The sequence below is a fragment of the Ammodytes marinus genome, assembly GCF_949987685.1.
Source record: "Ammodytes marinus genome assembly, chromosome: 3".
NCBI classification, from domain to species: domain Eukaryota; kingdom Metazoa; phylum Chordata; class Actinopteri; order Uranoscopiformes; family Ammodytidae; genus Ammodytes; species Ammodytes marinus.
Window position 1 is genome coordinate 33387767 of NC_137232.1, and position 144179 is coordinate 33531945.

The 144179-nt window shown below is 40.8% G+C and overlaps 4 protein-coding genes and 2 long non-coding RNA genes across 6 annotated transcripts; 2 read left to right on the plus strand and 4 right to left on the minus strand.

Moving 5' to 3' along the window:
- Positions 1-2664: 2664 nt before the first annotated feature.
- On the minus strand, positions 2665-26646 carry LOC307271247. Its single transcript, XR_013845596.1, has 4 exons — positions 26520-26646; positions 25891-25980; positions 5451-5539; positions 2665-3401 (listed from the first exon to the last, which is right to left on the minus strand). It is a non-coding gene; the product is annotated as an uncharacterized lncRNA (long non-coding RNA).
- Positions 26647-36908: 10262 nt separating this feature from the next.
- Positions 36909-43078, plus strand: vstm5 (V-set and transmembrane domain containing 5). Its single transcript, XM_080053894.1, has 4 exons — positions 36909-37347; positions 39607-39933; positions 41199-41342; positions 42790-43078. Exons 1-4 carry the CDS (start codon positions 37272-37274, stop codon positions 42819-42821), a joined length of 579 nt encoding a protein of 192 aa, XP_079910020.1. The 5' UTR covers positions 36909-37271; the 3' UTR covers positions 42822-43078.
- A 374-nt stretch (positions 43079-43452) lies between these two features.
- Positions 43453-56418, minus strand: med17 (mediator complex subunit 17). Its single transcript, XM_080053892.1, has 13 exons — positions 56313-56418; positions 55245-55494; positions 54070-54233; positions 52885-53104; positions 51654-51790; positions 51129-51210; positions 50678-50830; positions 50361-50491; positions 49950-50134; positions 48867-49004; positions 46783-46900; positions 45571-45730; positions 43453-44361 (listed from the first exon to the last, which is right to left on the minus strand). The coding sequence occupies exons 2-13, from the start codon at positions 55483-55485 to the stop codon at positions 44153-44155; spliced, it is 1938 nt and encodes a 645-aa protein (XP_079910018.1). The 5' UTR covers positions 55486-55494; positions 56313-56418; the 3' UTR covers positions 43453-44152.
- A 302-nt stretch (positions 56419-56720) lies between these two features.
- cep295 (centrosomal protein 295) lies at positions 56721-80957 on the plus strand. Its single transcript, XM_080024872.1, has 33 exons — positions 56721-57026; positions 57508-57708; positions 58254-58378; positions 58588-58681; positions 59077-59193; positions 61635-61775; positions 62592-62775; positions 63527-63679; positions 64049-64276; positions 64531-64616; positions 66474-66692; positions 67039-67115; positions 67708-68331; positions 68681-68888; positions 69337-69532; positions 69964-70119; positions 70636-70863; positions 71504-71731; positions 72076-72173; positions 73057-73147; positions 73528-73743; positions 74109-74242; positions 75321-75536; positions 75802-76036; positions 76781-76924; positions 77367-77534; positions 77865-78217; positions 78346-78507; positions 78714-78774; positions 79162-79470; positions 79963-80059; positions 80426-80525; positions 80611-80957. Exons 1-33 carry the CDS (start codon positions 56928-56930, stop codon positions 80650-80652), a joined length of 5790 nt encoding a protein of 1929 aa, XP_079880998.1. The 5' UTR covers positions 56721-56927; the 3' UTR covers positions 80653-80957.
- A 148-nt stretch (positions 80958-81105) lies between these two features.
- Positions 81106-89429, minus strand: ech1 (enoyl CoA hydratase 1, peroxisomal). Its single transcript, XM_080053893.1, has 10 exons — positions 89083-89429; positions 87288-87453; positions 86163-86251; positions 85048-85172; positions 84716-84764; positions 84401-84465; positions 83647-83717; positions 83089-83160; positions 82613-82763; positions 81106-82197 (listed from the first exon to the last, which is right to left on the minus strand). Exons 1-10 carry the CDS (start codon positions 89117-89119, stop codon positions 82093-82095), a joined length of 930 nt encoding a protein of 309 aa, XP_079910019.1. The 5' UTR covers positions 89120-89429; the 3' UTR covers positions 81106-82092.
- A 3769-nt stretch (positions 89430-93198) lies between these two features.
- Positions 93199-95873, minus strand: LOC307271339. Its single transcript, XR_013845599.1, has 3 exons — positions 95612-95873; positions 95190-95251; positions 93199-94674 (listed from the first exon to the last, which is right to left on the minus strand). It is a non-coding gene; the product is annotated as an uncharacterized lncRNA (long non-coding RNA).
- Positions 95874-144179: the final 48306 nt, after the last annotated feature.

Sequence of the window (144179 nt, forward strand, 5' to 3'; positions counted from 1 at the left end):
GAAGGAACCGTCAGTTCACTGGGCAGGAACAGCTATAGAATCGTTACCGTCCACATCTATAACCCCTGGGTGACGGAAGAGACGGTCCGCTGTTTCCTCGGTCGCTATGCAACGGTCCTGCCAGGGTCACCGGACATAAAGGATGCACTGGGGCTCTGGACAGGGAAGGACCTCACCATCCAGAGGAGGAAAGTTCTGAAGGAAGAGCGCATGTGGTTCCATCCTCCAGAGATTCCTGGAGTGGTGGTGGGGGGAGGAGTGCCCTCTGCAGACGTCTTCTTCAGAAGACGAGTCTTCTTCTGGAGGCCTGTGGGAGTGTGGGGCTACAGCCTTAGCTGTCCCAGGTCAGGATGCCCCGGGGACAAATCTGCCTTTCTTTACCGCTGTGGGTATGCCAATACAGTGAGGCATATCTGTGACATGACTGGCTGGTACAGCATGCTCACGGAGCTCCTGGCCTGCAATGCGTGCAGGAAGGCTGCGAAGGAGTCTCAGGAACATTCCATTGGCCGCTTCCTGGCTTTGGATGCAGCCATTTTAAAGCAGCTGACTCCAGCCCACCAAGCTGTGTTCCCTGCTATTTTAACACCAAGGTGAGAGTCTACTGTTATTTCACAATATTTTGAATCTTAAACCGTTTTACTGCAGAGCAAAGTTCCACTGGCGTTACATGATTGTGCTGTAATTCCAGACGCGGCGTGGACAAGCAGGTTGTCCGCCTGATGAGGGATCGGACAGAGGGCAACACGATGGTCAAGGTGTGGAGGCAGGTCCAGGAGGGCCACTGTGAGGAGCACCTGCAGAGAAAGGACCTCTACACCACCTGTCAGCTCAGCAGACCTGGAAGCATCATGAGTAAGGGCCATCAGTACCAGAAGCCGCCTACCTCATCTATGAGGCAGAGCACATTGAGGACTACCGGACACAAATCATGTCCACGTTCGGGAAAGTCCTTAAGTATGACTCTACCAGGAAGGTATATAACAAGTGTCTCAATGTGCATCATTTAATAATCAATACTTCAATAACTGTATGAGCATTTGTTTTATTTATAACAGCATTATGTACAGATTTAAAGTATTGGCATATGAGTTATGAAATATTGTTAGTGCAGATGGGAAGGTTTTTTTGTTGGATATGCTGTTTATTATTTTGATTATAATAATTCTAGATAAATGATTAAAGGAAGGGAGGTTGCTATTAAAAAAGCAGTTTCAATACACCCATCTGCATTCTTTTTAAATACTTTTTTCTACACCGATCAATTTCAGGCCTCCAGTTCCTGCTGGTGAGGAGCGCATTGGGCTGGAGTATCTGTTCGCTCAGTCTTCCCAGCCTTTCAGCCCTTCGGAGCATTACGCTCAGACCAGGGAGACGCTGCAAACTGTGGAGGATGAAGACGATGAAGAGGAGGTTGCTGCCGACACAGAGGAGTCCATGGAGGATGATGTGGGCTACGCCACAGACGCTGAGAGCGACGACCTGACTCCGCTGAAGAGGAATCTGGTCCTCACAGACCAAGTGGTGGCTTCGGAGCGCGACCCGTGTGTGGAGGATGTGTGCGGCCCCAATCATCTCCCTGGGTACGAGCATGTGGAAGAGCTGAGCAGCATTCTGGTGGAAATTGCGTTGGAGGAGGGAAAGCTTGCTCTCAGTGACTCTTCAAGAGAGAGAGTAGTCAGCGCCTGGAACAAGCTGGACCTCCACGACCGCAGCATCCAGCAATTTGACAGCCTCTACTCTGCACGCTGGGGGAACGCTCCGTTTGGCCGCACCAACGGAGATCCGGCCGAGGCCTCCTTGGTGCAGAAGCTTAAATTCAATAAGCGCTTCTCTCCCGCCCACCTGCTTGACTCCAGGAAGAACCGGCTCATGTACTGCATGGTGAAACAGCTCTGGCTTCACCCAGACTGCAGGAAAAAGGCTCGCGGCTCCCCTCTCAAGCACCAGATCACCACACTCTATCAGCGGGTGCAACAGAGAGTGACCGTGGATGACGCTGAACTCAGCAAACTAGGGATTCCCATCCTGAAAATGAACAACAAATCAGTTGCTGAGTTCATAAGGAGACAGGAAGCCTTCTCAGCCACCAACGTGACAGATCGAGGTTTGTCTATCCTCCAGCGTCCGCAGAGCATCACCAGCACCAGCCTACCCCCCGCTGCAGAGCTCCCGGATGAGAGGCCGCACACCAGCCGACCTCAAGTGCAGTATGAGGTCACTCCTTCTCTGGCTGGCACGCGGAAACGCAAAGTGCCGCTTGACAACCTAACGTCTGCACCCCAACCTCAGCGATCAATAGCAGCAGCGACGGTCACCATGGCAGCAGGACTCCAGCCCCAGCCCGTGTTCCCGACACTCCCTGCAGCAGCTCTTCCCCCCCAGCTGCTGCCGCCTGTTTTCCTGCCGCCTCCCGCACTGCCACAACCGCTTTCAGCAAGCAGCTCCCCAGCCAGATCTACTCTGTACAAGAGGAAAAAAACAGAGCTGAGCGGTACACGGCCCCAGAGCACAGTCCAAATGCACGCGTGCGCACTTTGTGGCCAGTCCACTCAAGGACACATCAAATACCGGAAAAAAACATACTGTCAGCATTCCAAATTATCCACGTCAAAAGGCCTCACTGGAAAGACCTTTGAATATATCACAGACTTCCATGTGGCAGTGGACGAGCTTTTGGCCTCTCAGTCCCAGGCCCCTTAGAGCAGTGCTCGAGTGCTCTGACACTGGGCTCTTTGTATATATTGTATATATTAATATTTGACAGACACAATCATTCGTTTTGTATATATAAGCTTTATATTCTATGATGTATATTTAATTTTTTTTAGTTCTTTTACTTATTGTTGTTTAGAGTGGTGCACCAACGTGGCCAACGGGCTGGGGCAGGTGCTCATGTCTGTCTTCACCTGCGAAGAGTCACTGACATGTCTAAAGCCCATGGCTGACGGCCTCATGGAGCGCTACAGCAGAGCAGGAGAGGACGCTCCTGAACTGATGTACGTGGACCGTGGCTGCTGCAGGGTGCACGGTGTCTCCTCTTTGGAGCATCTGTTCAGCGAATGGGCCAAGAGTGGAATGATGGTGCGGCTGGACATCTTCCACTGGATAAAGCTCTTTGATGCGGCCGTCCGGACAGACCACCATCCCAAGTACGCACTCTTCAAGTCGAAGCACTCTTCAAGTCTGCGCTCTCTGCTGCCGTATTTTCCTACAACAAGGATGACATGGCGCTGCTCATCCAGGCCATACGTGCAGGAAACCAGACCAAGTTTGCCTCATTGACTGACGCGGAGATGGTTGAAATCTACGTCAGCAAAGAAGATCTCTGCCACTTCGTCAGGAGGATCACGTTGGGAGCCCAGGAGTCCTTCCTCCGTGTGCAGACAGCCAGCACCAGCCTGAAGGGAGAGTTCCAGATAGATGTAAAAAACAGCTGAAATAAAAGTTGCTGTGGACAATCAGATTATAAAATATCATTCATTTGACTGATGATCTCGTTTGGCGTTACAGGTCATTTTTGATCAGAGGAAAACAGACAGTTTCATACACATTTTAAAGTTCCTCGTAGGAGGTTTAACAAGATCTTTCCCATCTTTTGTCAGTAAATGTAATACATCAGTATCTCACACTGTAAGAGGAAAGAGTGAACTCTGCCTGCTGTCTGAAACCACTACACATGAGCAGGAGAAAAATTTAAACTTACTGGTGAATGCTTGTAACACTAGGCACGTTGGATAACTCTGGCTGTGTCAAAAAAATCGAAATATCGATATATCGCGATACTTAGTTTCGCGATATCAGTATCGGTTAAAAATCAATATTTTTTTTATCATTTTTTTTTTCAAGGCTTTATTGACAGTGCAGAGAGTGCAGATATGAAATGGGGCAGAGAGGGAATGAAATGCAGAAAACAACCACGGGTCAGATTCAAACTAGGGCTGGGTATCGTCAAGCAGTGGTCCTCGAAGCAGAAAATTGGATGTTTACTGTCTTTCTGGGACAGTGTTATCCATAGGGCTGGGTATCGTCAAGGACTTCGCGGTACGATACGTATCACGATACGATACATCACTATATATTGCGTATCTTGATATATCACGATATATTGCGATATTCCATAAACAAGTTGCCTTGTCAAACATAACAGCACAATATAGTGATAATTGCACAGACAAATGAAGTCAAAACTATTTTATTCACAACTTCCTTTACTATTTTTCTTCCTTTTTTTTGGTTTTGGCAAATTATCAAACACTGCTGCAGCTGCCATAACATCAAAATAACAAATCCAATTCACTCTTGTACTAACTGTACAGGACACAATGAAAATGAAAACACATCAGTGTGCTTTTGTGACAGTGAATCTTAAAGAAGCTGTAAGCGGAATGGTTCTTTTAGCTAACTTCCTGCCACTTACTGCAGTTAGCAGTCCCCTCCCTCGTCCCTACGTCACCACATTAATGCATTGCGGTCTTCAAGCAGCAAGTTATCTAGCATAATCTCGGATCCATAAGTGTGATAAAACCGGATAAAACATGATAAAAACCAAGGAAACTTGTTTATGGAATATCGCGATATATAGTGATGTATCGTATCGTGATACGTATCGTACCGCGAAGTCCTTGACGATACCCAGCCCTATGGATAACACTGTCCCAGAAAGACAGTAAACATCCAATTTTCTGCTTCGAGGACCACTGCTTCACTTTCTTTTCACAAATTATCAGGGGAGAGCGCGAACGCAGTCCCCCACTACCAGAAATTATGCAGTCGAGATTCCCACATTTGGGGAATTCGCAAAGGTCAGCTCAACCGGAGTGCAATGGCTGAGCCTCGCCCTGGGTGAACCACCTTCTTGATCATGGTGTCTCCCCTGCCAGGTAAGTATGAGTTGTACACATCTGAGACCCCAGAATATTTCACAGACAGACTACGCTAACTGATGGCGCTGACTATACAAACACACACAAATGATACACTGTGTGGAGGTGAAAATATGCAATAGTATTAATACATTATTTTGTATTAACGCAGACACAGATTTAGATACTTTTACTGGAGAAATGAGGGTTCTACTTCCCATCATGCAATGCTGCTCTTCCATCACATCAAATCTAACCTGAGTCACCAGCTGTATCTGATTTACCTCCAACACATGAATATCTGCCCAACAGCAAGTTCCCAAGAGCCGAAGATAATTAAAACCACTATCACTTTGTTGTTTTTCCACATTTTAAATTCATAGAAAATAATAAAAACCCACAAATAACACTTTGTCACAACTTCCTTTCCCTTTGTTTCCAGGGAAACTGTACTGCTGCCGTCACCTAGTGTCCGGAGGAGGAACTACTCTGCTGAGCATTTCACCACTGTGTAGCTCTCTGTACTGAAGACAAGAATTGGGAAGAGGAAAAAGCTACAGTTGACCCTCTGTAAACAAAACTCACATGCTCCACTTTTATCTCCCGCATTGTTCCACAGGACAGGAGGGGGCTGGCTCCAGATGGTTGGAGAGTTCCGGCTCCTTATCCTCTTCCTAAAAATAGATGAAATAATACAAACACTCTCAGAAGTGAATTTTGTTCAATTTGTCAGTATACATTTTATTACTTTGTGTTCATTCTGCTGACAATATCTCCAAACTTCTAAAATCGAAACTTCTGCTTGTAACGAGATAATAAATTATACATATCACTGTAATCAACAACCTGAACTATTCATTTGTAACATTTAAACTAACTTCAATTTATCCAAACATACTGTAACACATCAACCCAAAACTACAACACTTAGTAGTCTTGTTCAGTTTATCATTCAACATATAGAGGGGGGTGCACCGTTCCCGGAGGTACTGCAATGCAATAAGTGCTTCAACGTTTAATTCATTCATGATTAAAATTTACTTTAACAATTCAGGAAGCCCCGCCAAAGCAGGGCATCAAAAAATTAGATTGAACTCATGTTGGTCCTCCCCACGGAAATCTTTAGTAAAAGGCGAAAGATTTATGCGATCTGAAGAGAACCATGAGTGTACTGCTCTATTGCAGTCAGAGTAGAGGAACTGGTTCCCGGACACACTCACTACAGTGACGGTGCCTCTGCAGAGCTACATTCACTTCACTGTAGTGCTGTAGGCCTATCACGTGCGTCTATTGTAGGTAGGCCCGCCTACACTGAACATTTGTAGTACTTAGCCTATGTGAAACTCAATCATTTCTAGTTTCAATGTTTTAACCTAAACAATAGATTTACCTGATACATTTAGCAACATGCAACATAAAGGCCTAAGCACAAACTGAAATAATTAAGGTGTAAAACTACATTTTGATTAAAGGTTCTCTCAAGATGGAACACCCCAAAGCTCTTATCAGATTGTTTTAGTAGTCACTGTGCTTCAGTGGTGCCTACTCACCAATCTTACAGGTTGTGACTGGGAGAAAGTACTAGATATAAGTCCATGGTATATAGGCCAACTACACTATCATTTTTTAAGTTGCTTTCTGTTAACACAACTTATATTTTGTGGTTGCACGCACTGTAACGTTGTATACAACAATGTGACATTTAAGAAGAAAAAATAATAAGATGATACATTCTACAATCAACATCATGCAAAGGATACAGCAATCATTTATGTAGCACTACACTGAAATCATGTTAAACTGATATACACCATATCCCCATCAAGATACCGACATTATATCTAATTTTCGTATGATAATGATATATTTTTTTTAAACAAATTAGGAAGCCCCGTCAAGCAGGGCATCAAAAAATGTAGAAGTGCCTACATCATAAAATGTGTAATAAGGGTAGATAGGTATAATAAGCAAAGGCATCTTATACATTTTTATATATAAATAAATATTACTGATGGAATTGTTTATATGGAACGGTTCCCTACTACCACTACATGTTCCCACAACAACCTAGCAAACTTGATTTATTAGTATTATTTTATATTAACATATAGAGGGGGGTGCACCGTTCCCGGAGGTACTGCAATACCAGGTCGATGCGTGGAGTGGACGGAGCAAGCCCCTATTCCATCTCCCTGTTCCAAAAATCAATTTAATATATGGTCCCCGGGTAGGGGACGTATCAGATATTAAACTGATAAGAACAGATACTACACTTGATCTTAGCCAAAAGGCCGAGAAGCGATACCTGCAATAGTTCCTAAGTAAACAGGTCATTCTCTGCGCCAACTGTCCCACTCGGGGTTTCAGTGAAAAAACAACTTTTAACAGTCCAACAAATGAGTACCAGCTCAACAGCAAGATTGATTGCATTCCGATTGCAAGCAACAGTTTGATCAACATTTTACATTCAGAAGAAAGGTTAAAAATACACAAATCAAACTTTTTCTCTCTCACACTGTAGCAGCCCCTTCCTGACCCTTTGTTTACAAGGAAACTTCCTGTCCTGCTGCTGCCCCTAGTGTCCGGAGGGGGAACTACACTCAACACAGGCTGCGTTACAATCTTCATACTTCCCTGCTATTAGAAAAAGATTGAAGATGCTTAAAAATACCCAGATTCCCTACCACGTCCAGCAATGGATTTTTGGTTTGGAAATCAGCTTCTTTGGAGATTCTGACAAAGTTGTTCAAATTAATTGACTCGACCGGCTACAAAATAAAAATGCTCCTCAGATATTCTGATGCAAACATTATAATTATTGACTTAACTCCGACTAGGGTAGTTTTACTTTTGTTAATATCTTCCACTGCTGAAATAAAGTTATTTTTATGAGTGTAGAAATACAAGATATAAATATTAAAATGTCCTACATGACCAAATCATTACTTGTTTGTTAAAGAGGACCTATGATGCTTTTTGACTTTTATGACCTATAAACGTTGTTATGATGATTCATAGTCATGCTTAACCATACTAAATTATCAAATAATGACTTACATGCATTTCGACGTATTCCCTGCTGACCGTCTGGGGTGTCTGTGCAGAGCACTAAACACTATTCTAGTCAGTCGAGAAGTCACGTCTTCAAAGCGGTCTACCCTTTCATAATTCGTGACGTCGCATAAAAATTTGTGACGTGACCACGCGGATGTTTCCATGTATGGTAATGCTGTCACTTCCCTGTTCGCGTCTGCCTCGCGCCCGTATAGGTCCATGCTCGCGCTTCCCGCCACTGAAAGTGTTCCGGAAGGAAGGTAACCAATCACAACAGAGTGGGGTTTGCAAGAGGGGGGGGGGGGGGGGGTAGCGGAGATGGCCGATGCACAGGCGGAGGGAGCGGAGATTGCCGAAGCACACACACTCAAGTGTTGACAGGACGTGCTGGATCGCCAAAATAAGAGAAAGAGCTTCCCGAAAATCTACATAGTTTTTTGTGATGTGATTCGTGTCAGGTTGCTCTATAGCAGTGTAAAACAAGAAATTAAGACCAGAAAAGTAGTATAATAGGTCCTCTTTAATGAATTCATGAGAACGGTTAGAAGATTTAATATCACTTAGGTTGTATTTTCAACTACTGCTCCGGTCCCTAATATGATTTTTTTTCTTTTCACAAGTTATCAGGGGAGAGCGCGAACGCAGTCCCCCACTACCACAAATTATGCAGTCGAGATTTCAACATTTGTGAAATTCGCAAAGGTCAGCTCAACCGGAGTGCAATGGCTGAGCCTCGCCTTGGGTGAACCACCTTCTTGATCATGGTGTCTCCCCTGCCAGGTAAGTATGAGTTGTACACATCTCAGTCACCACAGTCTTTCACAGAGAGACCCAGTTAACTGCTGGTGATGACTATATAAACATCGCTAAAATTACACAATTTAGGCAGGGGGCAATCTGAAAGGATTTTATATTTATGTATGTATATATTACACTGTTTTGTAATAAAGACGGACAAAGATTTAGTTACATTTTACTGGAGAAAGTATGGTTATATTTCCCATAATGCAATGCTGCTCCTTCCTCCACATCAGAAGCTAACCTAGAATCACCAGCTGTATCTATTTTACCTCCAACACATGAGCATCAGCCCAACAGCAAGTACAACTGAGCCGAAGATAATTTAAACAGCTATCACCAGTTATTTGATCCACATTTTAAATTAAAAAAGGTATTAATAAAAACCCAGACAATAACCCTTTTTCTCTCTATCATTGCAGCAGCCACTTCCTTCCCCTTTGTTTCCAGGGAGATTGCCTTTCCTGCTGCTGCCCCCTATTACGGAGGGGGAACTACATTTAACAAGCTCAATAGTAAAACACAGTTCAGCACAAACTGCAGCTTCAAAATCAGGGCTGCAAAATTAATCAAAATTAAACTGTAATTGTAATAGGACCCATGGCCATTTTAAATTGGCAGGGGTCACAATATTCATTAACGTGGAAATGTCTGTGGCATTTAATTCAAGTATTGTGGTGCTGAACGGATGTCCTATTTACACATCATATTCTACTGACTTAAGAAAACATCTTTGTCCTTTAAAGCTGCAGTTGAGAGTTTCAGCCGTTGGGATCCCAACGGCTGTTTTCCCAACGCTCTACCTGCTGTAGTTCCTCCCTCCGAACGACAGCTATGCACGTTCATGTGAATTCAGTTACATTGACAGGAGACAAACACCATGTCCGATTCCGAGGTGATTAAACATTAGTAATGATAACTACAAACGTAGGCTACATATTGAGCATCTACATTTTAATCACAGACAGACCACGTATGTTAGCTTAAAATCAGTGTGCTGGTAGGCCTAACAAAAGTAGCTGTAACAGCCAGGCAAGATAGCAAACTAATTGTAACAGAGCGGAGAGGTGTGTGTGTATCTCCTATGCTCCGCTCTGACCGCAGCTGGGAGGGGCTGCTCGGGGCTGCTGTGCGAGGAGCGGGCTGCGTGTCAGTGCTCCCGCTGCTCGTTGAGAAGAGGTGATACTTGCTTTGGCGAAAAAAGTCACCAATAACACCAGAAAAAAAAGCTAGATTTGTCGCTTGTCGCTGTTTTGAAAAAAAAAAGTCGCCAGGGGGGCTGAAAAGTCACTAAATATAGCGACAAAATCGCTTCGAGTTGGCAACACTGAGATAAATAAATGGGGGCAGAGGAAGGGGACGAGGTCGCGGTCGGAGAGGTCTTGATGTGATAGGGCAAGAAGACATGGCCGAAAACTGAACATTATAACCGTCATGAATGCTGGACTATTGTATTAGACTATTAGTTCAAACTAGTTGTACATTATAAACGAGCAATTGATTGTATATCTATATACAAAAATATATGCTTTTATGTGTAAACTGGGCATTACAAACTCATGTCTATATCAGTGTTTACTTCAAATCCTTATTAGTTCTGATAAACTCAACCAGCTGCAAAATAAAAAATGCAGTTCATACAGTAAGATAAATCATTAATAATAAAAACTTAAGTAATAAAATATTTGATAATGTAACACAGACAGGGACAAGGGTACTTTAGCTATGAAATACGTTTCTTTTTAAGTATTCACAATATTAAATGAGATAATAAGGGTCGTATTGATCAGTTAAAATGTGCAAATGTCATCACCAAATAGCTGCCATGGTTTAAACATGTCAGTGGAAAGTGACAAGATATATTACGTAGATTGTATTATCTAGCATTGCTTCAGTTCCTAGGATAATTTTCTTTTACTTTTAACAGATTATCAGGGGAGAGCGCGAACGCAGTCCCCCACTACCACAAATTATGCAGTCGAGATTTCAACATTTGTGAAATTCGCAAAGGTCAGCTCAACCGGAGTGCAATGGCTGAGCCTCGCCTTGGGTGAACCACCTTCTTGATCATGGTGTCTCCCCTGCCAGGTAAGTATGAGTTGTACACATCTCAGTCACCAGAGTCTTTCACAGACAGACCCAGTTAACTGCTGGTGATGACTATAAACAAATCACCCAAACCACACACCGTAGGCAGGGGACAATATGAAAGGATTTTATATATATATTACACTGTTTTCTAAGAGGGCAAACAAAGATTTAGTTACATTTTACTGAAGAAATAAGGGTTGCATTTCCCATAATGCAATGCTGCTCCTTCCTCCATAACAATAGCTAACCTAGGATCACCAGTTGAATCCGTTTTACCTCCAAGAAAGGAGTATCAGCCGAACAGCAAGTTCAAATGAGCCGCAGCTAAATCAAACTGCTATCAACAGTCGTTTGATCCACATTTCAAATTTAGTCAAAAACTTAAAAACACACAAACACACTTTTTCTCTCTCACATTGCAGCATCCACTTCCTGTCCCTTTGTTTCCAGGGAAACTGACTGTCCTGCTGCTGCCCCCTAGTGTCCGGAGGGGGAACTACATTCAACATGCTGAATAGTAAAACAGTTCAAACTGCAGCCTCAATGATCCTGATTTTAAACACCTCACTATTATAACTGAATCTTGAAAATAAGAACTTAAATCTAAGTGCAGAAACTCTGGTGGTTTCGTTGACTTGTTGGGGGAGTGTGCAAAAGTAGAAAGGTGCAACTCAGGAGCAAACAGTAAAATTTAAGGTGGTAATAAGAATTAACAATTGCTCTCTTTTGGAATTTTGTATGTGGCTTACATTTAAAGGTGAAGTAAGCGGTTTATTTATGTTAATATAAGTATTAAATCGCTCTTTATTCATACAGTGATCACTTTCATAATGTGCGCGTTTCATAAAGCCGATTTCTCAGTCAGCTGCTCTGCATGTAATCGGCTAATAAACTTTTCGGTGGATCCCGAAATTATTATCCAATCACAAGAGAGAACGCTACAAACCGACACCCGTCTCACTCATGGTCTCACTGCCGGTGCACGCCAGAGCGACAGATGGGTTAATGTTTATGCGCCTACAATGGCGGAGCAGGTAATAAATCCTTCCCAATGTCTGTTTTGATGTTTTTTATCATGTTTTTATCACACTTATGGATCTGAGATGATGCTAACTCGCTGCTTGAAGACCGCAGTGCATTAATGTGGTGACGTAGGGACGAGCAAGGGGACTGCTAACTGCAGTAACTGACAGGAAGTTAGCTAAAATAACCATCCCGCTTAAGCCCCTATCTCACTGGGCTGCGACTGTTTGCGACAAATTGGAGACTGCAGTCGCGAGGGAGTCTCTAAACTGTCTCCAAACGTTCACGGAGGTCTCAATTTCCTCGCATGAGTCGCAGAGCCGCGCAGTCCTGTCGCATGAATTTTGAACATGTTCAAAAAAAGTGTGCGACAAATCTAGTCTCAAAATAGTCTCAGAGTGGTCGCATGTGTCTCAAACGCGTTGCAAACCCGTCTCAATTTAGTTTCCGCGAGTCAGAAAGTGTGAGCAATGTCAGACAACTTTGCAAGGGGTTGGCGACATATGAAACTAAATTGTGACTGATTTGAGACAAAAATGAGACTGACATTCCGTTCGTGCGACGCTCGCCAGACGTTCGCGAGACATAAATGCGACCTCCTGGCAAGTGTTGGGCAGGACATTCGCAAACGTGTCGTGAGGAACCAACTCAGTGAGACTGCAAGTGAAAATTGTCGCTAATTCGCATATTTTGTGTCTCCAACTTGTCGCAAACTGTCGCAGCCCAGTGAGATAGGGGCTTTACAGCACCTTTAAAGTGACAATTTTGAAATTCATAAGCCTAATATGAAAAGGGGGGAAAACTACAATAAGAATTCTAGTGCTAAAAATGTACAGATGAAACATTAGAGGAAATATTTAAAGGAGGTATTTCCTAGATTTGTTATTCTGCTTAAAATGGTTGTATTGTAGTCTTTGCAAGATACTTTTGCCTCGTTTCCACCAAGTAGAGCGGGTCGGGTCGGAGCGGCTCAGAGCGGGACAGTTCACTTTTAAGAATCTCGGTGGTGTTTCCACCGCCGACCCTACCCTTACTGGTAGGGCGGGGTTTAGGCTGGACTGCGATAGCCGTGTATCAGAAATATACTATTGCCACGAGTTTTTTTTGTTGCACATACAGAAATAGCTTGTGAACAAAATAACATTATTTGAGGAAATTAGAAAATATGTCAGCATTGTTGATACATTTTGGCACAGAATTAAATCGTGATGGATAAACTTACAAAGATATTTTGGCAGTTTTATGTTAACACATTAAGAAGCCCCGCCGAAGCAGGGCATCAAAAAATTTGATTGAACTCATGCTGGTCCTCCCCACGGAAATCTTTAGTAAAAGGCGAAAGATTTATGCAATCTGAAGAGAACCATGAGTGTACTGCTCTGTTGCAGTCTGAGTAGAATAAGTGGCTCCAGGACACATTCACAACAGTCTCGGTGCCACTGCAGAGCTACATTCACGTCACTGTACACCTATCTTGGGCTCAATTTTAGGTCCAGTCCTATTCACAATTTACATCAATAACATTATTTCATCGCTACAAAACTGTCAAGCCCATTTGTATGCTGACGACACTGTACTGTATTGCATTTCTGATTCGGTCCATCAATCTGTTCAGAACCTTCAGAGCTCTTTTAACACCCTGCAGGACTGTCTAGTGGACCTCAGGCTTGTTCTTAATACAGACAAAACAAAATATATGTGTTTCTCCAGAGCAAGAACTATACATTTTAATGATCTTAATATTCATACAAATAATGGATCTCAAATTGAACCTTGGTCTGACCTTGGTAAAACTGCTTTTAGCCACAGTGCCCCTGACTCCTGGAACAGCCTACAACATCAAATTAATATAAATACACTCATAACTGTTAACCAATTTAAAGTTATTATTTTGAATCAGCCCCACTCCACTTGTAACTGTTTTAATTAGGCTATTGTTCTGTTTTATTCAATTGATCTGAATGTTTTAATTGTTGTTGTCTCTTTGTAAGCTTGTTGTGTATTCTCATTGTATATTGTGTATCTGTCTCAACGTCATTGTAAAAGAGGGTAACCCTCAATTGATCTTTCGAGAATAAATAAAGGAAAATGAAATGAAATATCAAGCTTGTCTAATGTAGATAGGCCCGCCTACACTGAACAATTGTAGTAGCATTCGTGAAACTCAATAGTTTCTAGATTCAATGTAACGTCGATACAACAACAAAAACATTGAAGAATAATAATAAAAAAAGTTTATACATTCTGCATTTGACAGCCACGGTATCAGTAAGGTCATCATAATGGTAGCAATATTTGTAATATTGATATTAATGTAGTGCTAAAACATTTTATTACATCTAATTCGTGATTAGATTTTCTTTCACAATACAGGAAGCCCCGCCGAGGCAGGGCATCAAAAAATTTGATTGAACTCATATTGGTCCTCCCCACGGAAATCTTTAGTAAAAGGCGAAAGATTTATGCGATCTGAAGAGAACCATGAGTGTACTGCTCGATTGCAGTCTGAGTAGAGGTGATGATTCCCGGACACACTCACTCCAGTGACGGTACTACTGCAGAGCTACATTCACTTTACTGTAGGCCTATCACATACGTCTTATATATGTAGGCCCGCCTACACTGAACATTTGTAGTATGTACTCAATAATAGTATTTTCAATGTAATAACCTGAACGATATTACTAACAAGATACATTTAGCAACATGTAACAAATAGGCCTAAGCACACACTGAAATAATGTAGGTGTAAAACTAGATTTAGATTGAAATTCCCCTCATGATGGAACACCCCAAAGCTCTTATCAGGTTGTTTTATTGGTCACTGTGCTTCACTGGTGCTTACTCACCAATTGTACAGGTTGTAACTACCAAAGACACTAAATGTAGGCCTGTATATTGGCCTACTAAACTATAATTGTTAAAGGTGGTTTCTGTTTACTCGACTTGTATTTTGTGTTTGCACGCACTGTAACGTTGATACAATAACAACAACATTGAAGAATAATAATAAAAGAAGTTGATCAATTCTGCATTCGACAGCAACAGTATCAGTAAGGTCATAATATTGTCGCAATATTTGTAACATTGACATGGTGCATCAACATTATGATTATTAGTGTTTAAATTTACTTTGACACTTCAGGAAGCCCCGCCGAAGCAGGGCATCAAAAAATTTGATTGAACTCATGTTGGTCCTCCCCACGGAAATCTTTAGTAAAAGGCGAAAGATTTATGCGATTTGAAGAGAACCATGAGTGTACTGACGCTCCATAGTCTGAGTAGAGAAGGTAGTTCCCGGACATACTCACTACAGTGTCGGTGCCTCTGCAGAGCTACATTCACTTCACTGTAGGCCTATCACGTGCGTCTATTGTAGGTTGGCCCGCCTAGACTAAACATTTGTAGTATGTGAAACTCAATAATTTCTAGTTTCAATGTTTTAACCTAAACAATAGCCTTAACAAGATATATTTAGCAACAAATAGACTAAAGCAGAAAATGAAATAATTAAGGTGTAAAACTATATTTTGGTTAAAGGTCCCCTTTACACCCCAAAGCTCTTATCAGATTGTTTTAGTTTTCATTGTGCTTCACGGCTGCCTACTCACCAATTGTACAGGTTGTAACTGCGAACCATACTAGATGAAGGCCTGTATATTGGCCTACTAAACTATCATTTTAACCCTCTGGTCCTGTTGGTCCATTTTACGGACATTTAATTTTTTTTTTTTTTTTATAATTTTGGCTGTTTTCATGCAAATGGCATGAAATCTGGTAAGAGAGTGTATTTTTACATGATAATGTTATTTCCAGCTCAGCTCTTACAGTAAGGCTAAAATACACTGTATACAAACAAGAGTTACATTCAGACTGCTAAGGTCCATAAAACGTCCATTAACACCCATTCAAACAGCATTTTTTCAACTCACTGCCATTAAAGCATAATTCATGCATTTTTTTGTTAAGCACTTTGTGATTTCATATGTCAAAGGTGCTGTATAAATAAACTTAACTTACTTATCATTAGACTCAAGGTATAATTATAAAGACATACAATAAAAACAATAGACAAAGGCAGTCAGTGTAAATATGTCTAGTCTAGAGAGCGAGAGTTTTTTTCAATAAGGGACAAACCCTGTATTTTAGCGTGTCAAACACACATACATTCTGTGAAATATGAACTTCAAATTTAAAAACCTTTATTAATCCCACTACGAGCAATTGGTTATAAGCAGACAGTCGTATACAGCAAACACACAAGAAAAATAAGGAGCGTAGAAGTGGAATAATCTCTAGTCAAATAAATATTTAAGTGATATTCATAATGCCACACTGAGATAATAAAGTTATGTTTAAGGTTAGACAAAATAGCCTTTAGGAACCTATAAAGAATTTATAAGATTGATCACACTTCAGAGCATGTGACAACTTCCATATACCACCACAATTTATGTTTTTTTCTTTCAACATAGTTATCAGGGGAGAGCGCGAACGCAGTCCCCCACTACCACAAATTATGCAGTCGAGATTTCAACATTTGTGAAATTCGCAAAGGTCAGCTCAACCGGAGTGCAATGGCTGAGCCTCGCCTTGGGTGAACCACCTTCTTGATCATGGTGTCTCCCCTGCCAGGTAAGTATGAGTTGTACACATTTCAGTCACCAGAGTCTTTCACAGACAGACCCAGTTAACTGCTGGTGATGACTATATAAACATCGCTAAAATGACACAATTTAGGCATGGGGCAATCTGAAAGGATTTTATATTTATGTATGTATATATTACACTGTTTTGCACTAAGGCGGGCAAAGATTTAGTTGCATTTTACTGGAGAAAGTATGGTTATATTTCCCATAATGCAATGCTGCTCCTTCCTCCACATCAGAAGCTAACCTAGAATCACCAGCTGTATCTATTTTACCTCCAACACATGAGCATCAGCCCAACAGCAAGTACAACTGAGCCGAAGATAATTTAAACAGCCATCACCAGTTATTTGATCCACATTTTAAATTAAAAAAGGTATTAATAAAAACCCAGACAATAACCCTTTTTCTCTCTATCATTGCAGCAGCCACTCCCCTTTGTTTCCAGGGAGATTGCCTTTCCTGCTGCTGCCCCCTATTACAGAGGGGGGACTACATTTAACAAGCTCAATAGTAAAACACAGTTCAGCACAAACTGCAGCTTCAAAATCAGGGCTGCAAAATTAATCAAAATTAAACTGTAATTGTAATAGGACCCATGGCCATTTTAAATTGGCAGGGGTCACAATATTCATTAACGTGGAAATGTCTGTGGCATTTAAATCTAGTATTGTGGTGCTGAACGGATGTCCTATTTACACATCATATTCTACTGACTTAAGAAAACATCTTTGTCCTTTAAATACCGAAAATTATAATTGAGACCAAATAATCACAATTAGATATTTTTTCAAAATCGTGCAGCCCTACTCCAAACAATACTGTAGTTAAATCAACACCTTACTTAATATGCTAGAACGAAAACTGAACATTATAACCGTCATGAATGCTGGACTATTGTATTAGACTATTAGTTCAATCTAGTTGTACATTATAAACGAGCAATTGATTGTATATCTATATACAAAAATATATGCTTGTATGTGTACACTGGGCATCACAAACTCATGTCTATATCAGTGTTTACTTCAAATCCTTATTAGTTCCGATAAACTCAACCAGCTGCAAAATAAAAAATGCAGTTCATACAGTAAGATAAATCATTAATAATAAAAACTTAAGTAATAAAATATTTGATAATGTAACACAGACAGGGACAAGGGTACTTTAGCTATGAAATACGTTTCTTTTTAAGTATTCACAATATTAAATGAGATAAGGGTCGTATTGATCAGTTAAAATGTGCAAATGTCATCACCAAATAGCTGCCATGGTTTAAACATGTCAGTGGAAAGTGACAAGATATATCACGTAGATTGTATTATCTAGCATTGCTTCAGTTCCTAGGATAATTTTCTTTTAACAGATTATCAGGGGAGAGCGCGAACGCAGTCCCCCACTACCACAAATTATGCAGTCGAGATTTCAACATTTGTGAAATTCGCAAAGGTCAGCTCAACCGGAGTGCAATGGCTGAGCCTCGCCTTGGGTGAACCAATTTTCAATTTTTCAATTTTTAGGCGTTTATTGAAGTCTGGCAGATAAATACATTTTACAACATTGTTTCAAGGTAAACATCTTCAAGTTTACCCCTTTAAAGGGTTACATTAATAATTTCAACAATTACATACAATTAGATACATTACAACATAACATCAACAAGTTGTTACAGCCAGGCTGTTTCTATTACTTTTTTACATATTTCAGAGTTCCCTAACTTCCAGAGTTCATTACATTCAATAATTTCATATTTTTTCTTATCTCTTAAAACATAGTCACGTAACAAAGTTATACTTAAGTTAACAACCGATTCGGCTGACATTGAAAAATTCTTAAAAACCATCAGGTTTCTACTTCTCCATATTGCTTCTTTGACACAATTGATCACGGCCCACCATCTTTCCCCTTTTTTACAATCATTATTTTTTACATCACCATATAAAATATCTGACTCTGTGGGGATTCTATATAGATCATTTAGCCATGGCTTTAATAAGCCCCAAATCTTCCTAGACAATTTACATGACCAGAATAAATGCGATACATTTTCGTCCATATTACAACCTATATTTGGACATTTTGCATTCCTAGAAGACCCTCTTCTCTTTAAAAACTCTCTCGTTGGTAGACATTTATGTACTATTTGCCAAGCTAGATCTTTGTATTCATTCAATAAAAAGGGAGAGTTAACATTTTTCCAAACTTTGAGGCAGTTGTCTTCCACTAGCGTACCAACAGTCACCAGTTTGTATCTTTCAGGACTTAAACACTTTTCTATAAAAATTCTGTTCACTTGACCAACATTTTTCAAGTTTCCAGATTTAACAAAAGTTATTACCCTTTCATACAACACTGGCCTTTCCTCAGCATGAGGTGTCTTTAAAGAAGGTCTTAGCCCCACTGTTCTTAGCACTTGGTGACCAACCCAGAACATAGCAAAATTACGCCATAGGCTCCTCTTTCTTTCATTAAGTACTGCATTCAATATGGGAGTCAAAAATAGAGCTTCCATTTTACTTGCCAGCTCGGGGACATTTTTTCCCCCTTTTTGTAGTGGCCTGTACATTATTTCTCTTTTAGTTCTCTCTTGCTGTGCTCCCCAGATAAACTGGAAAAGGCTTCTTCTTATGGCTGTCATGATATACTTTGGGGCTGGAAGTGTGCCTTGGGTGAACCACCTTCTTGATCATGGTGTCTCCCCTGCCAGGTAAGTATGAGTTGTACTCATCTCAGTCACCAGAGTCTTTCACAGACAGACCCAGTTAACTGCTGGTGATGACTATAAACAAATCACCCAAACCACACACCGTAGGCAGGGGGCAATATGAAAGGATTTTATATATATATATTACACTGTTTTCTTGTAATAAGGCAACCACATATTTAGTTACATTTTACTGAAGAAATAAGGGTTGTATATCCCATAATGCAATGCTGCTCCTTCTTCCACATCAGAAGCTAACCTAGAATCACCAGTTGTATCTATTTTACCTCCAAGAAATTAGTAAAAGCCCAACAGAAAGTAATAATGAGCCAAAGCTAGTTCACCAAGCTATCAACAGTTGTTTGATCCACATTTTAAATTCAGTGGAAATAATAAAAACACTCAAATCAAACTTTCCTCTCACACATTGCAGCAGCCACTTCCTGTCCCTTTGTTTCCAGGGAAACCGCCTGTCCTGCTGCTGCCTCCTAGTGTCCGGAGGGGGAACTACACTCAACATGCTGAATGGTAAAAACTGTTCAAACTGCAGCCTCAATGATCCTGCTTTTAAACACTAGGGCCGTGTCTGAACTGCCATACTAGCGTCCTACATCCTACATACTCATGCATACTCTCTACTCAAAGATCGATTGTGTATGCGAGCTGCGTCTAAACCAGGGGTGTCCAAACTACGGCCCGCGGGCCAACTGCGGCCCGCGGCCCGCTTTTTATTGGCCCGCGGCCGATTTTAAGAATATAATGTAATATGGCCCTTTAAAAAAAAAAAAAAAAAAAATTTTTTTTTTTTTTTTTTTGCATTTCTTAGTTAACCCACTAGTGCAGGGGTGTCAAACACTGATTGATTGGCCTGTGGCACATTTTAAAAATATAATGTAATATGGCGCTTTTAATTTTTAAATAATTTAAATGCACTCATTATATTACAGAGAAATATGTCCCATAAAAGAAAAAGAGCCCATCCCAGAGGACCCTGCATAATATTTTATTTTAAATTAATATTATTATGGAAAATCTATGTCCTTCTCCAATAGCTTCTAATTCATCTGACAGTGTCTCCATTTTTTTTTCATACAAAATTAATACTTAAAACTTAATTTCCCTCTCAAAGTGCACCAGATTCATGCATTTCACTTTAAAAACGTAAAAAAAATCTCCCGGGGGGGCATACCCCCGGACCCCCCTAGGAGGGTCGAGACCTCGGCTGGATACTATTTTCACCCTGCTGGATATTGGACGCAAAGGCAGAAAACACTGGATGTATCATTGGCATATAAGCAAGAGGGGAAATGTGTCTGTTTAATGTGCAAGGAAAGTGTTACCGTGAAGAAGGATTACAATTTACGAAGACATTATGAAACTAAACATCAGAGCAGCTACATGTCCTGATAAATGTGTTATTTTTGCAAAGTGGCCCGGCCCTTCGTAGATTTTTCTGTTTGTGGCCCTCAGTGAAAAAAGTTTGGACACCCCTGGTCTAAACGTTCTCAGTTGAAGTATACTCAAGCAATGAAGAATTTCTTCTTCTTCTTATAAGATTCAGGCAGTTTAGACACTGTTAAGCTTATAACCGCCCTCTACAGGTTAGATATAGAACTAGATTTTTACAGTCCTGTGTTCATCATCTGTGTTTTAGACCTCTTGTTTTATAATTATGTTTTGAGGCGGAGGATCCCTCCGACGCTCTCTGTCCGGCTCATCAGCACTCAGCTGTCTGTGAGTTGAGCTGGACGAGCCGCGGTGTGTGGAACAGCGATCTGTTCTAATCTCTCTCCACTATCAGACTCACAACACTCATTTCACTTAGTAACTCTAATGTTGTTAGGTATTTATCTTCATCTCTTATCTATTGTAAGAGTTTATGAATGACTGCACGTACAGTTGTCAGATCACGCAACCCCAAACAATGTTGTTGCCTAGCAACTTGCTCGAAAATATTTCATTTTCCTGGGCGGGTAGAATTGACCCAGTGCATTGTGGGGCGGTTGAGTAGGAAAAGTATACAATCGATTCATACCCAAAATCTTCCCGGAAGTTAGTACTCATCCGGGAATTTCTCACATACCCAAACTCGCATACCCAACCGTCACATACTCAAATTGAAGTCAAAATGAGTATGAGTAGGACGTTAGTATGGCAGTTCAGACACGGCCTAGGGCTGGCCCGAATTATTCGAATATTCGAATACTCGTTTGGAAAATTAGTATTCGCAGCTTAAAGGCCTACTTCACCGGTTTGAATATGAAGGTGTATTGAATTCTGAGATCCTATGAAGTATAAATGTGCAATAAATTTTTAAATTGGTTCATCCTAGCCTGAGAAAAGGCAGAAAGAGTTTTTTTTTAACCCTATATTAATCTTACTGTGACATCACAGTAAGATAAATATAGGGTTAAAAAAAAAATTACTTTGTAAATATTACTGTGATGTCACAGTAGGAGAAATCACAGTAATATTTACAAAGTAAGTTTTTTTTTTTAACCCTATATTTATCTTACTGTGATGTCACAGTAAGATTAATATAGGGTTAAAAAAAAACACTCTTTCTGCCTTTTCTCAGGCTAGGATGAACCAATTTCAATTTTTTTTGCACATTTATACTACATAGGATCTCAGAATTCAATACACCTTCATATTCAAACCGGTGAAGTAGGCCTTTAAATTAGTAGTCGGAGCTTAGTTTTTTTTTTTTTTTTTTTTTTTTTTGCAAGAAACTAGTACTGCAATATAATGTCATCAAATAATTTTATATTTGGATATAAAAGTTAGTAATATCAGGTCAAATATTGTAGTAGTAGTAGTAGTATTGCTCATTTAGGAGGATATTACATCAAAGTGTCATAGCACATCCATTACTTCACCTCCGAGTGCGTAAATCTTCAACAAAATATGCAGATACTGTCAAAATCGGTTCCAGGGAGTGTATAGGGATCATTAAAGTTTTTTTTAATTTGAATTTTTTTTATGTTGTTTTTGATGGTGTGTTTTTCTGGAACGAATATTCGCTCGGAAAAACCAACGGATATTCGAAGCCTGAAAAATGGCATTCGGGCCAGCCCTATTAAACACTTCACTATCTTAACTGAATCTTGAATATAAGAACTTAAATCTAAATGCAGAAACTATGGTGGTTTGGTTGACTCGTTGGGAGAGTATGCAAAAGTAAAAAAGGTACAACTCAGGAGCAAACAGTAACATTTAAAAGGTGGTAATTAGAATGAACAATTCCTCTCTTTTGCAATTTTGTATCCGGCTTACATTTAAAAAGGGACAATTTTGAAATCCATAAGCCTAATATGAAAAGAGGGAAAAACTACAATAAGAATTCTAGTGCTAAAAAGTTACGGATGAAACATTAGAGAAGAAAAAACATAATTCACAGTTGTTGTAACGTTAACTTGCATCACAAGATAAGTGCACTCCTGTTTGTATGAATATAAGCTCCTCGGGGTTTCCGTAGTTCGAGTTTGACTTCCTGCTATGACCAGTAGATGTATGCCGTGATATGAAAAATCTCTGAAAATCTCTAGAGATGTCCAAAAAAGGAAAAACCACTGATAAGGGAATCGAGGAAGACAAAGTTTTTGCGGAAGAAATTAAAAAACAGTTGGCAGACTTGAAGAAAGGAATGTTGGCAGATTTGAAGAGAGAAATAAAAAGTGAGAGGGAGAATGAGCGAGCACTGCGGAAGGCTGAGCTGGCTGGGATTATGGACGAATTGATTGGGCGTTTTGATGTAAAAATCAAAGAGAAAGTTGCTGCTGGTCTGAAGCCACTGTTGATCGAATTGAAGGAACTTCAAGCCGTCAATGTGAAGAAAGATCAGCTCTTGAAAGAGCTTGGAGATAAAATTGATGAACAAGAACAAGCAAAAATCAGAGATGTGATCCTGACTGGTATGGATATTAAACCAAGGTCGTATGCAGCTGCCGGGAATGGAGAAGAAGAGGGCGATACAGGGAATGTAACGGTGGAAAAACAAGTGGCAATGTTTCTGAGAAGCAAAGCCATTAATCTGGATCTAGAGAACGTGGAGTCCTGTTCTCTTCTCCCGAAGGGGAAATTCGCCAAAAAGCGTGCTGTCATTCTGAAATTTGTGAGTAAAAAGCATAAGATAAATCTGCTCAGTCAAGGCAAGAAGCTTAAAGGTGAACAAATTGGAATGAGTGAAAATTTAACCAAGAGAAAGGCGTATCTGGCCTATCAAGAGAGGGTTAAAAAAATGTGGACAGGTCCAACAAACTTGGACAAGAGATGGAAGAATCTTCATCAAAATGAATGGAGCTACACCAGAGGAAGCCAAAATTGTGCAAATCAAAACGGAGGAGGATTTGGATCAATTCCGGAGGGACGAGGATTAAAGAAGGCAAAAGCATGGACTTTTTGGATTAAAGAAGGCAATAGCATGGACTTTGAACAAAAGGGATTTAAACTGGTTTGTGTCACAATATAAGGTTTGAAATCGTAAATACAATGTGCTCTGCTATTGATAACCTAATGGAATGTGTGACTATTGAAATTCAAATGAAAGATAAATGTTTTTTTTTTTTTTTTTTTTAACCTTTATTTATACAGGTATATCCCATTGAGTCCGAAGACTCTTTTACAAGGGAGACCTGTTCCCATTTACACGTTACCATTCACACACACATTCATACACCGATAGCAGGCTAACTATCGACATTCACACGAGGCAAGGTGGGTGAAGTGTCTTGCCCAAGGACACAACAACTATGACACAGGTGGCAGGGCGGGGATCGAACCTCCAACCCTTTGATCATCGGCCGACCTGCTCTACCAACTGAGCCACAGTCGCCCCAAGATAAATGTTAATTATCAGCTGTGTGTTCAGAACACCCGATTCAAAAATGGAAGACTTTCTCTGACTGAAGAATTTGTAAATACACTGCATGTTATGGGACTGTAGCCGAGGTCAGCAGACACACTGACTGTTTTGAATACTTTTGCAGATGTGTTTAGGCTACTAGAGAAGAAATGGACAAGGCCATATCACTATCTGCATTGTCACAGGCAGAGAGGAAAATAGAGACCTAAAATTATCTGTGTTTTAGAATGAATCTTCTTAAAAAAAAGAAAAAAAAAAATTCTAACTGTAGTAGCTGTGTATCTGTATCTTATGGCAGTGGGGGCGGGACCCGATAAGCCTTTGGCTTCTCCTGCTTCCCTTATAACGATAACACAAAGTAATATGTATGAATATGCAATGAGAAAATTATGTATTATGTGTAATTGTCCGGAAGAATAATAATAAATAAATAAATATGTGCCATACCTATAAAGTCATTAACGGTCACTACGCCTCCAGTATTCTTCATTTACAACCCGGCCGCCCGCCTGTATTGGGCAGAAGTTACCACATATTTTTGGCGATGAGGAGAACGGATATTTTTGGACATGTCGCCCCGTTGTTTTTGTTAGCGTGCACGGAGGCTAACTAGACGGCTAGTTAATGTGTAATGTGTGTGTATTTGCGATCGGGGTGCGTCTTCATGCTGTTTTAATGATATTTGTGACATGACTGCCGCTGTACAGTGTACCTACATCTGTATGTTTTGGCACAGCTGGACCATGTTGTTGTTGTTGTTGCACCGTAAGTGTGACGGGTCTGATCTCGGCGTCAGGAATATATGGCCCAATATGATCAAGCGGCGAGCCTCTTGCGCTCACGCGGCCAACCGCCGCCTTCGATGTGGCGGCTGCGGTTAATATGGCCCAATATGACCAAGCGGCGAGCCTCCTGCGTTCACACGGCCAACTGCCGCAGGGGGCCAGTGCGGTGTGTTCCCAGCTTTAGACTTCCAGAGTGAGCCCTCCCCCTCCCCTCCCCTCTCTGATTTTCTGCACATGCGCAGTGAGCACAGACTCCTCACTCCGCTCCGTACACAACACAACTAGCATGGAGGGAAGCTAGGCAAAGTGACACAGCGCCGGTAGAATTAAACCAAACGGCAATATAACAACGGCTCGTTTACTTGGAATCATCTCGGATTTAAAAGAACAGACGGGTTGCAGAAGCGGCACGTTTGTAGAGAATGACAGAAACACGTTGCAAATGTTGCAAAGCACTACCAATCTCTTCTAGCATTTAGCCTACAAGAGCAGTATGAAGTAGCGCGGGTAACTTAGTTTTAGGTTGGACAATCTGCGTTCTGACATTCATCGGCAGCGTTTCTAAGGACTGATCCGCCATTGTAGGCGCATAAACATTCACCCATGTGTCGCTCTGGCGTGCACCGGCAGTGAGACCATGAGTGAGACGGGTGCGGACGGGTGTCGGTTTGTAGCATTCTCTCTTGCGATTGGATAAAATTTCGGGATACTACATAAAGTTTAATTGCTTATTACATGCAGAGCAGCTGACTATGAGATTGGCTTTATGAAAGGCACACATCGTGTAAGTGATTACTGTATGATTAAAGAGCGATTTAACACTTATGTTACTATAAATAAACCGCTTACTTCACCTTTAAGGTGGTAATTAGAATTAACAATTGCTCTCTTTTGTAATTTTGTATCCGGCCAACATTTAAAGTGACAATTTTGAAATCCATAAGCCTAATATGAAAAGGGGGAAAAACTACAATAAGAATTCTAGTTCTAAAAAGTTACGGATGAAACATTAGAGAAGAAAAAACATTACGATTGACAGCCTATAAACAAAACTCACATGTTCCAGTTCTGTCTCCTGCCTTGTTCCACGGGACAGGAAGGGACCTGGCTCCACACGGTTGGAGAGTTCCAGCTCCTCTTCCCAACCCTACAAATAGATGAAATAATACAAAACTCTCAGAGGTGAACTTTGTTCAGTTGGTCAGTATACATTTTATTATTTTGTGTTCATTCTGCTGACAATATCTCAAAACTTTTCAAATCAAAACTTCTGCTTGTAACAAGATTTGACATTATACAAATCACTGTAATCGACAACCTGAACTATTCGTAAACGTAGTGTAATACATCAACCGGAAACTACAACACTTTTTCAGTTTATCATTTAACATATATAGGGGGGTGCACCGTTCCCGGAGGTACTGCAATACCGGGTCGATGCGTGGAGTGGACGGAGCAAGCCCCTATTCCATCTCCCTGTTCCAAAAATCAATTTAATATATGGTCCCCGGGTAGGGGACGTATCAGATATTAAACTGATAAGAACAGATACTACACTTGATCTTAGCCAAAAGGCCGAGAAGCGATACTGACAATGGTTCAGAGGTAAACAAGTGATTCTCAGCTCCAACTGTCCCACTATGGGTTCCAGTGAAAAACAAATTTTCACAATTGTATCTTATTTACCTCAAACTAATGAGTAAGAGCCGACAAGAAGTTCAAATGAGCTGAAGCCAAATCAGACTGCAATCAACAGTTGTTTGATCCACATTTTAAATTCAAAAGGTTAAAAATACACTAATCAAACTTTTTTACTCCCACATTGTAGCAGCCCCTTCCTGTCCCTTTGTTTCCAGTGAAACTGATGGTCCTGCTGCTGCCCACTAGTGTGTGGAGGGGGAACTACACTCAACATGCTGAATAGTAAAACACAGGCTGCGTTCCAATTCCCATACTATTTATTTAGTATGGTAGAAAAACATTGAAGATACTTAAACATTTCCAGATTCCCCACTACAGCCAGTCATGATTTATGGTTTGGAAATCAGCATGCTTCTCTTTGGTGATTCTGACCACTTGTTCAAATTAACATGGTCCAGCTGTGCCAAAAAATACAGATGTAGGTAGGCCTACACTGTGTAACCAGCGGCAGTCATGTCACAAATAACATTAAAACAGCATGAAGACGCATCCCGATCGCAAATACACACACATTAACAGCAATTCAGCAACATACTAAACATATTAACACCAGCAGTGTGTGCTCAGCGGCAAAAATAAAGGCAGACATCAGCCTACCTGACAGTGAAAGTGTGCCGGGTCTGGCGGAGGACAACACCGGTGCTTCGCTGTACTATATTGGAATTCCACACGGACACTGCCGTCAAGTTTGGGTTCATATTATCCTCCGGAACAGCACACAGCTGGGTAGTTTCCCTATGCTAACCGGCGCTACCTTGGCCAGAGTACAACCAACAGCTAAACAGATGCAAAATACACATATTTGCAGAATGTATTGGAAGCCCAATGTCCTCACTCCACACGCCCACCTCGTCTTGCAGGCCACCGGACAATCTCAACGCTGATTGGCTATCGTGGCGACGCCAAAAAGATAAATATTTTCTTCTGCGTTCGCCGCATATGTTGGCCGCGCCTCATTGAAGCGCGTGAATCGAAGGCGCTACCATTTTCCGGCTGCTGGACGCCGATTCCTGGGTGGACGCGCGGCCACTCGCTAGTACATTGACTTTGTATGTAATCTCGCCGCGCGGCCAGTGCGGTGTGTTCGCAGCTTAAAACACAGGCTGCGTTCCAATACCCATACTGTAACCTCTCTGCTATTTAGTATGATAGAAAAAGATTTAAGATAATACATTTAGTGAGATTCAGGATGTAAAAAATACCCGGATTCACTACTACATCCAGTCCAGAGTTTCCGTTCATTGACCGGAAAAAAATTACGGGGACCGAAAATTCTAATTGTCTCCGGTCAGATTGTCTGGTTGAAATAATTCCCTCTTCACACTTTGAATTTTTTTAAAACATGTTACAGTGCTTTTCAACTATTTAATACTACTGAATAGATGAAAAACCATGTTTCATTCATGTATAACAATAACTGTGGGTAGACTGTAGCGTAAAAGGAAAAGGAAAACAACTGCATGACGCGCTCTCGTTCTGATTTAATGGACTGGTTTACAAACTACAAACGGCGACATCAAGCGGGAAAATCAAAGCCTAAGCCACGGCAAAACAAGCAAATATTATATATAAGAATGACTTCTTAATACCAAGCAGCAGCCAGTCTAACGTGAGTTACAATGAAGATTACTTTGACTCCGAAGAGACGGCTGATGCCCGTGGCTCAGCCGAAAAGGAGGGAGAGAGAGAGAGAGCGAGCTAGAGAGATAGACTGTTATAGTGCATTACTTTTTTCAAAGGGTTTTTATTTGATATGAGAAAAGACCTCAACTTTATTTAAAGTAGGCTATAATAGTAGCCTAGGTAAGTCGCTGCAGGCCGCAGGCCTACTGTTATAAGCCAGTAGCCTACTGTCATTTTTATTTTTTATTATGGCTTTCTGACAGTTTGTTTTATATGAACGACACATTATTTTGCGTGTAGACGTGTCAGAGGCATAAATCGACAAATCAGTCGATTCACTGTGACTTTTTGCAGCGGCAGGGCAAACAAATTGTGATCGGCGGTTTCCTTTAAGCACCACAGACAGCGGCCACCGTTATATTCAGAATTTGCACCAAAGCTCTAATGATAGTAATAAAGAGAAGCTTTATTTAAACGCTGTCCATGCGATGGCGGTGACTGATTGTATAATGGTTTGCTGGAGACATAATCTCACTGAGGGAAGCGGCTGTTTCACTTTACTTTTTCTCCGGTTGCGCTGTCAGTTTGGTGACATGGCAATGTGTTTTTCGGCCTCGATAAATGCAATCAGATGGCGGTAGCCTTTCCTCCCCCGGCAGCCCTTACAGGCAGAATATACCCAATTATGATTTTAGTCGTCAAACCACAGAGTTTGTCTGCCCATCGGCTTACTCGCTCACACTGGCGAGATGTCACGGTGAAATGCTGCTTTGCTCGGATGAAGGCTTTGGGTGTTTCTTTAAGGTGACTAACATCCCAGTCGTAAATGGGTGTTATAACTTTATGCTGCATAATTTGCATTGCTTTATTTTCTCATTTGTTTGAAAAAAATCTCCAAACCATTTGTCAAGCTGATATTTTCATGCACACACATTGCAGAAGTGAAGCTCCTGCACTGCGCTCACAACCACACAGGCAAAAACTGTTTTATTTCCTCTGCTTTTTAAGTGAAAAATATGACTATCGGCACATTAGGTGTGTTGTGCTTTGATTGAATTGTGTTGTCGTCACTGCCTGTTGCAAGTAGCCCACATTTAAATATAAATGGTTGGCTAAAAATATACATGCTTTGATGATATTATTCTTTATAAAGTTGCTTATCAATATTTGATTTTTCCGATATGACCGTTAATGAATCCTTACTGGTCACATGACCGGCACCAATTTTTTCTCGCGGAAACACTGATCCAATCATGTTTTTGGTTTGGAAATCAGCATTGTTCTTTGCCAATTCTGACAAAGGTGTTCAAATAAACACTACAAAATTAAATTGTTGCTAAGACATTTGAATGTAAAAGTAATAATAACTTTAATTATTCAATATAATGATATAACACTGACCAGGACAAGGGCACTTTTACTTGTATCTTCCAACTCTGAAATAAAGTTTTTTTTCAATTGTACAAAATGTTGAATGCGAGATATAGATAATAAGTTTTAACTGATATGTTAGAACATTTCACAGGAAAGCAACGAAAAGTTATATCACGTAGCTGTAAGTTCTAGTAATGCTCCTGTCCCTAATATGATTTTTTTCTTTTCACAAGTTATCAGGGGAGAGCGCGAACGCAGTCCCCCACTACCACAAATTATGCAGTCGAGATTTCAACATTTGTGAAATTCGCAAAGGTCAGCTCAACCGGAGTGCAATGGCTGAGCCTCGCCTTGGGTGAACCACCTTCTTGATCATGGTGTCTCCCCTGCCAGGTAAGTATGAGTTGTACACATCTCAGTCACCAGAGTCTTTCACAGACAGACCCAGTTAACTGATGGTGATGACTATATACACATCACCCAAACCACACACCGTAGGCAGGGGGCAATATAAAAGGATTTCATATCTATTTAACTGTTTTGTTCTAAAAAGGGAACAAAGATTTATTTATGTTTTACTTGAGAAAGTGTGGTTATATTTCCCATAATGCAATGCTGATCCTTCCCCCACATCAGAAGCTAACCTAGAATCACCAGTTGTATCTGTTTTACCTCCAACACATGAGTATCAGTCCGACAGCAAGTTCAACTAAGCGAAAGCTAAATCAAACTGCAACCAGCAGTTGATTGACCCACATTTAAAATTCAGAGGAAAGAATAAAAATACACAAAACAAATGTTTTCTCTCTCACATAGCAGCAGCCACTTCCTGTCCCTTTGTTTCCAGGGAAACTGCCTGTCCTGCTGCTGCCCCCTAGTGTCCGGAGGGGGAACTACACTCAACATGCTGAATAGTAAAACAGTTTAAACTGCAGCTTCTAACTGATCCTGTAGTTAAATCATCTCACTAAATCTGGAGGTGGTAAATCTATTACAGGGCTCCAGAGTGCGCCTAAAAATCTGTGGAGTGCGACCAGATATTTCCACTGGTCGCACCAGTGCACCTGAAATTGATCACGTCATATTAAATGTAATATTGGGTGTTGTGCTGCACGATTCATCTAATTGCGATGTGAGCAGCTAGTGCAATTACATAACCGCAAAATTGGCTGCTGCGATTGCGATTCAATGTAGGATAAATGTGCGCGCGTGTGTCTATACGTTCCAACTGCTCCTCTCGTCTTTTTGGTAGCGCCCCTCTGACAGTGTGTGTGTGTGTGTGTGTGTGTGTGTCGGTGTGTGTGTGTGTATCTGCGCGCGCACCTACACGGCGTGCAAGACGGTTGCCGAGTCGACAGCAGAGTAAACAAACAAACATGGACGCCGACGCGCAGCAGCATCCATGCTGAACTGTGACGGAAAACAAAGGCATATAAAAGAGTTGCCTACCATGAACTGTCTTTGGGTTGAAAAAAAACTCCTTCAACTCAGTATCCGTCTACCTGTAGTCCAAAAAAATAAAAAAAATGCGCACAGCTGCTGCTGCAGACGGGCTCAGAGAGTCGGCACCGTGCGCATCAACAGTCATTCAAAGCAGCGGTAGTTATCATACAACCGGACGGTGTAGAAAGTCCTGTCAGTTAAAAATAGTTATCCAGTTTTCAAATCCATGTTAAAATCGGCAGGATATAGCATGTGATATAGAGCTAGTTAGCTTAAAAAAAGTTGCTAACGGTGTCAAATGTGTTGTGTTCAGGTCACCTCGGTAATATAAATTTTAGGCAAAGGTAAATAAAAGGTCATCATGGTGTGTTCAAATGTAACAAAAAAAAAAAAATTTTGGTTTTTGGAGAGAAATTTTAATAATACAGTTTTGGTGAAAAACTTGTTTTTTCAGCAATATAAAATAGATAGTAGCCTAACTATGGAATTATGACCTGTTTAACATCCTATCTTGAGCTCTGATCATCTTATGAGCAATTAAAGCAATAATACCAGTTATCTTTCAACAAAATAATAGAAAAGTATGGATAGTGGTATCGATAAAGACCCGGATCGATAAGGAGACTCGATAATGCTTATAAAGACTATTGTCTTTGGAAGAATGCATTTATTTTAATGGGGAAGTATTTTTTTTTTTTATTACATTTTTTAACTATAATTTTTATTATTTTGAAAACAGTATAGGCCTAGTAGAAGCTTTATTTTTTATATTTTCACTGATTCTTAATATGTGCTTGTTTTAAATTGAGATCAGGTATCGAAGCTGTCAATATTCTCAAATCTTCCTTGAAAACCAAGAAAGTAGAATCATAATAGCCTACCATTTATTATATTGCGTCGCAAATCGCAATATTGGCCACTATAATCGCATTTCTCCAATTCATGCAGCACTAATTTGGTGCACCCAAAATATATGCTGGTGCACCTAGATGAAAAAGTTAGGCGCACCGGTGCACCCAATGAAAAAAGTTAGTCTGGAGCCCTGTATTATAAAATAACCTAAATCCAAGTGCTACAAAACATTAGATATGAAATCATTTTAGGGAAAGATGAAAAACATTACAATTGACAGTCTGTAAACTAAACTCACGTGCAGCTGCTGGGAGGGACGGCCGAGCTGGCTCCAGACGGCCGGAGAGTTCCAGCTCCTCGTCCTCCTGCAAAGGGCTGAAGCGGTTACCAGGCGATGGATCCACTGTGACGGGGTTTGGGAGAATCCACAGCTCACATCCTTCCTCTTTTTATCCTTCTTTGCCGAGCTGTTGCTCTCTGGTTTACCACTGACTCCGCTCCTAAAGAAAGGCAGTGAGAGAATGAGTGAGTGCCATTTTAAGACCTATTCTTTTTTAAGTGCACTCTAAGCATCTATGAATCCAAACTTTCCCACCAGGGATGTCAGGGCTGAGTTGTTACCGTATAAGGTTAGGTAATAAAAACCTCCACATTATAAACCCACTAAGAGAGAACTGCACCCGCACTCCAGCCCGAGTGTAATCCACTCTTCAGAAAATGTAGAATCTTTTTTAATAACTTCTTGTAAAACAGTCAAATGAAAGGTGGCTCTCCTTTTATAATCTTATATCCCACTAAAATCTTAAAGGTGCAGTGTGTAATATGACATTATCAAGTAAGTTCTAGAAAGTTTTAGAATGCAACGCTCCCTGGGTAACCCCAACCCTTTCGAATAATAACAGAAGCTACAGTGGCCTTCAAGGACAAGAACAATTCTAAATTTTAAACAATGCACCTGATGACATTCCAACTATGACACTTCCAAAATGGCGGTGACAAGGCCTTGGTCCAAAGTATGGAGAAATATGGACATATATGAGACCCTTTCTAAGGAAAAAAATAATAATTAAAAAAAAAAAGTCAGCTATTATGCACTAAATTATATCGCTTCTCGGCCTTTTGGCTAAGATCAACAAAGAGCAAAACTTCCAAATTCGTTATTTGGAAGTTTCAAATTTCCGTGGTTATTAATATCCAAATTCCCTGGTGGCGATGGCATCTTCGGCCACTATGCAGTCGGCGGAGTCCGGGCTGAGCATCAAGAACACGCTTCGTTTCCAGTCGACTGATAGAGAGAACTTCCCTGACCGTCTCACCTTCGGGAGATCAATCCTCTTCGCCGCGCTGAACCTGAAGCCAGCGGATGTGGTGTGTCTGCAGCAGAATGCCGCCAGTGGTTTCTACGACTTGACCCTCGCCGTGAGCAGCCGGATGGCAGAGGCACGCGAGGCTGCAGAGCAACAGTCTGGCGCCGCCCTGGAGGCCTTCAATGTCATGTCTCTGTGCCGTAACAGCTTCAGAGTTGTTACTGTCCACATGTACAATCCATGGGTGACGGAGGAGAGCACACGCTACTTCCTGAGCCGCTACGCCACTGTCCTGCCCGGCGTGAGGGAGATCCGGGACGCACTGGGCCTTTGGACGGGAAAGAGACAGTTCCGGGTTCAGCTGAAGGATGACCCACAGGGCCAGGACGGCTTCCTCCACCCGCCAGCCTCCTTCACCATCGGCGGCAACCGTGGCTTCTTGATAAACGCGGGGCAGCCAAGATTTTGTCGACGGTGTAACACATACTGGCACACAGCGGAGTCCTGCAGCCAGACGAGGTGTCGTAACTGTGGCGGAATTTGGCTTGGCGATGGCCGAGCTGGCTCCAGATGGTTGGAGAGTTCCAGCGGGATCCTCATACTAACCCTAGAAATAGATCAAATATAATAATTATATACATCTCTCAAGGGTGCTTTGTTTAATTATTCAGTTTTACTGTTATACTGTGTGTTCATTCTGCTGACAATATCTCCTGACTTTTACCCAAGTAGAATTTAAATGCAAAACATCAGCTTATAATGAGACATGCTGAAAGTGATGTTATTTTCACTGTACAAACGACCTAAACTATAAAGCCTTTAACACAACACGAGACAATAACATCATATTTATATACAGTTCACCATTTTAAAGTAGAAGGCGTTTCTGTTTTAACCACTTTAATTTTCCATTCACATATAGAGGGGGTGCACCGTTCCCGGAGGTACTACAATACCGGGTCGATGCGTGGAGTGGACGGAGCAAGCCCCTATTCCATCTCCCTGTTCCAAAAATCAATTTAATATATGGTCCCAGGGTAGGGGACGTATCAGATATTAAACTGATAAGAACAGATACTACACTTGATCTTAGCCAAAAGGCCGAGAAGCGATACCGATAATGGTTCCGAGGTAAACGAGTCAATCTTGGCTCCAACTGTCCCACTCAGGGTTTCAGTGAAAATAAAACTTTTTATGTCAAGATACTAAACAAGAATAATGTAGATTCGAGATGATAATGAACCACTGGTGCTGCGACATTTAAAATAAAAAGTAGTTTTCACTGATGTTCCGGGTTGTGCCGTCAAGATAGGAATACGAGTAGAAACAACTAATTTATCATATTTTCAGGCACAGGGACGTAATAATATATGTTACGATTATACGTGTTTGTATATTACATGTTTTTTTCATATATATATATCTCCATGCCGTTTAACAAGCCATTAAGTTTAAGCAGGAAAATAATGTTTTAACGATTAAATAATCCGTTCACAACAACCAGCAGAAATCCAACGGCTGTCTCTCGTGGAGAAAAGAGCGAACTGAACACATCAGCCGTTTATCTCATGTTAGAAAAAAGTTATAATTTACCGTAAATACCATACTAACCTAGCACAGCATAAATTACCATGATGGAAATTGTGTCAGCCTGTCAAACTGTAATGTACTGTCTGGCACCTTAACATTCTTTAAATATAGCCCAAGTACTGTATTCAATTTAACAAAGCAAGGTTAAAGTCAAAGTAATGGTGAAGGTGAGTCCGACATCTTCGACAAGACACTGAACCCCAAATTGCTCCCGATAGTTAGCTTAGTTAGCTTAGCACCCTAGTGCTAAGCCTACCCTGCGTGGTAGCTGCTGCAATCGGTGTATGAATGTGTGTGTGACTGGGTGAATGTGTACAAAAAAAACAATGTAAAGCGCTTTGGGTATGTGATAAACGGAGATATAGCGCTATACAAGTCCATTTACCATTCGACTGAATAAACACCAACAGCGACGGGTAGGCCCAGCAATCACACGAGGCTAAACCACGTTAAATATAGAGATGTAAAAAACTTCTAGTCCTGCTCAAAAACTATTTTAAACAAACCCACTCACCGGGAAGGTGCTGTCCTGTAAATATAATTAGCTGCAAACTCTTGAAAATGTATTTCAGCAGGATCAACTGCTGTAGTTTACTAATGACGGTGTAACCACCCGTTAGTAGCTGAAAAAACGGAAACAGCCGAATTCACCCGCTGTTAATAAGCAAAGCCATTCTGACCAATATCCAAATTATTTAAACAAGCTACTGAACCAAATGTGAAATTAATTTAGCATTTATTGTTTTGCTAGCAGTTAGCGTTAGCTCGGCTGCTGCGGTGAAAACGAAACCTATGAGCGAAACACATAGAACTAACCGCACCATTTTTTGCTTCTCATTAACTTGTGTCTTAATAGTTAACGCTACAGTATATCTACAGGAGATGTTATGTTGTTCAGTGAAAAGTAAACTTACTCAAAGTCGTCTTGGGCTCGGTAAATCATCGAAACGACGGTACCGTGAAGCGGAGAAGCCCAACGGTCAGTTGCTTCGCAGTGACTTTTTTACGCTAGCTAACGCCTACCGCACGTGGGATTGTACAGATCTGTCCCCCGGTGACCTGTCATTTTCTGCTACCCGTCAGATTTTGCTCCCTAGTGGTTCTGCGCATGCGCATTCCGAAAATAATAATCCTGCGTGAGCAGCCGTCACATTCTGCTACCTTTTTGGCTGATGTCGAGTGGGGACAATTAGCATACGTCATGCTAGGGATGGATGGATGGATGGATGATGCCAGTCGCAGGTGAGGTCAAATCATTTGCTTGGTGGTTCATATAGGAAGTAGGCTAGTAGCAGTGTTATTATTTTTTCGGGATCATTATAAGAAAAATTAATTTCTTTATGACTACCATGTCTATGAATAAAAGCTCTATGTGACATGAAATTGTGGTCACAAATAAATTCCAAAGCCTGAGTTTGCAGGGGCATCACACAAAATCCTTTATCATCATTTCGTCAAGTAGGCTATAAAATACAAATCTCATATAAATGCAGAAAAGAAAAAGAAAAAAAACATACAAGGTGTTATTAGAGCCTTCAATGATCAATAGGTGTTATCATTAGACCGAATTCAGAAAATGTGAAAAGAAGAGATGAAGAAAACAGAGTGCATTTAACAGTCTTACCAGAAGGGTGTGATATTGTATTTTATTACTTCCAACTGGTCCTTGTTTGGTTCATTATGAATGTAGAACCTATTATTTACTATCTATGTGTAGAACACTAAATTATGCAATTTCATGTCTAAATGTCTTTGTCAGTCTAAAATTATTTAAAATACTTTCTTTACTGAGATAAACCCACCTATTATTTTGTCTGATCCTTAGCAAGATGTTGACAATATAAGGTTTTAAAATAGAAATATTTCATTGATATGTTGCAGTCAACACACTGGTCTAAATGTACATGTCAGTTCAGTGTAGGTGATTGTGTTCACTGTAGGTTTATGTTTCTAAGTGTATAGGTGCACACACACACACACTTCCTGTTTGACATGTTCTACCAGGTGTGTCACAGCACGAATACCCTGTGAGTCAACCTCTAATACCTGGTCTGATTGGGCAATAATGTGTCTGCGTTTACAGGTGAGTATTAATTGGTTGGTACAGGGCTAGGGAAGGGGGAAGTACTGTAGTAAGTAAAGAATATAGGAGAATATAGGCTTATGTGTGTTGGCTATGTACCATTCTTTCCTCAAGAGTGTGGGTGTGTGTGAGATTGCGGAGAGCTGAGTGAGTGAGTGAGTGAGTGTATGTTAGCTCAGTAATCTCTTGCCGAACCTGTCTGATAGGTGTGGGCTGGCTGGCACTGACTTGCACAGAGAGAGAGAGAGAGAGAGAGAGAGAGAGAGAGAGAGAGAGAGAGAGAGAGAGAGAGAGCAGAGGAACTACAGCAGCAATCTCTCTCACACACACAGAGACAAACACCTGTGAAAAGGACGGTTGGAGCAATGGAGGAAAGGCTGCTTTGAATTGGAAATACTTCAGAATGTGAAATAACCCGGAGGAGATTCTTCTGCTGCGGTTTCGACCAATGGGTCTGGGATTCTAATGTGGCATTTCAGGCTCTGGGACGTACAAGATGTGGCTGTGTTTCTCAGCATCACATTGTATATGTGTCACCTAGGTAAGAATTAACACCACACATGTCTAAACCCTGCTTTACTACTCAAAGATCATGTATTTGACTGTTGTGTTTGGGTGCTTGTCTACATGGCTTTACAGTTTGATATTTGGTCAGGAAACAGCCCGTTTGAAAAGGAACTTAAAATAATGTCTATTAACTTTTACAGGATGCAAAGACAAAGGGGGGATTAGGGATTTGAGATCTTTTTTTTTTACTCCCAAAAGTGACATTGTTTGGACTGTAAACAACTTCAACAAGTTTCACTGCTCTGATATTAAGCCCACAAAACTGAATATAGAAAAATTATACAATAAAAGAAATAAAGACCCTTAAATAATACAAAATACAACGTGGTTTAAAGCAGTTATCCATTGATAAACAATATATAAACGTGTGTTTTTTATAAATAAATACAAATTGCAGTTAGAGTAGAAGTCCACCATTACAATATATTTTGTTTGTCTTGGTCTTAATTGGGTTTTGAGTGGGTTAAGATCATGGCAGGAGTTCAAACTGTAGATAAAAACTCATAATATTATCTCAGGTTCTGCTTCTTGACTTTGGCACAACAGTAGATAAACACAACAACACGTTCCCAAGGCTGTTGACATGTAAGCACCAGACTGTCCTGGAACGTTTGAATCCTAAATAAGAAAAACAACTACGCAACCTCTAAGAGACGATTGTCTAATGATCTAACAATGTTCTGAATAGCATTTCTTTATAGATTCTGTCGCACAGAAACACAGTACGACTTGTAAAATATAGCATAGGTAAAAGGAAATGTGTCTTGGGCAAAAAGTGCTAACAACTGCATAAAAACACATACATTAAAATATCAATCAATCCATTTGTAGCAGTAGACACTACAATACGATACAATTCATTGACAGCACATAACCAGACAACAATGTATGCCTGCTTTAGGACAAGAGAAGTAAGTTTATTGCGTAATTCTCATGTAAACCGAAAGGGCAGACACTTGTTCCCACACCGTCTTGTGTTCTTAGTCAGCGTTGGTATTTCACAGGTGGAATTTTCATTGCAGCTCATTGAGTAAACACGGCACCAGCCCAACCAGATCCCACCCAGAAACTCCTGTAAAAATATTTGATAAGGGCCGGTGAAAAACACAGTCTATAGGGCCAAATCTGCTGCTTCCATTTGACTTGGTTCTTCTCAGCTTGTTTGGCGAGTTTCATTCCTAACAGCAAAGCTCAGAAAAGATCAGTGACATGTTATGGCTTCCCATGGAATTAAATGCAAATGCGTCACAGTGTTTTGGCCAGCAACAATGGTTAACTGTGCGATGATATGCAAACCGTACCAGGTTAAAATATTTCCTTTTTATAGCGCTGTAATGCGTCATACACTGACAGTGACATACTTCCACTGTAATGACTGACTTAACCTGGATAAAGGTTAGACAGGAGCTAACAGTAGGCTGGGTAAAGTGAATGTGTTTAAATGCAGTGTTCAAAAGAAGCCTGGCTCTCAGTGAAACTTCCCAAATGACAACAATTAATAATTATAAATAAAGCGAATCAGGCAACTTAACAAATCTTATGGACGGATTGAACATGAACAGAAAGCTTCCAGTTTCTGAAGGCATTAAAAGCCTGGAATGAGATTTTTGACCTCATGTGCTCGCTTTGTATCAGAGCAGATCTTTGACTTTATCGAGATATTCTTCTGTAAACAACACAAGTTATTATCAGTGTATAAACTTTACAGTCTGATATGAGATTTTAGTGTTAAAATAAATATAAACTTTATTTACATGTTTTAGGTTAAAGCACATTCACTTTCAAGGAACCAAGATAGTTAATTCTTTATGGACATACATATTTTTGTTTTTCTTCTCCAAAAGGCTTGTTACAGCAGTGGCGTAGGTAGAAATTGGATTGGCCATCAACATTTTCCTATAAAAAAAGGACTTCTAAAACACTTGAAATTAGAAAAAGGACAAACTGAGAATAACTTCATTGATGAAACAAGGTTCTTTAAAACATAGAGTTTAATATGGGGGCGCCCTTAGCTCAGTTGGTAGGGCGCCCCCCCCCCCCCCCCCATGGGCCTCGGCCAGCAGCGGACCCGGGTTCGATTCCAGCCCGCGGTCGTTCTCTGCATGTCACTCCCCTCTCTGCCCAATTTCAACTCTGTCTCTACACTGTCAATAAAGCATAAAAATGCCAAAAAAATATCTTGAAAAAAAACAAAAAAACATAGAGTTTAACCCATTTCTTTTCTCCCCGGTAGCCAAGGCGATCTCCGTCCACTCCCCCCAGCGTAGCCTCACCAGGTCTGTGCAGGAGAATGTCTTTTTCTCGGTGGATGTTTCGTGCATCGGGATCCCAACCTTTCAATGGAACTTTATGTCTGGAGCCGTGAGCCGCACCATAGGAACATGGCGGCCCGACGGAGACAGCAACATCACTCTGGACTACAGCAGCAGAGTGCAGGCCTACAGTAACGGCTCTATGGGCCTGTCCGACCTCAGGTTACAAGACGGAGGTTACTATGTCGTTACTGTCACAGAACCTACAGGAAGCAGCAAGGACGCAGGCTTTGTCCTGAAGGTCAACGGTGAGCTTCTGAGCTTCACTGTGTGTGTGTTTGTGTGTGTGTGTGTGTGTGTGTGTGTGTGTGTGTGTGTGTGTGTGTGTGTGTGTGTGTGTGTGTGTGTGTGTGTGTGTGTGTGTGTGTGTGTGTGTGTGTGTGTCATTCCTTAAGACGTTAAAGGTTGAGTCAGTCATTCTTGAGAACTCTTGTTGTCAAAATCACTTTTTATCATAATCAGTGAATATCTCCTCACGGTCTGCAACCTATCCTTAATGTGTGTGTGCTGGAGAAAAAAAAACTGGTGTTGATCGCAGCTATAGGCTCTGCAAGTTGGTATGTAAACAAAGGGTATGAACACAAAAGGGGCCCACCGTGGCTAGCAACATGCCAGTTTAAAGAGCCTAGGCTGTGTATTGACTCTGGATATTGTTTCAGTGCAAACAGTACGATCGTGAGGAGATATCCAATATTGACAAAAATGTATTCTCCAGAATCGCTGACTTACTATGAGTGCAACAGACTGTTTCTCCAATGTCTGAAGGCAGTGAACCTTAAATGTTTGTTCACTGTAAATCAGATCTTTGACATTATCGAGGTCAAAGATCTTCTATAAACAGCACAAGTTACTATCAGTTGATTTTTGATAAACATTTCAACCTGATATGATATTTTAGTGTTAAACGATTGATGTCATAAAAATTGTTTAATATAGTTTCTGTTATGTATGATCTTGACAATTCGTTTTTTTCTTGACATTCCTGACACAGAGCAGAGAATTTGTACCTCATCTCTACATACAAACTGAATTCCATCAACTTTGTTGTGTGGTTGAAAGTCACCTTTGTAGTCAGTAGCTTACCACCAGTAAAACATTTTGCAGTTCAATCAGCGGTGTAAGATTTACACAGTTTTAATGTGGGGGAAAGCCAAGTCCAAACAAAAACTATGTAATTTTGAATGCATTATCAAATATTTTATATTATATTCCTTATATGGTAATATAACCACATACACAAGGTAACTAGACAACATTCAGCTAACACACTGGCACCACTCAGACCCACCTCTTAAAGTTTTACAGTCGTGCAGTGGAAAAGAAAGCAGTTTTCATCACTGGACTCCTCACATCCCCTTCATGTAAATACCTGATTTGGCTAAAGAAATAACTTACAAGGACTCTTTTATTCCCACTTTAAACAAAGCCAAGCAGACACAACTTGTTTGTTCATTTTCTTTTGTACTTCTTTTACTTGTTGTAAATCAATCTGATTTGTGGTTTGATTCTCCAGAGGTGCTGTATGAGGACCTGCAGTACCTGTCTGTGTCGGCCGTAGTGCTGGCGGGTTTGGTGGCTCTTCTCATGTTGAGCATGTGGCTGCTGGACAAAGCTTACAGGAAGATAATGGCCTGGAGACGGAGGAAAGAGATGCCAGGTAAAACTACGGGTAAACTCACCCTGTGTTTGGGATAACATCACAAATACCCTTTTTATTGTGCTACACACTGCAGCTGACCATAAAGAGAAGTTTTACATTTTGAATGCAATATGCTAGAACTTTTACTCCTATCTTTAAAGGTGCTACGAGGAACCTTTAAATATTTCTGAAACAGTCTCATTTTTCCTCTGATGATCATGAATTACATGTAACAGCAAACTAGACCAACAGTGCAAAGAATGCTATTTGTATATAGTTTTTCTGAATGCCTTTGTCATGGGTATACGCTCACCCAGGAACAACAGGTGGCCTAGTAACAGTTCTACAGCCTTTGTCCAAAAGAATTTACACAAACTGAAAGTTAATGAATGCAACAGCAGCATACAAAAAGAGTCAGTACGTACACAGACACGTCAAGAGCACATTCTGGTGAACTTTGCTTTACGTATCAAGCTCTCACAAGGTAAACTTCACTTCACTACTCAACGGGAGCTTTGTGAACAGAGTAAATAAAAATGGAGTTAAATGGTTGCAAGTACTTCTACTTTTCATGTTAAATTATCCTGTTTGAATATTGTGAAGGAGATTTTGTGGCCACTATAATAAATGCTAAATTACTTATCATAGGTCAATGAGTGGGAAAATGTACTTAAGGGGACAGTGCAGCAAATTAGAAGGCATACTAAAATAAGTCACAGATGTAAAGTAAAATAGTAAACAAAGTAAGTACCAATGTATATATAAAAAAGGCGCAGTCCGTTAAATAAGGTGTTCAAAAGTAAGTATTACTAAGTATTACAGCAAGGTGTAGGCAAGGCAAGGCAAGTTTATTTATATAGCACAATTCAGACACAAGGCCACTCAAAGTGCTTTACAGGGGCAAGATTAGAATACATAAAACACATTATAAAACATTTAAAAGCGAATAAAAGAAGCAAATAAAATAAAAATTGCAGGTTAAAATGGAGACACATTATAAAACATTTAAAAGCTAATAAAAGAAGCAAATAAAATAAAAATTGCAGGTTAAAATGGAAACAAAAAAGTCTTCAGACTCGATTTAAAAGAACTGAGAGTGTACATTGAACAGCGATATTTGTATCTGTTATTTTGGAACAACCTGGCAAAATAATTTCCTTTGTTCAGAATTAAGTACTTTTATCTTATATTTTTCTAGATGATGGGTAAAATATACTTTTTATATTAACATGTTTATATTAAAAGCTTGTCCACCATATAGTTTGTTTACTTAGTTTAGTTTTTTTCTTACTTGCTGTGTCATTGTGTGAATATGATTTGATGGGCGTGAATGTGGGTTGCAGTAATCTTTTGTGTCCGAGTATATGGGTGTGTGAAAGTACAAAGTTCTCTCATAGTCTTATAACACCAGCTGGTTAATGTTACGATTCTGTATTGACCAAGTTTCATTCTCCCTTTGAAACAGAAAATGACGCGACAGAGCTGCAGCCTCTTTGACGGAAAGACGTGGAGATTTGCTTCGTATCCGGATTGAGACTCACCACAGACTGTTTATCTAACGTCATGGGGACTGCTTTATAAACACTGTGTACATAGACAATAACGGAGGGATTTCTTTTAATGAGAACACGTTACTTACATCCTGTAAGACCTGTACTATGTTTACATTTTGTATTTAATACTCATGCGTTCACACATCACTGCTGCTTACACTGTTGGGTTTAATGTAAATAAATCACTCATGTTCTTCTGTATTTATTGAACAAGAAAATGAATCCTGTGATGCTATTGGCTTCTTCATACTATACTACTAGTAGCTGTAGTTTGGTCTGGCTGTGCGAGATAAGCTTCTTCGCAAAACAATCTTTCTAACTTTGAAAAACTTCTAAAATGATACAGCAGGTAGTTTTTAAATCGCAGTAAAAGATGTACAACTATATGATTATGAATACTTTCTAGGTCTTTAAGAGTGAATGTTTTAAAAAGTTAAAACAAGAAAAGAATACTTTCAGATACGAATTTTAAAAAGTGATGTGTTGTATACTAACTGTATCTTCCGTTCAATCCGAATCAGTTTTGAAATCGAAAAACAAAAAAGGTGATTAGAAGAAAGCAAGACTAGACAGTGTTCACCAGAAGGTCTTCGACAGATTTTTATTTTGTATCAAATTGTTTGAGGTAAACATACACTTAACGCTTTACATGATCAAAAAATGAGTAGGGAGAAGACACTACTGAAGTTGAAAAAGTCCAGTTACTGTCGGTAAAAAATGAAAAGTGTAAATAAAGGTTAAGTCAAGTTTTTATACCAATGTATCTTGCCTTTTGCTGAACTCCTTTTGATATTTTGTGGGAGTCGATGGCTGTCCGGTTCAGTGCCATTCTACTGTAGAAACCAAATCTTGCTTTCCATATTGCATACTCTTGTAGTTAGCATGCAGTAGGCTACAATTGGGACATACTTTTACCTATTTATTTTATCATAACTTCCGCCTTGAACTTGCCTCCTGCTTATATGTAATGTCCGTCTCATCGCTGGTTGTTTTCACTCGGAGGCTCAGTCGATGTGACGTAACTTCCGCTGCAGTTGATTTGACTTGTTTGTCAGAATTGCCAAGAAAGCTGCCGATTTCCCCACTAAAACTCACTTCCAGATGTAGTAGGTGCACCTGGGTATTTTTCAGCATGCTGCATCTGACCACATGTATTGTGACATGGTAAAAAAAATTTCTTTCATACTAAATAGCAGTGGACTATGGGGATTGAAATGCAGCCAATGTCTCTGTGTGTCTGTGTGTGTTTAGAGCATGAGGCCCAGGCTTGTGTGTCTAAGGACAGGGGTTGAGTGCAGCCATTAGCAGCTCCATCTTGTAGACAAAGTTCCTTCCCTCCATCTTGCTCCAGTGAACCTCTTTGTACGGCCCGCGCAGGTTGCTCCACTTCCCCTCCTGGATGACGTCGCTCTTCGGCAGCTCTTTGGTTTGGTTCCGCGGAAACTGGACCAAAACTTTGCAGCCGCTTTCCGGGCCGTTACGCACTGAATTAGACAAACAGAGACACACACACACGCACACGCACACACGCACACGCGCACACGCACACACACACACACACACACACACACACACACACACACACACACACACACACACACACACACACACACACACACACACACACGTTAATACAACAACCATACTTCATCATGGATTAAATATTAATTGCAACACTCCCTTGCTAACCCCTCCATTTGGGAGAATTTACAGAAGCTACGATGGCCTTCAAGGACGCCCACTTTGTATAAAAAAACGCGTAAAGGCCGTCAAGCTTTTCCATTCTGTGCTCCTGTAGAAACCTGGCGGTGCAACATGGCGGCTTGGATATAATAGAATATATACAATATGTTGTACATTTTTCTAAGATTATACACACATTTAAACATACCGTACTACTGTCTGTTCTGAAAAACACCCCAATAAAAATTCCACACACTTTTCAATATTATTCCGTATTACCCTAAAAATTGCCTTAAGGTATTTTAACAACGTTACATAACTATTATACATGCTGATGATTCGATGCACTCCAGGGTTTTTTATGTGTTCGGTTTTCCCTCAGCTTGTATGAACCTGTCTTGATGTGAAGTGGTTTCACAAAGTTCCCACATGGGACTGGGTGTGGCTGAGCTGAGATTAAGCTACACGTGTTGCCACACATAATGATAGTAATACTGGAAGCAATGCAAGAGTTTCTACCTTAATTCAAAGCAAAAATATTCAAATCTAACTCAATAACTTAAAATGAAACAGATATTATCTCTGTTGCATTGCATTCTGGTTTATAATGGCTAATATTGGTTGTAAGAAAAGTATTTTTTACCAATTCTGAGCTGACAGGCTCAGTTTCAGGGGGTTTAAGACAGAGGAGAAGTTCCTCTCTGGATCTTCACAATAAGTATGATCATTATTTTTCTATGAGTTTACATTGGGAATACTGTAGAAGAGCTTAAACACAATAGTATAAAAGTAAATCATAGAAGTTCTTCCTTTGCATTTTCACCTCATAATAACCAACCTCCCTAGTATCAAGCTCAAGTTTATTTATATAGAACAAAGTGCTGTAAGATACAAATCAAAATACAGCAAAGCAAGTAAAAGACAAACAATACTGAATGCATTATAAGTATCAAACAAATTAAACTTTGCCATGTTCAGAAAAAACTAAACAAACAGAACCCTGGCCTCACCTGAGATGGCGTACTCTCCGTTGGGAGACGCCACGGTAACAGCGGAGGCGTTTCCGATGCTCTCCACGGGTCCCAGGCCGACGTGGTTACTGAAGCTCAGGACGTGCCAACCCATCACCTTGGCCAACTGCTGCACCGCATGCACCTGGTGCTGAGACATCTGGGATGAGGTAATAATGACACAAGGAAAGAAGGGAGATTCATTAAAAACGTATCAATCGTTTTAATATACAGACAGACAATAAAACCTACCAGATGGCATCACTGTGACATTTAAAAAAACCTTTTCACTTTGAGTTCACACCATTGTACAATCTAACATAACATGGTTACATTTAAAAGTGACAGTTCTGCAGAATGCTTGTTGTCAAAATCAGTGAATATCTCCTCATGACATAAATCCAGTGTTAATACACAGCCTAAGCTCTGTAAAACAGGCATGTTGTCAGCTATGGTTAGACCCCTTTACATACCCTTTGTTTACATACCCATTTACAGCGCACACGCAGTACGGAAAGGTAGCAGATCAAGAGTAGATATTCACTTATTTTGATGAAAAAGGTGATTTTGATAACAAGCTGACTCCACCTTTAAGGGCAGTAAACTTTCCCTGCGTTCCGAATCGCATACTTTCTACTATATAGTATGTAGAAAAAAGATTTAGGATGTCCCGATTCTTGTGGCCAGATTTAGGATGGTTAGAAGTACCCGGATGTCCTACTTCATCCGGCCAAGATTGTTAGTGTTGAAAAGTGCATCCTATTTGGGCGATTCTGACCCACAATCTGGTGCGCACGTGAAGTGACGTCACATCGACGAAGCCTCCATATGAAAACAAACGGGGATGTGACGGATATAAAAGCAAGAGGCAAGATCAAGGCGCAATGTTATGATGAAATAAGAGAGTAAAGTATGTCCCAATAGTATGCCTACTGCATCCTAACTAGATTCTTTTTATCGTTGGATGTAGTATGTAGAATAGAAAAAAGAAAGAGTATGCGATTCGGAACGCAACCATGTTTTAAAATCTCATAGCTTCTCTGCCCAACACACTCCTGCTTTATTAAGCCGCTGATATAAGCGCCAGATATAAAAGCAAGAGGCAAGATCAAGGCGCAATGTTATGATGAAATAAAAGAGTAAAAGTATGTCCCAATAGTATGCCTACTGCATCTTAACTAGAACGCAGGGAATGAGGGAAGGTGTTTGTACCTGAGAGAGGAGGAAGTCCTGCAGCTCTTGCTCCTGGTGGGACAGTGTGACGACGCGACCGTCTCTGTGAACCACTCGGATCTGCTCCACACCGATGTTCAACTGCAGCTGGATCGACCTGAACACACACACACACACACACACACACACACACACACACACACACACACACACACACACACACACACACACACACACACACACACACACACACACACACACACACACACACACACACACACACACACACACACACACACACACACACACACACACACACACACACACACACACACACACACACACACACACACACACACACAGATCATCAGTGACTTTATCATCACTTATCTGAGTGTTCACGAGTGTCGGTAAAGTAATAAAGTAATAGCGACCAACCAAGTGCCAGTAATTAAATACTAGAAAGTTCATGAACCCTTTAAAATGTCTGTATAACCTAAAATGTTATCAGATATTTATTTAACTCAAGATTAATACAAGATAAAGGAGTTAATTCAGAAAAGGGGCAGCGCTTTTTAGAACCTATTTTGATCCCAAACTCTGAACATAACATCCCGGCAGCAGGTTAGCTGTGCAGCCTAAGTAGCCATGGTGATTGAGCCAGGTAAAAAGAGAAACACCTTTGTGACACTGAATAAGCTGACTTTAAAAAGGTTCTCCGAGGAACTTTCAGTTTGTGTTAATTCTTGGACCCCCTTTGGACAAAAGCAGTAGAGTTTTTACTACGCCAGCTGTTGTTCCTGGGTGAGCGTATACCCATGACAAAGGCATCAAGAAAAACTATATAAAAATTGCTTTCTCTGCACTGATAGTCTTGTTTGCTGTCACATGCAATATAAGATTATCAGAGGAAAAATGTGACTGTTTCAGAAATATTTAAGCTATTTAAGCTCAAAATACCTCGCTAAGCTGTTGATCTCGCTTCATAGTGGCTACACCCCTCTGGGTCTTTACTATCAAAGCCTGGGCTTCACCACTCAGGTCTGCTGAAGTGTGTCAGGCCTTTTGTTCAGCCTTTACCAGTCCGTGTACAGGTGAACAAATGGAGGAAATTCAACACTATTGTTGCTCACCACAGTTCTGTTTGTCCAATAAAAATGACTCCTAGAACAATGCTTGTTACATTTCAGAAGGTCAGAAAATAACCGCAGGGTAACATGTCAGGATCCATAGGTCATGATGACAAACATGCTACAAGAACAACAATACTACCCGGCTCAAGTTTACCAACGAACACATGGATGAATTAGAACTAGAAGAATGTTGTGTTGATTTTTGGTTTAAAACAACAGAGCATTGCGGTCATCCAAGAAACTTATTTTAGAAGTCCCACGCTCAAGATACAGACTGTGGGGTGATCGCACTTGTTACCCCCTGACATACATCACAGACGCAGCTCATTTCAAATCCTATTTATTTAGAAATAATTAATATACAGTTAGTGCCGTGACAATTTTCTATTCTTCAACTCATCCTGCTTTTGTGATTTTACTGCATGTGTTACGTTTTATTGTTTCCTTGATGTAAAGAACTTTGGAAACCTGCTGGTTGCTGTTAAGGGCTAGAAAAAAAAATGTATTGATTAAAAGAGAAACGAAAACCAAACACTGCATTCCAGCATTAGAAGCTCATCCCATCTGTAAAACAGTGTCACGGTCTGTAGCTGCTTTGTTTCCTCGTGACACTGGCGTCTTTCAATCATTGATGGAACTATTGATCCTCGATTGTACCAAGAGATTGATAACAACAGCCGGGTCATGCAGCAAGACAATGACACACAAGTCACCAAAGAATTGATAAAACATAAAGAATTCAACATTTTAGACCCAGTTGTCTGGAACGCAGGCAGCATTATAAAATTAGCAGCATTTTTTTTATTATTGTGGTATATTCCAATATTTAAATGTGTTTTTTGTTAAATAGCCTGTACAGGTTTTTGCCCCACCCACACATGTTCTATAATGTTTTATCACTATGTGTTTATATATTGTTTGTATATAAAATAAAAAAACTAAACGAAACTAAAAGCAACCCAGCTTCTGTCCCTCATCTGCTCCACTTACTTGCAGATCTGCTCGTAGCCCTGTGAGGTGATGAGAACCTTCACGCTGGACTCGTAAACATCGTTGATATTGGACCAGTGAGCCTGGATCTGAGGGTCTTCTATCCGGCTGGCCAGGCTGTCGATGGTCCGCGCCGTCCTGGGGATCACACACAATAAGGCCGATGAATGAAAACTGAATATTATATGTGCAAAAAAAAAATCATGCATTAAGAACTTTTTTTAATTTAATTTATATGAAAGGCAGATAGATGTCTTTTTTTTTTTTTTTTTTTTTTAAGATATTTTTTGGCATTTTTTTATGCTTTATTGATAGTGCAGATGGACAGAGGTGAAATGGGGCAGAGAGGGGAGTGAAATGCAGAGAACGACCGCGGGTGGGAATCGAACCCGGGTGTGCTGCTGGGCCCGGCCCGGGAGGGGGACGCCCTACCAACTGAGCTAAAGGCGCCCCCGAAAGGCAGATGTCTTTTTAACATTGCATTTCCTTCAATTTATAAAAAACATGAGCTGGCTCAAAGACTTAATAACATTATCTTGCAAAAGTCCATTATCTTATTTTGATAATTGTTGGAAGTCTAAATTGTAATTGCAGTTTAAAAGAAATTAATTGCACAGTCCTATACTGCCTTAACAAAATACTTAACTTTTTATTTTTTCTTCTTATAAATGTATTTTCCTGGGATGAATAGACACAATGTATGCCACCTTCTGGCCAAATGAGGCATTACAGACAGTGAGGAGAATGTTGAGATGATATTGTATGATGTGGACTGAGAATTCAAATCAACCAATAAAACTTTATTGTCTATCACATAGGGCCAGACAATTGCCTTCAGTTTGTGGCTCCAACAACATAAACCATATAAGACTCACATAAAATCACACACAAACAGTTAAAACACGTGTGTAAAGTAAAGCTGCATGAGAAAGTAGTGTCTATTTTGGGGCGCCCGTGGTGTTAGAGCTGTATGTCATTCCCCTCTCTACCCCATTTCACCTCTGTCTCTCCAAACTGTCTAATAAAAAGCAAAAATGCGAAAAAAATAAATTAAATAGTGCCTTTTTGTTCATTGGTTGTTACCTGCTGCGTAGGAAGATGTGTTTGGCCTGTTTGATGATCTTCTCCAGCAGCCCTTCACTCTGCTGTAAACTGCTGATTTCTGCTTTATCGTACGCCATGGGACCCGCCAGGCGCTGACGCTTGTGACCGAACGGAGCGCTCGCCGGATGGGGCATCACCACCGAACTCAACTGCTGCTTGTGGAACTGAAAAAAAGATACAAGGTTGGTCAATTTAATGAGTGTCAAATTAAACCTTTTTTTAAGGCAGGAAGTGGATTCTTATCTTACTTTCTTATACTAACTGTGATTGTAAGTTTTACGTCACACTTTGCTTGGACCAGTTTAAATGCACAAAGCCAGCGTCATACTGGCCGGATTGCCGTTTCGCCAATATGCAGGAATCTCTGTGTGAAAGGGAGTTGAGTTTCACCTCTCTCATCATCTGGTGCAGGTTGTGTTCCAGAACGTAGAGATGGTCGTCGGGTTTTGGTTTCTCTGGAGACGATCGCTGGTTCTTCTTCTCTCCGGTCGAGTGGCAGAGAGAGATGGAGAGCTGCAGACCTACGGGGGGAGCACAGGGACATATAAGGCAGGAGTGAGTTTGCTTTATACCTCCATAATGAAGGAAAATCAAAGGCATAGAGATGATAAATAAATAAATTAAAATATCTTTATTTTATATTTTATTTTATTCTATTTATTTATTTATTTTAATTTTATTTATTCTTAAGCTTTTTATTTTCTGACCTGGGAAAGGCTGTGAGATGATCTGATTCTTCACCACGATGTGCGGGATCTGGGATTTAATCTGGACGGCTTCTCTGGACAGCTGAGCGAAGATTTCTTTACAGAGCAAAACGTTCTGAGCCGCTTCCAGCTTCACATGCCACAGCTGAGTTCCTGGAACGGAAGAAAAGAAGATATCGACAGGATTATGAATGGTCAGGGAAGACATTTTCAAAAGAGGTAATTTTTTTTTATTGTATTGTGTCGGTGTGTGTGCTTTTGAAATGGACAATTTTCAGATCTGTATCATTCATGTAAAGTTGGTGAGCACACAATGTAGCTACATTTGAGATTGGAAATTTAACACCTAAACATTTGGTAACTCTATCGGCAGATTTCAGGCAGTTGCTGAACCAGTTTTAAAAGTCAATGTCAAAGTCAAATTTAAAATGTCATGTCATATCCTCTGTACCTGCTTTAGTCTTCGGCGGTCTCCTGAACAGATTGACGGTTCCCAGATCCCCGATGTCTGGAGCCTGTTTCTGGATGGACACCTGAAGAGACCAACAGCACTCCACCGTTACAACTAGAATGATTCAAACCCTTCACTCTGATACAGTGCAGTTATTAGAGGAGCTTAGAGGACGTCTGGTTTGAGTTAATATTAGGTTGCAGCAAAGATGCACACAGGCATATATCCTTGTTCACATAACAGAAGAGCTTTATATTTGAATCAAAAGAGCCATTTGAGGGCGCTCCGGTGGTGTAGTGGATAGAGCGCGTACCGTATTGGCTCCGGCCTTCGCTGCAGTGGTCGCGGGTTCAAATCTGACCCGTGGACCTTTACTGCAGGTCATCCCCCCTCTCTCTCTCTCTCTCTCTCTCTCTCCCCATTTCAACTCTGTACTATCTAATAAAGCTTGAAAATGCCAAAAAATTATCTAAAAAAAAAAAAAAAAGAGCGATTTGAGAGAGCCATGTTTAGTTTCCCTCTCACCTTGATATAAGCCGATCCCTCCAAATCACTGGGGATCTGAACGTCCAGGGGGCAGTAATCCTCCGGGAGCTTTTTGTCCAGATCGATATCCGTGTTCTTGATCACCTCAAACGTGCCGTGGTGAGGGAACAGGGAACCTATGGGTGAGTAGGCAAAACACGTTAGCTTGGGGCTAGACGACAAGTGATAATTGTTGATGATTTTTGAGTGTAAGAATTTAAATGTAATGCATTATAGAAAAAAATACCTCCCAAAATATTATGTTAATTTTCCTTCTATGATCAAACTGATTTATATATATATATATTTTTTTTTAGATTTTTTTTTTGTTGCTTTTTTATGCTTTATTGATAGTGTAGAGACAGAGTTGAAATGGGGCAGAGAGGGGAGTGACATGCAGAGTACGACCGCGGGCTGGAATCGAACCCGGGTCTGCTGCTGGCCGAGGCCCATGGGGGGGGGACGCCTTACCAACTGAGCTAAAGGCGCCCCAAACTGATTTTGCTTTTGAGGTCAAATAACCCAGGGGTTATTGCTAAAACAGGAGCCTTTCTTAGAAATGTCCTGCCATTGTTTAAGTAATGTTTTTTTTTTTTCCTTGCCGTGCACCATTGTTTTGGTTTGTTATGATTTAACTAGATTTCTGTGCTCCACGCCATGTGCTATGGCCGTGAGCCGTGAATAAATAAATGAAATGAAAAATAAAGTGTCCTCACATGACTTAGAACAGAACAGGACAGATATGTTTATTTTAGAGCAGATCTTTTCCGATTTTATGCCCCTGTAAAACCAAATCCAGAACATCCTTCTATCTATGTAATTTGGGGAGTTAGTTGCATTATAGTAAAGCATCTGAAAAGAGTTATAGGCATATTTATCAATCCAAATGAAAGACATTGTCATTCGAGTCTGATAAACTGTACAGAAATTCGGTTTGCAGGTATAAAGTCTACGGTCTATTCTAGACAGTAGAAAAGCAGTTTTCTTTAACTAAGCTTTATCATATTTGTGAATATTTATATTAATTTCTATTTTTTTTTAAAGCTTATTCAGACACCCGACTTTGATATCATATATTGATTTCTACTATGTGAAACCTAGTTAACAGATGCTTTCAGATTCCATTAGATCCTTTTATTTTGATGATTTTATCAATTTTTTTTTACATACAGACAAAAAGACAGAATAAGTAGACACATACAATACACACACAATCTTAGATCCTGTTTACCTGCGCTGCGGTAGCTGAGGTCTCCCAGGATCTTGTCTCCCACTTTGCGTAGTTTCCACTGAGAGCGAAGTCGCAGCAGCTCAGAGTTGAAGTCTCTCTGTCTCCGGTTCTCCTGGTTCTCTGCCACAGACTTACTGAGCTTCTCCGCTCCCTTCAGGAGCAGCTGAGCGGCCGTGCCCAGGGACTTCTTCTTGCTGATCAACTGGAACACCTGCGGGGTCTAGAGAGGGCAAGAGACGCCGCTATTAATGCATAGAGGATGGTAACGTACGGCACTATGATTCATGGGGGGTCTGAAGCAAAGGGTGAGACACTGCGGTTATGAATGCACATGGATGGGAACTTAGGAACCTATGATTTAAGCAACAATGAATACGAAGATGGAGTCACATAATTGGGCAATAAAAACAGTCTACTGTTAAGTTAAATGTACTCTAATAACTTATAAAACTGTTACCATTTTATTCATTCACATTAATAAGACACTAGTTCTGATGATAAAATGAGCGTAATTTTTTTTGGAAAAGAACAAACAGATTTCATAATGCCCTAGAAACTGTCAGATAGGATAAGGTGCATTACTCTCTGAGACACATAAAGATCGTCATCAGAATAAACATTTCGACAGTGTTTCAACCACAGCTGTATATAATCTGTAGGATCTTTATTCAGTGTTGCCCCTACTCTATGTTTACAGATATTCTTTAGTGTGAGACGTTGTTATTAATGCATAGAGGATGGTAACGTACGGCACTATGATTCATGCGATAGCGGAAAGAAGGCGGATCTTTATTCAGTGCTGGCCTTTCTCTCTGTCAGCATCTGAAGTCCTCCTGCATCCACACTATTCACACTTTACTTTAGTATTACCATGTAAACATCTGGTCAATGATCAAATTCCTTCTTGATTTTCTCTACTTATTACATCTATTGCAGTATGTCCGTCCTGGGAGAGGGATCCCTTACTCTGTCGACTCTCCCTGAGATTTCTTTAAAAAAAAAAATGTAATCCCGGTAAAGGTTTTTTTTACTGGGAGTTTTTTCTCAGCCGAGCTAAGGGTGTAAGGGCAGGGTGTCATATTGTATGGAATGTAAAGACCACTGAGGCAAATGTCTATTTGTGACATTGGGCTATACAAATAAAACTGATTTGATTTCTAGCTGATAAGTTTCTCATCAGTTTACCTTCCCGGCATTAGGATCCTGAGACACGGGGTCCAGAGCCATGTATTTCTTCTCCTTCACCACGCTCAGCACGTCGTAGAGAACACACATCTCCGTCAGGGCGCTGCGCAGGTTGTTCCTTACAGAGTCCCAGGGCCACAGCGACGGCTGGAATTTCACTGTGCCTGTGGGAAGAAGGTTTATATTTTAGGGGGCGCCCTTAGCTCAGTTGGTAGGGCGTCCCCCCCCCATGGGCCTCGGCCAGCAGCGGACCCGGGTTCGATTCCAGCCCGCGGCCGTTCTCTGCATGTCACTCCCCTCTCTGCCCCATTTCAACTCTGTCTCTACACTGTCAATATAGCATAAAAATGCAAAAATAATAATTAATGTTTATATTTTTTATATATATTTATGTTTATATTTTATCAAAACAGGTTCCTACTTTTCTTGAAGTTAAAGTCCTTAACAACACAAAAATAACTGTTTTTTGGAATGGAAGAGCTGTGCAATGTGTAAATAATCTCAGACTGAAATGTATACATGGTATTCAAGTCATGTTTTGACAAGTGGGAACCGTGACTAACGTTCCTTAGCGTTACAATAACAGTCTAAGATGGAACTTCACTGTGCCTGTGTAAAGGAAACAGCAACGCATTAGTATAGTATAATATTCCTATTATAGAAGAATGTATGTTGTTAATTTTAAATCAATCCAGCTGTTATCTGAAGGAGCAAAGTGTGTCATTAAGGTGAAGAGACTTTGCTTTACATTCATTATTATGTTTTAATTGTGTTTAATATTTATCATAACAGGTTCCTACTTTTAACTAGGTTAAAGTCCTTAACAACAAAAAAAACAGTTTTTTGTAATGGAAGAGCCGTGAAATGTGCAAATAATCTCAGACTGCAATGTCTCCATGGTATTCAAGTCACTTTGATGAGAGTGTAGTTGAAAACATCAGGGTTTTATTTGAAAGAAATGTGTTAAAAAAAAAAAAAACACCCTGACAGTTTGTGATCTACCAAATTTCCTCAAAATTTTAGGAAAATCCAGAAATGTTTTGACAAGTGGGAACCGTTACTTAGCGCTATAATGACAGTCTAAGATTGAACTGAGCTCTGCAGCAATACGTGATGGATCCATCTTAATCACAGAATCTAGCTTTGAATCCTTATTTCTCCTAAGCATCCATTACCTTCTTCTTCCTCCGTCTCCTGCTTCCACTCTCTGTCGCGCGGTTCCCCCTCCACAGACGCCCCCTCGCCCTCCTCGTCCGACCCCTGACTGAAGTCGATTCTCTGGGCTAACTTGGCCAGGTTCTGGGACATGGACAGCGGGGCAACGTAGGTCTCTGTCCCATCCAGAGCCACTTCCTGCACCTGCTTCTCACAGGACGACTCGATGCTGACCCTCACCGCGGGACCGCCACCCGACATGATGACAAGCTGAGGAGGACCAAGGACACAAGATGAGAAAACTGTGCTGCTGACATTCTTTGGCTACATTTCATTATCTAAAATGTTTGTTTACAGGATTTTCCTAATTATTTTCTGAGGAGGACGAGGATCACAAGCAGAGAAAAAACAACCACTCAACCATCAAACTGTCTGAGACACAGTGGAGCAAAAAGCAATGCAGATTAGTGGATCTGTGCAACCTAAAATGAAGTATATGATGGGTTATTGTATGACGTATATCTATTGTGATGTTGATGATAAAATCCATAAGTATCATTAGAATGAGTATTGTCAAGCGCATACTTTTGGTTTATGGTCTCTGTACTAATAATGGTGTCTTGTAAGCCTTTTTGGACTGGGCATAATATATTGTTTAAGCATGACACAATAATACAGTTCAATCAATCTATTTAAATGTTAATTATTTTATTGTATTCAAAGCTATACAGGTGCTATACAATTAATCTTATTATTTATACTAGTAATAATAGCAACACGAGTGTTGTATGAAACAGTATTTACAAGCCTGAGAATAACAATCAAACTGTGATTCTCGTCTACTCTACATTGTAGTTATGATAAGTATGACGGTTGACGAGCTGTTGGTTAGCTGTTCGATTACCTGTCTTGTCTTTAACACCTTTAATAAAGTGTTTTTATCATAAATGTCTGATTGTGATGCTAGGTCTAGCTAGCGACGATAGCTTAGCGTTACCTTCCTCTGCTAATATCTCTGGATAAAAACCCCGAGGCATAAAGAGAAACGTCTAACTAACAGAATCATACATTCCCCTCGTGAGTCTTACCTTTGATATTCACAGCAGACACAAATTTGAGAGATTTTTCGCTGGAAATGTGGGAGTTTATTGATTCGCTGTTGTGAACGGCTCATTCATCGCTCGCGCACTCTGCTGCCCCCTGGTGTCTTGGCAACGCTTCTTTAGTTAAACGTTTTATCTTCTAGTAATACGCCCCTGGACATTCCTCGAGTTCATTTCTTATCGTTTTAATTAGTGAATAAAGCCATTGATGTTTTACTTTATATAATGTATATAAGGAATATGTTTTGAAAGGAATAAAAGGGAGTAGGAACCAGTTTATTCTGTGATAGGAACCAATATGTGTAGCTGTGGGACACGGACGGGGACGGCGCGCAGTTTGAACCACCGGATGTTAATAAACGTTCATTTGTGGTTGGCATGGATTTCAGATGATCAACAAAGAATATTTTAATTTTCCTTTTGCCAGATTTCCTTAGCATTTACACGGATGCTTCACTTTTGTTTAATGCTTTAAATGCCTCCGGTAAAGTGTCTCAACGTCCAGTCGCGATGGCGGTGGAGCTAACTGCGGCTAACAAAGCTAATTATTGCTGTTTGTCTTCTCTCGAAAACGTCTTTTAACATGTGTATAGGTGGAAAATGAAAAGAAAAGTGGCAAGATTAAGACTGAGCCCAAACGAAGAGGCTCGGATAATACGAGAGGAGCATGAGAGGCGGAGGAAACTGCGCATACAGCAGGTAAATGTAACATTTTAACATGTGTTTTCTGCTTCACTGCTAGTCCCTGATCTGTGCTCACTAGAGTAAAGAATGAACACCTCTTAACTTTGTCCGATTGCATCTAATTTGGTATTTGAAAAAGCCTTGTTCTGGTTTACTTTAACAAAACATTGAGAGCCACTGTCGTGTGCAAAACTTTAATGTGCACTATAAAGTGAGTGTCAACATCACAGACTATTTATTTCTACGAAGCACCGTTTCTTTGCATCTACTTTACACTCTGTATTTTAATAACTTTGTATATATTATATATTTAACTTATTTTGTTTTCTTTGTGTTTGTTTCTGTCATTTTGGAACAACTTGGCAAAATGATTTCCATCGGTTGGATAAAGGTCTATCTGATCTGATCTTATCTTATCAAACCCCCTCCTCTGGATATTTTCAAACTCAAACAAACTGTAATTTATCGACGTAATATATTTCGCCTCGTGTCCCAGGTGCGGGAGCAGCAGCGCTACATCTCGCTGCAGATCTGTCGCGATGTGGAGCAGCGCAGGCGTCGCGAGCTGGAGCTTCTGGAGAACCAGCTGAGAGCGGAATGGGAGAAACAACAGAGAGAGAAACTGGACGCGCTGCAGCAGTTATACCAGGAGAGTCTACAGCTACTGGGACAGGGACACAGGAGCGCAAGGGAACATGTAAGACCATAGATAGTTTGGGCTAATATGGTTCTCAAACAAGGAGCTTTTCTGCATTTGGTGTGTTGGTTCTCTGTAAGTGGTTTTGTAGATTGTATTTTCAAACTGATTAGGCCAGATGAAGAAGAATGTCTGAAATCAAAATATGAACAATATTAACATAACGTTTTCAAATTCTCGATTTTTTTTATGTGCAAAAATGAGATTTTATTAACATATTCTCAAATTACAGCACAATTGAAGTTTAGACAATGTGTCACGTTTATTCATGTATTTGAACATATCAACAAAAGTAAACATACAAAAAAAATATCAGAGATAATATATCTCTATTACTACATAAAGAAAAGATATTAATACTTAACCTAGTGGAGATTTGGACGTACTACTACTAATATATCTGTATAAACTCAGAAAGGATCAAAACTAGAATGAAAACAAGAAATTGTACAGCCACATCATTAAATGAGATGAGAGATAAACCTTTATTACCCCAAGGGGAATTTGTGTGTGTTCATTTTTATGCGTATATGTATTTGCACCAGGAACCCGACTTTGCCGCCATCGCTCAACGGGAGGCGGAGAATCACGCCAAAGCCGCGGAGCGTCACCGAGAAGCGCTGAAGGAACTGAAAACACAGAAGAGCAAAGATCATGAGAACAAGAGCAGGTCAGCTCCGTCACACACATCTAACAACACACACAATTAAGTTTACCTGTTTGAATCAATTAATTGGCTTTTAATGTACATTCTTAATTTTAGTATCCCCTTTAATTTGCTGTACTGTCCTTTCTATGACAGTGTAAATTTCCGTGCTGTGGGACACATAAAGGAGTATTTTATCTTAACATTTAGTCCATTCCTTTGCTTCCCTGTAGACTTATCAATGCCAGGAAGAGAGCGCTACAGGCAGAGAAGGAAAGAGCGGAGAAAGTGGCGGCTCTCCCACCACCTCCACCAAACCCCATTCAGGTGAGTTTGATTTGATTGAACTCCATTCAGACTTTGTTTATATATATCACTTTTCATACACAAAGTGCTTTACATTATAAAAATAAAAGCTGATTATTCAATCCTTTTTACAAAATAAAACAAAAGCTTTCCATGTGCTAAAGTTTCCGATCTGGATAAAATCAACTTAATATATTTTCCTAAGATATTTTTTTTGCATTTTTATGCTTTATTGATAGTGTAGAGACAGAGTTGAAATGGGGCAGAGAGGGGAGTGACATGCAGAGAACGACCGCGGGCTGGAATCAAACCCGGGTCCGCTGCTGGCCGAGGCCCATGGGGGTGGGACGCCTTACCAACTGAGCTAAAGGCGCCCCCAACCTAATTTATTTTTAATTTTTTTCTTGTTCAAGCAGAACATCGACTCCAACAAACCTCATGTCGTGGTGAAGAAATCTAACGTGAAGGCGTTTGCAGCTACGCATTTCCACCTGCCAGAGAGCTCAGTGGACAGAGAGGCCGACACACAGCAGGTAAACACTTCACATTATTGTTTCACTGACTTCAAGGTGGAGTCAGCCATTTTGGAGAATGCTTGTTGTCAAAATCAGTAAATATTTCCCCACTATCCGCTGCCTGTCGGTACTGTGTGTGTGCACTGAAAAAGAATCCAGTGTTAATTCACAGTTTAGGCTCCGTAAACGGGTATGTACACAAAGGGCTAGCAACATACCCGTTTACAGAGCCTAAACTGTGAATCAACACCAGACTTTTTTTTTCTGCGCGCACACACAGTACGTGCAGGTAGCAGTTTGTGAGGGTTTTGGCAAAAGGTGATTTTGTCAACAAGCGTTATCCAGAATTGCTGACTCCACCTTTAAACCTGCAGTGTAGAATGTTGGGTTTTATTTCTTAGCAGATTTTGTAGAAAGTAATTATAATATCCATAAGTACATTTAATTTAGTGCATAATGGCTGAAACATTTTTTTTTAATTATTATTTTTTCCCTTAGAAAGGGTCTCATATACAGTATCTCACAAAAGTGAGTACACCCCTCACATTTCTTCACATTTTTCTTTATATCTTTCCATGGGACAACACTGAAGAAATGACACTTTGATACAATGTAAAGTAGTCAGTGTACAGCTTGTATAACAGTGTAAATTTACTGTCCCCTCAAAATAACTCGACACACAGCCATTAATGTCTAAACTGCTGGCAACAAAAGTGAGTACACCCCTTAGAAAAAATGTACAAATTGGGCCCAAAGTGTAAATATTTTGTGTGGCCACCATTATTTTCCAGCACTGCCTTAACCCTCTTGGGCATGTAGTTCACTAGAGCTTCACAGGTTGCAACTGGAACCCTCTTCCACCCATTTATGACAGCATCACAGAGCTGGTGGATATTAAAGACCTTGCGCTCCTCCACCTTCTGTTTGAGGATGCCCCAAAGATGCTCAATAGGGTTTAGGTCTGGAGACATGCTTGGCCAGGCCATAACCTTTACCCTCAGCTTTTTTAGCAAGCCACTGGTCGTTTTGGAGGTGTGTTTGGGGTCGTTATCATGTTGCAATACCACCCTGCGGCCCAGTTTACGAAGGTTGAGTGCACGTGGTCAGCGTCGTACACAGAGGTTGGCTTTGGAAAATAGACGTATGAGTGCTGCCAGCATTGCTGAAGGGCTTGAAGGGGTGGGGGGTCAACATGTCAGTGCTCAGACCATACGCCGCACTCTGCATCATACTGGTCTGCATGGCTGTCATCCCAGAAAGAAGCCTATTCTAAAGATGATGCAAAAGAAACCCCACAAAAAGTTTGCTGAAGACAAACAGACTACGGACATGGATTACTGCAACCATGTCCTGTGGTCTGATGAGACCAAAATACATTTATTTGGTTCAGATGGTGTTAAGAGTGTGGAGCGGCAACCAGGTGAGGAGTACAAAGACAAGTGTGTCTTGCCTAGAGTCAAGCATGGTGGTTGGAGTGTCATGGTCTGGGGCTGCATGAGTGCTGCCAGCACTGGGGATCTACAGTTCATTGAATTCTAACATGTACTGTGACATACTGAAGCAGAGCATGATCCCCTCCCTTCATAAACTGGGCCGCAGGGCAGTACTGCAACATGATAACGACCCCAAACACCCCTCCGAACGACCACTGGCTTGCTAAAGAAACTGAGGGTAAAGGTTATGGACTGGCCAAGCATGTCTCCAGTCTTAAACCCTATTGAGCATCTTTGGGGCATCCTCAAACAGAAGGTGGAGGAGCGCAAGGACTCTAATATCCACCAGCTCCTTGATGTCGTCATGAATGGGTAGAAGAGGGTTCCAGTTGCAACCTGTGAAGCTCTAGTGAACTACATGCCCAAGAGGGTTAAGGCAGTGCTAGAAAATAATGTTGGCAAAACAAAATATTGACACTTTGGGCCCAATTTGGAAATGTTTTCTTAGGGGTGTACTCACTTTTGTTGCCAACAGTTTAGACATTAATGGCTGTGTGTCGAGTTATTTTGAGGGGACAGTAAATTTACACTGTTATACAAGCTGTACACTGACTACTTGACATTGTATCAAAGTGTCATTTATTCAGTGTTGTCGCATGGAAAGATATAATGAAATATTTGAAGAAATGTTAGGGGTGTACTCACTTTTGTGAGATACTGTATGTCCATATTTCTGCATATTTTGGACCAAGGCCTAGTGCCGCCATCTTGAAAGTGTCATAGTTGGAATGTCATCAGGTGCATTGTTTAAAATTTAGAATTGTTCTTGTCCTTGAAGGCCACTGTAGCTTCTGTTATTATTCGAAAGGGTTGGGGTTACCCAGGGAGCGTTGCATTCTAGAACTTTGTAGAACTTTCTTGATGATGTCATATTACACACTGCACCTTTAACCCCATGGTGTGTCAGTGGGGTTAGGGTTAGTCTAATGGTTGGTCTAATCTATAGTTGTGTTCATGTGTTTTCAGCCTAACGCCTGTGTGGAGGCCGAGCTCGAGGCGAAGAGACTAGAGGATCTGCAGAAGGAGGAGCAGATGAGGAGACAGGAGCAGCTGGAGAAAGCTCGTCTCCGGGGGAAACAGGCGCTGAACAGGGAACATCTCACACAGGTAACACTCACCTGCTGTGATGAAACCAGCCGATCCCCACGGTGACGGCTGTGTCGCGTTAAAGAGTCTGTTGTCGGGGCGCTCCAGTGGCGTAGTGGATAGAGCGTGTACCATATTGGCTCCGGCCTTCGTTGCAGTGGTCGCGGGTTCAAATCCGCCCCGTGGACCTTTACTGCATGTCATCCCCCCTCTCTCTGTCGCTCTGTCTCCCCATTTCAACTCTGTACTATCTAATAAAGCTTGAAAATGCCCAAAAAATTATCTTTAAAAGAGTCTGTTGTGAGGAGGTGCAGTCTGAGAGCTTTCCACACGGACTGTTTACGCAGTTACGTATTTTTGGCTGCACACCGAGGGGTCTTCGGTTGGCGAATGACAATTTTTACATCTCGCATACCAGAATGGACCCTCGCACACACACGTAGAGTATGAATTAGGGCTGGGCGGTATGCTCAAAATCTTCTATCACGGTAAAAGTAATTTTATATCACTGTAACGGTTTTTATCAAGTCAGTTTATTTAATAAGGGACACTGCAAATGAATAAAACACACGATCATATATGGGTTAAAAATGCCAGAATTAGTCAAAAGGTTACTTTTCATCTATAGTCCCCCACATCACAATATAACATTTGTTTTCCTGCTTGTTGTTTTTTGTATGAGACCAAAGACGAATCTCCACACCGTGGACAATAAAGATTTAACTAACTAACTAACTAACTTAATTCAATTAATTAAAGACCTAAAATAACCATATTGTATTTCAGCCCTAGTGTGAATTGGCCTTCACAGTGTTTTGATGTGATTCTCTCCTGTAGGACCGTGAGCGTTTGCTAGTGGAGTTGGAGCACATGCAGCAGACGGACCTGCTCAGACGGCGGCAGCAGCTCCCAAACATGCCGGCGCAGATCTTCCAGCCGCTCTACCAGAGACAGGAGATGAGACGAGACTTCCAGAGGGAGATGGAGTTCGCCTTCGAGGACATGTACACGGGAGAGAGGAGTAAGGGCTGTTCTGTGGGCCAGGGCTTTATCATGTATGGGCAGAGGAAGCTGAGAAGTCAAGCTACTGGTTGTGGCTACGGAGGAGGGATTGTGCGTGGGGGAAAACACCCCAGTAAGGTCAGCTGCAGGGAGTGGCGGGGAGACGTCCCCATCTGGCCACTGCCCCCCCACCGGGAGATGTACTGGCTAGGGGGCGAAACATCAGTGAACGGTGGCTCCAGCTGACGACCCTGCAGCTGACCAGATGGGCGCCGGAGGAGGTGCGGCAGGCAGACATGCCAAGCAGGAATAAGATCTTCTGTATTACACACTATGGGTTTACACACAAAGAAAAGTATATGACACAGGTTTTCATGGGTTTGAAGCAGCAAGGGGATGGAACTCTGTCAATTTCAAAATCATCAAAACTTAAGATATTTAATTCCTCAAGAACATGGCGATGATGTGTTGTTATTTGCTTCCTGGCCAAAATGTTAATAGTTTGATTTTATATCCTCCAAAGAGGTTTGTTTGTTGTAGATGCTGCTTATGACCAAGATTAAGCGGTGACTTAAATGTGAAAAAAATCTTAGCATATACGAAGCCGTTTGCACCAGGAAATGGCAATTTGGAAGATTCTTCTTAAATTTTTACTATGTTGAGCTTGGCTATCTTTCAGAAAGCAAATTGCCCTCTATATTTATGTGGGAGGTGTAGATGTCCAGTTTGAAAGGAGCCAGTTATAACCTCTACTGTGTGTCCGGTCCCAGGGGTGAAAGGCGACCTGGTGGTGCAGCTGATGCCGGAGCCTCTGCCGGCCGCGTCCACAGGCAGCGAGGACCAAGAGCTGGACATCACCATGGAGGAAACAGAGAGCGCTGAGCAGGAAGACACAAGCACAGAGCACCACACCGCTGCTCAAGGTGAAGAATATGATAGGAATATAACCTAAACTTATTCAGTCTTTTTTACGGTCTTACAAGATAATTACAAATTAAATAAAAACACTTTTACACGTTTTGGGATTAACAGAATATCAGTACACAGATGTTGGTTTTCTGACATATGAATTGTATTAATATTGTAAATTCTTAAAGAGGACATTATACTTAGCCATCCAAAACAGCCTCACATCCAAATGCATGTACCTTATTATTTGAAACTTTGGCATCTTTTAACTCGACTGCATCAATATAACATTTATAGCATCATACTGTACGTCCTCTTTTCATTTAAGATCAAACACTGTACAGTTACCGGCCCTATTTCATGTGTTTTTCTGTTTTTTTCAGTGGTTCCCTCTAAACTTGCTCCCAGAAAAGCTTTGAGGAAACTCCTGGATCGCATCAGGAGCCAGAGGACTGAGTGGAGCGACAGTAACGGCTCCGTCTCTGCAGCTGAAGCTCAGAACGTTATAACTGATTTAAACGATCAGATCCCCGTGCGTGACACCACCATCGACACGGGCTCCCTCACCAGCCAGGAGAAAGACTGGGTGGAGCCCCCTATGGAGACTCCTGGTACGTCAGTCACTCAAACACTGGAATATAATAATCTAGATAAGGACGTGCGCTGCATGATAAATCCACTATTTCAAGGGCTGAAAATCTTTACTTTGGCTTTTTTTTTTAAAGTATTTGTTATTAATATTAATACAGTCAAATTATAGAAATAACACGTACAAGACTATGATGAAAAGACATAAAAAAAAATTAAGAAAATAAATTGTGCAATAATAATGATTTAGCATTTCTTTTGTATTTAATTCCACCAGTGTTGGAGAGGACCGAGCCGGCAGCTTCTCTTCCTCATGTTCTCCCCGACAGAATCAAAGATTTTGAAGAAGAACGAAAGGAAAGGGTAAATTCTGATTCTTGTGGGTTTTTTTTCATACATTTCACCAAACTAAGTGACAACAAATAATTAAATTAGACACATCAGAAAGTTGAGTTCTTATGTTGCATCAAGGCACCAATAATCATCTTAACCTTTTTATTTTGATACAATCCTTCACATCAGAAATTATATTATATTTTTGTTGAGCTGAATTTGGTTTTTCTAAATAATCCAAAGCCTGTTTCGGTTGTTACCCTGAAGGCTTCATTGGCCTGTTGTGATTGGTCAGACTGTATTGATGCAGCTGCTCCTCATTGCCTAATTAGTCCAACAGCGGCTTAATAAAGCAGGAGTGTGTTGGGCAGAGAAGCTATGAGATTTTAAAACATGGTTGCGTTCCGAATCGCATACTCTTTCTTTTTTCTATTCTACATACTACATCCGACGATAAAAAGAATCTAGTTAGGATGCAGTAGGCATACTATTGGGACATACTTTACTCTCTTATTTCATCATAACATTGCGCCTTGATCTTGCCTCTTGCTTTTATATCCGTCGCATCCCCGTTTGTTTTCATATGGAGGCTTCGTCGATGTGATGTCACTTCACGTGCGCACTGGATTGTGGGTCAGAATCGCCCAAATAGGATGCACTTTTCAACACTAACAATCTTGGCCGCATGAAGTAGGACATCCGGGTACTTCTAACCATCCTAAATCTGGCCACAAGAATCGGGACATCCTAAATCTTTTTTCTACATACTATATAGTAGAAAGTATGCGATTCGGAACGCAACCTATGAGACTTTAAAACATGTTTTCTTTAACGTACAGACCTCGGTTTCATTCCCTGTTTTGGAGCCAAAATACTGAAGAGTTTCAAAGTGATATGAAGCAGAATCGAGGGCTGGTGGTATTTAGCTTTTTTTGTCGAGAGCCTGAAAATTCTCTGAACTCAGATATGCTGCTGTCAGTAAACCTGCCGTACCGACAGTGTCGCTGTAGACAGGAAGTTTTAACCCTGAACATGAGCAACTTTGATTTGAGAGGAATTTCAAGCTCTCAACAACAAAAACACTTTTGCATTAGAATTACATTGGACTACAGATTACTAAATAAAAGTCCAAAAACTCCAAACATACGGATGACGACCTTGGCAACCCACCGGCAAGTACTTTTTGTTTTTGTGATTAAAGCCTGCTACGTGCTCCGCGAGAAGGGCTCCCACTTTTCAAACTGCACAATCTTTAAAACATCTAATGGACTGTTTTGTTTTTTTCTCAATATTTGATATCCGATCAAAATTGAAACTCAAACTAATTATTTTTTTTTAAATTAAAAATATAGGCAATATGTATAAATTTGCCGCATCGCAGTGGCTGCTGGTTTTAAACCTCTTATATACATACATCGTTTTAGTAGACCCCCCTGCTCCTGTTGATTCCACTGTTTCTCACCTGCATACACCCTTCACACACAATATATCATTGACACATCTTAATTTGTTTATTTTCTACCCAGACACATGCATCGGCTCGCATACACACGCACATGCTCGCACGCACACACGCATACAATACATCCGTTTCATTTTTGCGTTGTTTCTTATTTATTACACCCTGTCCAGACCTCTACGCCCGTCCCCTGACTAGTTTTTAGTGCATCTGTGTTTTCTATTTTGTTACTGTACATAAGCTGTGCATTTGTATATCCGTTTTATATTTGTCTAAGTGAGTCACGCTTGTGTATTTGTTATTTGTGCCTTTACTCCTGGTGGGGCCTCTTGGACCAGATCAATATTGTAAATAAGAAACTGTTCTTAATGTTTTATCTGGAAAAATAAAGGGTTAAATTAATAAAAATATATATATTTCTGTTCCAGGAAGTGGAGTTGGAGCGGCAGAAGCAGCAGCAGCTTGTTTTGCTGCAGGAGCTCGAGGAGCAGAAAGAGAAACTGGAGCAGATGCTGTTTGAGGCTCAGCAGGAGAGAGAAGACCTGAAGAACGCAGTGACACGGGACGATTCTATCGACCAATCGGAGGACCCGGTCCACGACCAGGACGTCCCATATGTCACCACCTTAACCGCTCCAACCTCCGAGGTACTGTAGGCCCTTTGGTTAAGGGTCAAGGCTTTACTCAGTCGTCCTTTTTTCATATTGTCTTTTTTTTATCACGACTCGCGTTCATGAGATACTGGTCTGTGATTGGCTGGTGAGATATTAACCCTGAATGCAATGGCTGATGAGGAAATACTTTCTGAAATAATGATTTTAGATTTAGTTTAGTAATAAATGTCAGCTCAAAATTTGAAATGGCGATTTAAACATAAAGGCCATGATTGTCAATAATCCTGTCAAATTCCATTTTGTATTAGTATTGCTTGGTCATCAGCAAAGTACAGTTCCTCCAGTCATGTGGTTAAGTGAAGTGTTTTCCTCTCCTCAGCCCGTGCATCCCGCTGACGGAGACGACCACACCAGAAGGATCCGAGAATATCAACAGCGGCTGTTGGAACAAAACAGGTCGGTTTAAAACTCGTCTTCAGTTATTCCAAGCAGTTAATATAGAAAATTGATTTCAAAAGATTTATATTACCTTTGCTTTACCAACTTACGTTCACTGTATTTATCAGACAGTTCTAGCGATACTTTATTTATCCAGAGGGAATTTCTGACATCCAGTAGAAAGTTAAAACCGTACTAAACTTAAAAAAATCTTGTAAAAAGTTGTTGGTGACAACAATACAGCAGTGTCTGAATGTAGGTTGTGCAAACTGAAAGGTATTATAACAAATTGAATTTCCTCAAAGGACGCAGTTTTATGAGATCTAAAGATCAAACATGTCGTGTTGTATGCATCGTGAAGCCCCATATTTGAGGCATTTATTAATACCGGTCGTTGTGACATAATTAAATATTGTACTTTCTTGTTTCGGGGGCGCCCTTAGCTCAGTTGGTAGGGCGTCCCCCCCATGGACCTCGGCCAGCAGCGGACCCGGGTTTGATTCCAGCCCGCGGTCGTTCTCTGCATGTCACTCCCCTCTCTGCCCCATTTCAACTCTGTCTCTAAACTATCAATAAAGCAAAAAAAAAAAATCTTACTTTCTTGTTTCAGAGTTCACCAGAGGACGGTGGAAGTGGCTCGGCAGCGTCTCGATGAATATCAGCGTGCTTTAAGAATCCGTTACAACATGACAGCCACGTCTTTCCAACAACCAGCCATCGTTCCTACAAGCCACATTCACAGACCTCAGTTCAGCACTCAGCCCCTAACAGTCACACCTCCTGTTATAACCCAAGCTCCTCTACACCTACCAACCCCTCTGATACTCCCACCCACTCCTACTCTGCCTACAAACATACAAACGAGACCACAAATCTCTGTAGACATTCCCACAAGAGATTTCAACACAGTGCCTTCACCTCCCCATCAACCTGGGTCCAGTTTTCGGGTTATGCCTTGGTTACTGCCCGATAAAGCAGAATCTTTTCCCAACATTGCCACGATCCAGAGACCAGGAGTAACCGCCCAGCTGACTGACGACATCATGGAGAGAGTGACAGAGCATCTTCCAGAGAGCGTGAGACCCTCCACGCTCACCACAGAGCCATCGCCAAACAAACTGTTCACTACACGCCCATCAGCAAGCGTCCCAATCCAGACGGGTGCTGCTACACCTCTGGTCCCAGGACATCCAGCGACCGGGACCCTGCTACAGAGCCCCGTGCAGACCACGAGGCAAGCGCTTTTTTATAATTTATTTAATTTGTTTGTATATTGTATGTCGTGGATTGTTCTCTGGTCTGTGTATTCTTGTGCTTTTATTTTTGTCTCCTCCTCCACTGTTTTAAATTGCAATTTGTTTTTATTCTTTTTCAATGTACACATTAATTTTAAAGGTGAAATCAGCAATTCTGATATTCACTGATTTTGACAAAGTGATTTGGACAACAAGAATCATTCTCCAGAATCGTTGACGTTACCATTTTTAATATTCCTGTGTACCATGATGTGTACTTTGTAACGGTCTGTTTTGTAAAAGTGCTGTTTATTACAAAAATAATTACTTTCTTTCTCACTTCCACAGCCCCCTTCAGACCTCAGCCCCAGGCCCCTCAGAGGACACTATGGCGGCTCAGAGGCTGGAGCTGGCGGCCGCTCAGAGGCGCCTGGCGGAGCAGAGAGAAGCCGTGAAGCTGCAGCAGGACGAGGACAGACGCAGACAGGAGCAGAACACGGAGCAGATCAGGAGGCAGAAGGAAACGCTGCAGGCGCTCATCCAACCGGAGGCTCAGGTCAGTTAGACAGATTATGTTGCTATTCAACGGACATATTGGAGATTGTTTCTACACAAACCGGGGTTCAACATTAAAAAGGGTGAGTCAGAGATTCTGGAGAACGCTTGTTGACAAAATCACTTTTCGCCAAGTCGGTAGATGTCTCCTCACAATCAACCACCTGTCTGTTCGAGCGAAGAAAACATCCGATGTGAATACACATCCTAGGCTATGTATATAATAGGTGTATACTGGTATCTAAACACCGTAGCTAGCAACATGCCCGTTTAAAGAGCCTCTGTGACATAGCGTTTTCCTTGCAGAGGGTCATCGGGCAACCCCTTATTGTATAACCCTGCAAACCTAATAAAAAAAATATGAGGTATAAGATATAAATGGAAAGATCCCTCCCAGAACAGAATTGCACAACTTTAAAAAAAAAATATTTCCTGTTGTATTGTCTCAGCCACAGCCGGTCCCAGAGGCTCAGAGTGACATATCGCCTCCAGAAAGCATCAACCAAACGCGCCTCACGTTACTGAAGTCTCTACTCAGAGCCATAGAGGAAACCAACGGAGGAACGCTATCACACCTACAAGAAACTGAAGACGAGGATGGATCCCCTCAAGAAGCATCGGTGCTTTCTGACAGTAGTGAGAACGGTAACTGGCATTTTCCCACTTTATTTTTCTCTTTTATACTTGGATAGTGTGTGCACTGCTGCCACTTCTTTTTCGCTCAATACTTTTTATCAAAATAACAAGATGCATCACAGTAAGATCCATATCATAAAATAAATGTCCTCGTTTTTTATTCTCTAGTGACATCAAAATGAAATACTGTATTTCTGAATCTGTGATCGTGTTGAACTTTTATTACAAATTAAATGGCATAGACTTAGTCACTACTATATGTGTGACATCACACTAGTAAAAAAATTGGGTTAGGATTACCAGGACAGCTGGGCCTAGGGAAGACTGAGGGAAGAAAAACCTTGTTCATTATATTATAATAGCGATTTTATAATGATAGAACGCCGGTTCCGTATGGGTGAAGTATTCCTTTTAATCAAAATCTTTTTTTCTCTGTTTAGATTCCATCTGTCAGTTCAGCGTTCCAGCCCCAGTGTCCGTCCTCCCGTCGAAGCCTCCGGTGACTCGCGTCCGCCCGGAGATCATGATGAATGTACAACATGAACTCAGTGCTATTCAGGAGGTGGAGACGCCGGCCGACACCAGCCAAGCCACAGGTCAGATCAGGCCACACAACACAGAAATAACAGTTTTAATAACGTGTAGTAATGTAATAACTGTGTGTCAAGCAAATGTGAGATTCTCTGCCCAAGACCGGGTAATGCCGGTGATGTCAGATAAAAGTAAAGTTTTTTTTTTTTTTTTTTTTTATTATTATTTATTATTTGGGGTATAGACTCATCATCATCATCATCATCATCTTCTTCAACCGCTTATCTGAAATCGGGTCGCGGTCTGTGGAGTAAAATTAAATTGTTCATATATTTATTCTCTTTTGCTTTTTTATTTATCCTGACGTTTTACACTACTTAATTGTAAAGTAGAATAATAATTTAATTGTCTGAACAGATATTTGTCATTCAAACAACAACAAGAATAGTAGTATAAACTTTAATTATAACAACAACCGACTGGTTAAAAATGTTGGGTTGGATTTTTTTGGCCCCTATCTAGGCTTTAGTGTCAAGCTATGGTGATGAGTATCAGCTGATTACGGACCTTTGTCTCTCCAGGCCCAGAGGAAACTGTGCTTGTCCCTTCACTGACTGCAGACTGGGACCTTCGGGAGGATTCAGAATCATCTGTTGCTACTGACAAGACGCTGCAGACGCCCCCGAGCTCCAGCAGGGGGCAGCAGACCGCTCTACTACCAGCCGGCACAGGGGCAATATCCAGCGATCTGCCCTGGAGGGAGAGGCTGCTGGTGGGGGCAGGGTCACCGCAAGGAGCCTCACAGTCTGGTAGGTTCAGCCATGAGATTAAAGGTGCTGTAAGCGGAATGGTTCTTTTAGCTAACTTCCTGTCAGTGACTGCAGTTAGCAGTCCCTTCGCTCGTCCCTACATCACCACATTAATGCACTGCGGTCTTCAAGCAGCGAGTTATCTAGCATCATCTCAGATCCATAAGTGTGATTAAAACATGATAAAAACCATCAAAACAGACATTGGGAAGGAGTTTTACCTGCTCCGCCATTGTAGGCGCATAAACATTCACCCATCTGTTGCTCTGGCGTGCACCGGAAGTGAGACCATGGAGTGTATATACTATATATGAGTGAGACGAGTGTTGGTTTGTAGCGCTCTCTCTTCTGATTGGATAAAAATGTCGGGATACTCCAATAAGTTTATTTGCCGATTACATGCAAAGCAGCTGACTGAGAGATCGGCTTCATGAAACGCGCACATTATGTAAGTGATCACTGTATGAATAAAGAGCGATTTAACACTTATATTAACATAAATAAACCGCTTACTTCACCTTTTAATTATAACAACCGACTGATTAAAAAAGTTGGGCTGGATTTTTTTGGCCCCTATCTAGGCTTTAGTATCAAGCTATGGTGATGAGTATCAGCTGATTACGGACCTTTGTCTCTCCAGGCCCAGAGGAAACTGTGCTTGTCCCTTCACTGACTGCAGACTGGGACCTTCAGGAGGATTCAGAATCATCTGTTGCTACTGAGGAGACGCTGCAGACGCCCCCAAGCTCCAGCAGGGGGCAGCAGACCGCTGTACTACCAGCCGGCACAGGGGCAATATCCAGCGATCTGCCCTGGAGGGAGAGGCTGCTGGTGGGGGCAGGGTCACCGCAAGGAGCCTCACAGTCTGGTAGGTTCAGCCATGAGATTAAAGGTGGAGTCAGCGATTCTGGAGTGTGTTTGTTGTCAAATCACTTTTTGTCTAAATCAGTGAATATCTCCTCATGATCCACTACCTGTCCGTACTGTTTGTTGGCGTTCTGGGGAAAAAATCCTGTGTTACTACACAGCCGACGCTCTCATGCAAATGTGCATGTTGCTAGCTACGGTTGGATCCCTTTGTTAACATACCAGTTAACAGAGCCTAGGCTGTGTAGTATGGACACCAGATATTTTTTTCAGTGCACACACAGTTATATGTTTAAAAAGATTTAAATATGCTATACAAATACATAAAAATATTTTCTTTTCCAGATTCAATGCTGAGGATAATCTCCCCGCCTTCGTCTGACTCTGGGACGGGAGCCGACTTCTCCGGGCCGCGAATCACAAGCTTTAGATCCTACACTGAGGTAACAGGGACCAATGGTCACGTAGTAAAGTTATTACTGGATGTTCCCTTATATTGGAACAAGTTATGAATTTTGTGGCAGAGGCTATATATAAAAGTTATAAGGAAAGGAACCGTTTCTGGTCTATCAGGGAATTCTGTGTCTGTGTCTGTGTCTGTGTCTGTGTGTGTGTGTGTGTGTGTGTGTGTGTGTGTGTGTGTGTGTGTATATGGGGTAAACTGAGCAATGATGTAAAATGACTAACTGAAGTGTATTTAATCAAATACGTTTCATGATGGTTCTACACTTGAACTGAGCTCAGTGTGTGTGTGAATGTTCGTGTTATAAACAATACAAATTTAATTTCAATAGTTTTATAAGTGCTTTACTAAATAATATGACTAGCTTATCAAAAATAGGACTGCTAAGAATATCAGTGGCAAGTTTCTTCAATTAGAAAATTCGATTCACTAAATTTTTAGCAGTTAACATAACATTTAACAGGTGTTTTCTGCTTGTTTATAGCTGCATTTTTGCCGTTATGGAATGACTGTGTGAGTTTGAGTTTGTCTGTAATTGAGCGATGATGTAAAATAACTAACTGATGTGTATTTAAACTAAATGCATTTCATGATGGTTCTACACTTGAACTGAGCTCTGTGTGTGTGTGTGTGTGTGTGTGTGTGTGTGTGTGTGTGTGTGTGTGTGTGTGTGTGTGTGTGTGTGTGTGTGTGTGTGTGTGTGTGTGTGTGTGTGTGTGTGTGTGTGTGTGTGTGTACCTTCATGTCACTAACCATTTAATTCATTCACTACAGACTGATAAAATCTGTTATTGTGTGAGCTGATGTGTAGATTCTTAGTCCTATCATGTCCATCCCCTTAACACTTTTATCGTGTGTGTCAGTCTGCAGACAGACATCCAGACTCTGACTGTCTCTCCTCCACCACCATCTCCACCGGCAGCTACGTCACCACCGACCCGGAGCAGAACGCTGGTGAGGGACGGGACAGCATGTTTCGATATTTGTCTGTGACTGTGAAATCACTTGAATAGTCGTTTTGCATAAGGCCGACTTAACCTTTTATTTATACAGGTATATCCCATTGAGTCCGAAGACTCTTTTACAAGGGAGACCTGTTCCCATTTACACGTTACCATTCACACACACATTCATACACCAATAGCAGGCTAACTATCGACATTCACACGAGGCAAGGTGGGTGAAGTGTCTTGCCCAAGGACACAACAACTATGACACAGGTGGCTGGGCGGGGATCGAACCTCCAACCCTTTGATCATCAGCCGACCCGCTCTACCACCTGAGCCACAGTCGCCTTCACTTTGTTGAAGCCTAAAATCTGCTCTCCTCTCTAGATCAATCCCTGTCCCCCAGACACGGTGAACAACAGGAACGAGGGTCAGATTTACTGGCCGTCCCGTCTCCGTCCGGTCCAAGGGAGAGCTCCTCTGCTTCAGACTGTCCCGTTGTGTCTGTGGAGCGTCTGTTTAACGACAGCAGCATCCAGCGCATCATAGACCGATACACCCGCGAGCTCAACATCTCCCTCAGCACCACGGGGAAAACCACAGGTACAGAGGGAGAGATTTTAATTTTTTTAAGATAATTTTTTTTTGGCATTTTCAAGCTTTATTAGACAGTACAGAGTTGAAATGGGGAGACAGAGAGAGAGGATGACCTGCAGTAAAGGTCCACGGGTCGAATTTGAACCCGCGACCACTGACCATTTGAAGGCCGGAGCCAACATGGTACGCGCTCTATCCACTATGCCACCGCCACTACATTACATTTTATCGAGTAATTTTCCTTAACCCCGTAAAACCCTTTTGAATTTACAGCAGACATGTATACATTCACAGACTGTCTCAATTTGGAAAGTTAAAATATTATTAAGGGATAATGTTAATACAGTTTGTTATCCTGTGTTGATCTACAGACAGTGACGGTTCGTCTGTGGAGGATCGGAGCTCTTCAGATTCTCTGGGGTCTGTGGTTCCAGAGAGCGGAGGAGAGGAGGGATCTCTAGACCATCGATCCACTCCATCTGACACGGCACAGAGGAGAGGACTGGTCAGTCGGACACTAACAGCTATTGGTTTCATATGTTTGTGTTTTGTGGCCTCACACGGTATTTAACTTTTTAACAATCAACAACAAACTTGTAAACTTTGTTATACTATTGGTATATCGCCAAGGCAACATCTGCCTCAGCCTGTGATTATACAGTATATGAATGCATTGGTCTGCCTGTATAGAGTAACACTGTGTGTGTGTGTGTGTGTGTGTGTGTGTGTGTACACTGAGCAATGATGTAAAATTACTGTAACTGAAGCGTATTTAAACAAATACGATTCATGATGGTTCTACACTTGAACTGAGCTCTGTGTGTGTGTGTGTGTGTGTGTGTGTGTGTCTGTGTGTCTGTGAGAATGTTTGTGTTATAAACTAAATACAAATTTAATTTAAGTCATTTCAATAGTGTTTTACTAAAAATGTTTAAATTCTAATGTATTCTATTGTCTTTCTGCCTAGTGTACGATATTTAAGTAAATGCTCTAAATTATTCCAACATAATCATAAATTCTTCAAATATAGCTGCATGTTTGCCTCTATGGATTGTGTGTGTGTGTGTGTTTCTGTCAACTGAGCGATGATGTAAAATAACTAACTGAAGTGTATTTAAACAAAATACGTTTCATGATGGTTCTACACTTGAACTGAGCTCTGTGTGTGTGTGTGTGTGTGAGTGAGAGAGACTGTTCGCTAAATACAAATCTAAAAGTCAGCATTTCAGAGAAAGAACTCAAATTCCCTAAGGGTTCAAGTAAAAAGCATATGTAAAAAAAAAAAAAAAATAATCAAATCATCTGGTGTGAAGAGGTTGGAAGCTTGCAAAGGGAAGTGATGTGGTTCTTTGATGTGCATTTTTTAAATTTATTTTTCACTAAAAAGTACCACTTGAATTTCGGAACATTTTAATATTAGCCCCTTCCCCGACTCTAATGACCGGAACTTGGTTGTAAATATATTGACCTTGAATATTCTGCTTTCAATTGATGTTTTGTTTTTTTTGCTACAGGAAAGCACTTTGAATGGCCTTGTGTCTGAATTGTGCTATAGAAATAAACTTGCCTTGCCTTGCCGACAGGAATTGCAAGATACAGTCAGTCCAATACCGGAGCATTTCTCACTCCAGGACCAGTTCTCGCTCCAGGACTCTTTCCGGCCTCTGATTGGCCAGCTGGCCGATGAGTCGTCATGTCTGTCTGTGGACCACAGAGACACAGACGCCCTGAGACAGCTGGTGGGTCAACCCTCCGCTCACTCCTCCATGATGGGTCAGTTACCTGCTCCGCTGGCATCGGTAAGTTTAGATCAAAAACACAATGGAAGGGGGCGCCCTTAGCTCAGTTGGTAGGGCGTCCCCCCCCATGGGCCTCGGCCAGCAGCGGACCCGGGTTCGATTCCAGCCCGCGGTCGTTCTCTGCAAGTCACTCCCCTCTCTGCCCCATTTCAACTCTGTCTCTACACTGTCAATAAAGCATAAAAATGCCAAAAAAATATCTTAAAAAAAAAAAATAACAATAAAGTGCATCCATATCATACCACATCACAAATCTCACCATCAGAACATAGGCGGATGGGATTCCACTCTGAGCCGTATGATTGGCCAGTTGTCCAGTCAGTCGAGCTCTCATTGGCTGAGCGGAGGCCAGGACTTCTACGCCGGGCAGCTGGTTGGTCACATGGGTTTGGAGGCGGGACAATCGACCACGTGGTTAGAGGCCGGACCAGAGGAGAGCGGGATGAGAGCGCTGGTTGGAGAGATGTACGACTCGGCTGGACAGGACAGTCAAAGCTCAGGTAGGAAGAGTTTATGGTGTGACTGAAACATGAAGCAAGGGTTGAGATTCCTTTATACAGGTGCAGCTCAAACAATTAGAGTATTAAAGCTGGGGTGGAGGATTGGGGGAGAAAATGGCAGTTGGGATAGAGATTCTAATTGAAATACCTCAACCGCTCCACTTGTTCTCTTTGGTCCCTCCCCTATGGTCCCTCCCTGACACGCCAACAAAGTCGTGCCTAAGTGAATGGACAGTCCCAACAGCCAATAAGAACAGAGAATCGGAACCTCGCTCTGATTGGTCAAAGTGTACAGCTCATGTTAACTTTGACCAATCAGAAATCATATACACCAGCTTTAAGGGGAATTTTTTTTATTTTTATAAACTGATTCAAAAAGTGAAAATGTTATACATTTAATAAAAGTAGTTTGTCTCAGGCCATGTCCACACATACAGTTTATTTTTGTAGTTTTAACTCTGTATTCCTGGGGACAGGGAGACCCAAAATTTTGTCTCGCAATGTCAGATGTGCGCGGTATGTTTTACATGTTACTGCGGTGGTTGATATGCCCTTAGCAAGTTGGGTTTTTGCCTCGTTGTGTTAGTTGACCGAAAGATTTTCCATTTTCGTCCTTTTGGTGAGAAGAATATTTTTTCAAAAGCAAGAGGAAAAAAACCTGTTTACACAAATACATTTGTACGTCTGTAGTTATGATCTCAAAGTAAAGGGAAAAACCTTTACGAACTCATCTGCTGGTTTTAGGTGAAATAACTCATGTGGATCTTGGAGTTTCTACTGAGGCCGAGTCGTTCCCGCCTGAAGCCTCGTCACAAGGCCCGTCTGTCCCGGATCTGAACCCACAACCGCAGGAACAAACCACTGGCCCGGGCCTAGAGAGGACTGAAGGTTAGGTTTGAAATATATATCACATTGTTACTGTGAATTTCTCAGTTTGATGCTCCAAAGTAGGAACAGATGTATGGTTCAAGTGTTTTCATGCATTCATTCTTACTTGGGGCGACTGTGGCTAGAATGGTAGAGCAGTCGTCCACTGATCTTAGGATTGGTGGTTTGATTCCCACCTCCTAACACTTATCCATGTGTCCCTGGGGAAAGAGACACTGAACCCCAAATTGCTCTCGATGGTTAGCTTGCTCCCTACGTTGTATCTGCTGCCATCAGTGTCTGTGTGTGTGTGTAAGTGGGTGCATGAGCCAAAATGCGCTATATAAGTGCATGTACCATCGACTTATTTTTGAGCCAAAGTCTTTCTTTCTTGTATTTACATTTAGTTTGTCTTGCCTTTTAGAAACCTAACTTTACATTATGTCCATATTTTCCTTTTTAGTGTTTCCCGGCTCGGACTCGTTCCACCCGCTGTTTGCTGAAGTCACACACAACGAGACAGCCGACGCCTCCATGACGTTTCACCTCCCGGATCTCACCGCGCCGCTCTCTCCTGAAGAACCACCAGCCAGTGAGGAGCAAAGCAGCATGTCCGCTCCATCTGAACAGGGTTAGTACTGCTTAGTAAGAAAACAATTCAAGCACTTTTTCAGCAGTCTCTAGATAAAAGTTCAACTTCTTCTGACCCCAAAAGATCTAAATATATACACAGGGTGCTAGCTAACCATAACCTATTTATGAAGAAAACGGTCATCATCAAGGTGTAAAAAAACATTGGTTTTGTGCAAACTATACAGTATTTTCCTGACTGCTCTTAAAGCTTGTCTGATCAATGTGGAGGAAACCCAGCATTTTCCAGTAATGTGTTCAGATTTGTAGCACATTTCAAACATTTGAAAACGCAAGGATTTAAAATCAGGCCATTTTGCAATCTGTCCAGACTCTGTGCGGACCCTTTCTGACGCTCCTGATGATCGTTCTACGGAGTCTGAACTGTCTCCAGAACGCCTCAGAACAGAGAGACATTCTGATTCCAACATGGCGTCTTCAAACCTTCAGGAATCCTTCTCCCAACTCATAACCTCCGTGGAGCTAAGGGCGCTAAGTCCGTCGAGTCTCGCCGTGTGTGAGGATGTGGGCTTGGGGCAGTCGGAGGAAGCCATCGCAGAAATTAAGTTTAGTTCGGAAAGTCGAGGAGTTTCAGTGCAACTCCGGGACCTCAATACTGGAGAACTGGAGTCCAAGCAGGATTCAAACCTGATTGATGATATTCCTGTCGCAGATAACATATCGGTATGATTGAAAATGTCTGTACCATTTGTAAACCTGGTTCTCTTTTACTTGTTTATATAACTTATAACACTATAACTGTGTTTTTCATTGGCTGAACTGTGTATTTGTAATCTCTCCGTGTAAATCAGGACTGCGCCAGTGAGAAGGGGATTCTGGAGCAGTCGATGATCACGCTAGTTAGTCTGACGGACACGACGCTGCACGACCGAGATTTTATCACCGATGAAGACGGGCTCTGGGAGGACGGACAGTCAGACGGGGGGATGGAAGACGGACGAAGAGAGACGGAGGTATCACTAGGGGAAATATGTACAGATGTCTGTAGAAATGTTGACTAGAGTTTATCAGTGTTGAAAGAAAATTCAATAAATTAAATCTAATTATTATTTTAAAAAGAGAAACGGACGTGATGAATGTCAGACATCAATAATCCACTGACTAAGGGATTTATATTATCATCTTTCTGATCTGTGAACACAAACTTTGTCTTTTCCAGAGATCTGAATCCATGTTGTTAAAGGATGAGACTGAAGAAGAAAAGAACCAAACACATCCAGGTAAAAACTCACGTTACTTTGGAAGAGTTTGAGAGCCAGGGCTGAGGGATAAAGAATGCACTTCAAGAAAAAGTCCAAATGTTGAGAATAAACTTGATATTTCAAGATTAATGTCGACCTTCTGCGGCAATATCACATGTATGACTGCCTCAACACAATGCCCGGAATGAATGAATCGGTGAAACTGTATTTCAGAATCGGCTTTAGTAACAAAGAAAATATTACACTGTGTTCTCAACATTGTAACTTTTTTCTTAAAGTGCTCAATGAAAAATTATTTAAAAAAATGCACATGTCAAACTAATTAATTGGAACTCAAAAAGTTTCTCAAATCAAATAGTTTAGTTTGTTCAGTCGGATCACTCTTAACGTTCTCCCTCCACACAGCGACGAGCCTGAAGATCGTGGGGTTTGGTTCCGTCGGTGACAAGCAGGAAATCTACGAGCAGAAACGCCAAGCTTTGCTCCAGAGATCGACGCGTAGAGTGGAAGAAATCAAGGCCAGACGGCTTTCTAACATTCAAACTGAAGCCCGGGAGATGTCACTAGCCAGGGGGCCGGCTAAATCTACAGAGTCTAAACCAGCTCCGTGTAAGACCAAGTCAGAACGTCAACAGGATGCAACCACGTCAAAGGAAGGACCTGTCAGTGAGAAATCTGACCTCAAGCTGAGAAAGACCCAGATTCCTCCTCCAGGTATCTCAAACTTTAAGGTGTTTTTGAATCAAATGGTTAAAAAAATAAAAAATAAATAAATACCATGAGCACAACATTTTTCCCACAAGTTTTGGACATTGTGTTAAAGAAACTTTAAAACTACTTATTAACTATCCCAGAAATTCACCTTTCTGAAATGTCTTGAATCGGATCAGTTTCTGTACAACAATAGGCTCAATCAGTGTTAAAATAAACTATATTTATATCTGTAGACTGCACTACAGGGGGTTGTGACAAGTAAATACTGAACAATCCCATGTTAACTCTGAATGCCAAATGTATATTTTCCTTAAACTTTACTCTAAAATGTCCTGTAAAACTGCTCTTGTTTAGCTACTATACGACGTGTTATAGAGCTGCCTTGAGCAAATGTCAGAACCTTGTGAAGCTGTCAATTTGTATTAACCAACCAGGCTGCTGCAACAATCTGTGCAACCATTTTGTATTTAGATTTTTTTTGTGCTCCCTTAGTGAGTGATTTGAGGCCGAAAAAGGCGGATGAGGTGAAGGACTGCACACCAGAGCAAAGGAAACGAGATGTCGCCGAGATGCAACAAAGAACTCGCAGGTATTTTAAAATATGAACTTTTCACATATGCGCTGATGGAGTAAATGCTGCAGATCTGTACACACAAACGAATGTGGTTCAGAATGGTTTTCAGTTGCTAACAAAATAAAATGTTTTTTCAATTAGTAATTATTATCACTGATAATTCATTATTTGCATCGAATCCATGATGTAGCATTGAGTGTGTGTGTGTGTGTGTGTGTGTGTGTGTGTGTGTGTGTGTGTGTGTGTGTGTGTGTGTGTGTGTGTGTGTGTGTGTGTGTGTGTGTGTGTGTGTGTGTGTGTGTGTGTGTGTGTGTGTGTGTGTGTGTGTGTGTGTGTGTGTGTGTGTGTGTGTGTGTGTGTGTGTGTGTGTGTGTGACTCAGACTGTATGAGCGGCTGGAGGAGGTGAAGCAACAGAAAACCATCAAGAGCCGACAGGAAGCCTACGCTAAGAACAGACTGAAAGCTGCAGAGTTCCACAAGGTAAAAACTCTTCAATATTTAATAGACAAAATATCCAGTGAAGAATTCTGAGTTAATTCAATATATTTCAATCGTCTCTTCACAGAAAACGCTACAGAAACTTCGAGCCAAACAGACTCAGCACTGAGCGACTTTGAATGTTTTTAGTTTCTACTTTTGTAAATTTAAGTTATTTTGTAGATTTTTACCAATAAAAATGTTTTAAGTTATTTGACTCTCGATTACTTTTTTTTAATTCTCCGTTGTACAGACTGAATCATAGTCGATGAGTTTGTTTTTAACAAGAGAAAACATTCATGAAGTAATTTACAGATGTACAAATACACTTCTTAAATCACAGTTTGTAAGTTTGTGTGAAGAATGTCCTGAACTAAGTTATGATCCTGTTTCCACACACGCATGATATCTTAGTTTAGATAGAAAGTGGCTGTGTCTTGATTCAGGGGTTGCGGTCTTGGAACCGGCCTCGTAGGCTGCATTTGAAGACCGATTGCGTCATAGCGGCGCGCAAAGGCTGTCCCATTTGCAAGGCTCCTTGCAAGGCTCCTCATATGCGGTCGTGAAATGCAGCCTTCGTTTCACGGTTTTGAAGCAGTTTTGAAGGCTGCATCAGATGTATCCTTCGTGGCCCAACATATCCCAAGATTCATTGCGTTTTTTTCAGAGATTGCATAAAATAAAATAAAAAATAACAAAACAGCAACGTGTTGCTCCATCTTCTTAACTTTTATCTTCCTTTCTTTTTTTCTTGTACTTTTTTTTCTTTTCGTCAGGTAGACAACTTATTTTTATTTTTTCCTCCGCTGACAGGGCTGTCTCCGTTGGCAGCAATCAGGGTTGCTAGGCAGCACAGGAGCGGCGAGTCGTCACGCAAGGTAACGGCTTGTTACGTAAACCGGAAATGCTCGTAAACGGAGACCTGCGGAGACCGTCTCGTTTAACAAGGCTCGTTGGCCTTAAAACCGGCCTTAAAATCGGCCTTCATAGGCTATAGCCTTCATAGACCGCGAGACTGCGTCCTACCAAGTGCGTGGTCTCTGAATCAAGACACAGCCAGAGTCTTTGAAAAAAAAAAAAAAAAAAAAGATCCCAACTGGAACAATCTGCCTGCAACAGTTGGCTCCATCTAAGTCTCATTACGTCGTCCTTAAAGGTGGAGTAAGTGATTCTGGAGAATGCTTGTTAAAATCAGTGAATATCTCCTCATGATATGCTACCTGTCTGTACTGTGTGTGTGCGCTAAAAAAAAATCTTGTGCTGATAGCTATCGTGGATCCACTTTGTTCAGATATCCTTTGTTTACATGCCTGTTTACAGATCCTAGATTTTTTTCAGCGCTCACACAATACGGACAGGTAGCAGTTTGTTAGGAGATATACACTGATTTTGACAAGAAGCATTCTCCAGAATCCCTGACTCCACCTTTGAATGGCCACAGATTTATTTTTTTTAGTTTTGGTTACAAACGATGTAAAAAAAACTGAATCACGTGGTTCCACTTCTCACAGAAAGGCCACAGTGGAGAATAAAACAAAATGGCAGCAGCTTATTGTGTGTTATATCTGAACTACAGTTTGGAGAACTCTATTGTCTTGGGACTTTTCTTCTCCATTGAAGCCTGAGCTGATTTCATCACGTCGTCCGTCTGAAGCATAGACATGTTCCACAAAGCCTGGAGGAGCAAGAACAAGGCAATGATGTGTTAAAAAAACATTATTTTTGTACTTGTAAGGAAGAGCATTTGAGAGGAAGTTTTTATTTCATTATGCAAGAAAAAAAGTCTACAGGTTGAGAATAAACCTGAGGATCAATGACTCAAGAAAAACATTAAAACACAAACAATCCATCTTGTCATATGGCAGACAATATTTTTACCTAGTTTAAAACATTTCCGCAGTCTGGAACAGTCGAGTTTATTCTCAACATTTCGACTTTGTACACAAAATTGTATTTCAACGATTTAAAATTTTTTCTTGAAGTGAATAAAGGGGGAAGAAACGTTCTCCTGTGGCACTAACACTATTCCTAAGACTTAAGCAGGTAGATACAATGAAAACATTACTTTTTTTAAAGGTATATATTCTCACCATGTAGTCAAGCCCCTCGGCCACAGAATGGTCTCGGGCGTAGACGAGGTTGATCTTGGTTCCCTGCACGGCGACCGGGCTGCGACCAGCGATCTCTCCGGCCATCTCCAGAGCTCCAGCCATCAGGGACTCCTTATCCGCAAACACTCGGCTGGAGGAAAAGAGGGGAAGGATAAAAATGTGACACTGTTTTTTTTTTTTTTTTTTTAATAAGTGATGATTACTTTTGAAATGAAATTCGTTGCTATTTGTGGTTGAAAATGTATCAAACCAAAACACTGTTTGAATCGACACCAACTGTCGTCACCCAGATTCAGTTAAAACTATTTGCGAACAGGGGAGGGGGGGGGGGGGGTTGTGTATGTATTGTATGTGTTTACTTATTCTGTTTTTTATGCAAAATCATTAAAATAAAGGTTTAAAAAAATATATATATATTTACGAAGAAAATCACAAAAATAAGCGTTAGCATTTACCTGACCAGTCCGCTGCTCTTTGCCTCGTCAGCGTACATCTTCCTGGCCGTCAGCGCCAACTCGTTCACTAGGCTGCAAAGGGGTCACCACATGATTATATTTAATATTGTATTGTATGTAAATCTGTCTGCCTGTTTGGAGGTCAAAGGTTACTGGGACCTTACATATTGTAGCTTCTTAGGAGCTTTACCTTATCTAAAGCATTGCCTACCACCACTGTACTTGTATGCCTCACAACAAAGTGTATAACAGCCAGGTGCTAGTTCTAGTTTTATGTTTAAATGCTTTTTTTTTTTTTTTTTTGTGCATTTTTATGCTTTATCGACAGTTCAGAGAGGTGAAATGGGGCAAAGAGGGGAGTGACATGCAGAGAACGACCGCGGGCGGGAATCGAACCCGGGTCCGCTGCTGGGCCCGGCCCGGGGGGGGACGCCCTACCAACTGAGCTAAGGGCGCCCCGTATAAATGCTTTTAACACAGAAGCATGTGTATTATTACATCCAATATAGTCTGTCTGTATATAATAATATATAATAAACAGACCGTCTGTTGGTTTACCTGCTGCTGCCGATGACTTTAGGAAGTCTCTGAAGAGTTCCAACGTCGGCTGCAAGTCCAATATCAACTTCCTGTTCAAGACAAACCGATACAGACAATGAGTGGATACGGCCTCCGTCATTTACATATCAGACAATATCAGAACATCTCCTAGAAGATTTACCATATCTAATAAAGCAACAATTATTTTCTTTTGAAGTTTTTTGTTTTACTAGTTTTTGTTTGTACATTTGTTACCATGTTGTTATAACTGTGTGAAAAAAAAAGTGTGTTACTTAAAGGCCTACTTCACCGGTGGGAATATGAAGGTGTATTGAACTCTGAGATCCTATTTAGTATAAGTGTGCAAAAAAATATTAAATTGGTTCATCCTAGCCTGAGAAAAGCCAGAAAGAGTGTTTTATGGTCTCACTGTCTAACCCTACATTTTCCTTACTGTGACATCACAGTAAGGGCTAGGATTAACAGGACAGCTGGGCCGAGGGAAGACAGAGGGAAGAAAAACCTCATTCATTATATTATAATAGTGATTTTATAATAATAGAACGCCTGTTCCGTATGGGTGAAGTATTCCTTTAAGTCAAAAAGTGAATATGTCAATAAAAAAATATTGTTATTTTAAGTTAATTAAAAGTAAATAAAGTATTTTCTTTTACTTTCATCCAGTTGATCAAATGAAGCATCAAGTAGAAACATTTAATTATTTTCCAGCTTGTTGTACATTAATCTGTCCCCTGTTTAAACGGACACATACCTTCACTTGGAACCAGGCGTCCTGAGTGCACATGCGAATATCACAGGCCGTGATCAGATCAACACCTGAAACAAAACAACACAATTAGGCTCAGAAAACTAAAACCACTAAGAACATCCAAAGGCAACTCAAAGGTAAAACTCTTAGTTTAAATATGTGAAATAATATTAATATTAGAATGATGTAAATGTCTTATGTTTTTATCATCACTAAGGGATAAAGAATGTGCAGATGTTAGACTGTTGAATAGAATGTAAAAATGTTGTACGAAAACTCAATAAAATACTCATTACAAAAGAAAAATGTATGTCATACCTCCACCAATACAGGCTCCATGGACGGCCACCACAACAGGCTTTGGACACTGAGAGAGGAAAACAATTATCTATTATATCTGGTCCGAAAAAGTAACTGTTTTGAACTTGCATTTTTACTGTTAACTTTTACATTTTTAGCGTCAGCTTTTTTCCTGTTGTTTACATAGACTTTTATACCATTTTTGCATCTTTTCTTATGCTTTTTTATTTGCACTATACTCTGTTGCTGCTGTAACCCTGAAAATGTCCCAACCGTGGAGATAATAAAAGATAATCTCATCCTGTCTGAAATTATTTGGTGATTTTTGAAAGCCACTCTTCAGCTCTGACCTTCTCTATAACAGTGAACGTCTCCTGATACTTGGCGATGGTTTTCCGGAGATGCCAGGAGTTTCGTGCCACGTCATCGCCCTTTAGCTGCAGGACGTCCCCAGCCATGTCCATCAGGTCAATACCTGCACAGAGAAGACATTAAACCTGCATTGTGTAGAATTTGGGGAATTTTTTCATAGCAGACTTGGTAGAAAATTATTATAATATCCATGAGTAGTACGTTTAATTTAGTGCATAATAGCTGAAAAAAAACGTTATATATTTTTTTTTTCCTTAAAAAGGGTCTCCTATATCTCCATACCATGGACCAAGGCATGGGCGCCGCCATGTTGGAAGCGTTATGGTTGGAATGTCATCAGGTGCATTATTTAGAATTTAGAATTGTTCTTGTCCTTGAAGGCCACTGTAGCTTCTGTTATTATTCGAAAGGGGTGGGGTTACCCAGGGAGCGTTGCATTCTAGAATTTTCTTGATGATGTCATATTACACACTGCCCCTTTAATACGACTAAAACATTAGGGGTGTATAACTCTGGTTTAATCTAGATACGATATTAGGTTGATTCATTGGAAAACTATATGATATTTGCCATTTAACAAAGTCTGCTGCGACACCATTTTGATTCGATTAAGTGGCCGGCGATCGATATGAGACATTATTATGCCCATTTAACACACAACCTGTTAAAACAATCCATTCTGTCAGTGGTAATAGTGTCACACACACACACACACACACATACTGGCAGAGAGATTGTCAAAATAAAAGTGTATATTAAAGATAGCAATAAACATAATGTTAGTTCTTTCGTCAACTAATTGATATATATATATATTTTTTTTTTAAAGATATTTTTTTGGCATTTTTTATGCTTTATTGATAGTGTAGAGACAGAGTTGAAATGGGGCAGAGAGGGGAGTGACATGCAGAGAACGACCGCGGGCTGGAATCGAACCCGGGTCCGCTGCTGGCCGAGGCCAATGGGGGGGACGCCCTACCAACTGAGCTAAGGGCGCCCCAACTAATTGATATATTGACCTATATTGATGTATTGTTACGTCCCTAATAAACATGAGCCATAAGAAACACTGTAAAATCATCCTGCTACCCACCAGCTGTGAACATCTTCCCCGCTCCAGACACGACCACCACTCTGCAGTCTGGGTCCTCTGCGATCTCGTTAAAGCAGGTCACCATCTCACTGAGAGAAAAACACACAACAGGGTTTTTTGGGGCGACTGTGGCTCAGGTGGTAGAGCGGGTCGGCCGATGATCAAAGGGTTGGAGGTTCGATCCCCGTCCTGCCACCTGTGTCATAGTTGTTGTGTCCTTGGGCAAGACACTTCACCCACCTTGCCTCGTGTGAATGTCGATAGTTAGCCTGCTATCTATCGGTGTATGAATGTGTGTGTGAATGGTAATTTGGGAAAGGAAAACAGGTCTCCCTTGCAAAAGAGTCTTTGGTCTCAATGGGATATACCTGTATAAATAAAGGTAAAAAAAACATATATATGGAAATAGTAATGGCTGCTGTATGTAAAAAAGAAAAGTGGAGTCAGTGATTCTGGAGAACGCTTGTTGTCAAAATCCCTTTTTGTCAAAATCAGTGAATATCTCCTCACGATCTGCTTACCTGTCCGTACTGTGTGTGCTGCTCTGAAAGAAAAGTGGTGTTAATATATAGCCTAGCCTCTGTAAACAAACGGTATGTAAACAAAAGGGGGCCCACAGTGGCTATGCCTGTTTACAGAGCCAAGACTGTGTATTAACACTGGATCTCTTTATAGCACACACACAGTAGGCTATGGACAGGTAGTGGATCACAAGGAGATATTCACCTATTTTGACAAAAAACATTCTCCAGAATCGCTGACTCCACCTTTAATTCTTATTTATAACTTAGCACAGAGTAACACTGATAAAAAGAAGTTTGTTAATAAAAATATCAAGGTGTGTGTGTGTGGAGTGAGTGAGTGAGTGAGTGAGTGAGTGAGTGAGTGAGTGAGTGAGTGAGTGAGTGAGTGAGTGAGTGAGTGAGTGTGAGTGTGAGTGTGAGTGTGAGTGTGAGTGTGTGAGTGAGTGAGTGAGTGAGTGAGTGAGTGAGTGAGTGTGTGAGTGAGTGAGTGAGTGAGTGAGTGAGTGAGTGAGTGAGTGTGTGAGTGTGAGTGTGTGAGTGAGTGAGTGAGTGAGTGAGTGAGTGAGTGAGTGAGTGAGTGAGTGAGTGAGTGAGTTCCTGCCTCCAGAAAGCTTTGTTCATGGCGTTGCGTTTCTCTGGGCGATGCAGCTCTACGTGTGTGATGAACGGGGTCGGCCGCGTGATGGCGAGGGCCGTGTACGGAGCGACCGGGCCGGAGGACGACATCGCTCTGACCGCAGCGAGAACCGGAAGCCGCATCCCAACGTCTGAGAGAGAGAGAGAGACGGAACGATACAACATCAGTTAATTCTGACAATTATTCAATAAAGTTAATTGAAAAAAAAAATTGAAAAAAACATGAGTTAATTCACAACAAAAGACTGAAAAACACTAGATTTACAATAGATAAACAAAGAAAAAAATCTTCAATCGCTATACCACTCTGATCAAGTATTAGAGTTGCAATACTTTGTTGACATATTTCACATTTATTGTTTTTGTGTGTATACTATTTATCAATTTTTCTATATTAATGATTGCATTTCCCAGTTATTTATCTATTTTTGTGCACACATTTTATATGTAACTTAAGGTTTGTGTCTAGTGCTGCTGGCTGCTTTGTATCTGTGTCTGTTTAGGTGTATGTCAGTCCGGTTACTGTTTATCATCAAAACTACAAAATATTCTTTTTAGAGATTTCGGCTGGGAAGAATCAAATACTATTTTTCAATACCCTGAATCAAAAGTAAAAAAATAAGGGGTTAGTAGTTTTCTTGCTCGACCGATGGTTTTAGTTTAGTTTAGTTTATTTATTTAGCACACATTAACAATTAATGGTGAAAGGAGGGAACGAAGCCCCAATGGGCTTGTACAGAGTTCCACCCCTATCAATAATCACAGTGAAATCATATTCAGGCTAACAAATAAACTCTAGAAATTAAGGAGACAAGGTACATAAATACTCAAAATAATCAAAAATAAATGGAAAAAAAAGGAGGTTATTAGAAGATTTACAAAAAGATAAGATGTTTTTTAAGCTGCTTTTTAAAGAGCTAAGGTTTTTAAATGGTGCTAAGGTTTCTGTGGATTGTGTTCGTGTTTTTCGTTCTTATCCACAATATTGATTAAACCTTTCTGGAAATAATTGGGGCAGGTAATTGCAGATACTTTGGAAATAACATTTGACTTCTCCTTTACCTTTCTGTGCCTTGGAAAACTTCCTGCAGGGCTCAGTAAGAGAGACACATATCTCTTGAAGATTTTCATGGTTTCAAGTTAAAAAAAAAAGCAATTGCCAAATGCTGCCACCATGACACTATTTATAAACATAATCAACTCTATCTGGAGAAAATGACCTTTTAGGCTGCAGCTTCAAAACTTTTAACATTTATTTATTTCTAAACATCAGAATGTACTTGTATGCATTGTATACTGTTCCTGTGCCTATTCTATTTTAATATTTTCTTTTCAATGTCTTTCCAATGGTTATACTGTAATGTCATATTAGCCTTCACTTCTATGTTCATAACAAACGCTGTGCTAGTAATGCATGTAATGTTATCATTGTAAAGCACGTTGATCTGTATTTCTTGTATGAAAGGTGCTATCAAATAAAACTAACATAATTATATTAAGCCCAACAGAAAAGTTCTAGGCTACTATACAACCTTGTGTTGCCTTAACACAGTGTAGCTGCTAGCGACCTTTCACCTACATTACTCTGCAACGCCTTTTTATATATAATTATATTTAGCTCAGTTAAAAAACACATTTCTACACATATTGGCAACAGTTTATCGACCTGTCTTTGACGTTTAATATATCAAAATATATTTATTAAATACATAAACAATGTTTAACACAGAAAACAAAACAAACAAAACATTGTAACTTACATTTGGAGAAAGTTGACCTCACAGACACCGACAGCATCGCCCTTTGAACGAGCACACACTCTTTATGATCGATAAGAAATCCACTTCTTCACCTGCTTCCCCTGTGTCTGCAGCTCAGTGTGATATCAACCTAAACTGATGCCACTGCTAGGTAGTTTCTAGCAGCTGTCTCACTACTAAATGTCTTTAATGTAGCGCCCAAAATGTCCTAAAAGGTGCCAAACGCGGCGATGATGCACTGCTGAATATACCAGGAGTTTAGTTTATAACTATCACCAAATATGATAAGGTGCAATGGCAATTAAACTTTCATTAACCCCTGCTAAACTAAACTAGCTTAGCTTAACGCCCCCTTTACAAAACAGGTCGATACGGTGGCCGACGAGGCTCAAACTGGAGAGCAGCGCGCATCATGAAGTCAAAGTCAAAAAGGTGTGTAATATGCATAGATAGTATAATAAAGGTAATATGTTTCATACAACACGTCACACAGAGAGCAGGAATACCACAGCTAATAGTATTATTTGTTCCAACGTCTTTTTTTGTTTTTGTTTGCCTGAATTTGATCATCTGGGACAGGACCATTAGTAATATTGGACAATTATATCTAAAATGAATAAATAAATAAAAACGTTATGAAAAAAGCTCAACAAGAAAATATATATCGAAATAACAATACGTATATTACCTATAAACTACTCAACCGGCTATTATAACATTTTAATAAATGCGTAATTTATTAATTATTACCAAAACAATAGATAGTATATGACCAAAACAAATAAAACAGCCTATCAGGAATCTAGTCTATCAGGTGAACGACCCCGGGGGACAGACATTTGTGTAACACCTGTTAGCTCGCACGTGCAGTAGGTGGCGTAAAAAGTCACTGCGTAGCAACCTAGCAACTGGACCGACACGGGACCGACAAGGCACCGTCATTTCGATGATTTTCCGAGCCCAAGACGACTTTTTCAGTAAGTTTATTCGACCGATAAACGTACCATATCTTGTAGATATACTATTGCTTTAATTATTTAGATAAATGTTAATGAGAAGCTTAATTATGTCGGTTAGTTTAATGTGCTTCGCTCATAGGTTTCGATTTCAAAGCAGCAGTCAAGCTAACGCCAACTGCTAGCAAACGGGCGAAAAATACAAATTTTGGTTTTGTTTTACAGTAGATTAATTTTACTATTGTTTAAGTAGCCCCTGTGAAAACTTTGGACATTGGTCCAAGTGGCAGTACTTGCTGTAGTTTGGTCTGGCTTTGCGAGACTAAAGTGGCAGTGACACAAATAAGAGCGGGTCAATTCAGCTGAGTGTCCGTTTCATTAGCTGCTAATTTGGGAGTAACTTCATAGCAAACCGCTCAAGTTAATTCGACAAAAATATATTTACAGGAGCTTATACAGCAACATTATATTTACTGACAGTGACAGCACATTCCGGCTAAGTGTTTTTTTAGTATTGTTTTCGAGTACGACTGGCAGTTAATTGCATTTTATTTAACGTGGTTTAGCCTCGTGTGAGTGGTGTAGGCCCCCCGCAGTTTGTCGCTGTTGGTGTTTATTTCGTCGATGAGGCGACTCAGGCGAGACTCTACTTTATCATTACTTTGACTTTAACCTTGCTTTGTTGAATTGAATACAGTACTTGTGCTTAATTTAAAACATAAGGTGCCAGACAGTACGTTACAGTTTGACATGCTGACACAATTTCCATCATGGACCATGGTAATTTATGCTGTGCTAGGTTAATATGGTATTTACGGTAAATTAGAATTTTTCTGACATGAGATAAACGGACAGCCGTTGGATTTCTGCTGGTTGTTGTGAACGGATTATTTAATCGTAAAAACATTATTTTCCTGCATAAACTTAATGGCTTGTTAAACGGCATCGAGATATATATGAAAAAAACTTGTACTATACAAACACGTATAATCGTAACATATATTATTACGTCCCTGTGCCTGAAAATATGATAAATTAGTTGTTTCTACTCGTATTCCTATCTTGACGGCACAACCCGGAACATCAGTGAAAACTTCTTGTTATTTTAAATGTCGCAGCAAAGCAGCACCAGTGGTTCATTATCATCTCGAATCTACATTATTCTTGTTTAGTATCTTGACATAAAAAGTTGTATTTTCACTGAAACCCTGAGTGGGACAGTTGGAGCCAAGATTGACTCGTTTACCTCGGAACCATTATCGGTATCGCTTCTCGGCCTTTTGGCTAAGATCAAGTGTAGTATCTGTTCTTATCAGTTTAATATCTGATACGTCCCCTACCCGGGGACCATATATTAAATTGATTTTTGGAACAGGGAGATGGAATAGGGGCTTGCTCCGTCCACTCCACGCATCGACCCGGTATTGCAGTACCTCCGGGAACGGTGCACCCCCCTCTATATGTCGAATGGAAAATTAAAGTGCTTAAAACAGAAAAGCCTTCTACTTTAAAATGGTGAACTGTATAAAAATATGATGTTATTGTCTCATGTGTTGTGTTAAAGGCTTAATAGTTTAGGTCGTTTGTACAGTGAAAATAACATCACTTTCAGCATGTCTCATTATAAGCTGATGTTTTGCATTTAAATTCTACTTGGGTAAAAGTCAGGAGATATTGTCAGCAGAATGAACACACAGTATTAACAGTAAAACTGAATAATTAAACAAAAAGCACCCTTGAGAGATGTATATAATTATTATATTTGATCTATTTCTAGGGATAGTATGAGGATCCCGCTGGAACTCTCCAACCATCTGGAGCCAGCTCGGCCATCACCAAGCCAAACACTGGATCATGTGAGTTTTGTTTACAGACCCAATTGTAGATGTTTTTCCACTTCCTCTGTAACTTTCTTTGTAGCACATTTTAGATTTGGATTTTATATCCTAGATTTATTCCTTCAAATGAATGGATTTAAAAAATCGTCACTTAAGATTTTAGTGGGATATAAGATTATAAAAAGAGAGCCACCTTTCATTTGACTGTGTTACAAGAAGTTATTAAAAAAGTTTCACATTTTCTTAAGAGTGGATTACACTCGGGCTGGAGTGTTGGTGGAGTTCTCTCTTAGTGGGTTTATTATGTGGCTGTAGATTTATTTTATTTAACTTTTATTTATCCTCGAGAGACCAATTGAGGGGTGACCCTCATTTACAATGACGTTGAGTTCAATACAAATTCAAAGGAAAAAAAACAATACATACAAAATATTCAATGCAAATACACAACAGGTGAAGAGAAAAAAAACAATTGAAACATTTACACAGTGGTGAAGAGTGGCAGCAATTAAAATTAAATGGGTGAAAGTACAATATAGCCTAATTAAAACAGTTACAGGTAGAGTTTGGCAGATTTAAGATAGTTTGTTTAAATTGATGACTTTAATACCTAACCTAATACAGTAACATCTCAGCCCGGAAATTCCTGGTGGTAAAGTTTGGATTCATAGATGCTTATTCACCTTATTTTGGAACGTAACCATGGAAGACGCCATTGTTGTTGATCCTGTCATCGAACTTCCGGTTAGCTTGATCTTAGTATAGCATACCTGCGGAGCCCCGTTGTTTGTTCCGTCCACTTTATATATAAATAAACCAACTGAATAGCATCCCTACCCGGAGAAGTGACTTGGCTATGAAGCTACGTTGAAGAAACCACTCCGGGTGCTATCCAGGTATGTCAAACTATCAACAGCCTCCTCTGTTTACTGGTTTGATTAAAAAGTTTGTGAACAATTTGTAGCCTACTAACAACAAAAACTATGGCGGAACGAAAATTATGTATCATGTAACGTGTGTTACCTAATTAATTCTGCATTCAATTCTATGTAAACATACATATTTTACTTATTTAACAGTTAAACCAGATAATAATATAGGCTACCTACTAATGTAGATTGGGCCGAATAGGCCTATGATGACCACAATCAGGCTGAGTAGCCTACAGATCAGATATTTGCAATCATTGTGGATTATGGAAATAGTAAATGCACATGTTATCTAAGAGTTGTTTACAGTGGGGAAATTATTATTTTGTTTGTAGGCTGCATTAATGAAATACAATTTTCTATTTTACTAGGTGACAATGCAACACCCAGCACCGAGCTGTGGATGTGGATGTGGATGTGCCAAACTCACTGAGATGCTGTGACCCAGTGGGAGGAGGACTGGACCCTTTGTGACCATAGTTACAGTTCATGTCTCCCCCAAGAAATGTACAGTTAAATGTCAATTGGTTTACTTATTACAAGACATATGCAAAATGTACAGTAACATTTTAAATTTGTACTTATTACAAAAGACATGCAAAATGTACAGTAAAGTGCCACAAAGTTTATTAAAAACACATACTTATTTCAACAGCATTCAACAAATAAATATTTTGTTTTAATTCCTCAAATGTATTACATTAATTAAGCAATTTTGGAAGCAGCTTTTGTGAAAACAAACAATTGTTAACATACTACCGGAAACTTTTTCTTCTTTGAAATACATTTTAACTACATTAACAGAATGTTTAACATTAGGGCGAGATGGGAGAAATGAACAGCTGGTTTAGATCTAGTTTTTACAAAGCTGCTTGTATTTCATATAGTGACAACCTGCCTGCCTGAATTTCATTTGCAATACGAGGCAGCATATATTTAAAATAGAAAGCCTTTAGACTTGGCACAATTTCTGTACAGAAATTTGCATCATTAGCTACACCCAGCAATATTGCTGCTGGGATGGGGTTACACCAACTGGAAATTGAAAATATGTCTTGTTGGTAAACTCTCCTCCCGTCATGTTAAGACGCCACTGCTCTGCTTCTTTCAGTTTAATTGTTTTTCTAAGTATTGATAACACTCTCCTTATACTTTGTGAAAACCAGCTGAGGCCAGACACTCTGTTCCTCACGTAAGGCAACCGATTACAGTACCCGCTGAACTGTAATTGGTGTCCTTACGTGAGGGACAGAGCGTCTGGCCAATTGCAATTTAAAAAAAAATCTAAAATCCACACAGCAACTTCTTTACACATTTTAATGTACAACATTTTGCACAATCACCTGAAAGAAGAGTGACTGTCGTAACAACAAACACGGACCAGTGGGTTTTCCCAGGAAATGTGTTCCTGCCCTTATTGGCAGTGAGTAAAGGGAGAACTGCCTCATGGGAGGATCTCGCTGTCTCTCAATCCACAGCTGAGTTCAAAGCTTTTCTTAGACTGAGAGTAAGTTTTACTTTGTTAGCCTCAGAAATGTAGTGGTCTCAAAAGTAAAATTTATATCTTAGAAAAATAGTGAAGTGAAAGTCATAAGTTTCCAAAAAAGCAGATACTCAAGTATAGTACAGACATTCAAAAAGTTGGAACTCAATAATTTAACTTATTTACTGTCCACCACATCATGTAATAGTCATGCGGCCCATGTGATTGTGATTTTAATGCCCCCCATGTTCACATCTGAGATCTTATTACTGAAGTGGTCTTCCTGAGACATCAGAGGATTTCTCCAAGGCTGGACACTTGGAACAGTACTCAGTGTTCATCACTCCATCAGGGCTTCCCGACAGCCATGGCTCCTCTGCTGACCACTGTGCAAAAAGAAGAAAGAAAAAATATATTTTTGTCAAGCAGCAATCGAGTGGTTGAATCAATATACATGTAGGCCTACAGCAGTTCTAAATATTTCTGATTAATGATGGCAGACATCTGAATATTATAATAAACAACTTACTTTGAATCAAAGTGTTATTATTAGACTTGTACTTTCTGTGACATAGAAATAGACTGAATATCACAGATTATCCTGAATAAGTCTCAGAACTGATATTAAAATGTGTTGATTATGTAAGATTTAGCCAATCTTATTTCATTCCAAATAATTTTGTGGAAAAGAGTTGCATTAAACTGTGTAAATGTAAAACACGACTCCATGCACAGAGATGGCAGTACATCTCATTTAATAGTTGCTTGCACAGTGTTCCACTTAAACGGAGCGAGCAACTACTAAACATGGTGTATTGCCAATGCCATAATGTCTTTGTGTATGGAGTCATTTCAAATGGGATATATTTTGTTTTTATGTAGAGAAGATGTACACACTTACCTCAAATCCATTTATGTACTTTCTTCCTCTGCCAGATTCTGCCGATTCTCATTCTCGTTGTGCTGTGATACACGAAAAAGCATGTTAGCAAGTTAAATTTGATTAGGTTTAAATAGAAATGGTATTGATTGTATAAGTAATCGCAAAGTTTTAGTGTTGTCAGAGGCTATTTTAACTAAAGTAGCTGCAAACATTTATTATGCTACTTCACATGAGTCGATATTTTTCATGTTATTTCTATTTTCTGGTTAGACAAAACATAGAAAACTGATCATTTGAACTTAATTTAATCACATAATTGTATATTGGGAAAGATTATCAGATGATATAATTTGAGATTACACTTTAGAATAGAGAAATATGCCCTTGTATGATTGCCAATCATTGTAGGTTTAAAACAAAAAAACATCATATTGTCTTACCTTCCTCAATTGAAGCTGCTTTACTTGGAGTAGCCTAGTACAGCCCGCTTTACCCCTCTGAAGGTACTGACTCAGTGCTCTTGACATTTTTCACCATGGCTCCATCTTCTCCAAGGGACAGCTAAATATGACCATAGTAATCTAGCCACTTTCTCATGTCATCCTCGTTGCGGGCGTCTGACTGCCGCATCGTAATAAGAGGATGCGACCACGGTGTGTGTAGATGTTAGCGATGTAAGCTAGTTTATCGAAAACAAACTACTAAATTACAAATGGCTTAGTACTTAACTTAATAAACGTACTACTTTTACGTTTAGAACCTTTCTGTAAACAAATATTTCTTCCCTACGATTCAATTGTGCTTCATTGTTTGCCGCTGTTTACATTCTTTCGCGGCTCTGCAGCGCTGAATCGGAAGTGGAAAACGGGGCGTTCCAAAATAAGGTGAATAGTGCACTTAAAGGTACAGTGTGTAATATGACATCATCAAGAAAGTTCTACAAAGTTCTGGAATGCAACGCTCCCTGGGTAACCCCAACCCTTTCGAATAATAACAGAATCTACAGTGGCCTTCAAGGACAAGAACAATTCTACATTTTAAACAATGCACCTGATAACATTCCAACTATGACACTTTCAAGATGGCGGCACTAGGCCTTGGTCCAAAATATGTAGAAATATGGACATATATGAGAGCCTTTCTAAGGGAAAAAAAAAATTATATAAAAAAAAAATTCAGCTATTATGCACTAAATTAAATGTACTTATGGATATTATAATTACTTTCTACAAAATCTGCTAGGAAATAAAACCCAAAATTCTACACACTGCAGGTTTAAAAAAGAAGAACCTGGCTTTACTTGGGAAAATAGCAAGAACAGATTTAATAGCAAAGGTCTTATAATGGCCCTATCATCTCTCTGCCTTTCTTTAGGAGCGGAGTCAGTGGTGAACCAGAGAGCAACAGGATAAAAAGAGGAAGGATGTGAGCTGTGGATTCTCCCAAACCCCGTCACAGTGGATCCATGGCCTGGTAACCATCGCCTGGTAACCACTTCAGCCCTTTGCAGGAGGACGAGGAGCTGGAACTCTCCGGCCGTCTGGAGCCAGCTGGGCCGTCCCTCCCAGCAGCTGCACGTGAGTTTAGTTTACAGACTGTCAATTGTAATGTTTTTCCTCTTTCCCTAAAATGATTTCATATCTAATGTTTTGTAGCACTTGGATTTAGGTTATTTTATAATAGATTTACCACCTCCAGATTTAGTGAGATGATTTAACTACAGGATCAGTTAGAGACTGCAGTTTAAATCAAAATCTCTTTATTTGTTTTTTGCATAACAAGTGCCAGGTTGTTAATTGTTACAAACAGTTTGGAATGAAAATAACAGATAAAAGTAAACAATAAAAGAAACATAAAAAAAAAAAAAAACCTCCGAAGTCACTGCCAGTTTACAGAGTTTGAAATGAGGCCAAAAAAGGTCCCCATGCTTCCTGAAACCCTGCACTAGAATGCCGAAGCGAGTATCTAATTTTTTCTAGCTTGAGACAGGACATAACATCTCTGAGCCATTGTGTATGAGTGGGCGGGACAGGTTCCCTCCACCTCAGCAAAATGGTTCGCTGGGCCAGAAGAGTGGCAAACGATATAGTACGTTTTGTAATGTTTTTCCTCTTTCCCTAAAATGTTTTCATATCTAATGTTTTGTAGCACTTGGATTTAGGTTATTTTATAATAGATTTACCACCTCCAGATTTAGTGAGATGATTTAACTACAGGATCAGTTAGAAGCTGCAGTTTAAACTGTTTTACTATTCAGCATGTTGAGTGTAGTTCCCCCTCCGGACACTAGGGGGCAGCAGCAGGACAGGCAGTCTCCCTGGAAACAAAGAGACAGGAAGTGGCTGCTGCAATGTGAGAGAGAAAACATTTGTTTTGTGTATTTTTATTCTTTCCTCTGAATTTTAAATGTGGGTCAATCAACTGCTGGTTGCAGTTTGATTTAGCTTTCGCTTAGTTGAACTTGCTGTCGGATTGATACTCGTGTCTTGGAGGTAAAACAGATACAACTGGTGATTCTAGGTTAGCTTCTGATGTGGAGGAAGGATCAGCATTGCATTATGGGAAATATAACCACACTTTCTCAAGTAAAACATATATACATCTTTGTTCCCTTTTAGTAAAAAACAGTTAAATAGATATGAAATCCTTTTTATATTGCCCCCTGCCTAAATTGTGTTGTTAAAGTGATGTGTATATTGTCATAACCAGCAGTTAACTGGGTCTGTCTGTGAAAGACTCTGGTGACTGAGATGTGTACAACTCATACTTACCTGGCAGGGGAGACACCATGATCAAGAAGGTGGTTCACCCAAGGCGAGGCTCAGCCATTGCACTCCGGTTGAGCTGACCTTTGCGAATTTCACAAATGTTGAAATCTCGACTGCATAATTTGTGGTAGTGGGGGACTGCGTTCGCGCTCTCCCCTGATAACTTGTGAAAAGAAAGAAATCATATTAGGGACCGGAGCATTACTAGAACTTAACGCTACGTGATATAACTTTCTGATGCTTTCCTGTGAAATGTTCTTTCTTTCAAAGGTTTTTTTATTAAATCACATCACAGTATCAATCACAGTAGCAAAGCAACTGCAGTACAATGGATTGTAAATGTTCCCCTTTTTTTCCCCCCTGAACATACCACACCCATATCCCACCCTCACACCCAATTACAAACAATCCTGCATTAAGAAATTAGTACACAAAATAATACATAATGTTAAAAATAGCAGAAACGAAACAGAAACACACACTTCAAGAAACAAAAACAAACAACCAATATGAAACAAAAAACACAAAGAAATAAAATTGAATCAAATAAGAGGGGAGGGGGTAGCTACTCTTCAACCTGTGAAATGTTCTAACATATCAGTTATAACTTATTATCTATATCTCGCATTCAACATTTTGTACAATTGGAAAAAAAAAAATTATTTCAGAGTTGGAAGATACAAGTAAAAGTGCCCTTGTCCTGGTCAGTGTTATATCATTATATATTGAATAATTAAAGTTATTATTACCTTTACATTCAAATGTCTTAGCAACAATTTAATTTTGTAGTGTTTATTTGAACACCTTTGTCAGAATTGGCAAAGAACAATGCTGATTTCCAAACCAAAAACATGACTGGATCAGTGTTTCCGCGAGACAAAATTGGTGACGGTCATGTGACCAGTAAGGATTCATTAACGGTCATATCGGAAAAATCTAATATTGATAAGCAACTTTATAAAGAATAATATCATCAAAGCATGTATATTTTTAGCCAACTATTTATATTTAAATGTGGGCTACTTGCAACAGGCAGTGACGACAACACAATTCAATCAAAGCACAACACACCTAATGTGCCGATAGTCATATTTTTCACTTAAAAAGCAGAGGAAATAAAACAGCAGTTTTTGCCTAAAACTATGTGAAACAAAATGTCGACTCAACACCGATTTTCGACTCGTAGCCGACTGAAGTCTCAAAATAATTTTATTATTATGATTTTTGTATCGATTGGAAATGGAAGACGCAACCGTATGCGAGTTAATGTGTGGTTGTGAGCGCAGTGCAGGAGCTTCACTTCTGCAATGTGTGTGCATGAAAATATCAGCTTGACAAATGGTTTGGAGATCTTTTTCAAACAAATGAGAAAATAGTGCAATGCAAATTATGCAGCATGAAGTTATAACACCCATTTACGACTGGGATGTTTATAATCACTTTAAAGAAACACCCAAAGCCTTCGTCCGAGCAAAGCAGCATTTCACCGTGACACCTCGCCAGTGTGAGCGAGTAAGCCGATGGGCAGACAAAGGTTGCGTTCCGAATCGCATACTTTCTACTATATAGTATGTAGAAAAAAGATTTAGGATGTCCTGATTCTTGTGGCCAGATTTAGGATTGTTAGAAGTAGTACCCGGATGTCCTACTTCATGCGGCCAAGATTGTTAGTGTTGAAAACTGCATCCTATTTGGGCGATTCTGACCCACAATCCAGTGTGCACGTGAAGTGACGTCACATCGACGAAGCCTCCATATGAAAACAAACGGGGATGCAACGGATATAAAAGCAAGAGGCAAGATCAAGGCGCAATGTTATGATGAAATAAGAGAGTAAAGTATGTCCCAATAGTATGCCTACTGCATCCTAACTAGATTCTTTTTATCGTCGGATGTAGTATGTAGAATAGAAAAAAGAAAGAGTATGTGATTCGGAATGCAACCAAGCTCTGTGGTTTGACGACTAAAATCATAATTGGGTATATTCTGCCCGTAAGGGCTGCCGGGGGAGGAAAGGCTACCGCCAGCGGATTGCATTTATCGAGGCCGAAAAACACAGTGCCATGTCGCCAAACAGCGCAACCGGAGAAAAAGTAAAGTGAAACAGCTGCTTCCCTCAGTGAGATTATGTCTACAGCAAACCATTATACAATCAGTCACCACCGTCACATGGACAGCGTTTGAATAAAGCTTCTCTTTATTACTATCATTAGAGCTTTGGTGCAAATTCTGAATATAACGGTGGCCGCTGTCTGTGGTGCTTAAAGGAAACCTCCGATCGCAAATTGTTTGCCCTGCCGCTGCAAAAAGTCACAGTGAATCGACTGATTTGTCGATTTATGCCTCTGACACGTCTACACGCAAAATAGAGTCGTTCATATAAAACAAACCGTCAGAAAGCCATAATGAAAAATAAAAACGACAGTAGGCTACTGGCTTACAACAGTAGGCCTGCTGCCTGCAGCGACTTACCTAGGCTACGATTATAGCCTACTTTAAATAAAGTTGAAGTCTTTTCTCATATCAAATAAAAACTCTTTGACAAAAGAAAAAAAGTAATGCACTATAACAGTCTATCTCTCTAGCTCGCTCTCTCTCTCTCTCCCTCCTTTTCGGCTGAGCCACGGGCATCAGCCGTCTCTTCGGAGTCAAAGTAATCTTCATTGTAACTCACGTTAGACTGGCTGCTGCTTGGTATTCAGAAGTCATTCTTATATATAATATTTGCTTGTTTTGCCGTGGCTTAGGCTTTGATTTTCCCGCTTGATGTCGCTGTTTGTAGTTTGTAAACCAGTCCATTAAATCAGAACGAGAGCGCGTCATGCAGTTGTTTTCCTTTTACGCTACAGTCTACCCACAGTTATTGTTATACATGAATGAAACATGGTTTTTCATCTATTCAGTAGTATTAAATAGTTGAAAAGCACTGTAGCATGTTTAAAAAAAAAAAATTCAAAGTGTGAAGAGGGAATTATTTCAACCAGACAATCTGACCGGAGACCATTAGATTTTTCGGTCCCTGTCATTTATTTCCGGTCAATGAACGGAAACTCTGGACTGGATGTAGTAGTGAATCCGGGTATTTTTTACATCCTGAATCTCACTAAATGTATTATCTTAAATATTTTTCTATCATACTAAATAGCAGGGAGGTTACAGTATGGGTATTGGAACGCAGCCTGTGTTTTACTATTCAGCATGTTGAGTGTAGTTCCCCCTCCGGACACTAGGGGCAGCAGCAGGACAGGCAGTTTCCCTGGAAACAAAGGGGCTGGAAGTGGCTGCTATAATGTGAGAGGAAAAGTTTGTATTGAGTGTTTTTATTATTTCCACTGAATTTAAAATGTGGCTCAAACAACTGTTGATAGCTTGGTGAACTAGCTTTGGCTCATTATTACTTTCTGTTGGGCTTTTACTCATTTCTTGGAGGTAAAATAGATACAACTGGTGATTCTAGGTTAGCTTCTGATGTGGAGGAAGGAGCAGCATTGCATTATGGGATATACAACCCTTATTTCTTCAGTAACATTTAACTAAATATGTGGTTGCCTTATTACAAGAAAACAGTGTAATATATATATAAAATCCTTTCATATTGCCCTCTGCCTACGGTGTGTGGTTTGGGTGATGTGTATAGTCATCACCAGCAGTTAACTGGGTCTGTCTGTGAAAGACTCTGGTGACTGAGATGTGTACAACTCATACTTACCTGGCAGGGGAGACACCATGATCAAGAAGGTGGTTCACCCAAGGCGAGGCTCAGCCATTGCACTCCGGTTGAGCTGACCTTTGCGAATTTCACAAATGTTGAAATCTCGACTGCATAATTTGTGGTAGTGGGGGACTGCGTTCGCGCTCTCCCCTGATAACTTGTGAAAAGAAAGAAAAGTAATTGAAAATACAATCTACGTGATATTATATCTTTAACTTCTCTTATTGAGATTATCTACAAACCAGTAGTGATTTGGTGTTGACACGTAGGACATTTTATTATCCATCTCGTTTTAACATTTTGAACACATCAAAATAACTTTCAGCAGTGGAATATATAAACAACTAAAAGTACCCTTGTCCTTTTTCCATGTTAACCCTTAAGGTGCGAACACACTAGGCATTTTACACGCGTACAGACGCGTATGAAACCCGCCCCTTTTCCATAGGGAACCATTGGTTTACGCGCGTACATGTCGCGTAAATGCGTCACTCGCGCTAAAGCAACATTTTAGCCGCGTATGACCCGCGTAAATTTTACGTGCGTAAATTTTACGCGCGTAGGAGCAACAAAAGTTCAAAAAATTGAACTTTTGTTGCTCCTACGCGAGACGATTAGCCGCGTTGGCCAATCAGCGTTGAGCTTGACCCGACGTCACAGGCAGAGAGACGGACAGTGTACTGTACACAGATGGCTGATGAGACACCGAGGAGGAAAATGTATTGCAGGCAGCCGAGCCGGTGCTGTATGACAGCAGCTCGGGAATAGAAGACGTGGGGAGAGTAAACCAGGAGAATGGACTTCCTGGTTAATTCAGTAAACATGTGCGGCTGTGCTTAAGCCGATAAAACAAGTTAGCGCCGTATAGCATTAGTTAACTCACCCTGTTGTGTGCGGGCGGCTAGCGCCTCATATTATGAACCCAAACATGAGGGCTATGTCCGGGGGACACTCACAACGAGTACAGCGAAGCACCGGTGTTGATACGCCAGCCACGGTCCCCTGTCACAGCCAGGTAGGCTAATGTTGGCTACTTGGCTTTATGTTGTGCCGCCGTGCACCGATGCTGCTGTAACTGTGTTTGTTATGTAGCTGCCGTGAATATGCAATGCTGTTTTAATGCTAGGCTATTTGTGCTGTTCAGTTTGTCTTTTGGCACAGTTGTTGGCCGTGTTGTTTTTGTTTTTGTGCGGACATGCACGCTATTGGGTCGGGTCTACTCTTGGGTCTTATCGCAGCCATGGTTGATTAGGGGAAATACAATATCGGTAGGTAGACTAGGCACGTTACGCGCGTACAACCATTTTTGACACAAAATGATCAAGCAACATTTTAGCCGCGTTACGCACGTAAATCTTACGCGTGTAAAATGCCTAGTGTGTTCGCACCTTTATGCCCCGTTGGTGGAAATTTGTGTATCTGGGGTCGCATTTTTGAGATAATTTTGGCAGTGATTGTTCCCTAGCCATACAATTTGGTAAGGAGGTGTGTTTTTCAATGAAGTTTGGATATTCTGAGTTTCATCCGTGTGAGATGTTTTTGTTACACTGGGACCGTTAACTACATGATTTGTACCATTGACTTCCATTATAACGACATTTTTTGCCCCCCCCCCCTTAAAATTAAAGTGAAATATAATTTTGACTGTAATTTCCTATTTCTCTGTAGTAAACTTGATAAACTTATGTAAAAATAAGGTCAATAAAAAAAATGCCCCATTTTAGTCCCCCCACTAACCTTTATGGTGACCCTTTACAACAAATTGGCATCCTTTTATAATTCATGGCTGCAAACCAATACAAAAAAATTAAAAAATACAATACAATGGTTTTGATGTGTAGTTAGTGAACACATCTTTTAGTCAGAATGGTTGAAGTGAAAAAATATTTTCCAGGAGTCAGTCTGTGTGAACTCAAATCACATAAACTGAAATCCTTGTGTAAAAAGATGCCATTTCGTAAACTCATAAAAAGCCATAAAACCAGTATTTACGTGTACGCCTAACATGAAAGTAGCCGCTCACAAAGCCCCTTCTCTAACAGCATGTCTTCTGTTTTCACAAGTTCAATGCGGTGAAATAAGAGGACAGAAAGCTTGTCATTTGCAATACTTAACCCCAAGCTTACACCAACCGCTTTATGAATGTTAGTGGCATTAATTTTCGGTTACAGTAAGATATTATGCATCAAATTGTACCGGAAGAGCTATCTACTAGGCTGTGTCACCTCTGACTATTGGCTTGGCATGCGTACTACAGCGATTTCGTCCCGTTTCCTCTGAAAACATGTGTACGAGTGAAGATGTCAAATAAATTGTGTCTGAACGGGGTTTTTTAAAAAAAAAACAAAGACGGGAAAACTGTCACGTTTTCACCGTGTAAAGTGCCCCTAAATAAATAGTAGGGAAGTATGGGAATTGGAACGCAGCCTGTGTTTTACTATTCAGCATGTGAAGTGTAGTTCCCCCTCCGCACACTAGGGGGCAGCAGCAGGACCATCAGTTTCACTGTAAACAAAGGGTCAGGAAGGGGCTGCTTCAATGTTAGAGTAAAAACGTTTGATTAGTGTATTTTTAACCTTCTGAATTTAAAATGTGGATCAAACAACTGTTGATTGCAGTCTGAATGCAATCAGTCTTGTTGTTGGGCTGGTACTCATTTGTTGGAGCTAAATTAGATACAATTTCGAAAGTTTGTTTTCACTGAAACCCTGAGTGGGACAGTTGGAGCCAAGAATGAGGTGTTTACCTCGGAACCATTATCGGTATCGCTTCTCGGCCTTTTGGCTAAGATCAAGTGTAGTATCTGTTCTTATCAGTTTAATATCTGATACGTCCCCTACCCGGGGACCATATATTAAATTGATTTTTGGAACAGGGAGATGGAATAGGGGCTTGCTCCGTCCACTCCACGCATCGACCCGGTATTGCAGTACCTCCGGGAACGGTGCACCCCCCTCTATATGTTAAATGATAAACTGAAAAAGTGTTGTAGTTTTAGGTTAATGTATTACAGTACGTTTAGTAATAGTTCAGGTAGTTGATTACAGTGATTTGTATAATGTCATATCTTGTTACAAGCAGAAGTTTTGATTTTAAAAGTTGAGATATTGTCAGCAGAATGAACACAAAGTAATAAAATGTATAAAGACCAACTGAACAAAGTTCACCTCCTGAGAGTGTTGTATTATTTAATCTATTTGTAGGGTTGGGAAGAGGAGCTGGAACTCTCCAACCGTCTGGAGCCAGGTCCCTTCCTGTCCCGTGGAACAAGGCAGGAGACAGAACTGGAACACGTGAGTTTTGTTTATACTGTGAATTATGTTTTTTCTTCTCTAATGTTTCATCCGTAACTTTTTAGAACTAGAATTCTTATTGTAGTTTTTCCCCCTTTTCATATTAGGCTTATGGATTTAAAAATTGTCACTTTAAATGTAAGCCGGATACAAAATTACAAAAAAAAAGGAATTGTTAATTCTAATTATCACCTTAAAGCAGCTACGAGTAACATTTAAATATATTTTAAACAGCCTCATGTTTCCTCTGATAATCATAAATTACCTTTAACAGCAAACGAGACCATCAGTGCAAAGAAAGACGTTTTTATATAGTTTTTATCACTGCATTTGGTCTGGTCGCACACCCAGTCCGATTTTCGGTTTGCGCATGCAGGCTCTATGGTCACATATTCGTATTGGTCGATTTGATTTGAGAAGCCTATCCCTCCAGGTGAGGGAAGGGGAGCGGGAACCTTGTTTGAGACAGTTATTTGTCGTCATAACGGTGCACCCCCCTCTGTGTTAAATGATAAACCGAATAAGTTAACAAAGTGTTGTAGTTTTCGGTTAATGTACTACAGTACATTTGGATTTGGATAAATTGAAGTTAGTTTAAATGTTAAAAACGAATAGTTCAGGTTGTTTAATAGTGATTTGTATAATGTCATATCTCGTTAAAAGCAGAAGTTAAAAGTCTTCTCTAATGTAATCTGTAACTTTTTAGCAATAGAATTCTTATTGTGGTTTTTCCCCCTTTTCATATTAGGCTTATGGATTTCAAAATTGTCCCTTTAACCCTTCCAACCCGGAGCCCGCAGTACTGCGTTCTACTGCGTTCTGTCGGTGATTTCGTTATGTTTTAATAAATTATTTAACATTATTAAATCGCAGCAATATGGTTTAAATATCCCCGGAAAGCTGGGATTCTGCCCTTTCCGGGATATATTCTCGCGATAGTATACGTGACTCACAGCCAGAGATATGTTGCTGATAGGCGCGAAAATGTATCAATCCTTTCCCTTGCGCTACTGGCTGAGCCGCTTGTCAATCAACACCCTTTCCCTTGCGTGATTGGTAGAGCTGCTTGCTGTCAGATTTTGTGAAAAACCATCCAATCAACTTAGTGTAATCACTAAGGACCTCCCCATTACTTGTCAAACAACATTCACTGAACAAAGGACAACTATTCATGCTCCTATTTCGACTTCACCATGGCGCGGATGTTGAGCTACAGCTGAGGCCCGCGACGAGATTCAGAGGAGCAGTGACGAAGAAGACGCCAATTCCGACATTGAGGGCTTTGACGAAGAGGAATATGAAGATGACATGGATCCATTTGAAGACGGGTAAGAGCATTTATTTGACAAAACGTCTGTTTTTGTAATGGAAGCTAAGTGTGAACATGTAAACTAGCTTGAATGTTGCTCCGTGACATGACCGATTTTTTTTTGGGAACTGACGTGACAGAGCTGTATACTCTTGTCGCAAGCCTTCTGTTGTTTGAAAACAAGTAATAGTTTTCAAAAGGTAGAGAATAGAAATATATTTCAATAGTCTTACTTTATTCTCCGCTAGTGTCTGTGCATTATTGATTTAGTGGGTGCAACAATGGAGGCTAGGTTCAAAACAGTACAATCTTCCCCGTGTGTCTCAATTTTGTTTGCTAGCTGTCTCGCATAAATGGACACCCGTGTGTGTGTGTGTGTCAATATTTTTGCGTATGAGTACGAAAATGGTGAATGAACCGGCATAGGCATTAATCGGTGGCAGTGCAGCGCTGTCTGTTGTGGGAGATGGAAAGTCGTCATATAGTCTGGCTGAGGGGAGGAGACAGAAGTTACGAGAGAGAGAGAGAGAGAGAGAGAGAGAGAGAGAGAGAGAGAAACAAACAAACTGTAGTAGGCTATACAGCTGTTTATAAACGGGTATAATAATTTATTTTAGAAATTGCAAATGAAGCTCTGTGTGTAAATGTAAGCTAGCTTGAATTTTGCATTCTTGACATTACAGGGACTGATTTCTCTATTGATAGCACTACTTTTGTTTACTTTTGTTTGAAAATAATAGTAATAGGTGTGTATTCTGTGTAAAAGTATTTCCCTTTACAATTTACAAATAGTACAGAATGGAAATGTTTTTGCATCGACTTTTATTACACTGTTGTTTGCAAATACAAGTTGTGAAGTTTGAATATTTTTGTTATGAGATAATGAGACTGATTTCTGTGAATCTGTTGCAGCACCAGGTCCAGGAGAAGAGGAGAACCACCCGCAAAGAGGTCCCGTGTCCCAACTCCACCAGCACCCCCTACGCAGCAGCGGGCTTGGAAGACTGAGGAAGACCAGGACACCGCTCCTCCTGTCTCCAGGTTTCAACCTGCACACACCCCTGGCCCACAGCTAGGCACGCACTTCTACACACCAATTGAGCTCTTCAAATTGTTTTTCACTGCACACACTGTACACACACTCTGTAGCAACACAAACAAACAGGCTGCCAAAAAAATTGCCATGGGTAAAAAGTTTAAATGGACTGATTTGACAGTTGAGGAGTTTTACAAGTACATTGGACTCCTCTTTTACATGGCCCTGGTTAGACTACACCACATTGCTGATTACTGGAGGCAGAACCACAGTTTAACCTGTCCATTTGCCGCAACAGTCATGAGTAGGGACAGATTTGGTGTCATCTCCTGGAACTTACACATAAGTGATCCAGTTGATTTAAGTCATGTTTTTTGCAGTTCCCAACTTTCTTTTGGAAAATGACAGTGCATTATAGAAGCTAAATGGGGATAATGCTTTCGCTCAGCAGGATAGTCTTTTTGTTTTCATGCCTGTTCACTTTTCTTGGCTCATTTGTTGTCTGTCTGTTCTCTTCCAGTTTTCCCTGGTGGAGACGAGACGGTGTGGATCAAGTCCTTCCTCTGGCAGCATCTGAAGTTCTCCTGCATCCACACTATTCATATTTTGTTTTAGTATTAGCATGTTAGCATTAGTCAATTATTGTATTCCTTCATGATTTTTTTGTATTGTTTGTACAAGTGACATCTATTGCATGATGTCCATCTTGGGAGAAGGATTTATTCATCTGTCACTCCATGACATTTCTCAATATTTTTCCCATTAAAGGGACTTTTTTTCTCAGTGGAGAAGAAATGTGAAGCCTATTGAGGCAAATGTCTATTTGTGCTATTGGGCGTTAATAAAGGCTTGGAATAAAGGTATTATTTCACACATTTCGAATTTCTTTAAAAATCGGACTTCAAATTTCAACATTTATGTCAAAATATTTTTTTTTTTTACATTGGACTAGGGCAAAATTGAACCTTCCTCTCTGAGAGCGGAGAGTGTTCTGAACATTTTGATATGAATCACCTGGGTATTATGTTATCTACTTGCCCTCTAAAATGGTAATTTATAAAAGCATGTAAAATCGAGAAAATGCCCTTAGATCTCAACCCAAAAAACGTTTGGACAAAAAGATCATTTTAGTCATGTTTTTTGCTCTTCCCAACCTTTTTATGGAAAAATTCTAGTACATTTTAGAAGCTAATGTTTTGGAGAAGCAATTTCAAGAGCCAAATTAATTTAATCAGATGAATAAAAGTATTATTTCACACAAATTTCGAAATTTTTCAAAAATCGGACTTAAAATTTCAACATTTATGTCAAAATATTTTTTTTTTTACATTGGCCTACGGCAAAATTGAACCTTCCTCACTGAGAGCTGAGAGTGTTCTGAACATTTTGATATGAATCACCTGGGTATTATGTTATCTACTTGCCCTCTAAAATGGTCATTTATAAAAGCATGTAAAATCGAGAACCAAAAAACCAAAAAAACATTTGGACAAAAAGATCATTTTAGTCACGTTTTTTGCTCTTCCCAACCTTTTTATGGAAAAATTCCAGTACATTTTAGAAGCTAATGTTTTGGAGAAGCAATTTCAAGAGCCAAAATAACTCAATCAGATGAATAAAGGTATTATTTCACACAAATTTCGAAATTTTTCAAAAATCGGACTTAAAATTTCAACATTTATGTAAAAATATTTTTTTTTTACATTGGACTAGGGCAACATTGAACCTTCCACACTGAGAGCTGAGAGTGTTCTGAACATTTGATATGAATCACCTGGGTATTATGTTATCTACCTGCCCTCTAAAATGGTAATTTATAAAAGCATGTAAAATCGAGAAAATGCCCTTAGGGTTCAGAGGATGTATGTAAGCCGGATACAAAATTACAAAAGAGAGGAATTGTTCATTCTACTTACCACCTTTTTAAATTTCACTTTGTGCTCCCGAGTTGCACCTTTTTACTTTTGCACACTCCCCCAACAAGTCAACCAAACCACCATAGTTTCTGTATTTAGATTTAAGTTCTTATATTCAAGATTCAGTTAAAGGAGTTCAGAGGGATGTGAGTTTGAGCATTTCAGCACAATCATAATATCCCGCCTTCCTCCAATGCAGCCCCACCCCCTCATTCCTATCCCCGTTTTTTTTGTTTTGTTTTTGAAGAAACTTAATTTAGGCTACACAAGCAGACTTACTTGCTTAATACTGTCTCCGTGCACAAAGTGAGTTATATTGTGTCTGAAGAAACTGGTGGCTGTAGTAGGCTACCGGTACCGCGCTGATCTGCTTGTATCACTGGTTTCACTTCAGATATGTCGGCCAGAACACCACTTATGCTTATAATGAGACGAGGAGAGGAGGAGTAGGGTTTTATCCGCTCTTTATTTTCCTTCTTTCACAGGCACAGCCGCATATAGATCGCAGAAAAAGAACAAAGGCTTAAACTCCGCTCGTGAGGAGACGTTTGAACAGCTGTTGCGACTCGCGAATCGCAGCTGCTAATAACATGCATAAACTATAACTTATAACAGCGATCGGGACTACACGTACATACTCACACACGGGTGATTCACATTTACACTCAGATAAACACGAATGATGGCTTACTGTGGCAACTTGCTCACACATCTCACCGAGGGAGAAGCGAAAGGAAACTTACTGAACTGGCTCTCTGGCCGACTGACGTCACGGCCCAACACTAAACAAAACACGGCTTAACACACTGTAAGAAATAACTACACTAACCTTTTCTACAATGGTCGCTACTCGCTAGGCTACTGTCTGCCGTGGAATCAAAACAAACCCTTTCGTTGAGGACGCGCGTGCACGAATGTGCGGTACACAAGCAGACGGCAAACAGACAGGTCTGTCGGCCAATTAAATCGTTCGGTCCGAACGATTTGATTGGTTGTAGTTTTCACCTAATATTATGAGACTGAAATAATTGTTTCTTTTTATTCCTGGTGGGTCTACCATGCATTTTAGAGTGTAAAAACCTTATTTATACCATTTTAAAGTCATTTAAAATAAGTGTAAAAACTCTACAAAGGTAAGAATCCCTTTAAGATAGTGAAGTGTTTAAAAGCAGGATCATTGAGGCTGCAGTTTGAACTGAACTGTTTTACTATTCATGTGAAGTGTAGTTCCCCCTCCGGACACTAGAGGGCAGTAGCAGGACAGTCAGTTTCCCTGGAAACAAAGGGACAGGAAGTAGCTGCTGCAATGTGTGAGAGAAAAAGTGTGTTTTTAAACTTTTTATTAAATTTAAAATGTGGATCAAACGACTGTTGATAGCAGTTTGATTTAGCTACGGCTCATTTGAACTTTCTGTTGGGCTTTTACTAATTTCTTTGAGGTAAAATAGATACAACTGGTGATTCTAGGTCAGCTTCTGATGTGGAGGAAGGAGCAGCATTGCATTATGGGAAATACTACCCTTATTTCTTCAGTAAAATGTAACTAAATCTTTGCCCGCCTTAATACAAAACACTGTAATGTATAAATATAAAATCCTTTAAGATTTCCCCCTGCCTAAATTGTGTCGTTAAAGTGATTTGTATATAGTCATAACCAGCAGTTAACTGGGTCTGTCTGTGAAAGACTCTGGTGACTGAGATGTGTACAACTCATACTTACCTGGCAGGGGAGACACCATGATCAAGAAGGTGGTTCACCCAAGGCGAGGCTCAGCCATTGCACTCCGGTTGAGCTGACCTTTGCGAATTTCACAAATGTTGAAATCTCGACTGCATAATTTGTGGTAGTGGGGGACTGCGTTCGCGCTCTCCCCTGATAATGTGTTAAAAGAAAGAAAAGTGTAGTTGAAGATAATGAATCGAACAGTGAATCGACTGATTTCTCGATTTATGCCTCTGACACGTCTACTCGCTAAATAATGAGTCGTTCATATAAAACAAACTGTCAGACAGCTATAATAAAAAATTAAAAAGACAGTAGGCTACTGGCTTATAACAGTAGGCCTGCAGCGACTTACCTAGGCTATGATTATAGCCTACTTTAAATAAAGTTGAGGTCTTTTCTCATATCAAATAAAAACTCTTTGAAAAAAGTAATGCACTATAACTATACTATAACAGTATCTCTCTAGCTTGCTCTCTCTCTCTCTCCCTCCTTTTTGGAGTCAAAGTAATCTTCATTGTAACTCACGTTAAGCTGCGAACACACCGCACTGGCCGCGCGGCGAGATTACATACAAAGTCAATGTACTAGCGAGTGGCCGCGCGTCCACCCAGGAATCGGCGGCCATCGAAGCGCGTGAATCGAAGGCGCCAATTTATGTGGCGAATGCAGAAGATGAAATTATTTATCTTTTTGGCGTCGCCATGCCTCAACAGCCAATCAGCGTTGAGATTGCCCGGTCGTCTAATTTCTCTATTGAATTTATTAACAAACCAGTAGTGATTTGGTGTTGACATGTAGGACATTTTATTATCTATATCTCGCTTTAACATTTTAAACACATGAAAATAAATATCAGCAGTGGAAGATATAAACAACTAAAAGTACCCTTGTCCTTTTTCTTAAGTCAATATTGTGGATGTTATTATAATGTGTGCATCAGAATTTTTTGAACAGCATCTTTATTTTGAAGTTGGTCAAGCCAGAATTAATTTGAACAAGTTGTCAGAATCACCAAAGAGAAGCATGCTGATTTCCAAACCATAAATCATGACTGGCTGTAGTGGGGAATCTGGAAATGTTTTAGTATCTTCAATCTTTTTCAACCATACTAAATAAATAGTATGGGAATTGGAACCATAGATAGTATAATAAATGGATAGAGGAGTATCCCTTCTTTCTTGGCGTGTGCGCGCCGCCATCTTGCCAGAGTTTGACTCCGCCTCACTTCCTCGTACCAAAAAGGGCATGTAGTGACGTTGGGGGGAGGGAAATACTCCCGTCTACATGAAGTAACGTGCCGTACACCGAATTAGCAACATTTAGCACGACTGCCAGGAGCTAGGCTAACAGCACTCGCTCTACTAGTTAGTCTACCGGTAGACGAGCTCAGCCTCAGTCGCGTAATTCCCTGCCTCCAGTTTGGTCCAACAACTCCAACAGAGCTGAACATATTCTCAATATCACCTCCGAGCACCTGAGAGAGGACATTAAAAAGCTCATAGCTGAAACAAATGTCTTCTATTGTTGACAAATGTAGTTCCCCCTCCGCACACTAGGGGGCAGCAGCAGGACAGTCTGTTTCACTGGAAACAAAGGGACAGGAAGGGGCTGCTACAATGTGAGAGTAAAAAAGTTTGATTAGTGTATTTTTAACCTTCTGAATTTAAAATCTGGATCAAACAACTGTTGATTGCAGTCTGATTTGGCTTCTGCTCATTTGAACTTCTTGTCGGCTCTTACTCATTAGTTTGAGGTAAATAAGGTAAATAAGATACAAGTGTGAAAATTTGTTTTTCACTGGAACCCAGAGTGAGACAGTTGGAGCCGAGAATCACTTGTTTACCTCTGACCCATTGTTCGTATTGCGTCTCGGCCCTTTGGCTAAGATTAAGTGTAGTATCTGCCACAGCAGCCCACGGAAATAAAGGTAGAACAGCAGAGTAAGAAGAGGATAAAAGGACTGAAACATTTCTGGAGCATTCTAAGCTGCATTAGACCTCAAAAGGTAGAAGAAGTTCCAGAGATAACCAGGGGCCATCCGGAAAACAGATTTGGTGAGTTAGTGTTGGTTGCACCGAGCGGATTAGTAGAAGAAGAAGAAGAGGAGGAGGAGGAAGATAAGTTGGAGGAAATGGCCGATCGACTGACAGAAATCTCTGATGAAATCCCGTTCAGTCCTCCAGACCTGAAGACAGACTCACCAGATTCACCAGAGGATGTGGAGAAAGGGATCGGCCTTTTGCTGCGAGAGTCTGGAGACCGACTCAATGACGAGGCGCTGAAAAAGGCCAAAACGCAGATCGCTGTCACCTGTGACGTGACCAGTCGTCTCTCGGCGGCCGACACTTTGCCCATGAGCCGCATGTTGAGCCACGGAGCGAGATACCTGCAGAACCACTACTCACACTGGGCCCAGGAGCAGGGAGGATATGAAGCAGCTTTTCACAGTGACGAAGAGGATGACGACTAGTGAACAGAGAGAAGTTGTTTTCAGTTTCACAGCTCGATAGCGCCCCCTACAGCTGAGAACAGGAACCTGCCAAACTGTGCCTTCAACGGCTACTCTCCGCCAAAAATAAACTGCGTTCCAACAATACTTCTATACTATTTAGTATGCCAGAGAAAGATTTAGGATGTCCCAGTACATGTCATTTAAATGCAGTGTTTTTTTCAGTTTACATGCACAAAACACACAGTAAAAGCCAACAGACCTTTAAGCATTACCCTCCCTGAAGGTGCATTAGAACAATGTTAGTCTGTATTATAAATTTACCATTCAGGTTTTTTGCAATTGTGCCAAACTTTTCAACGTCTTACAAAGTTCCCGAGCCAAAGCAGAAAATATTTATGTGCCTCTGATATTTACAATAATGTGATCAAGTGTTATTCCATTAATATTTAATTTAGTTTTTTGTTTTGAGGAAGATTTAGGGTTTGTCTTTAGCGATGTAGAATCAGCTGTTTCTGTGCTGTAGTTTAGACAATGAATGTATATGTTTCCTCGTGAAAAGGGATAAGCCATCATGCGTGCCTTTAATTTATGTTATTTACTATGTACTGATTTTTTTTTTTATACTACTGAAATATGCCTGGCTGTAACAACTTGATGATGTTATGTTGTAATGTATCTAATTGTTGAAATTATTAATGTAACCCTTTAAAGGGGTAAAACTTACTATTTAGTATGCCAGAGAAAGATTTAGGATGTCCCAGTACATGTCATTTAAATGCAGTAGGCCTATGCCAAAAATACCATGGTGCCCTATTACATCCAAATGCATTTTACAGTATAGAAACTAGCATGCTTTATTCAGTTTACATGCACAAAACACACAGTAAAAGCCAACAGACCTTTGAGCATTACCCTCTCTGAAGGTTCATTAGAACAATGTTAGTCTGTATTATAAATTTACCATTCAGGTTTTTTGCAATTGTGCCAAACTTTTCAACGTCTTACAAAGTTCCCGAGCCAAAGCAGAAAATATTTATGTGCCACTGATATTTACAATAATGTGATCAAGTGTTATTCCATTAATATTTAATTTAGTTTTTTGTTTTGAGGAAGATTTAGGGTTTGTCTTTAGCGATGTAGAATCAGCTGTTTCTGTGCTGTAGTTTAGACAATGAATGTATATGTTGCCTCGTAAAAAGGGATAAGCCATCATGCATGCCTTTAATTTATGTTATTTACTATGTACTGATTTTTTTTTATACTTTTTATACTACTGAAATATGTAAAACAAGTAATAGAAACAGCCTGGGTTTAACAACTTGTTGATGTTATGTTGTAATGTATCTAATTGTATGTAATTTTTGAAATTATTAATGTAACCCTTTAAAGGGGTAAAACTTGAAAATGTTTACCTTGAAACAATGTTGTAAAATGTTTTTATTTGCCAGACTTCAATAAACGCATAAAAATTGAAAAATTAAAATTGGTTCACCCAAGGCGAGGCTCAGCCATTGCACTCCGGTTGAGCTGACCTTTGCGAATTTCACAAATGTTGAAATCTCGACTGCATAATTTGTGGTAGTGGGGGACTGCGTTTGCGCGCTCTCCCCTGATAATGTGTTAAAAGAAAGAAAAGTAGTTGAAAATACAATCTGTGATATTAGATCTTCTAACTTTTCTATTGAATTTATTAGCAAACCAGAAGTGATTTGGTGTTGACTTGTAGAACATTTTATCATCTATATCTCGCTTTAACATTTTAAACACATGAAAATAATTAACAACAGTGGAAGATATAAATAAAACTAAAAGTACCCTTGTCCTTTTCAGAAGGACAAGGGTACTTTCTTAGTTAAGTCAATATTGTGGTTGTTATTATAATGTGTCCATCAGAATTTTTTGAGCGGCATTTTTATTTTTAAGTTGGTCGAGTCAGAGTTAATTTGAACAAGTGGTCAGAATCACCAAAGATAAGCATGTTGATTTTCAAACCAAAAATCATGACTGGATGTAGTGTGGAACCTGGGTATTTTTAAAGTATCTTCAATGTTTTTCTACCATACTAAATAAATAGTAGGGAAGTATGGGAATTGGAACGCAGCCTGTGTTTTACTATTCAGCATGGGAAGTGTAGTTCCCCCTCCGCACACTAGGGGGCAGCAGCAGGACAGGCGGTTTCCCTGGAAACAAAGGGACAGGAAGGGGCTGCTTCAATGTGAGAGTAAAAAAAGTTTGATTATTGAATTTAGAATGTGGATCAAACAACTGATGAATGCAGTATGAACTAGGTTCAGCTCATGTTCAACTTGTCGGCTGTTAATCATTAGTTGGAGGTGAAATAGATGCAACTGGTGAAAGGTTGTTTTCACTGAAACCCTGAGTGGGACAGTTGGAGCCGAGAATGACATGTTTACCTCTGAACCATTGTAGTTATCGCTTCTCGGCCTTTTGGCTAAGATCAAGTGTAGTATCTGTTCTTATCAGTTTAATATCTGATACGTCCCCTACCCGGGGACCATATATTAAATTGATTTTTGGAACAGGGAGATGGAATAGGGGCTTGCTCCGTCCACTCCACGCATCGACCCGGTATTGCAGTACCTCCGGGAACGGTGCACCCCCCTCTTTGTGTTAAAAGATAAACTGAATAAGTTCACCAATGCCTCGTTTCAGGTCGGGTCAGAGTGGGATAGCTCAATTTGAGCTCCCACCAGTGTGAGCCTCAACACCGAATAACACCGGTAACACCTACTACCGCGGCAACCCTATCGCCCAGCCCTAACTCCCACTGCAGAGTCCAGCCAGAAGAATACTTGTGGATAGGTCTTATCCAAAACATTTATTTGATGAACTTGCATTTCGAGACCGCTTTCAATATGGAAAATGCTCTGGAAATAACAACTTTGCTTGCGCTTATTAGATGGATGCATTTAAATCGAAGATGTATTCAGCACAATACAATGAGTGTCTAAAACAATTCTGTCTTCAAATGTGGAGGTTGTGATTTAAAATACTGACACATGAATAACAAAATGACAAAACACAACATGAACACCTTTTATTTTCTACTTATATCTTCACTGTGATTAGTAATCACAATTGTCTCAGTACTGTATCTTGTTTGAATCATAGCTCTCTCTTCCAACTTCATGTCCAATCAGGGGTGGTTCTACAGGGGGGGCAAGGTGGGGCAGCGGCCCCCCCACTGAAGAGCCTTGTCCCCCTAACCTTTGCATTCTCAAAAATGTACTTGTAAGAATAAACCGCCACTATGTCAACAAGCCACTCAAATAATTGAAACAAACAATAAATTGAACAAAAGTAAATAATTTTGAATCTAATCTTATGCCCTGCCCCTGAAATACTTAGCCACGGCCCTGCATCATATGTGCATATCGGCGATCACATAGTTTGTCACACACAGCGAATCAGCGCGCTGCGAAGAGTAACTGACCTGCTCCGAGCATCTGAAGGTGAAGTCAGTTTACCCTTGTGAATTTTAAACACACCAATTTTACTTAAAGTTAAATTTGTAATTAATGTAATGCAATGTAAAAGTAGCTAATTCATCAATAAGAGCACACCCATTAATCGTTGGCCAAAAGGGAAATCACTCGCTTGTGACTTGTAGGAGCATATTGCCCTTTTATTAATTTGTAGGCCTATTGTAGTACAAGCAAGAGCTTGATAAAAATATTTAAAAAAAACTTCCGTGTTCGGATCCATACAATTAACAGTGGGTCGCCGTTGAGAGAGAGAGAGAGAGAGAACTAAAAACTCTCTCATATCGCAGCAAACCGGCTGCACAAATCAAACCAGGTTACATAATCATATGTTAAAGACATGAATAAATAAGTGAAGGAAAAGAGGGAAAAGAAGAAATAAATGTGAGGGATGAAGAGGAGGTTTTATATTCAGACATAGGGATAGAGGCATGTAGTGATCAGCAGGCAGATGAAAGGTAGGCAGAGGGTCTGACTGCAGTCCCAGCCTAAACCACTGTATTGTTATTCTCCTTCCATATAAATTCCACTAGACTAGAATGATTCGTCATGTCACTCAAAATAACATGTTCAATTATTGCCTGTTTTCTGTTGTAGCAATGTGTTGTGTAGGGTAAGCTATGTAGGCTTAAGATATAGGCTACAAATGTCTTATTTTATCAGAAATTATGATCAATATAATATATATGGGGATTCCCGCTACAGTCCTCCCATGCCCCCCTGCCCAGACCTCTTGCCCCCCCTTCGCCACCCCATGTAAAATGTTCCAGATCCTCCACTGTGTCCAATTCCACCTGTAGAATTTTCATATCATACTTCCTTCAGATATTGCATTTTCTGTTCATGGAATTCTCAGGCTAACTTTCATGCAAAAATTCAGCTATTATGCATTAAATTAAACGCACTTATGGATGTTATAATTATTTTCTACAAAGTCTGCTAGGAAATAAAACTAAAAATTCTACACACTGCAGGTTTAAAGCGAGATTCGGGTTTTTCTACAGAGTCTATCAGTGCAGATATCATTAAATATAATGTCAAAATTATAAATGAGAAAGATGTGAAATACCGGTAATAATGAAGATAACCTGAAGTTGGTGTATTGTTCTCTTAGTTACATTTTCATTAGTATTGAATTTGTTGCAAATTGCGGCCGAACTATTTATTTGCTTAGTCCCAGCAGTAGGGCTTTTAGATTAAATAACTGGATGGTTTCAAACTTTTTTTTTTTAAGAGATTGTTTTCAAATTCATTAAAGTTTCAGGCTTACTTACCTTACTCCAGGACTTCATAGTCTCAGACACTTAAGCCATATCCATGAAAATTACTTAAACGTCCCAGTTTAACTAGTCCACATTAAGGCCTACTCCTGGCTTAATCTAGGCTCTGTCTGTGAAACCGGCCCATAGGACTATGAAGTCCTGGAGTAAGGTAAGTAAGCTTGATTGTAAACACCTGCCCATGAGCACATGCTGCTGTTCCAACGGTGATCATAAAAACCCGGAGTGGAGCAGAAACACCATTGCTTGTGAGAAAAAACAATGGCAGAGGCTAAAAAAAAATCCTGTCAATAAACTTAAATGAATTTGAAAAAAATCTCTTTAAAAAAAATAGTTTGAAACCATCTGGTTATTTAATCTAAAAGCCCTACTGCTGGGAGTGAGCAAATAAATAGTTGGGCCGCAATTTGCAACAAATTCAATTAATGAAAATGTTACTAAGAGAACAATACACCAACTTCAGGCTATCTTCATTATTACCGGTATTTCACATCTTTCTCATTTATAATTTTGACATTATATTTAATGATATCTGCACTGATAGACTGTGGGAAAACCCGAATCTCGCCTTAAAGAAGAGTTTGCCACAACCTTTCAACAAAGGACAAAAAAGATGACGTTGCATGAAAGTTAGCCCGAGAATTCCATGAACAGAAAATGCAATATCTGAAGGAAGTATGACATGAAAATGAAAATTCTACAGGTGGATTTGGACATTATTTAACCTTTGTTTTACCAGGCAACATTGCTTGAGGTCAAATTACCTCTTTTCCGAGCAAGGCTTGGCAGAAAATTGCAGCAGTTAGAATTAAATATAAGATGAACATAAGAAGAAAGTACAGACATGAGAAAACAGAGACAAATACATTCCAGAAGGCGAAGAAGAAGAACAATTTTGAGGCAATGAGAGAAGTTTTAAAAATCATTCTTAGTGATGAGTTCCTGCAATTTGAGTGTTTTTTTAATAGTGTTCCAGGCGGTGGGAGCAGAGTACATGAAAGCCCTCTTCCCAAACTTAGTACGGGTTCTGACAGACAGAGGTGGAAAGAAAGTCCAGAGAGCGTAAACTGTATGACATGAAGTTGGAAGAGAGAGCTATGATTCAAACAAGATACAGTACTGAGACAATTGTGATTACTAATCACAGTGAAGATATAAGTAGAAAATAAAAGGTGTTCATGTTGTGTTTTGTCATTTTGTTATTCATGTGTGTCAGTATTTTAAATCACAACCTCCACATTTGAAAACAGAATTGTTTTAGACACTCATTGTATTGTGCTGAATACATCTTCGATTTAAATGCATCCATCTAATAAGCGCAAGCAAAGTTGTTATTTCCAGTGCGTTTTCCATATTGAAAGCGGTCTCGAAATGCAAATTCATCAAATAAATGTTTTGGATAAGACCTATCCACAAGTCCTCTTCTGGCTGGCCTCTGCAGTGGGAGTTGGTCTTCATTTAGATATTCCAAATAGTCCATGCTCTCTCACAAACACCACTAAACTGAAGTTAAACCTGCCTCCTTGGAGGATTAATTTAAACTCAAATTTAGACCTGGAGTAGCTATAGTCGACAGTCTTGCAAGTGGCTTTGTTTAATCCAGAATAGCTTTAATCTAGGACTATTTTAAACTGAGTCTGTGCAAGTGGCTTTGAATTAATCCAGCTCTCAACAGGCATTTTAGTCTCAGACTAGGTTTAAGCCTTGTCTGTGAATCCGGCCCACAGTGTTGTAGTTTTGGGTTCATGTGTTACAGTATGTTTGGATTAATTTAAGTTAGTTTAGATGTTATAAACGAATAGTTCAGGTTGTTTATTACAGTGATTTGTATAATTTCATATCTCGTTACAAGCAGAAGTTTTACTTTTAAAAGCTTAAACACACACAAAGTAATAAAATGTATACTGACCAATTGAACAAAATGCACCTCCTGAGAGTTTTGTATTATTTCATCTATTTGTAGGGTTGGGAAGAGGAGCTGGAACTCTCCAACCGTCTGGAGCCAGGTCCCTTCCTGTCCCGTGGAACAAGGCAGGAGACAGAACTGGAACACGTGAGTTTTGTTTATAGACTGAATTATGTTTCTTCTTCTCTAATGTTTCATCCGTAACTTTTTAGAACTAGAATTCTTATTGTAGTTTTTCCCCCTTTTCATATTAGGCTTATGGATTTCAAAATTGTCACTAGGTGCTGTAAGCGGGATGGTTATTTTAGCTATCTTCCTGTCAGTTACTGCAGTTAGCAGTCCCCTTGCTCGTCCCTACGTCACCACATTAATGCACAAGCAGCGAGTTAGCATCATCTCAGATCCATAAGTGTGATTAAAAACCATCAAAACAGACACTGAAGGATTTTTACCTGCTCCGCATAAAGCTGGGAACACACCGCATTGGCCGCCTGCGGCGGTTGGCCGCGTGAATGCAGGAGGTTCGCCGCTTGGTCATATTGGGCCATGTTCACCGCAGTCGCCGCCGCGGCCAACCGCCGCCTCATCGTAGGCAGCGGTTGGCCGCGTTACCGCAGGAGGCTCGCCGCTTGATCATATTGGGCCATATATTCCTGACGCCGACGCCGAGATCAGACCTGTCACACTTACGGTGCAACAACAACAATAACATGGTCCAGCTGTGCCAAAAAATACAGATGTAGGTTCACTGTGTAACCAGCTGCAGTCTTGTCACAAATATCATTAAAACAGCCTGAACACGCACCCCGATCGCAAATACACACACATTAACAGCAATTCAGCAACATACTAAACACATTAACAACAGCAGTGTGTGCTCAGCAGCACAAATAAAGGCAGACATCAGCCTACCTGAAAGTGAAAGTGTGCCGGCTGACGGAGGACAACACCGGTGCTTCGCTGTACTATATGGAATTCCACACGGACACTGCCATCAACTTTGGGTTCATATTATCCTCAGGAGCAGCACACAGCTGGGTGAGTTTCACTATGCTAACCGGCGCTACCTTGGCTAAAGTACAACCAACAGCTAAACAGATGCAAAATACACATATTTGCAGAATGTATTGGAAGCCCAATGTCCTCACTCCACACGCCCACCTCGTCTTGCAGACCACCGCCACCGGGCAATCTCAACGCTGATTGGCTGTGGAGGCGCGGCGCCCGGCGGCGCTGCAGAAAAAGATGAAAATTTTCATCTTTTTCTGCGGCGCCGTGCTCGCCGCACAAGCCTTCGATTCACGCTCCTTCGATGAAACAATTTCTATGCGCCGCTAATGGCCGCGCTCCCGATTCACGCGCCTCTCATGAGGCGCGGCCACGCGCCGCGCAAGCCGCCGGCCGCTGGACGCCGATTATTGGGTGGACGCGCGGCCACGCGCTAGTACATTGACTTTGTATGTAATCTCGCCGCGCGGCCAGTGCAGTGTGTTCCCAGCTTTAACATTCACCCATCTGTTGCTCTGGCGTGCACCGGCAGTGAGACCATGAGTGAGACGGGTGTCGGTTTGTAGCGTTCTCTCATGTGATTGGATAATAATTTCGGGATCCACCGAAAAGTTTATTAGCCGATTACATGCAGAGCAGCTGACTGAGAGATCGGCTTTATGAAACGCGCACATTATGAAAGTGATCACTGTATGAATAAAGAGCGATTTAATACTTATATTAACATAAATAAACCGCTTACTTCACCTTTAAATGTAAGCCACATACAAAATTCCAAAAGAGAGCAATTGTTAATTCTTATTAACACCTTAAATTTTACTGTTTGCTCCTGAGTTGCACCTTTCTACTTTTGCACACTCCCCCAACAAGTCAACCAAACCACCATAGTTTCTGCACTTAGATTTAAGTTCTTATATTCAAGATTCAGTTATAATAGTGAGGTGTTTAAAATCAGGATCATTGAGGCTGCAGTTTGAACAGTTTTTACTATTCAGCATGTTGAGTGTAGTTCCCCCTCCGGACACTAGGGGGCAGCAGCAGGACAGTCAGTTTCCCTGGAAACAAAGGGACAGGAAGTGGCTGCTGCAATGTGAGAGAAAAAGTGTGTTTGTGTGTTTTTAAGTTTTTGACTAAATTTGAAATGTGGATCAAACGACGGTTGATAGCAGTTTGATTTAGCTACGGCTCATTTGAACTTGCTGTTCGGCTGATACTCCTTTCTTGGAGGTAAAACGGATTCAACTGGTGATCCTAGGTTAGCTATTGTTATGGAGGAAGGAGCAGCATTGCATTATGGGAACTGCAACCCTTATTTCTTCAGTAAAATGTAACTAAATCTTTGTTTGCCCTCTTAGAAAACAGTGTAATATAGATATAAAATCCTTTCATATTGTCCCCTGCCTACGGTGTGTGGTTTGGGTGATGTGTTTATAGTCATCACCAGCCGTTAACTGGGTCTGTCTGTGAAAGACTTTGGTGACTGAGATGTGTACAACTCATACTTACCTGGCAGGGGAGACACCATGATCAAGAAGGTGGTTCACCCAAGGCGAGGCTCAGCCATTGCACTCCGGTTGAGCTGACCTTTGCGAATTTCACAAATGTTGAAATCTCGACTGCATAATTTGTGGTAGTGGGGGACTGCGTTCGCGCTCTCCCCTGATAATCTGTTAAAAGAAAAAGAAAATAATCCTAGGAACTGAAGCAATGCTAGATAATACAATCTACGTGATATATCTTGTCACTTTCCACTGACATGTTTTAACCATGGCAGCTATTTGGTGATGACATTTGCACATTTTAACTGATCAATACGACCCTTATTATCTTATTTAATATTGTGAATACTTAAAAAGAAACGTATTTCATAGCTGAAGTACCCTTGTCCCTGTCTGTTACATTATCAAATATTTTATTACTTAAGTTTTTATTATTAATGATTTATCTTACTGTATGAACTGCATTTTTTATTTTGCAGCTGGTTGAGTTTATCGGAACTAATAAGGATTTGAAGTAAACACTGATATAGACATGAGTTTGTAATGCCCAGTGTACACATAAAAGCATATATTTTTGTATATAGATATACAATCAATTGCTCGTTTATAATGTACAACTAGATTGAACTAATAGTCTAATACAATAGTCCAGCATTCATGACGGTTATTCATGACGGTTATAATGTGCAGTTTTTGTTCTAAGTAAGGTGTTGATTTAAGTACAGGATTGTTTGGAGTAGGGCTGCACGATTTTGAAAAAATATCTAATTGTGACTATTTGGTCTCAATTGCAATTATAATTTTCGGTATTTAAAGGACAAAGATGTTTTCTCAAAGGTGAAGTAAGCGGTTTATTTATGTTAATATAAGTGTTAAATCGCTCTTTATTCATACAGTGATCACTTAAATAATGTGCGCGTTTCATAAAGCCGATCTCTCAGTCAGCTGCTCTGCATGTAATCGTCAAATAAACTTTTCGGGGGATTCCGGAATTAATATCCAATCACAAGAGAGAACGCTACAAACCGACACCCGTCTCACTCATGGTCTCACCGCCGGTGCACGCCAGAGCGACAGATGGGTGAATGTTTATGCGCCTACAATGGCGGAGTAGGTAAAAATACTTCCCAATGTCTGTTTTGATGGTTTTTATCATGTTTTATCACACTTATGGATCTGAGATGATGCTAAATAACTCGCTGCTTGCATTAATGTGGTGACGTAGGGACGAGGGAGGGGACTGCTAACTGCAGTAACTGACAGGAAGTTAGCTAAAAGAACCATCCCGCTTACTGAACCTTTAAGGCAGTAGAATATGATGTGTAAATAGGACATCCGTTCAGCACCACAATACTTGAATTAAATGCCACAGACATTAATGAATAGTGTGACCCCTGCCAATTTAAAATGGCCATGGGTCCTATTGCAATTACAGTTTAATTTTGATTAATTTTGCAGCCCTGATTTTGAAGCAATGTGAGAGAGAAAAAGTTTGATTTGTGTATTTTTAACCTTTCTTCTGAATGTAAACTGTTGATTGCAATCTGAATGTAATCAATCTTGCTGTTGTGCTGTTACTCATTTCTTGGAGGTTGAATAGATACAACTGTTAAAAGTTGTTTTTTCACTGAAACCCTGAGTGAGGCCGTTGGCGCCGATAATGACATGTTTACCTAGGAACTAATGTAGGTATCGCTTCTCGGCCTTTTGGCTAAGATCAAGTGTAGTATCTGTTCTTATCAGTTTAATATCTGATACGTCCCCTACCCGGGGACCATATATTAAATTGATTTTTGGAACAGGGAGATGGAATAGGGGCTTGCTCCGTCCACTCCACGCATCGACCCGGTATTGCAGTACCTCCGGGAACGGTGCACCCCCCTCTAGATGTCAATATAAAATGTTTCCATTGAATAAAGTTAGTTAAGTGTGGGAACATGTAATAGTAGTAGGGAATTGTTACAGATAAACAAATCCTCCAGCAACTGTTATTTATATATAAAAATATATAAAATGACTTTGTTTTCAAAGGGGGGAAAAAAGTGTAGCTGAAGCTTATTATATCTATCTACCCTTATTACACATTTTGTGAAGTAGGCACTACTACATTTTTTATGCCCTGCTTCAGCGGGTCTTCCTAATTTGTTTAAAAAAAAATATCATTATCATACGAAAATTAGGTAAAATGTCGGTATCTTGATGGGGATATGGTGTATATCAGTTTAACATGATTTCAGTGTAGTGCTACACAAATGATTGCTGTATCCTTTGCATGACGATGATTGTAGAATGTATCAACTTATTATTTTTTCTTAAATGTCACATTGTTGTACACAACGTTACAGTGCGTGCAAACACAAAATATAAGTCGTGTTACCAAAAAAGCAACTTTAAAAATGATAGTGTAGTAGGCCTATATACCATGGACTTATATCTGGTACTTTCTCCCGGTCACAACCTGTAAAATTGGTGAGTGTGTACCACTGAAGTAGCCTGGTCCAACCAGACCATCGTACGTCATTTCATTTGTACAGAAGGGAAAATTAAATTTGGCTGGAAGTAGGCGGAGCCAGGCTACCACTGAAGCACAGTGACTACTAAAATAATCTGAAGAGCTTTGGGGTGTTCTAAAATTTAGTTTTACACCTTAATTATTTCAGTTTGTCCTAGGCCTTTATGTTGCTAAATGTATCAGGTAAATCTATTGTTTAGGTTAGAACATTGAAACTAGAAATGATTGAGTTTCACACAGGCTAAGTACTACACATGTTTAGTATAGGCGGGCCTACCTACAATAGACGCACGTGATAGGCCTACAGTACTACAGTGAAGTGAATGTAGCTCTGCAGTGGCACCGACACTGTAGTGAGTGTGTCCAGGAATCAAATCTTCTACTCAGACTGCAATCGAGCAGTACACTCATGGTTCTCTTCAGATCGCATAAATCTTTCGCCTTTTACTAAAGATTTCCGTGGGGAGGACCAACATGAGTTCAATCTAATTTTTTGATGCCCTGCTTCGGTGGGGCTTCCTGAATTGTCAAAGTAAATTTAAATCACCAATTATTATGATGTTGGAAAACACCATTGTGAACTCATGTCAATATTACAAATATTGTCTCAACACAATGACCTTACTGATACTGTTGCTGTCGATTGCGGAATGTATCAACTTTTTATTATTATTATTATCTAATGTTTTTGTCGTATCAATGTTGCAGATCAGGCTGGTGATGGCTGCCTTCATCGTCTTCATCCTCCACAGTTTGCAGCGTCTCCCTGGTTTGAGCGTAATGCTCCGAAGGGCTGAAAGGCTGGGAAGACTGGGCAAAGAGATAGACAGAGGGACCTGGTTCTCATCCAGCCCAGCTGCTCCCTTCAGGCTGGTGCTGGCTGCCTGCACACGCAGGAAGGACTCCTGGGCTCCCAGCGTGATCCTCCTGACGAAGTGCCGGAGATCTTCTTTACTCACGTACATCTCAACCATCTCCGCGTCAGTCAGAGAGGCAAACTTCGTCTGGTTTCCTGCGCGTATTGCCTGGATGAGTAGCGCCATGTCATCCTTGTTGTAGGAGAACACAGCAGCAGAGAGCGCAGACTTAAACAGTGCATATTTTGGATGGTGGTCCGTCCGGACGGCTGCATCAAAGCGTTTGATCCAATGGAATATGTCCAGCCGCACCATCATTCCACTCTTGGCCCAGTCATGGAACAGATGCTCCAAAGAGGAGACACCGTGCACCCTGCAGCAGCCAGTTCAGGAGCGTCCTCTTCTGCTCTGCTGTAGCGCTCCATGAGGCCGTCAGCCATGGGCTTCAGACACGTCAGCGACTCCTCACAGGTGAACACAGACATGAGCACCTGCCCCAGCTTGTTGGCCACGAGGCAAAAAAACTCACGTGTGGCTTTCATCAGGCTCTCAAATGCAAGGAGAGGAGGAGAAAAGGTTCAGAAAAGGCAGTCTCTCCGTATGCTGCACAGCAGCAGCCTCCTGTCTGGGAAGAAGGGCAGGGATGCCGCTGGGAGGCATCACCGAGCTGGCTCCGGTGGACGGGAGAGTTCCAGCGGGTTGCTCGTCCTCCCCATCTGAGCATGAAACAGCCAGGCCGGCTCCAGGCGCTCGGAGAGTTCCAGCAGGCTCTTCGTCTTCTTGTAGCGGGCCAAAGTGGTTAACAGAAAGGGGGTCTGCTGCCGCTGTTGATTGGGGTGAATCGGCGGGGCTGGGATTCTTCCTCCTTCGTTTTTTTCCTCTTTCCGTCCTTCTTCATCAGGCTCCACTCCGACGCTGGACTGCTGTCGTCGGCCCCGGTCTCACCATCATTCCATTCTTGGCCCAGTCGCTGAACAGATGCTCCAAAGAGGAGACACCGTGCACCCTGCAGCAGCCACGGTCCACGTACATGAGCTCAGGAGCGTCCTCTCCTGCTCTGCTGTAGCGCTCCATGAGGCCGTCAGCCATGGGCTTCAGACACGTCAGAGACTCCTCACAGGTGAACACTGACATGAGCACCTGCCCCAGCTCGTTGGCCACGTTGGTGCACCACTCTGAACAATACAAACATAAGTACAAGAACTAGTCAGTCTTTGGCTCATACAGTTATTGAAGTATTGATTATTAAATGATTCACATTGAGACACAAGACTGTGTCAAATGTACCTTCCTGGTGGAGTCATACTTGAGGACTTTCCCGAACGTGGACATGATTTGTGTCCGGTAGTCCTCAATGTGCTCTGCCTCATAGATGAGGCTTTTCTCAGAAGCCTCGGCGACGGCAGCTCCCTGCGCGTCGGCGGCTTCTGGTACTGATGGCCCTTACTCACGACGCTTCCAGGTCTGCTGAGCTGACAGGTGGTGTAGAGGTCCTTTCTCTGCAGGTGCTCCTCACAGTGGCCCTCCTGGACCTGCCTCCACACCTTGACCATGGTGTTGCCCTCAGTCCGGTCCCTCATCAGGCGGACAACCTGCTTGTCCACGCCGTGTCTGGAAATACAGCACAATCATGTAACGCCAGTGGAACTTTGCTCTGCAGTAAAACGGTTTAAGATTCAAAATATTGTGAAATAACAGTAGACTCTCACCTTGGTGTTAAGATAGCAGGGAACAAAGCTTGGTGGGCTGGAGTCAGCTGCTTTAAAATGGCTGCATCCCACGCCAGGAAGCGGCCTATGGAGTGCTCCTCAGACCCCTTCGCAGCCTTCCTGCACGCATTTTTTTTTTGGAAATATAGTATTTATTTATTTCTTTCGTAGAAAAACATTGCACAACAAAAGGAGCACGCAGGCTCAATACAAAGCATAAAAATATAAACATTTTCAAGAGGTAGTGCAACAGTGTGTTCAAAGGTACAGTTCTAGTAAAAAAAAACTAGTACAGCACGCATTGCAGGCCAGGATCTCCGTGAGCATGCTGTACCAGCCAGTCATGTCGCAGATATGCCTCACTGTGTTGCCATACCCACAGCGGTACAGAAAGGCTGATTTGTCCCCGGGGCATCCTGACCTGGGACAGCGAAGGCTGTAGCCCCACACTCCCACAGGCCTCCAGAAGAAGACTCGTCTTCTGAAGAAGGCGTCTGCAGAGGGCACTCCTCCCCCACCACCACTCCAGGAATCTCTGGAGGATGGAACCACATGCGATCTTCCTTCAGAACTTTCCTCCTCTGGATGGTGAGGTCCTTCCCTGTCCAGAGCCCCAGTGCATCCTTTATGTCCGGTGACCCTGGCAGGACCGTTGCATAGCGACCAAGGAAACAGCGGACCGTCTCTTCCGTCACCCAGGGGTTATAGATGTGGACGGTAACGATTCTTCAGCTGTTCCTGCCCAGTGAACTGACGGTTCCTTCAAAAGGTAAGTTCCTTAATATTAATCTATTTGTAAATGGGGTCAGTTTGATCGATGTATGAACGTAGACTTTACTAATTATGGTGCAATTAGGGTTGAGTGATATACAGTATCGTCTTCGATAATTAATTGTTTTAATGATGTGCCCCTTTCCGTCCTTCAGCTGTACTCTGAACTGCCTCTTGCCGGTCCAGAGACCAGCGCGTCTTTGATGTCCCGCGACCCGGGCAGGAAGGTGGCGTACCTGCCCAGGAAGGAGCGCACAGTCTCCTCCGTGACCCAGGGGTTGTAAATATGAACTGTGATGATCCTGAAACTGTTCCTACTGAGGGATCACACACTGAACCCACTCAGCGCCCGTACCTCCAGGGCGGCTCTATCCCGGGCCACGTCATGGTACCGGCTGGCGGTGTTCTGCTGGAGGCAGAGGATCTCCAACGGCTTGAGCTGTAAGACAGACAGCAGGATCCGTTTTAATGATATGTAAAATGTCTCTCATTTTGAAGAAGAAAAAAAACAGTTCATTTTGAAAAATGTTTTCTTGAAAATGTTTTTCTAATTATACCGACATCTAATATACTTTTAACAGGAGTCAGCTAGTAGCTTAAGATTGCGGGCTTTCAAACACACATTTGAGTTATACAAAATATCTTCAACAAGTGTATCGGCAAAATCCCCAAAACTATCAAGATATTATTTTTTTCATGTCAATATCGCACACCCCTAATGGCACTTTCACACACACACACACACTCACTCACTCGGCCACTTTCTGCTCTTTGCAGGAAAATGAGCAGCCCGCTGGAACTCTCCAACCATCTGGAGCCAGCGTGGATATCCCTCCTATCCCAACATGGCGGGAGACAAACACCATGTGAGTTTTGTTGATGTTCTCTCTTCTTAGGCTTTCATCTGTAACTTTTTGTTGAATTTAGAATTCATAATCTAGATTTTCCTTATTTCATATTAGGCCAATGGATTTCAAAATTGTCACTTTTTAAATGTACGAGGGATAAAAAGAGTGCAATTTCAATTTTACTGTTTGTGTATTGCAAGAAGCTTCAAAGGAGTTATCATGTGGAAATGTTTTAACTAACTTTAAATAAAAAACTCCAAAATATGGGAGAGGATATAATATTGGAAAATCAACAATAAATTATATTTGGTGAATATTCTTGATTTGGACTTTAATTGTTTTTTGTCACATGTGTCGATGAAGAGCTTCTATCAGTCAGTTATGCATGGCTAGGATGAAACAAAGAATAGAATAAAACCTAAAACTTTTTTAGAAAATATCAGAAATCAATTTTTTATTTTATGACATAAGAATATAGACTCAATGTATGTGCTCATGGTAACTTATTTGGAACTAAAATAAAACAATGTATTGCTTTTAACAGAGAGCCGAAACCTGTTCTTTAAAACTACAGAGAGAATCAAACTTTTTTTTTTTTTTTTTGTCATTCTATGGACACAACAAAATGACATTGGTGGCAATCAGTGCAGCAGCAGTAAATAAAAATGTTCTTTTCTCCACAGTCAGCAGCCGTCTGGGAAATGGCCGCCGATGAAGACTCCATCACCGACGGCACGTGCTGCTTCGTCGAAATGGGTATTGTGCTGCATTGACACAGAAAGACTGCTAAAAGCAACGCAATATGCGCGGTGTGTAGCTGCTATGAAAACAATGCAATTTTAGCCTTAAGGGACTGCTGAGCATTAGGTGTCATGGGGGATGCATTTCAAAATGCCTTGAGTGTTGACGTTGTATCCGAGATGTCGGTCATTTTCCATGGCTGAATTCTTGGGCACTGCCAGCCTGAGGGTCGGCATTAAGGCCCTCGTGCAGGCTGTGCCACTGCCACATCTCCTGGAAGGTGAAGGACTTAAACCGACCCCGCCCGTAAATGGCCCTGTCCACGTTCCTCTCCAGGTGGCAGGAGACAGAGGGGGAAATACTCCACATATCTTGAGGAGACAATCCTTCACCCTCTGCCCTGGTTCCTCCTGTCCTGCTGGGTCCTGGCTCTCCGCGATATGGCGGTCAAGGAGACTTAAACACACAGAACATGATGTTAAAGTAAGAAGCTCCTCCATCTACGAGGAGGAGGTGAGGAGCACCTTCAAGGGACTTAAGAGGGATAAAGCCCCCGGCCCAGATAACATCAGCCCCTCCGTTCTCCACCACTGTGCTGCGGAGCTGGCTGGGGTTTTCACCAACATCTTCAACTCCTCCTTCTGCCAAAGCTCAGTACCCAACTGCTTCAAAGAATCCATTATCATGCCAGTTCCCAAAACCAAGACACTCTTGCCTCAATGACCACAGACCCATTGCCTTGACATCAGCAGTTATGAAATCATTTGAGCGCATCATACTAAATCACCTGAAAACTGTCACCACCCCCCTCATGGACCCATATCAATTTGCATACAGAGCCAACAGGTCAGTTGAAGACACCGTCAACTTAGCAACTCATCACATTCTGAACCACCTGGAGTCTGCCAACACATATGCCCGCATCCTGTTCATGGATTTCAGCTCTGCGTTCAACACAATAAACCCGGCCAAACTATTCAATACATTACTAGACATGAACATCGACCCATGCATCTGTCACTGGATTCACAGCTTTCTCTGGAACAGGCAACAGAACGTGAAGATCAACAACACTACATCCTCCCCTCTCTTCCTCAGTACAGGCACACCCCAAGGCTGTGTTCTCTCACCCTGGCTATTCTCCCTTTACACAAACAAGCTCACATCCCACCACAGCTCTGTCAACCTGTACAATTACGCGGACGACTCAACCATCATAGGACTCATCACCATCAACCAAGAAACTGAATACCCGGGGGCGCCTTTAGCTCAGTTGGTAGGGCGCACCCCCCCCCCCCCCCCCGGGCCGGGCCCAGCAGCAGACCCGGGTTCGATTCCCGCCCGCGGTCGTTCTCTGCATGTCACTCCCCTCTCTGCCCCATTTCACCTCTATCTCTACACTATCAATAAAGCATAAACCAAAAAATATCTTTAAAAAAGAAAAGAAACTGAATACCCTGCACAGATCAACTAAGCAGTGACCTGGTGCACAGACCATGATCTCATACTCAACTCATCAAAAACTAAGGAACTCATCGTCGACCCAGGACGCCAGCCATCCCCCAAAACTCCTGTGCTCATTAAAGGTGAATCCATCTCCATCACTGACACATTCAAACTCCTTGGAACCCACATCAGCAATAACCTCAAATGGAAAATAAACGCAGACCACATCTACAAAAAAGCCCAGCAAAGACTTTTCCATCTCCGTCAGCTGAAGAAGATCAGAGTAAATCAAATCAGTTTTATTTGTATAGCCCAAAATCACAAATACATTTGTCTCAGTGGGCTTTACATTTCATACAATATGATATATGATATAATATGATACAATATGACACCCTGCCCTTACACCATTAGCTCGGCTGAGAAAAAACTCCCAGTAAAAACACTTTACCGGGAATAAAAAAAATTGAAGAAATCTCAGGGAGAGTCGACAGAGTAAGGGATCCCTCTCCCAGGACGGACATGCTGCAATAGATGTAAGGTCCCATCTTCTGCTCCGCTTCTACACAGCCATCGTAGAAAGCATCCTCACCTCATCCATCACTCTCTGGTTTAGCAGTCTAGACTCACTCTCCCGGAAGAAACTACAACGCATCATCAATAGAGCATCCAAAATGATTGGCACACCCCTTCCATCCCTTGATTCACTCTACCACAAACGGACACTACGCAGAGCACGGAAAATCCTCTCCGACCCTCTCACCCTGCACACTATGCCTTCCAGCTACTGCCCTCTGGGAGGCGTTACAGGAACATTGCCTTACGAACAACCCGGTTCAAAAACAGTTTCATTCCAACTGACTCCGCAACGCACCATCTCTGGACACCTTCAAAAGACTCCTCAAAATCCACCTCTTCACCAAGGCCTATGGCCTCTAGCTACTGTTACATTTGTGTGTTTATTTATGTCTTTGTTAAGCGTCCTTGGGTTTCATGAAAGGCGCTATATAAATCCAAGCTATTATTATTATTATTATTATTAACTGCAATAAACATTCTGAACTCTGATCGCTGAGGATTAAGCATGGCCCTGATGTATTTATGTATTGTGTAGTGTGTATGTCTATTTGTGTTATATGTTTTGTAAGTTGGAACCTGTACCAAACTGTACTGACAACAAATTCCACCAGCCTGGCTGTGTGGTCATTAAAAGAATCAATCAATCAATCAATTAAGAACCAACTAAATGTGATTCTCCACAGTGGAATATACTCACTATTTTAAGTAGCATCAGCCACATGAAGCTTTGGCCAGTGTATTTCCCAAAGGGTATTACTAACTGGCCAAAGTAGAGCTTCTTTGAGGGTCTGGTAGCAGTGAGGAGCCGGCATCTCCTTTTTGCTGAAGAGTAAGACATTGGAATGGTTATTAATAATGATTCTTTATTTCAGACCCAGGGGGATCCACATCACTACAAACAACAAAAACAAACAGAAAAACACAGTAAAAAAAATACAAAGCCTTCCACAATATTCAATGTCTATCATACAGACATGTTCGCTAATGGTTCCACAGTCTGGAAGAAAATCTGACAGAACTGCTTACAGGGTTAGACTGCAATTAAGTCGTTTTCTGGCTCAGATGCCCTACACATAAATCTATATGCTTAACTAAGTCAGTATATAAGTTCTAGCACACAGGTCAGGTCAGATGGAAAGATGTATTTATGGTTCATATGTCCCTCGTGCTTCTCTGATTATAATGGTTATATTACCTGTTTCACAAGCCGTCTAGCTTCAAAGTTTTTGGGCCTGTGATATGCCCTGAACATACTCTCAGCATTGTGTGTCTGCGGGCGTCCTCTGTATAAAGCACCACTGCTGTAAATAAAAATCAAATATTAATGGTTTCATTCATACTGAAAACAAAAATCTGCCCCATTGCACCGGTTATATACTAAACTGGACACTGCTTCTCAAGCCTCTCTGGAGCACATGTATATTAAATCATCTAACCTCCAACAGCTGATTCAAATGATCAGTTTATCAAGCAGCTTCAGAGTTCATAATCAGTGGATGATTTATATCAGCTTGAGCAGGATGGCGTGAACCTTATATCTTCTTTTTATTTTTATTTTTTAAATGTTTACAAATTACTGGTGAGAAAACTGTTTAATTTATGTTTTAAATATTGTTAGGAGGAACAAAGGGGGATTCTTTCCAGGCTGCCTTGATCAAGACATCTAAAGTGGATGAGATATTGGGCCCGGACCCACAAAGGAGAGATTTTGCCTCGTTGTTTTTGTTGTTTGTTCGAACGTTTTAAGTATAAAATCATGTTACAGTACTTTTATTGATGTTCAAATACACATCGATTTTCAAAACTTGTTTGTGTGTCTGTCTGTTTACTATATGTAGGACTTTATTTCAAACTGCCATGCACACAGAAAAACTAAATTCCACAAGTGTTTTGGATTTGTCAGTGTGTATTTGTTGCTTATTATGCTCAACAATTATTATTTATTTATATCTAAAAAAAAATGTTTTACATATAAAAAGAAAAACACATTTTTCAAAATGAATAGTTTTTCAAGAATATTTTGCTTTGCAAAATAAGTATAATGTTTGGCTGGTTTGGGGTGTGAACTTATTATATATATTTTTTTTTAGATTTGTGTAGCAAACATTGAACAAAAGTTTCAGATATTGTGCCTAAGCAGTCTGGAAAAAAAGTTAAACAATTGGGCAATATTTCTCCTTTGTACTCGCCGTAAGATGAGATGTCTTGACCAAGGCAGCTCATTTAATAGAACTGCAGTTACGGCTTGTGTCCACTAGAGGCTCTCGGAGCTCCATTTGTCATTACAAACGGAGACACTTTGTCATAAAAAGCTCATTACGTTTTGACCTGCAACAGTATTCTGGCATTATCAGTGTTTAATATGTTCGCTTTATAGACTATATAAAACAGGCCTGAATATCACAAGATTAACAGTTTATTGTAACGTTGCTGCTGCGCCTCGTGCTTTAAACTCCTATTGGATTAGAAGGCACCACGTGACCCGGAAGAGCAGCGGAGCCTTACGTGTTTCATTCATTTATTCTTAAATAACTTTATTTGTAGAGTTTCTGTGACACTTCCTCACCTGCCGTGTTGCCGTACTTTCTTTGTTTCCCGCCGGCCGTTAAACGGAGACTCCAGCCGTTGGACCGTCAGTGTAAGTGACTGTGCGGAGAATGACATGTTTACCTCGGAACCATTGTAGGTATCGCTTCTCGGCCTTTTGGCTAAGATCAAGTGTAGTATCTGTTCTTATCAGTTTAATATCTGATACGTCCCCTACCCGGGGACCATATATTAAATTGATTTTTGGAACAGGGAGATGGAATAGGGGCTTGCTCCGTCCACTCCACGCATCGACCCGGTATTGCAGTACCTCCGGGAACGGTGCACCCCCCTCTAGATGTCAATATAAAATCATTCCATTAAATTCAATTACCTAGGTAATTCGGATTTATACATGATGTGGGTTGTTGAGGGAACATGTAGTGATAGTAGGGAATTGTTCCATATAAACAATTCCACCAGTAATTTATATATAATAGATGACTTTGTTTTCAAATGGGGGAAAAGTGTAGCTGAAGCTTATTATACCTACTTCCTTTTTTTGATGCCCTGCTTCGGCGGGTCTTCCTAATTTGTTTAAAAAATATAGAAAATTAGGTAAAATGTCGGTACCTTGATGGGGATATGGTGTATATCAGTTTAACATGATTTCAGTGTAGTGCTACACAAATGATTGCCGTATCCTTTGCATGACGATGATTGTAGAATGTATCAACTTATTATTTTTTCTTCTTAAATGTCACATTGTTGTACACAACGTTACAGTGCGTGCAACCACAAAATATAAGTTGTGTTACCAAGAAAGCAACCTTAAAAATTATAGTGTAGTTGGCCTATATATCATGGACTTATATCTAGTACTTTCTCCCAGTCACAACCTGTAAAATTGGTGAGTAGTCACTACTGATGCACAGTGTCTACTAAAACAATCTGATAAGAGCTTTGGGGTGTTCCATCTTGAGAGAACCTTTAATCAAAATTTGGTTTTACACCTTAATTATTTTAAGTTTGTGCTTAGTCCTTTGTTGCATGTTGCTAAATGTATCGGGTAAATCTATTGTTTAGGTTAGACCATTGAAACTAGAAATGATTGAGTTTCACATAGGCTAAGTATACAAATGTTCAGTGTAGGCGGGCCTACCTACAATAGACGCACGTGATAGGCCTACAGTGAAGTGAATGTAGCTCTGCAGTGGCACCGACACTGTAGTGAGTATGTCCGGGAATCAAATATTCTACTCAGACTGCAATCGAGCAGTACACTCATGGTTCTCTTCAGATCGCATAAATCTTTCGCCTTTTACTAAAGATTTCCGTGGGGAGGACCAACATGAGTTCAATCTAATTTTTTGATGCCCTGCTTCGGCGGGGCTTCCTGAAATGTTAAAGTAAATTTTAATCATGAATGGAACACTTCGTTGTGAATCAATGTCAATATTTCAAATATTGCTACAATTATGATGAACTGTTATAAAAAATATGAAAGATGCCTTTGTTTTCAAAGGGGGGGGGGGGAAAGTGTAGCTGAAGTTTAAGATTATTATACCTTTATCTACCCTTATTACACATTTTATGATGTAGGCACTGCTACTTTAAATACAAAAGTAAATGTTCCAAACATGCTTTGAATGATTTTTAAATACAGTATTATAAAGTAGTTTATCAAAGGTAAATTAATAATGACATCATGTCTGGTTAAAAGCAGTCCAGAGCTTTTATCAGCTACATGAACACAACTTATTTGAAGGTAAACTGACTAAAACATAATCCTTGTGAGTATCATTTCATCTTTTGTTAGAATATTACTTTTGGTTCAAGAGTAATTGTAATTGTGTTGAATAAAGTGAAACTACTTTACGTTCGGTGTAGTTTTTTTCAAAGTGAACACGACTCCAAAAAACTAATCTTTAATAATCAATGATTCATAACAGTTTTAAGTGTGTGATAGGGCCATGCATGATCACTTAACTCACTCTCTCTCCCTCTCTCTCCCTTTGTCCAGGAACGAAAACAGTGGTGAACTGGATAGAAAGGATGTGAGCCCCGTCAACTCTCCCCACACATGGTCGTCAGTGGATCCAGCGTCTGGCGAACGCTTCGGCCCTTTGCAGGAGGACGAGGAGCCACTGGAACTCTCCAACCATCTGGGGCCACTGGTCTCCTTGGTGACAAACTGTCAAAGGCTTTGAGCTGGTAAAGGCGTCATGACGGCCCATCAACGCGGCGGCGTAGGGTCTGGATTTGGGGCAGTTTCTGGCGAGATGGTCCTCGGACCCACACAGGTCGCACTTCTTAGCCTTTTCACATTCCCTCGTCCCATGGCCCAGGTCGCCACAGTTACGACACCTCGTCTGGCTGCAGGACTCCGCTGTGTGACCGTATGTGTTACACCGTCGACAAAATCTTGGCTGCCCCGCGTAGATCAGGAAGCCACGGTTGCCGCCGATGGTGAAGGAGGCTGGCGGGTGGAGGAAGCCGTCCTGGCCCTGTGGGTCATCCTTCAGCTGAACCCGGAACTGTCTCTTTCCCGTCCAAAGGCCCAGTGCGTCCCGGATCTCCCTCACGCCGGGCAGGACAGTGGCGTAGCGGCTCAGGAAGTAGCGTGTGGTCTCCTCCGTCACCCATGGGTTGTACATGTGTACAGTAACAACCCTGAAGTTGTTATGGCACAGAGACGTAACGTTGAAAGCCTCCAGGGCGGCGCCGGACTGTTGCTCTGCAGCCTCGCGTGCCTCCGCCATCCGGCTGCTCACGGCGAGGGTCACATCATAGAACCCGCTGGCGGCATTCTGCTGTAGGCACACCACATCCGCTGGCTTCAGGTTCAGCGCGGCGAAAAGAATCGATCTCCCGAAGGTGAGACGGTCAGGGAAACTCTCTCTATCAGTCGACTGGAAACGTAGCGTGTTCTTTATGCTCAGCCCGGACTCCGCCGACTGCATAGTGGCCGATGATGCCATCACCACCAGGGGAGTAGGAAGTTTTGCTCTTTGTTGATCTTAGTCAAAAGGCCGAGAGAGTTGGTAAAGGCTGACATATGGGTCAGCTGACAAATTGCGGTGTCCGAATGTGACACCTAGAAAGTCCATTGGACCCTCACAAAGACTTAATCCACCAAGTTAGTCCATGATCCTAAACATTTTAGTTTTGTTTTTGTTGATTTTTGAGCCTGAAATTTGTTCTCTGAGGGGGGGCTCACTCTCTCACACTTTGAAAACCCCTGACCTAGTACATGTATGATACGGAACCATTACACATGAAAATATCGTACACTCAAAAGTAGTGCATAACAGTGTTTGACAGTATCCATTTTTTCAAAATATAGTGCATATTAAACGTCATACAGAGATCAAATCCAAAGGCACGGCTCAACGCTAAGTTTTTTTTACATATCTTATTGATTTACAATCCAACCCATGTTACCACACCACATACAGTCCACTTGATGGTGCCATTGACCAGAGACTGTCTAACGTTCCACAGTTTGGCCTTGACCATGGATACCAGTATAACCAATGCAAACAAATCATTCTTAACAACATTCTTAATTTTAAAGTACAAAACCGTTTCAAGGTCTACATTCTTTAAGCAACTGAAACACTCTTTCATTCTCTTCCACACAGATATAGCGAACACACATTCCCACAAGACATGACTTATCGTCTCTTCTGCCATGCAGTTGTGCCTTGGACAGAACTTATTAATGGTGAGCTTATGGCTATATAAAGTAAATCTAACTGGGAGCTTTTTGTGAATGACCAGCCAATTAAAATCTTTCAGTCTATTTCCCATACCTTTCAATTGAGCTCTGGACCATGTTTCTGAGCTTATTACAGAAATGTCATTTTGACAGAACTTCTCAATTAATTTGACATACAGGACTCTGTTTTTTTACATCTAATTTATTTTGACATTCTGTATGTTTTTTGGACCACTTAACTATGTATTCAAAATATTTTGGCATCGTTTCTGATTTGGGAAAATTATTTTTCCATGTAACTAAAAATCTAAGCGGGATGGATAGCCAGAAATCCAGAAAATATTTACATTTGTGTACATGAGTACTGGACAATAAGTCACATATATTACAATAAAAAAGAACATCTAATTTTAGGGGGATATCAGGAAGATCTCTCGCCCCTTCCTCAATACATTGATACACATCTCTTTTTATATATTCATATCCTCCCCAAAATAAATTAAAAATACTCTTTTGAGGGGCTTTCTAATCGAAGGGTGTACAGGAAAGACATAAGCTAAATGTAATAATGTTGGCAAAATGTCTGATTTAATTACTGCTACTTTTCCTATACAAGTTACATTTCTGTTTTTTCCACAGTCCAATTTTCCTATTTACTACTTTCATCTTCCCTCCCGCATTCTTTTTTGATTACATACCTTTAATAGGTGTTTACCAATTGTTTCCCAAAAGGGGTGGATGAGTTATGACATTTGTGATTTACACATTAAGGACGTAATTAGTAAGTAGTTTCCAAAGAAGGTGCATAAAGATATGTCATGAACTGGAAAAAGAATGATTGCATCTGCTAAATATATACAAAGAACACAGCCAGCACAACAGTCAAAACACCTCTAAAATATTAAATTCAAACCGTAATAAATAAAGGTGCATAGTGAAATATAATATAATACAAAACGAATGATTGTGTCTGTCAAATATGAATATTTACAATATATACAAAGAGCCCAGTGTCAGAGCACTCGAGCACTGCTCTAAGGGGCCTGGGACTGAGAGGCCAAAAGCTCGTCCACTGCCACATGGAAGTCTGTGATATTTTCAAAGGTCTTTCCAGTGAGGCCTTTTGACGTGGATAATTTGGATTGCTGACAGTATGTCTTTTTCCTGTATTTGATGTGTCCTTGAGTGGACTTGCCACAAAGTGCGCACGCGTGCATTTTGACTGTGCTCTGGGGCCGTGTACCGCTCAGCTCTGTTTTTTTCCTCTTGTACAGAGTAGATCTGGCTGGGGAGCTGCTTGCTGAAAGCGGTTGTGGCAGTGCGGGAGGCGGCAGGAAAACAGGCGGCAGCAGCTGGGGGGGAAGAGCTGCTGCAGGGAGTGTCGGGAACACGGGCTGGGGCTGGAGTCCTGCTGCCGTGGTGACCGTCGTTGCTGCTATTGGTCGCTGAGGTTGGGGTGCAGACGTTAGGTTGTCATGCGGCACTTTGCGTTTCCGCGTGCCAACCAGAGATGGAGTGACCTCATACTGCACTTGAGGTCGGCTGGTGTGCGGCCTCTCATCCGGGAGCTCTGCAGCGGGGGGTAGGCTGGTGCTGGTGATGCTCTGCGGACGCTGGAGGATAGACAAACCTCGATCTGTCACGTTGGTGGCTGAGAAGGCTTCCTGTCTCCTTATGAACTCAGCAACCGATTTGTTGTTCATTTTCAGGATGGGAATCCCTAGTTTGCTGAGTTCAGCGTCATCCACGGTCACTCTCTGTTGCACCCGCTGATAGAGTGTGGTGATCTGGTGCTTGAGAGGGGAGCCGCGAGCCTTTTTCCTGCAGTCTGGGTGAAGCCAGAGCTGTTTCACCATGCAGTACATGAGCCGGTTCTTCCTGGAGTCAAGCAGGTGGGCGGGAGAGAAGCGCTTGTTGAATTTAAGCTTCTGCACCAAGGAGGCCTCGGCCGGATCTCCGTTGGTGCGGCCAAACAGAGCGTTCCCCCAGCGTGCAGAGTAGAGGCTGTCAAATTGTTGGATGCTGCGGTCGTGGAGGTCCAGCTTGTTCCAGGCGCTGACTACTCTCTCTCTTGAAGAGTCACTAATAGCAAGCTTTCCCTCCTCCAACGCAATTTCCACCAGAATGCTGCTCAGCTCTTCCACATGCTCGTACCCAGGGAGATGATTGGGGCCGCACACATCCTCCACACACGGGTCGCGCTCCGAAGCCACCACCTGGTCTGTGAGGACCAGATTCCTCTTCAGCGGAGTCAGGTCGTCGCTCTCGGCGTCTGTGGCGTAGCCCACATCATCCTCCGTGGACTCCTCTGTGTCGGCAGCAACCTCCTCTTCATCGTCTTCATCCTCCACAGTTTGCAGCGTCTCCCTGGTTTGAGCGTAATGCTCCGAAGGGCTGAAAGGCTGGGAAGACTGGGCAAAGAGATACTCCAGCCCAATGCGCTCCTCACCAGCACCTTCAGGACGGTGTACATGTCTCTCCCCGGGGGATCCTGAATGCACTCCAGGTGTTTCTGCTGGTTCTCCCAGACGCGGTCGATGGCTGCAGCGTCCTTAAACAGAGGGACCTGGTTCTCATCCAGCCCAGCTGCTCCCTTCAGGCTGGTGCTGGCTGCCTGCACACGGAGGAAGGACTCCTGGGCTCCCAGCATGATCCTCCTGACGAAGTGCCGGAGATCTTCTTTACTCACGTACATCTCAATCATCTCCGCGTCAGTCAGAGAGGCAAACTTGGTCTGGTTTCCTGCACGTATGGCCTGGATGAGCAGCGCCATGTCATCCTTGTTGTAGGAGAACACAGCAGCAGAGAGCGCAGACTTAAAGAGGGCATATTTTGGATGGTGGTCCGTCCGGACGGCTGCATCAAAGCGCTTTATCCAATGGAAGATGTCCAGCCGCACCATCATTCCACTCGTTGCCCAGTCATGGAACAGATGCTCCAAAGAGGAGACACCGTGCACCCCGCAGCAGCCACGGTCCACATACATAAGCTCAGGAGCGTCCTCTCCTGCTCTGCTGTAGCGCTCCATGAGGCCGTCAGCCATGGGCTTCAGACACGTCAGTGACTCTTTGCAGGTGAAGACAGACATGAGCACCTGCCCCAGCTCGTTGGCCACGTTGGTGCACCACTCTGCTATGCCTCTTCCGTGTCCTGAAAGCTTCTTGCAGATCTGATGACAGATAAAACACAAAAAAGGGAGTTAAACATTTAGTGTAGAATAAAGTATTTAAAAAGAACTCAGATGGGTGTATTGAAACTGCTTTTTCAATAGCAACCTCCCTTCCTTTAATCATTTATCTAGAATTATTATAATCAAAATAATAAACAGCATATCCAACAAAAAACCTTCCCATCTGCACTAACAATATTTCATAACTCATATGCCAATACTTTAAATGTGTACATAATGCAGTTATAAATATAACAAATGCAATACTACAAACATAAGTACAATAACTAGTCAGTCTTTGGCTCATACAGTTATTGAAGTATTGATTATTAAATGATTCACATTGAGACACAAGACTGTGTCAAATTTACCTTCCTGGTGGAGTCATACTTGAGGACTTTCCCAAACGTGGACATGATTTGTGTCCGGTAGTCCTCTGTTAGAATCAGTGGGGCTGGCATCCTTCCTCTTTGGTTTTTCTTCTTTCACCGTCGACAATATCTTGGCTGCCCCGTGTAGATCAGGAAGCCACGGTTGCCACTATAAATGGAATAGCCATGGTTAGTCTATTCATTATGACTTAATTGAATTTTAGTTTAGTTTTACTTTTGTTTATTTTTGAGCCGGATGCTTTTGAAAACGTATCTAAACAATTCAGTGCTTCTGAGACAGTCCATTTATCAGATGCACTATTTGCTGACTGTCTGGCATTCCACAGTTTACATTCAACTAGAGAATAAATAAATAAACAATACATTCGTAATCAATATCCTTCAAAAACACAAAACGCTCTTTAATTTTCTCCCACACACCAATGGTGAAATTACAATCCTATAACACGTGGTATGATCTCCTCCCCGAATACTGGGACATTTTTAAACACTCACCACCTGTTATTCCCTTAATGTTTGGGGTTTTTCCTAAGTGAGCATGCCAGGGGCTCTGCATACAAAACATAATAACGCAGATAAAGGGCAACATTGGCGAAGGCCTCTAGATTGCTTTATCTGACCGCTTAATACACCATTCACATTTATTACACCAAATATATCGACATACAAAATCTTGACCCAGTTAATACAATTTGTACTGAAGCCGAGCCTATCTAAAATCCTAATTAAAAAGCAGTGGTTAACTCGATCAAATGCTTTCTGTTGATCAAAACTGACACAAATGGCTGACAAATTTCTGTCCTCTAAATAAGCGAGCAGGTCCCTATGTAATTGGATGTTCCAGGAGATTCTCCTCCCGACTGCCCCACTGGTCTGGTCCATCCCTATTAAATAAGGCTTTGCAATGGACAACCTGTTCGTTATTACTTTACTAATATTTTTATAATCAACACACAGCAATGTCAACGGCCTATAATTATCTAAATCTAATGGGTCGTTCTTTTTATAAAGTAGCGATAATACCCCCTCCTGCATACTTTTACACATTATACCAGTTTCATATATTTCGTTAAAAATTTCCAATAAATGTGGTCCAATTAAATGCCAAAATGTGAGATAGAACTCCTTTGTGAGGCCATCTTTCCCTGGTACTTTATTGTTTTTAAAGCTGTGTGCAACTCTTCTAAATTTAATTTTTTGTCTAGTTCCTGGTTAATATCTAATGGTACCCGTCTGTCTAAGTTATCTAAAAATGAATATCCTATGTATAAATGTATTTCTTCAGCTTGGAACAGTCCACTATATTGCTCTCTACACATATTTACAATTTCGTCTTGCTCTTCACATACCTCCCCATTTTCCTTCCTTAGCGCCTGTATGGATTCTTGGCACATGCAGGCACCGTTTTAAAAAGATATGCAGAGCCTTTCTCATCCTCCTCATGCTTTTCCCTCTGCAATTTGAAAGCATAAACCTGGGCCCTCTGCTCAAACATTTCCTGTTGCTTTTCTTGTAAAGTTATCAAATGATCTCTGTCTATTTTAGTTCCGAAAGTATTGTTTTATATGAATGTGGTTTGGATTTCTTTTTGTAATCCATAAAAGGATTTGAATTGATCCTTGGATTTCTTCTTACAGAAATCCACTATAAACACTTTAAATCTATTTTTTTAGTCGTCCCACCATTCCATAACAGACTTATAGAAACACTTTAGTTCTACACATTTATCAAAGAAAACTCTAAATCCTAATCGAAATGCATTATCTAGTAATATTTTATTGTTAAATTGCCAATATCCTCTGCCAAATTGTATAGTTTTTACTCTAACAGTTACACTGAGGAAATGATGGTCAGAGTAGAAAACAGGGGACACTTGAGCAGCTACTATGTCCGTGCCTTTTGGGGTGAAAACAGTCTAGTCTGCTTTTAGACCCTAAAAGCAGAGCATTTCTCATCCTCATGTTTTTCTCTTTACAGTTTGACAGAATAATTCTGGGCTCTCTGTTCAAATATATATCTTTTTTTGTACGATTATCAAATTGTCTCTGAATGTTTGTGTGTATACTTTAGATTTCTTCTTGTAAGCCATAAAAAGATTTGAATTGGTTCTTTGATTTCTTCTTCCTTTCTTCAAGAAATATGCAAAACATTTCTCATCCTCGTCATGTTTGTCTCTTTGTAATTTAAACAAAAAGGTTTGGGCTCTCTGTTTGAATAAATCCTGATGCTTCTGCAATTTTTTTTTTAATTGTCTTGTTTTTTTTTAGTTCCTAATGTGTGACACTAATTATATCTATTTCGAATAATTTATCACGCTTAAAATCTTTAC

What these genes read in the sequence shown, in the direction of transcription:
- vstm5 (XM_080053894.1), top strand. Translation starts at nt 37,272, where the DNA reads ATGTGGCATTTCAGGCTCTGGGACGTACAAGATGTGGCTGTGTTTCTC. An exon ending in ATTGTATATGTGTCACCTAG is followed by an intron (nt 37,348 to 39,606) that starts GTAAGAATTAAC and finishes TCTCCCCGGTAG; the next exon opens with CCAAGGCGATCTCCGTCCAC. An exon ending in ACGGAGGAAAGAGATGCCAG is followed by an intron (nt 41,343 to 42,789) that starts GTAAAACTACGG and finishes CCTTTGAAACAG; the next exon opens with AAAATGACGCGACAGAGCTG.
- med17 (XM_080053892.1), bottom strand. Translation starts at nt 55,485, where the DNA reads ATGTCGGGTGGCGGTCCCGCGGTGAGGGTCAGCATCGAGTCGTCCTGT. An exon ending in GGAGACGGAGGAAGAAGAAG is followed by an intron (nt 54,234 to 55,244) that starts GTAATGGATGCT and finishes TTCTTCCCACAG; the next exon opens with GCACAGTGAAATTCCAGCCG. An exon ending in TGCACCAGATGATGAGAGAG is followed by an intron (nt 50,135 to 50,360) that starts GTGAAACTCAAC and finishes TCTTTTTTTCAG; the next exon opens with TTCCACAAGCAGCAGTTGAG.
- cep295 (XM_080024872.1), top strand. Translation starts at nt 56,928, where the DNA reads ATGAAAAGAAAAGTGGCAAGATTAAGACTGAGCCCAAACGAAGAGGCT. An exon ending in TCATCCAACCGGAGGCTCAG is followed by an intron (nt 68,889 to 69,336) that starts GTCAGTTAGACA and finishes GTATTGTCTCAG; the next exon opens with CCACAGCCGGTCCCAGAGGC. An exon ending in GTCCGCTCCATCTGAACAGG is followed by an intron (nt 77,535 to 77,864) that starts GTTAGTACTGCT and finishes CAATCTGTCCAG; the next exon opens with ACTCTGTGCGGACCCTTTCT.
- ech1 (XM_080053893.1), bottom strand. Translation starts at nt 89,119, where the DNA reads ATGCTGTCGGTGTCTGTGAGGTCAACTTTCTCCAAAT. An exon ending in TGGAGCCTGTATTGGTGGAG is followed by an intron (nt 84,466 to 84,715) that starts GTATGACATACA and finishes GTTTTGTTTCAG; the next exon opens with GTGTTGATCTGATCACGGCC. An exon ending in AAGAGCAGCGGACTGGTCAG is followed by an intron (nt 82,764 to 83,088) that starts GTAAATGCTAAC and finishes CTTTTCCTCCAG; the next exon opens with CCGAGTGTTTGCGGATAAGG.